The 142,894-nt window shown below is 39.9% G+C and overlaps 17 protein-coding genes and 1 long non-coding RNA gene across 25 annotated transcripts in view; 10 read left to right on the top strand and 8 right to left on the bottom strand.

Moving 5' to 3' along the window:
* Positions 1–1,991: 1,991 nt before the first annotated feature.
* On the top strand, positions 1,992–3,211 carry tspan10 (tetraspanin 10; the record flags this gene model as incomplete). Its single annotated transcript, XM_083931257.1, has 3 exons — positions 1,992–2,081; positions 2,210–2,799; positions 2,905–3,211. The coding sequence occupies 3 exons, from the start codon at positions 1,992–1,994 to the stop codon at positions 3,209–3,211; spliced, it is 987 nt and encodes a 328-aa protein (XP_083787383.1).
* A 1,597-nt stretch (positions 3,212–4,808) lies between these two features.
* On the bottom strand, positions 4,809–6,269 carry LOC310960416 (retinal cone rhodopsin-sensitive cGMP 3',5'-cyclic phosphodiesterase subunit gamma-like; the record flags this gene model as incomplete). The annotated part of the gene is made up of 4 exons (XM_083932119.1): positions 6,220–6,269; positions 5,098–5,259; positions 4,968–5,008; positions 4,809–4,885 (listed from the first exon to the last, which is right to left on the bottom strand). The coding sequence occupies exons 1-4, from the start codon at positions 6,252–6,254 to the stop codon at positions 4,809–4,811; spliced, it is 315 nt and encodes a 104-aa protein (XP_083788245.1). The 5' UTR covers positions 6,255–6,269.
* A 2,181-nt stretch (positions 6,270–8,450) lies between these two features.
* ccdc137 (coiled-coil domain containing 137) lies at positions 8,451–12,362 on the top strand. The gene is made up of 6 exons (XM_083932120.1): positions 8,451–8,589; positions 8,796–8,935; positions 9,457–9,673; positions 10,595–10,677; positions 11,418–11,497; positions 11,600–12,362. The coding sequence occupies exons 1-6, from the start codon at positions 8,519–8,521 to the stop codon at positions 11,798–11,800; spliced, it is 792 nt and encodes a 263-aa protein (XP_083788246.1). The 5' UTR covers positions 8,451–8,518; the 3' UTR covers positions 11,801–12,362.
* Positions 12,363–15,056: 2,694 nt separating this feature from the next.
* Positions 15,057–17,456, bottom strand: LOC310959797 (G-protein coupled receptor family C group 5 member C-like; the record flags this gene model as incomplete). The annotated part of the gene is made up of 3 exons (XM_083931256.1): positions 15,057–15,155; positions 15,239–15,342; positions 16,478–17,456. The coding sequence occupies 3 exons, from the start codon at positions 17,454–17,456 to the stop codon at positions 15,057–15,059; spliced, it is 1,182 nt and encodes a 393-aa protein (XP_083787382.1).
* Positions 17,457–22,214: 4,758 nt separating this feature from the next.
* On the top strand, positions 22,215–25,389 carry btbd17b (BTB (POZ) domain containing 17b; the record flags this gene model as incomplete). Its single annotated transcript, XM_083930750.1, has 3 exons — positions 22,215–22,302; positions 23,701–23,986; positions 24,315–25,389. The coding sequence occupies 3 exons, from the start codon at positions 22,215–22,217 to the stop codon at positions 25,387–25,389; spliced, it is 1,449 nt and encodes a 482-aa protein (XP_083786876.1).
* A 1,287-nt stretch (positions 25,390–26,676) lies between these two features.
* LOC310960302 (dual specificity mitogen-activated protein kinase kinase 6-like) lies at positions 26,677–37,498 on the top strand. Its single transcript, XM_083931969.1, has 12 exons — positions 26,677–26,988; positions 31,002–31,071; positions 31,359–31,407; positions 31,505–31,618; positions 31,863–31,982; positions 32,615–32,731; positions 33,268–33,319; positions 33,434–33,561; positions 33,966–34,043; positions 34,726–34,865; positions 35,091–35,136; positions 35,415–37,498. Exons 1-12 carry the CDS (start codon positions 26,970–26,972, stop codon positions 35,490–35,492), a joined length of 1,011 nt encoding a protein of 336 aa, XP_083788095.1. The 5' UTR covers positions 26,677–26,969; the 3' UTR covers positions 35,493–37,498.
* A 19,510-nt stretch (positions 37,499–57,008) lies between these two features.
* LOC310959880 (inward rectifier potassium channel 2-like) lies at positions 57,009–61,710 on the bottom strand. The gene is made up of 2 exons (XM_083931378.1): positions 61,566–61,710; positions 57,009–58,680 (listed from the first exon to the last, which is right to left on the bottom strand). The coding sequence occupies exon 2, from the start codon at positions 58,436–58,438 to the stop codon at positions 57,122–57,124; it is 1,317 nt and encodes a 438-aa protein (XP_083787504.1). The 5' UTR covers positions 58,439–58,680; positions 61,566–61,710; the 3' UTR covers positions 57,009–57,121.
* A 1,766-nt stretch (positions 61,711–63,476) lies between these two features.
* Positions 63,477–64,625, bottom strand: LOC310959796 (inward rectifier potassium channel 16-like; the record flags this gene model as incomplete). Its single annotated transcript, XM_083931255.1, has 1 exon — positions 63,477–64,625. The coding sequence occupies one exon, from the start codon at positions 64,623–64,625 to the stop codon at positions 63,477–63,479; it is 1,149 nt and encodes a 382-aa protein (XP_083787381.1).
* Positions 64,626–70,577: 5,952 nt separating this feature from the next.
* On the top strand, positions 70,578–74,490 carry LOC310960379 (5-hydroxytryptamine receptor 3A-like). The gene is made up of 9 exons (XM_083932069.1): positions 70,578–70,694; positions 70,803–70,948; positions 71,567–71,611; positions 71,695–71,801; positions 71,882–72,051; positions 72,527–72,642; positions 73,489–73,699; positions 73,788–73,946; positions 74,107–74,490. Exons 1-9 carry the CDS (start codon positions 70,637–70,639, stop codon positions 74,361–74,363), a joined length of 1,269 nt encoding a protein of 422 aa, XP_083788195.1. The 5' UTR covers positions 70,578–70,636; the 3' UTR covers positions 74,364–74,490.
* Positions 74,491–75,096: 606 nt separating this feature from the next.
* On the bottom strand, positions 75,097–78,281 carry LOC310959407 (Golgi apparatus membrane protein TVP23 homolog B). Of its 2 annotated transcripts, none has more exons than XM_083930737.1 (7): positions 78,248–78,281; positions 77,999–78,066; positions 77,771–77,915; positions 77,030–77,140; positions 76,378–76,503; positions 76,157–76,285; positions 75,097–76,062 (listed from the first exon to the last, which is right to left on the bottom strand). In XM_083930737.1, exons 1-7 carry the CDS (start codon positions 78,257–78,259, stop codon positions 76,036–76,038), a joined length of 618 nt encoding a protein of 205 aa, XP_083786863.1. In that variant the 5' UTR covers positions 78,260–78,281; the 3' UTR covers positions 75,097–76,035. The 2 variants fall into 2 exon arrangements, with proteins under 2 accessions (XP_083786863.1, XP_083786864.1); XM_083930738.1 differs by having other exon boundaries at positions 77,030–77,119.
* A 1,190-nt stretch (positions 78,282–79,471) lies between these two features.
* Positions 79,472–83,006, bottom strand: otop2 (otopetrin 2; the record flags this gene model as incomplete). Of its 2 annotated transcripts, XM_083930619.1 has the most annotated exons (7): positions 79,472–79,911; positions 80,003–80,850; positions 80,949–81,091; positions 81,735–81,793; positions 81,885–82,021; positions 82,107–82,477; positions 82,984–83,006. In XM_083930619.1, the coding sequence occupies 6 exons, from the start codon at positions 82,474–82,476 to the stop codon at positions 79,741–79,743; spliced, it is 1,728 nt and encodes a 575-aa protein (XP_083786745.1). In that variant the 3' UTR covers positions 79,472–79,740. The 2 variants fall into 2 exon arrangements, with proteins under 2 accessions (XP_083786745.1, XP_083786744.1); XM_083930618.1 differs by lacking the exon at positions 82,984–83,006 and having other exon boundaries at positions 82,107–82,542.
* Positions 83,007–84,840: 1,834 nt separating this feature from the next.
* ush1ga (Usher syndrome 1Ga (autosomal recessive)) lies at positions 84,841–90,389 on the top strand (the record flags this gene model as incomplete). The annotated part of the gene is made up of 3 exons (XM_083931880.1): positions 84,841–85,004; positions 88,261–88,714; positions 89,589–90,389. 3 exons carry the CDS (start codon positions 84,841–84,843, stop codon positions 90,387–90,389), a joined length of 1,419 nt encoding a protein of 472 aa, XP_083788006.1.
* A 2,336-nt stretch (positions 90,390–92,725) lies between these two features.
* LOC310959795 (tripartite motif-containing protein 16-like) lies at positions 92,726–95,598 on the top strand (the record flags this gene model as incomplete). The annotated part of the gene is made up of 6 exons (XM_083931254.1): positions 92,726–93,139; positions 93,781–93,876; positions 93,976–94,209; positions 94,465–94,636; positions 94,871–94,945; positions 95,054–95,598. 6 exons carry the CDS (start codon positions 92,726–92,728, stop codon positions 95,596–95,598), a joined length of 1,536 nt encoding a protein of 511 aa, XP_083787380.1.
* Positions 95,599–96,650: 1,052 nt separating this feature from the next.
* amn (amnion associated transmembrane protein) lies at positions 96,651–98,105 on the bottom strand (the record flags this gene model as incomplete). The annotated part of the gene is made up of 1 exon (XM_083930929.1): positions 96,651–98,105. One exon carries the CDS (start codon positions 98,103–98,105, stop codon positions 96,651–96,653), a length of 1,455 nt encoding a protein of 484 aa, XP_083787055.1.
* Positions 98,106–99,596: 1,491 nt separating this feature from the next.
* Positions 99,597–102,615, top strand: LOC310959794 (proton channel OTOP2-like; the record flags this gene model as incomplete). Its single annotated transcript, XM_083931253.1, has 7 exons — positions 99,597–99,652; positions 100,163–100,545; positions 100,624–100,760; positions 101,206–101,264; positions 101,356–101,480; positions 101,557–102,362; positions 102,445–102,615. 7 exons carry the CDS (start codon positions 99,597–99,599, stop codon positions 102,613–102,615), a joined length of 1,737 nt encoding a protein of 578 aa, XP_083787379.1.
* A 1,174-nt stretch (positions 102,616–103,789) lies between these two features.
* Positions 103,790–110,956, bottom strand: hid1a (HID1 domain containing a). 4 transcript variants are annotated; one of them, XM_083931708.1, is made up of 19 exons: positions 110,827–110,956; positions 110,017–110,166; positions 108,835–109,005; positions 108,526–108,675; positions 107,797–107,903; positions 107,560–107,676; positions 107,114–107,321; positions 106,964–107,020; positions 106,737–106,877; positions 106,556–106,646; positions 106,309–106,460; positions 106,133–106,211; positions 105,801–105,965; positions 105,429–105,656; positions 104,996–105,147; positions 104,827–104,913; positions 104,640–104,731; positions 104,385–104,543; positions 103,790–104,298 (listed from the first exon to the last, which is right to left on the bottom strand). In XM_083931708.1, exons 1-19 carry the CDS (start codon positions 110,890–110,892, stop codon positions 104,235–104,237), a joined length of 2,436 nt encoding a protein of 811 aa, XP_083787834.1. In that variant the 5' UTR covers positions 110,893–110,956; the 3' UTR covers positions 103,790–104,234. The 4 variants fall into 4 exon arrangements, with proteins under 4 accessions (XP_083787834.1, XP_083787835.1, XP_083787837.1 ...); XM_083931709.1 differs by having other exon boundaries at positions 104,827–104,938; positions 104,982–105,147; positions 108,559–108,675; XM_083931711.1 differs by having other exon boundaries at positions 104,827–104,898; positions 104,990–105,147; positions 108,559–108,675.
* Positions 110,957–111,716: 760 nt separating this feature from the next.
* Positions 111,717–116,069, top strand: LOC310959813. Its single transcript, XR_014593585.1, has 3 exons — positions 111,717–112,026; positions 112,237–112,357; positions 113,991–116,069. It is a non-coding gene; the product is annotated as an uncharacterized lncRNA (long non-coding RNA).
* A 23,516-nt stretch (positions 116,070–139,585) lies between these two features.
* The window catches only part of bahcc1a (BAH domain and coiled-coil containing 1a), a 67,090-nt gene continuing 63,781 nt past the window's right edge, over positions 139,586–142,894 (top strand). For all 3 annotated transcript variants that reach the window (XM_083931543.1, XM_083931542.1, XM_083931541.1), the window contains exons 1-2: positions 139,586–139,776; positions 142,879–142,894. The exon at positions 142,879–142,894 is cut by the window's right edge and continues 312 nt beyond it. The gene's annotated coding sequence lies outside the window, so the exon portion shown is untranslated. The remainder of the gene's footprint in view (positions 139,777–142,878) is intronic.

Here is a 142,894-nt window from a genome sequence, read left to right as displayed (position 1 = left end):
TGAACATAGTGAAGTTACTCTGGACAAAACTGATCAATCAAAAGATGTTTTTTGAAAGTATTGATGCTAGCTGCTTGGTTACAAAATGCAACACGTAAATAAATAAGACAATTTCAGAGCTGTTATTTCTCTTATGTTGCTGGCTGGCAATGTTCTCTGGCTCCAGTGTTTGAGTAAGCTAGGTGAAACACATCTTTGAGCGACTGCTTGAATAAATGAAATAGAAATGCATATCAAAAATGTTCATGAAATAATGACATTTATTCTCTATGGGTAGTCTACAATCATATGAATACATAATTTAATTTAATTAATTAATTATTGAGAGTTATGATAGTCATGTTAGTATTGTTAATAGTATTTGTATTTACTACACATTATTATTATATAGTGTTACAAACTACCTGTTTAAAGGTTTCAACGTTTAGACTCTTATCAGTAGTCCTAACCTGGAGTGAGCTGAAGAGGGTGAAAATGAAGAAAAACCACACATTAGGGCTGCTTTCAAATACCAGGGAGAAGCTGAAGTGGGACAGCTTCCTCAGGAGCGTTTAGCACGTCCCTCCAGACGCTTCTCACTGCCCCGTAGTGGTCCACAATGAGGAACTGCAACACTACCTCACATTAATGGGTAACCACAGTGTCATTATCAGTATAAATGTTATTATATCATCAAGCACAACTAATTATTATTACAAATAACCACACCGACATCTACTGAAAATGATTGTTGTAATGTAAAGCTGCTTTAAGCCTTGTGGATATCTTCTGGTAATACAGAAATGAGCTAACAGAAATGATCTTGGAATGATTTTGTTCAGTGTTGTGGCTAAATGGCAAAGCAATGTGGAAACAGTAGGAAAATAACCGGTGTGTGTGTGTGTGTGTGTGTGTGTGTGTGTGTGTGTGTGTGTGTGTGTGTGTGTGTGTGTGTGTGTGTGTGTGTGATAGCCAAGCAGCAGCCAGTATTATGTAACATTAACAAGCCTCGATCACCTTCTCTCACTTCTATAAAATAAATGTGCTGTTTTTGATCAAAGCTGCAGCTGTCGGATGGATGGAAGCAGATTTTTTGTCCAATCATTTTAGTTTCCTGTGCATGCACCTCAGTCATTATAGCTATTGATGTGCATTGTCATATCATAATTATCAGTTTTTCAGTTGTTTTGTTAGGGGTAACTTTCTCTGGATGTCAGCCTCTTAGCTGAAAACACCAACAATACTATAAGAAGTGTTAGAAATGTATACAGAAAAGTAGACGTTATTACAAGTATACTTTTACTTGATTTGCTTTTTATCATTCTAAAAAATGGACCTCAACATACATGACATTAACATTAACTTGCATGTACTAAAAGTAAACATATTAATTCTGCAAAATCTAAAGTGGTATTACTTACAAAAAGTGCACTTTAATTGTAAAGCTGTATTTCAATTTACTTTGAACTAAATAGTGAATACTTATAGTGGTAGTTTAGTGTGCTTATGAGGAGTACAATTACTTTTAAGTGATATGTAATACACTGTTAGTATACTTTATTAAAGTGTACTTTGATTACGTTTATTATTATAATATAACATATCATACTGTAGTGCACTTTTTTGTCATCTGAAAAGCAGTAGCTTATGAATGATTTGTTTTCTGTTATAGTGGGGCAAAATGCACCCACACATAAGTGTTATCAAATTATTGTGTTATCAAATTATAGCGGTTTATGTGTGTAAACCTCACATCAAAAGTCTAGTTGTGCTAGTGGCTCCACTCTTGTGCGTCTCTCACACACGCTTTGATAACCGTTTAATCCCCTCACTGTGACTCTCACATGATGAAGAAATCCCACAGCTTGCAGCAGCCAGAGGGTAAACACTGCATGGTTTTTCTGCCTCAGCTCACATGCTCCTCTGTTCATACTGTAGCAAATGCTCCCCCTATATGCTCCACTCAAGCTCGTGTCATTCTGACCAGCTAAAAGCACAGGGAGGATTCAAACATGAGGAATTATTTCATGATAAAAAGGATTCCTTTGCCCTGGTCCAGGAGGGAAACCACGCAGAATGAGTCCAGTCCGCTCATACCTAAGGTAAGTCTTTTAAACTTCTATTATTAAGTTTCTTTCTGAATAATACCTTTCTGTGTAGTTAAATGTTTCAGGCTACATTACTCTTAAAAAAAACTATGGTATTTACTTGAATTCCTGTGTGTCCAAAGGCAAACTCTGAAAAAGAAGATGCTGAGGAGATTGGCAATGTCACCACTGAATTTCCCCAAGCAGGAAGAAACAATGGACAGGACAACAGCCCTGTGTTCAGCATCCAACCCCGCTACGGATATTCTTTGATGGACTATTTCCTAAAATATTTCCTGTTCCTATGCAATCTGGTGTTCACAGTTCTGGGCCTTGTGGTTCTTGGGTTGGGGTTGTGGGGCCTAATAAGCAAAGAGTCCTTTGCTCAGGAGAAGATCGGCAGTATCGGCACAGACCCAATGCTGATACTTGTGACTCTGGGCTTTTTGCTGACCATGCTCTGCCTCTCAGGCTGTGTGGGCGCCTTAAGAGAGAACTGCTCTTTACTGAAGCTGTTCTCTGCCACAGTGCTTGCGCTCATCACAGCCCAGGTGCTGGCCGCCATTGTGGCCTACAGTCTACAAGATCAGGTTGGAGGTTACCTGCGGTCAGGGATGTTAGCCGCCATGGTGCACTATCAGGATGATCTGGATCTGAGGTTCATCACGGACGAGATTCAGACAAATCTGCAGTGCTGTGGGGCAGATAACTACCGTGACTGGGAGATCAACATGTGAGTAGAGGGTGACTAACTTGGATATATTTATATAAAAAAAGTACATCATGACTTATTGGTCATTATATAGGAGAGTTATTGTTTATTTTTTCCTTTCCTCAGATATTACAACTGCTCTGCTCCAGGAGTGCTGGCCTGTGGTGTCCCCGCGACATGCTGTGTGGATCCTTTGGAAAATGGCACAGTGTGGAATTCTCAGTGTGGTGTAGGAGCCCAGCTGCTGGATGAGTTTAGTGCTCAGAGTGTGATCTTCCTGGGCGGCTGTCTGGGGGGAATATCTCGTTGGATTGAGCAGCACGAGGGCCTGATAGGGACGGTTGGAATCGTTGTACTGGGGGTCCAGATTGTTACTCTGTTTATCACTACACGACTGTTAGAAAGCATCCAGTGGCATAAAGTTTACATGTAACATGATGAAGAATTCATTGTGTGCTGATATTTTATGTGTGCTAACTGCTTTTGGATCTCCCTCTTTTTTCTCATTTGTAGTAAACATACTGTACCCTTGACAATAACAAGAAAACTCTTATCCCTTTTGTCTAAGAATAGACTATCTTCATATCTACTACCATCCATCTTCAAACGCTTGTCGGTGTCGCGGAGGGCTGGAGCCGACATCGGGCGTGAGGCGGGGTACACCCTGACAGGACGCCAGTCTATGGCAGGGCACATAGAGACAAACAGAGACACACAACCATCCACACTCACACTCACACCTACGGACAATTTAGAGTCATCAATTATCTTTGGACTGTGGGAGGAAGCCGGAGAGCCAGGAGAAAACCCACGCAGACACGGGGAGAACATGCAAACTCCACACAGAAGGGCTGTGGGATATTGAACCAGCAACCCTCTCGCTGTGAGGCGACAGTTCTAACCACCACATCACCGTGTCGCCCGCTGGTGAAAATGCATCTCTCAATTCAAAACAGAAATTACGTAAAAATAAGACAATTAACAATGCAAAGCCCAAGTAGACCTATTTAACATTCGTTGCAAGGTCAGTAACACCTGGCATAACTTATTCATATCCCCCAAGCAAAAGGTCCTCTAATGAGATCTGATTGGTTCATAGCTTGGATAATAACCACATACAACAGCTTTCACGTCTAATTCCTTTAGCCTACACAATTCAGTATCACTCTACGTCTGAGAAAAAAAACAACTTTTACTTTGCCATCAGACAGCCCTTTACAATGCAAACAGAAGCCATTATGCGCTCTTTAATGCCACCAGAATCCTTTGACAGAAACAGTCATTTTACCTCACAGAATACAGCAGTTGCTGGTCTGCTGCTGACTTCATCGGTGCGATAATTTGTGTTATTGTGTGACTAGTGTAGGCTACGTTCAATAGCAACCGCCTCAGTATACAGGCAGCCAGCCCAGGAGGGCTTATTTTATGGTTCATAAAATTATAATTTATCAATAAATATCTATTCATATTGGAATGAGATGATATCTTTCATATTGTAATACTTTATGACCCGTTTATAAAAGCAATAAATCACTTTAGTCAGTGAAGTTTGGGGCCAAACAACGCCCCTTACTTGTGATATACAAGTACCCTGCATAAATTACTCTTCTATTCTGATTAGTTTGTGGTTTCCGTATGCTACGTTTTTAAAGGGACAAATAATAGGAATTATGTAGCCTGATGTTTTAAACACGGAAGCATTGTTTAATAACATGCTAAGTTTGGCAAAGAGGAAAGGATGGAAAGAACAACGAAAAAATATGTTAAAAGCTCACACTGCAACCGCAGGCAATAACACAAGGAAACACTCAGTATCAGACATAAAAAAAAAACAGCTTGATTCTTATAAAAATATATTTAATATATAAAACAAGGCAAAGAACAGCATACACAATATGCAGACATCTCCTTAGTTAGTTTTTCTTTAGTTTGGGGTTTTGATGATCCAGATTGGGTTGGTAACGGGCTGCTGAACTTGCCACATCATGTTCCCTTTGGTAGATACACAAATAATGTCTCAGCGAAGAGACTCAGATGATGCCATACTGAGCCAGTTCGTGTAGCTCTAGATAGCTGTATGCTTCCCATGGGCAGATTACAGTGATGTCTGACAAAAACAAGAACAAATAGTGAGTAAGAAAAAGCAACAGGGGTGTTCTTTGTGTGTACTTTTGTGATGCAGTGCTTACCAATGCCAAGCCCTTCCATTCCTGGGATATCCTCTCCAAAGCTGGGGAAGAAAAAAAATCCCAAGTTTTACTATGGGGGAGATGTATAAAACACAAACTTTAAATGGTGCTCTTGAAAATGTAGGCCTACCCAATGACACCCCTCTTTGGAGGCTTGCTCTTGAACTGGCGACTGTTTCTCTGTTTGAACTTGGGTGGGCCGGCTCCAGGGCCGGTGACTCTGAGGGGAGCTTTGCTGCCAGCCTTTGCCTCAGGTTTGACCACATCCAAATTTGTACTTTTGTTGTTTGAGCTGTAATGGGACAGCCAACGTGTCATAAAAAGTGATGAAAAATAGTTTATGACCAAATTTAAATACATTGCATTCAAGACATATTTTGCTATTAATCTGATATGAAATGTATTATCTTACTGCAATTACAAACACACCTTCATAACTGAACATCTGAGGGAATACACATTTGTGTACAGGCAATGAAGGCTCCTATAATCCCACGCTCACGTTACTAATGAACCCCCCACAATGCCTTTGAGATACACAGTGCCTTCATAATCAGATTACTGAGGACTTGCTGAATTTGCCTGTGGTCCTAACCTGACAATAGCCTACAAATTAATTATTAATTAGACTGTGTGCCAGTAAAAGGAGTTTTGTAATGAAATTTTACAAACTGCAATATTATTACGAGGAAAAAAAGTTATGTTATGTGAAATGTTAAATACTTTACACCTGTACAATGTAATGCAACTCAATACAACAGCTCTGCCATAAATTCTACTTTTGCAAACTAATGTTTAGTTTGTTGACTATCAGAAATGTCAAATGAAATGTGTATTATTGAGGTTTATTGATGTCTCATGTGCGTATATTAAATAGGAGGGACAGAAAAACATAAAAACACCTCCCAAAAACAATCCCTTACACCAAAACCACTAGTTATGACCTCTGTGCTAAAACACCACTATGAAAATGTAAAAAACCCAACAAAACAGATTTTATTAAAGTGTCTTGCTGGACATAGGATTCCCAAATAACAACTTTTTAACCTGTGAATGAAACGTTTTAATCCTATAAATTGGTATCTGAACTTGAAATGAAATTGAAAAAATCAAAATGTATCTCATGATGTAAAAATGGCAAAATATAATGATATAACTAATGTTAGTACCACATACGATATAAAGTGTCCAAAAACCATATGTGCATCAAAATCATTCTGCAGCTAAAAAGCACATGTTAGCTAATACTCACTTGTGTTGCTGTGTAATCTCTGTTGGTAGTGTCATAGCGATCAAGGCTGCTGTTGCATGATGAGTTGTTTGTTGTGAAGCCCTCTTATACACCTCAGACTGAGAAGATTATGACGAATAAACTGCAGGGCCCTCATCACTTGTACACGCACATGCACACGCGCGCACACACACACACAGGGGTCGTTTCGCGTTGTATAGGAATGGTACATTAGGGGATTGGCTGACAGGCAGTTTAGGGGATGTCCTTACTGCTGAGGCTGGCCTGAACAGGCACACGACAGTGTGAGACAAATAAAGATGTTTTTAAAATAAAAATGAGAATGTGTGCAGGGGTGTCTATCAGGAATCATTTTCATATTGCCTGTGGGATTTTCTCAGAACTATTTCCCCACCACCTGTGATATTATGCAATGTCTGCAGATGAGAACATACTAGCAGCATTCTCCTTCCATCAGCAGTCTCACAGATTGAGCTGCATTATGTCTCACTGTTAATCCCCCCCACTCCCCCTCACACACTCTTCCCAAATACGTAAACACACACCTGGTCCGTTCATTTGATGGGTAACTGCAGATTCTCTCTGTAATCCGTTCCATTCATACACACAGGGGACATAACGTGGGACACATGTATGGACATATACACTCACTTCCTGTGTGATTTTATCTCACTTGCTCTCTCATCTTTATTCTCATTTATTTAAAATCACCAAAACTTCTGAATGCATTTGATTCCAATACGACATGACATTACATTAGAGTAATCAAATGACCTGGTGAGTTTTTGATCAGATCATTTTAGATTTCTGGGTAACCCTCCACACTACACTGATAATCATGTAGGCTCAGTAGTGCTTATACTGCCGGAAACATGAATGAAACACTGTCTGACACATGCTCTGGGACAACATTTTGAATGAGCAGCTACTAACTGGTGCAAACAGCTGACTGAAGGGCTGCAATTAATGATCACTAATGATCAATATTATGTAGATTTTAGTTTTTGATTTAACATAAAAACCCATTTATGATAGACTAGTAAAAATAATCAAAAATCCCAATTCCTGAAACCCAAAGGAGACAACTGGAAACCAACTAAGCACATTTACTCAAGTGCTTAAGAAGACCAGGCCCACCCAAACTTTACTTGAGTATTTCGATCATTGTGGGACTTCTTTATACTTCTATTACTCAACATTTTAAACTTCTGGGTCTCTGTGTTATTGTGTGAATAAACTGAAATGACGACGCCATCTAGTGATGGCAAATAGAGGCACAGGCAGTGTTTCAGCCAATCAGGATAAGGTTTCCAGCAAAGATCGTCTATTTATTCATTTCTTGTATCACTCTGGGAGAATGTCTGTCTTATCTTTCGAGTGATCTTTGGGTGTGGAAAAATACGTTGTTTTTTTTGGACGTCGCAGCCGTCAACATATTAATTTAATTGTATTCAGTAGGATCAAGTATACAATACTACAACTAAATCCGTAAAGGACATCTTTAAAACCCCTGAAATGGTTAAAAGTGAAATAGATACACAGGCGTGGAGGACCAAACAAGACTTAAGTCTCAATAAATAAATAAATAAATATATAAATAAATAAATACAGGAATAAATAAATACATGCATAAATAAATACAGAAAAGAATAAATAAATGAATGACTAAATGCTGAAATAAATGAATGAATAAATAAATGCATGAATAAATGAGACCTCCTACCCCATTAACATATGGCTACAGAAATAAATAAATATAGATGAATTAATTTGTTCTTTTATATATTTATTTTTAACATTTATTAATTCATTTATGTCAGCATTTATTTATTAATTGTAAATGTATGTATTTCTGCATTCATTTGTTTATTCCTGTATTTATTAATAAATCTAATTTTTTTTTTTACTTATTGATTTATACATTTATTCATGTATTTATTTATTTCATCATTCATGTATTCATTTATTCCTGTATGTATTTTGGGATTTCTGCATTTATTTATTTATTCCTGTATTAATCTATACATTTATTCATGCATTCATTTATTTGTTGATACATTAAGTCATGTTTAGACCTCCATAACACGGGAGGGGAACTTGGTATTTCTTATTATATAAAGATACTTTCTCCCGGCCTCTGAGCTCGAGGAGACGACCACGGTACACGGAGAAATACACAGAGTGAGAGCTCTTCACTTCCTCCCTGATGTTGAGCTGTCAGGTTAAAGGTCATACACGCTGCTGCACACATGTGTTGTGTTTTGCTAAGATCATTTGTAACGCAATGAGCTAAAGTAACATGGGGAAGAATAAGAAGAACAAAACTAACGAGTCGGGAAAACAAGCGGGCAAAGCCGGAAAAGATTCAAGGTAACGGAAGGAAGTTAATGTGTAACAGGAAAACTGTTAGCTGTTAGCATTAGCATAAGTGGCGAGCTATCAAAATGAGATGATATTTGTTAGCATGGTCGTTGTAGCTAAGTGAGGACACTTACCTGCACTTCATATGGTTTTCAGTGGCTAACTTTTCTCCACGTTTTCTTACATGTTACCTGGGCTGCATTGTGTCCAAACAGAGATAAACTCAAACGAGATGGTAAACCAAAGAAAGCCAAACGGGACCACCTCGAACACATCCCCTTCAAGCTCCGGGAGATAATGAAGAGCAAGGAGAGAGTGAAGCAGGGATCACTGAAGGCCAAAACGCTAAAAGAGCGTGAGTACAAACTCTTCGTTAACATTAAACTTTGTGATTACACCTATGAATAGTTGTTTATTTCTTAGTTTCCATCTTGTTATTCTATTTGCTTTTTTTTTTGGTTATTTTAAAATTCTGAATCAATTTATATTTTGGTCACTAAATGATATCAATAAGTTTAGACTTTTTGACAAATTATAATATCTATTTTATAGGAATATAGTAAAGTTAAGGGGGGAAAAAATTGGAAGTTTGGAAGAAAAAAACAAAGAAATTAATAAAATAATAATAGTAAATGTATGACAGAGGAAGCTGTTTAACAATTGGTTAGAGAAAGGGTGAGATTTACTAAGTGTATACTTCTTACCACTCCTTGAACATGTCAAAAAAAGAGAAAAAAACATTGGGAAATATTAATATTTTCTGTGTGACCTTTTCTGTTTTCTTTTTTAAATGATTGATTATAATAAAAATGTAAATCAATTTTTTTAAAACACTTATGGGTTTGTTTACGAGTGAGGACTTTGATGTCTCCTTAGCAATCTCCCCTGGAGGTAAACCAGAGGGCGGAGACATACCTGTGCCACAGTTCAGGAGGGGAAAGCTGGAAAGTGTGAAAGCATACCTGCGACGAATGGACAGTGCGACAAAACACGTCCTGTTCCTCACCAAGAACCAAGTAGACAGAAAGCCTGAGCTGGATGCAGACAAACAGGAGAAGCCCGCAGACACGGGCAAGTCTGAGAAAAAGAAAGAGTGAGTACACTTTGATTTGTAATCAACAAAGCAGCTTTTTTTCTTTACTGACGATGCTTATTTGTGCTGTTATGGGATGTGACGCATGAGGGCAACTGAGTTAGTCAAACCCCATCCTCCTGCAATTGTATGTCCTATCTTTTTTTTGTTGGTGTGAGGCTTCCCCTCCTGGGACACTGAAGGCATACGAATGTGTTGCGGTGTATTTATTTACCAGTTTATCATTTTTGGTTACAATCTAAGTTTCAATTTAACAAAAAGTTGCATTATTTTTTCTTCAAAACTTGTAGGTTAATTTAAAACAACAACTATTTTATTGAACATTCAAAAAAATAAACTTGGGTGCTTTACATCAAGATTCAAGAGTCAAGAAGCTTTATTTATCCCGAGGGAAATTATTGTGCAACAGTTTCAATACAAAGGTGGGAAAGGATCAGAGTAACAATAAGCATAAAAACATAAATCAAATCAAAAATAAAGCTAACATAAAATAAATCAAACAATGAACTAAATGTGACAGAGTGCAACAGACATTGTGGTTAAGCGTTGGTATATACAATATACAACAATACGCACTGTTCAGTTTAGCAGCATATTGAAATAAAATAAGTACAAACTCAATAAGTGATAAGGAGTGATAAGTGATAACAGTGTTAAAAGTGTAGCAGCCTTTCTTACTGAACTAAGTTACATTTTAATCATAAAACAGTAAAAACCCAATGTGCATGAATAAAAAATGACATTAAATCAGTGTCTTACAGTGCCCATGAGAATCTTCTACAGAAAATATGTGCCATTCAGGAACCATGTCCCCCTTTTTTTTTTTACAATAAATAACAAAAAGAAAACGACACAAAAGTCAAAACCGATTCATCATTCCTGTATGACACATGTCTTATTTATTTCTTTTCTTTGCCACAGGTATGATAAAATCAGACTACTGAGGCTACATCAGAAAAAGTTGGACAGACAAGTGACCGAGATGGAAAAAGAGGTTTTTGTGGGTAAGAAAAATGCACTGGCCAATTTTGAGGTGTATGCAAGATCATCAGGAGGGAGGCTCTCTCTCCACAGTTTCACTGCCATTTTGTCTGGGTTTTTTCTAAAAATGTAAGGGATACTGGATTTATAATCTTCAAGTTTACCTGGAAAGTATATCGTATATTTCTATTGGTCGTTTGGGTAGAGTCAAACAAGACGCCTGCATTCGTCAGAGAAAGAAAAAGATTTTTTTCAAAACTATGCATGCATGGCTTTCAATTTTTAGTGTATGGTGTAAGGTTTTATAAATGTTGCTGTTTTTATATTAACAATCGATCATATGACTTTGTGTAATTCAAGGGGGTTGTTTATAGTGAGGAGCCTACAAACGGTAGCAAACCCAGTACTGCATTTCCGCTGGGCTCTACTGAGCCTTTTTTTTTGTCTGCTTTGGATCATTGCTTAGTTTTCTAGCCCACAACTTGACAACACAAATCCAACAGACGCAATGCTTGTGTTGCTTTGTATCTGTTGGATTTAAAAATAGACCATAAAAACTCAATAATGTGATGAGTGTTGTTTTTACAACTTATTCTGCTACATCCAAAAAAGCCAAAAACATCCATTAATGCTGCTTTAATCACTTCAAGATTAATTTGAATTTTTGACTTTTCTTATACAAGTGGATAAAACCGTCAAAGCAGAATAAGTTATAAAACATGTTACGATACTGATACGATGAACTCATTTTATGTTTTTGTAGATAATGTTCCCTTTGGTGAAGTTGCAATGGCCCCGCCGTCTTTGAGCGCCAAACCCAGAAAAGCTCCAGTCAAGTCTCAGGTAACCTGTTATGCAGTTATCACATGTCATGCCGGTGATCTTACTGGTTGAATAAAAGGTTAACCAGGGTTATTTTTTTTCTCCTCTACCAACCTCATCCAGAAGGCATCAAAGGAGCTGCTTCTCAACTCTCTCCTGGGGCATACGGTGGTCTCCAGCACCAAGCCTTCCATGGCCAGGCAGAGAATCATGGAGGAGGAGAGGGTGCGAGCAGTGGAGGCCTACCGTCTTCTTAAAAAACGGCAACAGCAGCAGCACGAGGCCAAGGCTGCTAATCTGGAAAAACTCAAGAACCTCAAGTGATGTTTGACGCCAAGGAATTTACATGTCCCTAACTTCAGTCAGCAGTGAAGCTCAGAAACTGGAAGGGACCGTAAAATGACCTTTAGCAGACTGTGTGTGTTATGTTGTGAACTGATATGCCAGTGTGGTAGCTTTCCACAGTGGGGAAAGAAGCAAATATTTGCATCTGCTGCCCACAGAATGAGGTAGGTAGTGATCAGCTTTCAGTGTCATATTTAGCTGAAAAGAGAACAGGACATTCACATGTGCAATGCCTGTTTAAATGTCTTATAAAGAAGGAAACTCTCTACAACAGCTGAGGCAGGTAACACTGGCATGTGTATTTACACTGTTTTTGTATTTGCATCTGGCCACTATGGCATTGTTTGTGACATGGTAGACAATAAAATAGTTGCTGTTATCAAGGCTAAGATCAACTTAGAATTGTTTGCTGTGGTCCCACTAGATGGCAGTCCTCCTGTAGAAAGCAGATCTCCTGTCATTTGTATTGTGAGTTGACAGAACATGCAGACCAAGTTTGTTTTGTTTATTAAACTATTTTGATGGCACATCATGCCTTTCATATAAATGTGGATTCATGACTGCATTGACTTTGAATATTTCCATACTTGTTTTCCCTTTTGTACCTCCCCTGAATCCCGGTATCAATAAATTAAACCTTTTTTTCAAATACGGAGCACTTATCAGTGCCTGGCACCGCTATTTACATTTATAATCTGTAAAAGCTTTATGCTCATGAACAAGGCCTTTGTTTAAACATTGGCCTCTGGGACCAACTGTAAATTTAGAGGTGTTTGGCAACTTTATCTTTCAGATTTCAAAGAAAACATTATTTTGATAATATACTGTGTGTATGTGATTATTTTTATATATATATATATATATATAAATAAATATTAATATAAATAATATATATATAAATATATATATATATTATACACATATATATTATACACACACACACATATATATATATATATATATATATATATATATACATACACACACACACACACATTTGTTTCCAATAATAATATACTGAATAATATTGCCAGATGGTATAACCAGTTAATATTGGATCCCTGATGCCAGCTTTGTAGGTTCACAGTCATTCTTGTTTGATCAGCTTTTTTATTTTGGCTTTGTTGAGAGTTGTCACATTGACAAGGAAATCCATTAAGTGGGGACAGGTGGTTGTGATTGGTGCTGACTCCCTTGAGCCGAGCTCAGCCACCACTGGTCATTTACCCCTTCTGTGTCCATGTGCACAAGACAGCTACTTGTGTTATCAAGGGATTTACAGTTGCTGCCTGTCAGAAAAAGGTGCTGGTTTGGATTTAAGCTCAAGTCACTGATAAGGAATTAACATCTAATAATACACATAACTTATCAACATTTAACGAATGCATCACTGCAGAGTGGCATCGGCAGTAACCCTCTTTTATGAGATCCGTAGGTAAAATCCAGCTATGGCTCCTCTGGGACAGCCTAGTGTTAAACATTAATCTAGAGTTACCCAGGTTAGTGACGTTAGACAGGTAAGATATTGTTAGAAATGTCTGGAAAACATTGTATCAAATGTCAGAATTCTGTTTTGTTTAAATTTGGATACATTATTCCTGCTGTGTGTTTACCATAAGGTTGTTTGTAAAGACTGCATCGAATCTACATGTTGTGTGCAGCTCTTTGCATCCACTCTAGTATCTACGCACAGGGGACTAAAGAATACAGGTATAAGGCATTACAGAGTGAAATCTCAACATGATACATCAGTTATCGGTCTGATTTCCACTTTGTGAGCAATTTCCTTTCCGAGCAAGTACTCATGGCTGCTGACAGCACAGGATGGTGGGAGTAATTGGGAGAGAGCCTACTCAGCCTGCTGCTAGGCAGCCACAGCTCACTTTGAAGCTCTTAAAGAGAGTGTGTGTGTGTGTGTGGGGGGGGGGTGACAAATTAACTGATCTAATTGTTCCTCTCCCTGTGGAGAGAAGGAAGAAGTGTTCCCAAGACAAAGCAGTTGTCCGTAATAATTTGTCCCTTTACAATAATGTTGTTCAGTGTGTTTATCTGCAGCCCACACAGCTTTCTATGTAACAAAGATGCATGTAGAGAACTCTCCTGCTGCTGTCAGACAAAGCAGTTTTTATCAGATATTGCATCAAATCGAATTGTACTGCTCCAAACTCAAAATTCAAGTGTCTTCACTAAATTTTAAACTAGGAAAAACACCACACCACATGTCAATTGTCAGATTTTACAGTTGTGTTGGGAATCATTCCAACAATATTACTCCTAGTGCCACCTAAAAAATAGTTGTATGCTTTGTTCAGCAGTGCACACCCAGACACCACAGTATGGCATCCCTGCACATGGCCCCAGGTAAAGCTGTAAAGCTTATCAACCCAACAATATGAAAATAACTGCTCTGTACGTGGTGCTCCTTGTCACACTTCCTCTTGCATTATCCCACATCTGACTCCTCATAAATTGTCACCTGTAACAATCCAAAGATCCAACTGTATTTAAGTAATCTTTTACATGATAAATAAATTACACTTTACACCTTTTACATTATTCATAGTTTTATAGGCACTGCAAACTCGTGACTTTCAGAGGAGATCTGAATCACAACATAATTCACAACAAGAAAAACATATTGGTGAAAACACAATAACATTCAACATTTGTAAATAATATATATTTTGTGGAAATGTAAAAAGTAGTGACAATAGTTTTTTGTCTCTCTTAGTTAGAAGGCAAAGTCATTGCTTTCCAAAAGAGATGAAACTCTTTGTCTTGATTGTCCTTGTTAAGTGAAGCTACAAGTGAGCAAAGCTGGACAGTGATAAAGGTTTGGGGCACTTGTTGCCATAAAGTAAGAATAACAATGAAATATAAGGTACAACCTCTCCATATAAAAATGACTTTGGCTATGTATACCATAGTTTATATAAGCTTGTCCATCTCTGATGTTGTCAGTCATTTAATGTTTTATTTGTGACAGTTCTTGTGATACAGAACAGACCAGCAGTGCACAAACATCAGTGGAAACGAGACGGATTAATAAAGAGTTACTGAACATTGCTGGAGATTACCACAGTGTATTTAAAGCTTCTTGCTAAGGAAGAGAAAGGATACATTACATTTGATACAAGAAACACTGAGGGGAGAACAAACCCCTGGTGGAGATTTCATAGCTGTAACAACGGGAGTACGAAGGTGACCTCGACTCGCACTGCCTGTCTGACAGTCCTTAAGACGGCGGGGACTCAATTGAACGAGGCAGGGAGCTGCTACCTCCTGGATTGAGAGAGGGGGCTCTAGCTCGAGGTATCATCATATCTTTGTCCATCTGTAAAGAACCATGGAGAAGTGATTATTTCAGCAGATGTGAAAGAAGAGGAGGTTCTGTGGTGTAAAATATTGTGTACTCACCTTCGTAAGACCCTTGGCAATCAGAGCTATTTCAGTGGGCTGGTACACACAGCTTCGTAGCTGCCCATTATAAGCACCATATGGAGACACTGGCTTTGTTGGTACTGGTAAAGAAAAATTGTTCATTCCATTACTTTGTATTTTTAGACTTTACACACGTTCCACAGTAAATGAATAGAAACGGCACACATCTGTCATTGTTTAAAGAGGACATGACAGTCTCTGTAGCAACATACATTTACTCAAACCGACCAGTTCAGTGAATCAATATTTACGGCATCTGTCAGGATAAATTAGATGCCTCATACAAGTTGAATACTGTATAGCTTGAAAGCACCCCACAGTACATTATGTTTTAAATTTGATGTGACAGTGTCACACTATGAAAATTTCCTTTTGTTTTCCAACCTGACAAACAAACATTTTGCCGTCACCATTTCCTCTTTCTGTTTATCAACAGGATCAGGTGCTGCAAATATAGTCCTGATAGTGGCCTCTGAATTGTTCACAGGTAACACTAGTTTTTATAGTATGACAGTGTAAGACTTCCCTGCAAATGCTGTGTAGAAGTAAATTAATTTCATTAGTTAAAGATTGTGTAACTGTAATGTGGTGGCTGACTGGGACACGACCTTCAGTAAGTAGATTAGACTTTTGTCCTAAAAAAGGGGCATGGTTCCTGAATGGCACATATTTTCTGTAGTAGATTCCCATGGGCAATGGAAGACACTAATTCAAAATTCTCTAATACAAAAAAATGTCAGTATCTGTGGACTTGACGACTTATGAGAGAGAGCGTGTGTGTTACAATACAGCTATTATGTTGTCACCTTATTTTTTGTAAACAGGAATGGACATCCCACAGAATAACTGTGAAAGGCAGGCACCACTTAATTCAACACGTTCAACAGACAGCGCCACAGTAGTACACAACAAAATTGTCAATGCTCTTTGCTATATTGTCAAAAATAGAAATAATAATAAGCCAATTGTTTCATTCTTTTCCCCTTTGGGGCTAGAGACATCAGCAGATTGATGGTACCTCCCATTAGCTACATTGTTGCACTTCAGCTTACTCGTGCTTAGATGTAAAACTATTGCCAGTTTATATACTAAATGGCGTCTTACCAAATCCTGTATGCATAAATAAATAATTTCATTGGAGTGCTGTGCTGTGCTGATGATTAATTTTGATTCTGAGGATTCATCACTTTCACCACTACCATAATGTTGCCGTACCAGTTGGAGGCTCGTCCATAGTGAAGGCTTTATTCTCCAAGTAAATGTTCTGGTGGGGTGGCTCTGGCTCCTTAAGGATGTTGTCATAAGCCAGGCTCCTGGCAGGATAAACTTCATCTCCATCGAGTGGCTGCTCCTGGTCTGGGTCCTCCCGGGTCAGTAAGCAGATTTCTGGGATGATGTAGAGGAAGAGGAAAACCCAGGCATTTGACACTACAGCTATGGCCAGAGTAGGATCATCCCAGCTGGGGTTCCCGGCCACTCTGTTCCCGTGGATGAACATGACAATCCAAGCTACCCAGATACCCAAAGTGAAGAGCCCTGTGACCAGAATGAAGGCTCCATCACGGCGCCACTGCCCGTGCTTGTGTGTCAGTGAGGGCACAGCCATTAGCACCACAGCTAGCAGCAGAACCATCACATAGATCAGTGCCATCACAAAGTCCTGGTTAGCAATGCTGCAGGACAGGTCAGGGAGGATGACACCTCCGAGTGGGCTCCTGGCCACAGTGATGATAAGCCACTCAGTGTTGATGATCACCTCGACCATCCACAGACCCAAGGCTCCCAGACATAACATCCAGCTCCTTGGCCCCCGGCCTCTCCGCTCCAGCAGGGCGAGCCACAACCCGTGCATCACCAGGCAAGAAAGACAACCTGAGAACAGTACTCCAAAGAGGAACCTCCGTGCCGCACAGCTGGTGGAGTACCGACCTACAATGAAGGCAAAGGTGAGTCCAAAGAGTCCCAGGGTAAAGACCAGAATGCCAGCCTGCAGGGCCACCATGCCCTTTCTCTTCTTGTCTGTCACAAACGGTAGGCTGGCCATGAGGATGACCAACAGAATAAAGGAAGTCACCACACCAGCAGCAGCAACAGCCTCCACCACGACCCCCCACACTGTAGTCAGGTCACACAGATTGTAATATATGGAGCTGATACTGGAACCGCATCCCTTTGGAACACCGGCGTCTCCCATGGCTGTACTGCAGATTCTGAAAATGTGCTGCAACAATAACATCTTGATTATTATGCATGCAAATGCAACAATGGAAAGATATAAATTGCTGACTTTTCACGAATCTGAAAGCAAAAGATATTTCTGTAGATCATAACTGTGTCACAACACATTAGATGAACTGTCCACATACTGCTTCGAGCAAGTTGTGTGGTCTCTTGCTGAGTTAAACTAAAATGACTGTCCATTGAAATAAATGCATTCAAGTCTGAAGAATCCAAAAATGACAGCAAATTGTCTCCCCTGTCTTTCATTTTTTGCAGCTCAGTCTAGGCCTGTTAAACCATCCAATTTACAGAGGACTCATTTAAACATTTTAACAGGAGACATAATGGGTATTCTCCACAGCATCTCAAATAAACTTTCTCATGTAGGTAAGATTGTTTTGTTTTCAACTTAAATACTTTTCGACTACCAAATATACAGGTGTATTTCCTGTTGCAACATCTGCAAATGAACAGTTATCAACGCAGCCTAAAACTGACTGATGAACATTATGTCCAGTGAAAACCACATACAGTATATCTAAATTTGGTGATTTTGAAGTTTTGTGATACTATTAAGGGTTCCTGTATTCGTTGAAAAATTTGCCCTAACTTCTTAAGAGAAATAAATATTTCATTAAAATAATGTGGATGGTCTGGCACAAAGCTAAAAATGACTTTTTTATAAGCTCATGAAAAGTTACATTTTGGCGAATATTTGGCTTAATCGTATCGCCTCATAATTGTATACATTATAAAAGGTCCCAGGGTAAATTCATCATGATAAGGTTGATATAAAAGGGTAACACAGTGATAGCATTAATAGCCTACAAGCCTGTGGTGACTCCGTCAGGGACTTCTTACCTGGACTGACGGGAGAGCAGTTCCGCTCCAACAGGTGACTCGGGAAGATGTACTCCAGTAAGGATACCTCGACCGAAATATATCTATTTTATTTCTCAGGTATTATCAGCCTCCCAACAGATGTTTCGACCAATTTCTGAGCGTTCAAATATCCACTTAATGCATCCACGGTTTATTTCCCCCGGGCGGAATCATGGACAGTCCTCCATCTGCCCACTCCTTCTCAGTCGTTACTGAACCATGTTATAATGAACCCACCGACACTCGCATCAAAATGTAGTTATCCTGTGAAGTTATTATTCTTCTGTGAATGTAATACTTTGTCTAACGACTCAGCGCAAAACACTCTGTCTCTTCATCCAGCCTCCGGTGTTTGCAGCTTTGCATATTCTGTGAGATTAGCAGCCGGCCTACTTACAGTATTTATTTCATGCAGCTTACAGTCAAACAAAGGGACCTCTCAAGTTAGACATTTCCACTTGTATCCAGGCTGTGCAACGTGGTCTGAGCCGTGACGTGTTTGAGTTCAAGCAAAATGATGATTGATGGTTAATGGGTTTCACTGTTTTAGTGATTAGATCAGTTATGTGAGTAATCACTGGAGGTGTTTTCCGTGGAATGATCAGCTGCATCTGATCATGAAAGTGTAAGTTTCTTTACTTTTAGCATTATAAATGGAAAAGGCCCACATACATTTGTTCAATTAAATAATAATTCAGCTCAAATTCACGTCATTTAGGGCAAGGTCTATAAGTAAATTAATACTGTTTATAAACTAATCATAACTGAGTCTACGTTCTCTTTTTAAGAATGTTCATAACTGTGTTCACTTTCCTTTTTTTAAGGATAAAAAGGGCAGTCATCATCATCACAAGGGAGACTGTGCCTGCAGTTTGCAGAGCCACCTGGTGGATCATATTGACTCCTGTGTTACATAAACTACTCAGATACACAACAAAACAGATCTTGCTATTGATCTGTTATATGCCATGGCACTTAACAACCATTTGCACATTATTTGATGCCATTGATTTAAAGCTTTTAAATGGTCGCTACTCAACAAAATTGAGAAATATTCAGAAAAAATATGAAACTATGACAGTCCATAAAAACAAATCTCTGTAACTGTGCCTAAAAAGATGCATTCAATGTCTTGGGTTGCTCTTGGTGTTTTTGTCATATTTTAATCAGAGTATTTTGTATTATATTTCTTTTCACTTATTTCTTTGATATGTCCTCTGTATGTTTGTTTGCACCAACTTTGTGAATATTCACAAAAAAGTGTCTGATTATCTCTTTTATTCGTTTAGTTGTGAAACTTGGGGGAAAAAAGAGAAAGAAAATAGGCCTAATAATACAATTGCAAAATTGAATTTACTGTAATGCAGTTTGGCAGCAGACTTGGAAATGTCAGTGTGGGACAAGAAAACGGAATGCAGTTTTTATTATGCAGACACATTTGTATGTGTGTTTTTTTTAGTTTTTTTTATTCAATGGACACTTGATGCACCCAACATGTAAATTGTCTGTTTCTATCAAAAGTCATTTATCGCGTTTTGGAGACCTGGTTATCTAGTGCATCCCCTCCGGGTTCAGCACAAGAGTAAGGTCATCCATGACACCTTGGTGAAGCTCACTCTGACATCAAGCCTGTACTAAACGTACTGTTTATACTGCGTGATGGAGCCCCCTGTGGTGCATCGATCCCTCAATGGATCCCGTCCCGAGGGGTGCTCTCACAAACTCAGCAGCTTGTCAATTCATCCCTTTGCCCCTTTTGTTTCAGATTCTTAATAGGGGCTGATCTAAAAGGAGAAAGCAATGTGACCTTAATGAAGGGCAGAGCTTTGGGTTCATTCTGTTTTTATCATGTAGCTTAACAACAGTTGCTTGAACTGCATTTTATGCCTTTTAGTACACAATATATATAAAATCCCCTAATATGTTAAAGGGGATATATTATGCTCATTTTCAGGTTCATATTTTAGATTTGGGATTTTTTTTTGTAGCACACTCTCTGTGTCTTTGCACTGTCAATGCAGCCAAGAAATGTCTGTAACGACACTGTAGCTGCACTTTCTATATAGTTGTGACATCACAAGTTACAAGGACTGACGGCTCATTAAAAGGCACAATTTCTGATTATAGGCTGTGTGCATCTCTCTGTGGATTGAGCATTTGATACTTTCACAGCTATATTGCACCTTGACATACTTTGTAATAAAAAAAAAAAGACATTACAATGTAGGACCTGTAACACAAATCTCATTATTTGCATCCATATATTAGATCCATAGCAAGTTCATAAATTGTGCCTGTATCCACATCCAGAAAGTAAAACAAATAGAGAATGCCATCATGTACAGTATGATCCAGTGCCTTGTCTGTGTCCAGTTTGTTGCAGCAGGCTTCATTAGGGCACCTCAACAGCACCACTCTCCTCCGAAAACCTGTCAAGTTATTCATAGCAGTGGCTCAGGTCGGGGGTCTTGTACTGTAGGACGTCTCTACTCCTGCATTTTTACTGCAGCCTGGCATCCCTCGGGCTTCACCACAACCCAATTCACTCTGAAATGATGTCTTTTCTTGTCTGTCTCTCTGTGGGTATTTTAAGCACACTTGACACATTGTAGCATGCTAGGATGAATATTTTGATTGGACTAATGGCCTAGTCTGGAAAATAAATATATATCAAATCCATACTGAGCGTAACTTTTTGGGAAGATTTTAACTGGGATCTCAGTATTGACTGACCCATATCTGACTGACAGATCAATGCATACATAGAGGTTCATGTAAATGGCTGTGTAAGCATCCTTTTGAGCCATGACCTGAGGAGTTACCTTTTGTTGTCATTTCACATTGAAACATACGTCTGTTGTATCCCTTTTATTCTAGGATGTGAGAGTTTTAATGCAGCTGTTGAGCTCACTTTTTTGAGTCGTTATAGCATTTTCTATTGATTATCACAGTATGTTCCCTCTAAGTGGCGAAACCATTAACTCCATATCCAGCTGGAATTTCACATGCATTTATTAAACCCTGTGCCCTCTGTGAGGTTTTTAATGCAACGATGGCACCTAAAAAATGTACTTGGTCAGTAATGACTACATAAAATCCTGATTGGCAGTTAAACTGGATAAATCGAGCTTGCCTTAAATTGATGAGCAGACCCAGCAGCAATGAAATCATCCTCCCATTAGTGTAATTAACATGCCATCAGAGGAATAATAAATCTCAGCTGAAAAACTGTCCTACAAAATGGATTAAGAAATTTGACTGACTGCCATCTGTCACACATATTAGAACCTCAATTACTTTTGGAAGATAGTCTCAGTGGCAACCCTCCTGTAATTAATTGACTAATTATATGATTCTGAATAACTTAACTCAAATATTATAAACAACATTTTGCAGTCTATAGATTTGCTGCATTCTGAGTGCCATTAAACCATGAAAATGTGCTAATATTGATTGTTAATGGTGCCTAACCTCCCTGACTTTTAAACTACAAAAAACCCCAACCAAAACCATTAAGTTGAGTCCTTGGCTGGCCCGGTGCCATTGATCAATGCCATGTAATACCCAAAAGGGAGAAATTCAAAATCAAAGCTGTCGCTATAGCAACGCCCCTGCCAGATTCCACCAATCAATGGAGTCTGTGGGGTTGCGAGATGCGCCAGGGAAAGGCCAGCGTCCTACATAAAGAGTGCGGGACAGGGAGCCGGGCGGCACACACAGGGCAACACACCTTTCCGCACACACGACAAAGGCACAGCAGCAAGAACAAGAGTCAGGAGAAGAGTGGCACAGAGTAAGGAAGAGAGGGGGAAAGGACAAAGGAAGAGAGGCAGGGAATAACTGAGAAGATATGATACGCTCACGTGAACAAGGGATCCCTGCCTGGGTCTGTGTGGGCACCCTGCTCCTCTTAATCCACTCTGTCACAGTTAGAGGAGGTAAGATAACAAATGGCATCAGTAGTTTCAATTTTTTGCTTTTAAAGAGTTACATCACATTTGCATCTTTATTTTTTGTTTTAATATTCTACATTGAAAGAGAAGCTGTTCTGATCTGTTCTATTCTATTTCAGTCCTGCTTCCCCCATACTGTCAGTGGGTAGTAGGGCATGGCATGAATGTGTGGCTCGTGCTCAGCCTCAGGGCAGAGAATGGGAATTTGTCTATTCAACTTATCCTGTCCTCATCTATCTGTCTGCTGGGTGCAGGGGAAAACAGGCAAGTCCATTTGCTGCCTGGATTTGTGCCAGCTCAGTAATATAGAATAATACAGTACAAGCGCTGAAGGAAAGCTTTTCTTCTTCTTCTAAAAGAAGATCTGACTTGGACTGATTTTGACCAAAGCTATTGAAGGCCACATTCCTGTGCTGTCAGATTAGATTTCATTTGAAATTCCACGTGAGCACAGGCTCATCTCCTATATATAGGCTCTGTGTATAAAGTATTTTATTTGTTTTCATCTCTTCTCAGCTTAAGCGGAAGAGACACTGGTATTCATAACTTTTGTTCATTTACTTTGAATTGAATTTATCAGGTGTATTATGGGTTTTACTTTCAGAATCAGAAGAAAATAGATACTGTTCCCCCTGTTATGATGAATTTGGTGTTTTTTTTGTTTTTTTAATGAATGAATTGGCTGCGGTGTGCCAGAATCATTTGTTGAAACATACCCCCACACCACGCTCAGCTGGCTCAGCATGCTGGCTGGCTAATTGGAAAAAGGTTGCTTTGAAGTGGGGGTGCTTGATTCTGGTAGAGATATGAAGACAGTGAGACATTCCAGGGAGCCAATGTGCTCCCCCTGTGTCTCATTAAACCCAGTAATAGGCCAACAAGGCGGCTGGTGGCTGTGGCAGAATGAAAACACCAGCTTGTCATGCTGGGTCTTTCATATGTGATTCTCCAGTAGCATGTGCCACTTGCCCGTCGAAGCAATCATCTGCAATAGTTCTTCAAAGTTAGGATTCTTTTCTGAGCACCTAGTGTCTGAGGTTCTCTGTTATTTGACTCTAGAAGAATAGAAGGATGTGAAAGTCGGTTTTCACCCTGATATATGTTATCAGTTGTGGTTTACTTGAAGAAGTAGGGATTCTTTCAGTTCTTGTTGTGTCAAGTATGATTCAAGTTGAAGAACAAATGCTGGTGAATTCTGCTATGAAATCTTGGAGAGCAGAATATGGCTGATGCAGATTGAGGTGATGGAAATGAGAAAGCTGATCAAAGCTGATACAGCAGTTAATTGCAATTACAAGGCAATTTCCCTATTAATTTTAATATTGATGGTTGTTTTTCTATTAGGCACTACTAGTTCATCATCTTGCACCTTCTTTTCCACAGCTGCCCTGAAGCTGGAGCTAGCGTTGGACAATGGGGCCACGGTGCTTAATCACTCCATGAGTTTGGTGCAGCGCATGGAGACCCTGCTGGCCCTGGGGAATGCCAGCGATGTCACTCTTCGGGTGCAGACCATCAACACGGATGAGGTGAAGGTGATCCAGGCCCACAGCCTGGTTCTCACGCTGCAGAGTGATGTGTTTGAGGAACTGTTACTCACCCGCAACAACAGCGCTTTGGTTTTGAGAGAGACACCCGACTGTGCAGCTGTTTTTGACAAGTTTGTCAGGTGAGGGTGACTCTGGTGACCAGATTTGATTGAACCTGATTTATTTTGAACAAGTGATTGTAATCACTTGTTCAAAATAAATCAGGTTCAATCAAATGGAACCATTTAAAAAACCTTTAACTACTCTCCTCTGGAAAAGTGAGATGCTCCATCTTTGGAAATATTCTAAAATTACACCTGCTGTTTGAGGTGAATATCGACAGTGTGGGTTTTTTCAGTGACTCAGATGTGAGGAGAGAAAACAAGTAGTATGCCTTACTGAAATATATATGTATATATTTTTTAAATATCTTAAGATGATTATTCCAGCTTTCTTTTTCTCTTGCAGGTATCTGTACTGCGGTGACATCTCAGTGCGGCTAGATCAGGCCATTTCTCTGCATAAACTGGCCAGCAAGTATCATGTGTGGGGCTTGCAACAGGGGTTGACCCAGTATATGACTCAACATCTGTCTAGTGATTCGCCCACAGGGCATGTGATTGGCTGGTACAACTATGCATTACAAATTGGGGACATGGTCCTGCGGGACAGCTGCCTGCAGTACCTGTCCTGGAACCTGTCTTCTGTGCTGCAGAGTGGAGAATGGGGCTCCATTAGTGAAGACCTGCTCCTCTCCTTGCTCCAACGCTCTGACCTCATTCTGCAGAGTGAACTGGAACTCTACGAAGCCCTGGAGGCCTGGATTAGCCAGAACCAGCCTATAAGTTCGACAGTGGAAAGTGCCCTGAGGGCTGTTCGATACGGCATGATTCCCCCTCAGCACCTCTTCCGTCTTCAGAAGCAATCTTCCCTCATGCAGAAGCATTACGAGTCTATCCGTGATCTACTCTACCTAGCTTTCCAATTTCACTCTGCCTCACCTATCCAACTGGCCAAGTACTTTGATGTCAACTGCAGTATTTTCACTCCCCGTAACTACCTGTCCACCTCCTGGGGTTCCCCTTGGGTCATCAATAACCCCACCCGTGATGACCGCAGTTTCAGCTTCCAGACTCAACTCGGGCCCAGCGGCCATGACTCCAATAAAAAAGTGACCTGGAACGCCCTATTCTCCCCTCGCTGGCTCCCACTCAGTGCCAGGTCAACCTATACTGAGCTGGGTGCCATGCAGCCTACACGCACAGATGGAGGTCGACCTCGCATCATTGTAACACCAGCAACATCTAGTCCAGACTTTGCTGGTGTGAGTTTCCAGAAGACAGTGATTGTGATGGCAAGACAGCAAGGAAAAGTAGTGGTTCGCCACGTCTACAACTTCCACCAAAGCACAGAGGAGGCCGGGGATTTCCTGGTGGATGCTGACCTGCAGCGCCGTGTATCAGAGTACCTGATTGACAGCTCCCTCTACCTGCACATTGTAATAAAACCTCTCTACCATACCCTCCTTGTTGCAAGGAAGTAAAGGCAGGAAGCTGGTATGGCCTCACCATCGGTTATTCACCCCCACCCACACAATCACATGCACATATTCCGAAGTAAACTCATATCACAGCACGAGTTTATGCGTCAAGCCTGTGACATCTCCATTGTTGATTAGTTTGTGCATTTTGTTGTCTTCCAACTATTCAACAAGGAGGTTATACAATAAAGGACTCACATTTTAACGGCTCAGCAATGATTAACACAATAATGATGGTGGGTTTTTCAGTATTTCATGCATACTAAGAAAAAAAAACTTCATTGTACTGTATTTGTTCAGGTATTCTTCAGTCCGGCAGTTTGTTCCTTGAATTGATTAAATCTATGTGATTGTTAATGTTGTTTGCGTAGGTACTATAGATGTTTTGCTTTAAAATAAAAAACTATTGCTATTCATTTTATGCATTTCAGTTTTTTGTCAAATATAGATTTTTAGTTAATGACACTTATATCCTGTGACAAACACTTATATACTTGGTGGTTGTTTACATACGAAAATGTGTATATTAGAGTGCAATCCCATTATTAGTATTCTTTTGTTGTCGACTTGCAACACAGGGAGTCCTTTGGTTTTATTGTCCATCCATCTTCAACAACTTGTCCCTATCGGGGTCGGGGGTGGGGAGGGGGCTGGAACCGATCCCAGCTCACATCGGCGTGAGGCGGGGTTGGTTTTATTATAATTATTATTTATTGTTAAACATGCATTTTATCTAACTTTTTAATCAACTACATCAGGAAGGTTTGTTGTTTTCCATACAAAAATGAATAAACTACAATAACATAACAAATATGAATGTGTTGTTTGGATTTGCAAAAATAAACTTGAAGTAAAATTGAATGGTTGATCTCACTGTAGTTTCATATTTTTTTTATTGGTTACAGTAATTGTTGCACAAATAAGGAAGCCCATTTCCACCAGTGTAATGGAAAAAGGGTTCTTGTAAGTCCCTATAATCAATAAATATCTAAAAATTCAGAGAAAGTATCTCAGAACAGCCTAGTTTAGCTACTATCTCATTTTTTAAGATACTAAGTCATTATTTTGAGATATTAAGTCATGTTTAGAGATAATAAGTCAATATTTTGAGATAACTTCTTATTATTTTGAGTTGATGGCGGAAATGGGCTTCCATACAAAGAGTATGCTTTTTTTACAGAAAAAAAGCGCTCACACAATACAAACTACACATCCCATGATGCTTAGTACGCAGCAGGAAATACGTCATTACGCCGTTGGAACCTTCAGCTGTCAGACTTTGGCCACCCTAAAAGTGCAGGTTTTGTTAGCAAACTAACTCGAACTCTACCGCATTGTGCCGACTTTATTTAAAGTTGTGCATTCATCTTTAAATCTGCTAATCGATCTTTGAACGCGAGAGCTGGTGATTGAAGCACTTAATATTGCACGAAGACGAACTGTTTAGTTTTAATCGCTGCTAGTTTTTTTTTGCACAAGCCAGCGATCCTGAGCGGGTGTAAAGCTAGATGCAGGGAGGGAGGGAGTAAAAAAAAGGCAAAAGTCTTTGTGCTTCCCTTCCCCCTCATCAAAGCAAAGGGGAAATGTCTCTGTCTAAAGGAGGTAAGTGTTTTTTTCCACTCTGTTTAAAAACAACCGTGCATACCTTTTTAAATATAGAGGTGCAGTTTGCGTGGAAGTAATTAAGCTAGCTTATGTATGAGAAATGTAACCTTGCCAAGTGGAAAGCTGCATGTATGAGGAGGAAAAAAGAAGCTAGCCAGCATTTCTTTCATTGCTTTCTAAATAAATATGCGAAGTCTCTAGAACATAACGCTAGTGGCGTCTGAAGGGATTCATTTAATGTGTTATTTCTTTCTCATTTTTCTGTTTTGTTTTAGCTAAATGCTACATTCGCGTATCCGTTTAAATTCCCGTGTTGTGGTTAGCTAACGCGACAATAAAGGACTTTTGCCAAGCTGTAATTATCAACCAACTTGCCCCTAAGCTAGTTTCTCTCTTCCAGTAAAGTAAAGCACATTGGGACCACAGGTGTTTGCATTTGTCATGACGTATCGATTGTGTTGAGCCCGTTTGGGCATTTTGGTCTGGTCAGTGTGTTAGCGCGAAAATGTTTTAGTGCTGCGTCCTTTTCTTTTATTAATTTAACGTTATTATTAATACAGGTGGTGGAAATCCCTCGAAAAAAAAACAAACAGTTGGCGATGCCAAGCAACCATGGCGCTATCACACACTCGGTTTCCTTTGTAGCCTAATCACTGGACAGTGTTGAATAAAATACACACCTTGGAAAAATCAAGGTCCTTACTCACACACACACACACACACACACACACACACACACATACACACATACATACACACACACACACACACACGCGCGCGCGCTCACAGCATAATGATGATGTCAATTTACATTTCAAGTTCACCGCTTGTGCTTGTTACACAACCATACTAGGGTTACCATGGTCGGGAGTACACACTGTTTTGAGAGGGCTGTGTAGATTGGATGGGTGCTGCTCAGGCAATCACAGCCTTTGGCCTACCATGGCATGTTTTGACTTGCAGCATCAATACCTAGTGCAGCCTCTCTTTGTTGACAGTTCACTGGCTGCAAGCAGAAACTATATAGCTGCTACACAGGTTCTGTGCCGTAATTATTGTGTGCACCAAAGCAGGCCTGATGTGTCTTGTGAGAAAGTGTTTGTTTTTTTTTCTCTTTCTGGCCACAACAAGGAGTTGTGCCTTCCGTGGTCAAGGGAGGAGCGGGTCTAAGTGCATTGCAGGGCTGTTCATGGTATTGCTGAGGCATGTTTGGAGATTGGGTTCTCCCTAACAGCACTGATAGGGTGGTGTGGAAGATTATATGTGCATGAGTCATCTTTTCTGTATATGGACCCACTGTGGGACTGGAGCTTCCTGATGGTGACTCGCCACACAGCTATTGACACTTTGATCCAATGCACAATCCAGAAATTCTTGTTAACATTACGAATGAGTTACTACACTCGGGATGTTTCCACTGAGCACAATTTGGTTTTCTAAGAAATGGGCTGCTGCATTTCCTGTCAAAGTGCACCAATTCACTGCTAACTGTCTGTAGTAGCTGATATTGATAATTCCAACACAGCATTAGCAAAGTTTGATTAAGATCAATACTTATGCTTAGTAAACTTCTTCCTGTGTAAGGAAGAATTTGCCGTGTGGAGATTTAAAAAGTAAAATAAATAAATGCAGAATGCATCAATGCAGCTTGTGCTATTTCAAGATATGAAAAAAGGTTTCAATGCACACATTGATGTAAATGTTCAATTTCATGATATACCACTGACCGTGGTATGAATTGCAAACAACCACTTGTAAATGGTATGTTTGTACATGTTTGGCTTGGCGACATGACCATATACATATATCTTCTAAACCATATAAAAATGTCTATTACGGCAAGATTTACATCATTAAAACAACACTTTACGCATGTTATGTTCATTTTGCACTAAAGTTATTAATACAATTAGAAAATGGTCAGTACTTTTCATTTGTCAAGTATTTAATCCACACAGGACTATACAAAAAAAAAATTCTTAACCATGTGGTTATTCAGACTATTTAGTGAGTAACGAGAAAACATGCTATATTGTGATAAATTACATTATAAGACATGACCTACAGTATATTGGTATAGAAGATTTTTACCAGCCCTCGTACACTATACATGTATTTCTCTCTGTGCTTTCCTGATATGATTTGACTGCAGCTGAGGCTAATATCATGCCACTATTGGGTCCAATCAGGCTCAGTTCGAGGACCATGCAGGTTTTGCAGCAGAAAGCTGTTGTGAAGCTGGCCTCAGTTGGCCCTAACAGGGACAGCGAGTAGCAAGCAGGGCCAAGTTAAGTGACATCATATTTCCCAATGGGTCCTGACAGTTGTTGTGTTTTAAGCGGATGTGTCCAGTCTGACTGGCTGTGAGTCATATCCCACCAAACACTCACAGCTACAGAGTCACTCTACGCCGCTACCTGAGACAAGCAAGTTTTTCAAGTCAATTAATATTTCAAAATAAATATGTCTAGCAGTAAGTCAGATTTAAGTTAAATTAAAAAAAAACTGCATGTATAGGGTATTTTTTCAAGACATCTTGAACAGCTTGGCATGTCAGATGTTTTTGTACTGCACTGCCATGATCGCCCTCTACACCAATTTTGGTCCATGAACAAAAGTCTTATTTGTCAGGTCATTTGAAGGCTTTGAGTGCTCGTACTTTTATCCCACGCAGAGCAAACACAAAATCTATTTTTGACTGAGCATGTGTGAGTAAATCACACTTCAATCTCTCCATACCACATGAGACTACCGTAGACTGTCCAGACACTGTGGGCCTATTTTAAGGGCTGCAGCACAAAATGGACCTGTCTGACGTTTCAGTGGTAGGCCATAGAATCTAAAATCTTTGTAAAACTTCACTTCCTTTCCAGCTTAATCTAGCAAGGAGGGGTTTACCCAATCGTACTTCCTCCACACTGGAGTATTGTGACTCACTCAATGGCAAACAACCCCAGAGTAATAATGAGCGCTGCATTGCATTTGTTCCAAAGTGAAGGTGCTTGACTGTGCATGAAACCTGTTTCTCTGAACTGGAGTAGAATAATTGCACAGCCCGGCCTGAGCCTGTATGCAACAGGAAATAACCAGCCAGGACTAAACTGTTTCTCATCATATCCCAGAGGGTGAAATTGTGGCCAAGTCCTAGCACACACAGATAAAGGTCAAGAAAAGTGTTCTGTTTTTCCTGTCGACCTTGCAACAAGAGCAAACATGCTGAACACGAGTGTCCGTGTCAAGAAAAGTTGAGTTGTTTTTCCTGTGTAGCTGCTCTTTAGGCCCGGTAGCTGTGTCATTCTGGCACAGACTCACAGCCCCTTGTGGGAAGTCCCAGAGACTGCCGGTAAACTGTGTTTATGAATGGACTGCTGTCACTGATTTAACACAGAAAGGTCCCATAGCTGCATATTTTACAGCACCATACTCAAGATAACAAAAACATTTAATAAAAACTCGAGATTAGAAAAAGATACAAAGCGGAAAAACCCATTGATAGATGATTTGATAGCAGTTATCGTAACGGTTAAAACAAATCTTCCCCTGCACCCCCTTCCCTTCCGTTTGAGTCATCATTAGTCATTTAGTCTACCTTCTCCCTATTGCAGGGCCTTAGCTTTGAGTACACCTAATCTGCAGATAGATAACTGTTCTTTGTGTCATAGACAACTGCAAATTGATTGTAACATTGAAAAACAACTCCTTTAGGAATAAAATAGAACAACATTCCCTATCAATAAACTGATTTGATGAAAATAAACAAGGTCCTTTTAGTTCATACTTAACTGCCTGAATTAGAACTTGGGATCCGTTGTGGCAAACCTCACCTCTACACTAAGAAATGTGGCAAATGAGCTCTTAAAAGCCTGTAGATATGTCTATTTGCCTTTTTCTTCTACAGAACATTGCTAATCATATTAACTTGTGGTTGCTGCTAAATACAGCTGTATTGCTCAAGTATGTCGAGCATGGAGCTGGAGATGGTAATGTTTTTTTAATTTGTTGTCTCCAAGGGAAGAAGAAGAACCCCGGGCTGAAGCTGGCCAAAGAAGTGTTTGCACAGCCCACACCAGCAGCAGCAGCGTAAGGATCCTTTTTTTCAATGGGGTAGTGACCGCAGCCATTAGAGCCAGAATGCGGCAGGGACAATACATCGGTCTGCTATTAATCTATTACAACTATATCTGTGTTGGTGCATGTGTTGACCAATAAGTAGTAACAATACAGTACAGAAATGCAGAAATTGAACACAGACTTTAATCAGTGTTTGCTTCAAATTAATCTGATAAACTGCAGTTCTAAACATGCAAAATTTCTCTGTCCACTACTGACTGTTGCTTATGCTTAAATATTGCTCTCTCTCCTTGCAGACCCCCTCGAGATCTTGACTCGAAAGCTTGCGTCACAATTGGAGATCAGGTAAAGTTAGCTTTGTATTCCTCTGGAACATGCTGTTGTTTTTTTTTTTGCTTTCCTGAGCACATACATTAATGTAACTTCTGCCTCTTCTGTTCAGAACTTTGTGGTGAAGGCCGATGACTTGGAGCAAATTGAAGAGCTGGGCAGGGGAGCGTACGGAGTGGTGGACAAGATGAAACATGTGCCCAGTGGTGTTATCATGGCTGTCAAGGTGGGCTGAGAAACTGCTACTCGGGTTACCTGATCTGTAAATGCACCAGACTTTTTTTTTAAATAGCACCATGACTCATAGACGTATTCAACATATGAGCTCAACTTGTTAACATTCGGATGAGATCTATCAGATCTATGACATGTTATATAATATGGATGGTTGTAGGACACACCATTTTATTTAAGGTATATCTGCCCGCTGATGACACTGGCAGCCCAATCTGTGATGTTTGTGTCCACAGAGGATTCGTGCCACCGTCAACACTCTGGAGCAGAAGAGGCTTCTGATGGACTTGGACATTTCCATGAGGACAGTGGACTGCTTCTTCACTGTGACCTTCTATGGCGCCCTCTTCAGAGAGGTGAATAGACTTTGACATGTATGACTGGTATGCATATAATATAAGATAAAATGAATCTTTATTGTTATCCAGTGGGGAAATTTGTTTGTTGTACCAGTTCAATAGAACCAACAGAAATACATATGTAGACAATAACAGATGAACAATTAGAGGTACCTAAACCAAAAGAGAATAGGATACAAGAGTATTTGGACACAAAAATGACGCGGTGAAGTTAGTGGTGGTAGAGTCAACAGGTCTATGTAAACAGTGTACAGCAGATGATATGATATTGTTAGTAATGGTACTCGATGTTTGTCTGTATAAATGTAATATAATTTAGTGTAAAAGTCAATTAAACATATTAACATAATATATAGTATAGTACAGCAATATAACATATAGAATACCAACATAATATCATATAACATGGTATAGTATAATACAGAATATTTCAATGAGCTGCCCATCTGCCACAGCTCGTCATGTAGGGGATGAGAGGGGTTGTTTAGGATGGCTTTATTTTGTCCTTCATCCACAGACTTAAGACCAGTCCCACCACAGAACTAGCCTCCCTCATATATTATGTGTTTGATCATCTTGTTTCTTATTTTTGGGTGACTGTTTTTTTTCTTCTTTTTTTTCTTCTTCAGGGTGATGTTTGGATCTGTATGGAGTTGATGGACACATCTCTGGATAAGTTCTATAAGAAGGTTATTGAGAAAGGCAAAGACATCCCTGAGGACATCTTGGGCAAGATCACAGTAGCAGTACGTCCTGTCCCATAGTTCACATTATAAGTTGTGCTAAGATGTCAAGTGCGTTTACATGTCCATAAAAGTAACAGTCCAGCATTTTGGAAAAGTATGCATGTTCACTTTGTGTCTGAGAGCAAGACAATCATTTGTGGTTTTATAGGCAGTGAACATGTTGAAATTATTTCTTGGCGAACAACAGCCATGCGCAGTTACTTTCTGGAGTCTCGTCATCCCTGTGAGGTTTCTAGGCAACTAGCGATATGGCCGGTGTGGACAGATGGATGAACTATTGCTCCCCAGGAAATAGCCACATTGAATGACTCGGTCTAAAACCACAAACTGTCATTTTTACATTTCTGTCGTACAAATCATTTGCCTTTTTGTTTTGACATCAACAGCAGATAATGTAACAAGAAGTTAATTTTGTCGGTGTTTTCTCCTTATTGTTTTATTAATGTACTGAGAAATCATCTACATCTAAAGTTTTCAAGAATATTTTCCCCAGTAATTCAACCTCTTTTCCTTGATTTTCTCTATTCACTTCACAGATTGTCAAGGCATTAGAGCATCTGCACAGTAAACTGTCAGTCATACACAGAGGTAATCTGACCGTCAGTGTATAAACAGTTTTCAGTTTCAGTTTCGGTTTCCTGTTGATGTTTCTCACAGTTGCTTTGTTAGGCTCTTTTTCATCACAAAAATGTCCCTCTCCAGATGTGAAGCCCTCCAATGTTCTGGTTAACACTCAGGGCCAAGTGAAAATGTGCGACTTTGGCATCAGCGGCCACCTGGTGGACTCTGTGGCTAAAACAATGGATGCAGGCTGCAAGCCCTACATGGCGGTACGTGGGAAATGGGGAAGAGACTCCTGGTACGGGCTAGCTGGGAAGATATAGAACTGTACTGTCCGTGTCAGTGTCTGGGGGGAAAAAAAAACTGGTTCCACAGGCCAGGGTGATTTAAATCAGGCCTCTACTGTCCTAAACCCTAAGCTGTCTAAACAAACATCTTGCCTGTATGAAGGAATGTAGGCTCACAAACTAGTGTTATTTTAGATCGTCTTGAAAACCACTTTAGTCAGTAGATTTGTTTGTCTCCAATTATACGTATTCTCATCTTTACAGGTCTTTTTAATTCTTTTTAATTTGTATCTGATAAAGTTTTCCTAAAAATGACAGTATATATTGTTCAAATGATTTTCAGATATTGGCGGTACTTAATCTGTTGTTAATAATTTTGATTTTAGCCTGAGCGGATCAACCCTGACCTCAACCAGAAAGGCTACAGTGTCAAGTCAGACATATGGAGTCTTGGTATCACGATGGTGAGTAGGGTTGGATATCACAATGAGGCTCTTCATGCCATTTGTGATACATTTTAAGAAAATAAATCCATGTTCTTGCTGCCCTTCTCAGGTCCACTCTTCTTTTATTTTTTAAAACAAACATATTTTGCCTTCCAGATAATAAACTATTTAATGTGTATTCCATGTGTTGTTACTATGAGCTTATTTAATATATCGCTCATACTGATGGCAAACACTGAATTGTAAATGTTTACTTAGTCTTATGTAATCACTTTTTTCTAGTATACTCTATTTGATTATGACCGTTGTGTCATAACAAGGAATACAAACATTTAGAAGAAAAGTTATTTCCCAGCAGTGAGCTTCTTTTCCATCCTGCCCACTCTCGGGCTACAAAGGTTTTTTTGACATTCAGAATTTGCATTCTCAACAAAACTATTTTCTCTTACCATGATAATTATCGTTGTATAACGTGATTTACAGGTTGACCGAATTGACATACATGCATGTAGTAGAACACAATTCAAGCATATTATAAAACCCTTTATAGAATAATAGATTTTTTCTGAATTGTCAACATAGTTTGTGTTGCAGTTGTTAGTGGGTGTTACTCTTCTTGTAAATGCAAACATTGCACTGAGCAATGTGTCAGCTTCAACATGTGTGATCCTTGGTAAATCAGCCTTTCTCTGTGTCCTAGATTGAGCTGGCCATTTTGAAATTCCCCTACGACTCATGGGGCACCCCGTTCCAGCAGCTCAAACAGGTGGTGGACGAGCCATCTCCACAGTTGCCTGCCGACCGTTTCTCCCCAGAGTTTGTAGACTTCATCTCCCAGTGGTGAGTCTGAGTTCTGCCCCCTCATTCACCTTACTAACTAACCAGCAGGGGTCAGTGTTTGCTCTGTGTTTACTGAAAGGGGCAACACAAGTATAGTATTTGTGGAGCTGATGTCTGTCAATTGGCGTTTTTTGTATGAAGTGTTTTATATAAAGTTCTGATCGTTTTATATTTTTGGTGTTTGCCGTTTTTCTCACTTTTGCATTCATCTCTTTATTTTTACAGCTTAAGAAAGAAGCCAAATGAGAGACCAGCTTATACAGAATTAATGGTTAGTAGTTTTAAGATTATTTTTCTCTTTCCCCAGAACAACAATACAAATAACAAATTATTTCATTTTTCATAATGCTAATTTTTCTACATTGCCCTGTACTATCAACATTGCCATTATGATCAGTGTGCTCTGGCTCTTACTTTTGTCCACAAGAGGCCAGACTTACCCAGTTAACCCACTACGACTATAATGTGTGTATTTCATAAGTAAATAACATCATTTTGTCATTCATTCAAGAGCATATTTATATATAGTTTGTTTTCCTTCTGATGCAGCAACATCCGTTTTTCACCGTGCATGACTCCAAAGACACAGATGTGGCTAGTTTTGTCAAGGTCATCCTGGATGACTGATGGGCTCCCTCCGGGCCCCAGCCCACCAGGGTCGGCAGGATCTCTCAGCAAATGAACCAATGGCCTACCTGTTTTCTTTTCTTTCTTTTTTTTTTTAACTCACTGGAATGACAGACTCTCATGCACCCACACAAAACAGGGGGGTGACCCAAAGACTGACAGCAGCCCAGCAGCACTGGAGTAGGAGGGTTGTGGTAATATGAACTTGTAAGGTCGAAAACCAACTGGAGAGGTTTAATTCACTCCTCCAAGCTTCCTGTTTGTGTGTGTGCGTGTGTGTGTGTGTGTGTGTGCGTGTGTGCGCGTGCGCGCAATTATTCAACATGACAAATATGAACTGAACCAGATTTATTGTTATTTTTGTCTTGCTCTTCTTTTGTTTTTGCCCCACTGCCCCTTATCTGTCTCTTCAGAAAAGACAGAGCCAGCCATGATTTGATTTTGTTGTGACACATTGTATGAATACTTTTGGAATTTCATCTGCAAAACCAACAATTAATGTGTATGTTGTTATGTATTGAAAGCTATATTTGCATATGCGTTGTATGTATTCTCATTTTACAGAGTTTTGATGCTGTTTATCATCGACAAGTGTGAATTTGACCAGACTAGGACCTTATTTGTCAGATCGCATCAGGTCATATTGTTGCCCTGGTTCTGCCATGAGGTGATTGGTCTGTGCAGGCACTGCAGTTGTCACGAGCCGGACCACGAGATGCTCAAGAGCAGAGACAAAACATGTCAGGAATGTCAAAGGTCATATTCTGGACAGGAGGAGTTGCAAGTAATTTCTAGATCTCTTGGCGGCGTGAGGCAGGAGTGCAAAACATCCCATATCATCTGATCCGATAGTGACCGAGCTGAGGACCTTCATGCAGTGACCCCTCCATACTCGTTCTCGGGTATTAACGAGTTGGCTTCAGCGCTGCCATTGTTACTACCTGGAAGTATTCAGCGGTTTCCCAATCAACCTCACAGCTTTATCTTTTTCTGTGTGCCATTTTGCAATTTGTTGTCATGAATAACTGCATTAATTGTTTCCCCTTTTTTCGGACTTCGGGATTTTGACTTTGTTTCAGCAGCATTTAAACTCATCCCTTTTCCTGCCGTCAGCATAGTCTTCTCATGAGGCACTTATATTTAAATGTTTTTTTCCAGATACCTTATGCATTACACAGACAGTATGTTAGGGAAATAATTTATGTGTTGAAGATGTAAATACTATCTCCTTTTTTAAATGTAACATGGCACTGTCCTAACCTGGCAGTGCAGGTGAGTGGTTGGAAGTAGTTAGTTTTAATGCAGTGTGACACGCATACACAAACACTTAGGGCCAGCTGAGTATTGTACACCTATTTTGGATATTTTTGATATGCTGTCAGGCTCCACCGCTCAGGTTTCTGCGCTCTCCTTCATGTGCAGACGGACCCATTTATTTTTCCCCAGGTCGTACTCTACTTGAGTGCCGCACTGAGAGCCTTTTTTCAGTCCACGGTGGGCAGCCATTATCTCTTCTGTCTGACCATTCTATGCAGAGCCCCTTCGTCCTGGACACGCGGCAAAAGGGCCCTTGCCATGTGACAGTTTCCCCATTGCAAGTGTTCAGTGACTGTGATGGTGATTATGGCGATGATAGTGACGATGACTGCCGTGCCTCTGTTCATGGCAAGCGCTCTTCGCCCCTCCGGTTTACACTGTAGTGCAACCTTTATCAAAAGTCAGTGAGTTAGGAGTATTTATGATTGTGAATAATAAGGGAAAGCTAGCAACATCACAAAGAAGCTGCTATTTTTTAAAATTTCTTTTTTTCCCTTTTTTTTTTTTTGTCGGCCTTCTTTGGATGGCCATTCCCTTGGTGTGTAAAAGTGAGTTTTTACGCTGATCACAATGAGAATGGAACACTTGCTCTACCTCTTACTCCTTTACTCTATTTGCCACCTTTTCATTGGGTGGGACTGACAAACTTGAATTATGGAAAGACAAAAAAATAAAGGCTTTATTGTTGAGTATGCACTTTTTATAGCTTTATTTTCGTGATCCTGCCTGTTCAAGTGGGTAATGCAGTTTGCAACACTGTCCAGGTTTAAAAGAAAATGCTGTCATTACATTTTTTTTTTGTTATTGCAATGGAAAGATAAAAAACCATCAGTCAAATACATATGGACTATATCTGCTGTTTACCTCGCAATCATAGCTACAAAAGATAAAATAGTTATGAAATCCTGCCTCAGTATTTTAAATGCAGTTTAGACATCTGATACGCTTTCATAATCATGAAGCCCTATCATAAAGACCAAAATGCTTAATCCAAAGAGAAATGCACACAGCCTGCTTTCAGAAGCCTTTGAATGAGCAGTCAGGATTAATGTACGGTTGTGATGTCACAACTATACTATATATGTAGAAAGTGCCATTACAGTCATTCCCCGGCTGCAATGATGCAGCAGAGATGCCAAGAGCACATGGAATACACGAAAACATTGACTAATGAGAGCAGACGACTTTTTCGGGCGGTGGGCTAAAACTGAGCTTTTCAGACAGGGAGTGAATACAGGTATATTCAGAGAGACAGTATGAATGTTTTTTTGAACATAAATCACGTAAACATGTTCTAGTAGAAATCTAAAAGTATGAACCTGGAAATGAGCACAATTTAGGACCTTTAAAGTGAATGTCTTGGATTGTATTTCCTCTTCTCACACTCACAGGTATACTTGAAGCAACATTCCCCCACCAACAAAGCACTGTGCGTTGTTTTAATGCTAAATGCAGATGTGTATGTTTTCAGATGTGAATTCTGTATGTTTTCAGATGTGAATTCTTGCTTAATTTGCAGCCCAAAATAGTCCAAATACATCGTACATGCACTGTTGTTTGAGTTTGCTAAAAACTATACAGTGCCCAGCTGTTCTAGGAAGTTATTTTTTTTGCAGTCTCGTTGTTTTAAGAAATCTTATCAAGTTCAAATCCCTACCAACACACACCAAATGTGATTGTTTTAAGCATTTCTTAAATGTCTTCTCAAATTTGATCAGGATTTTTTAAACCCCCCTTGTCTTTTTAATGGGTCTCTTTTCTACATGTGTCTTTCTTTATATCCTGCCCTACAAAACCCAAGTGCAGTAACTATGAAATTAGTAATAACATGATTTCTTCACAATTTTGGGCCTGACCGTATGAAGGTTAGGCCTGATTTGGATATAAATTACACCATGGCAAACAAATTATCCATAATGCATCCTTGATGCAACAACTATTCATTTGTTGGGACAGTAAACACACTTTAAAGCATTTTTTTGTGTTTAAATTATTTTGCAGATACTGCACTTTGGCACTTTGTATGGCAGTACAGTCGACCCACTTAATTCCTCTTTCCATGTCACTAACAGTTCCGCTTAAGACTCTCATTCCTGCAACCGCACACTTGAATCGAGACGAGAGACACTGGAGCTGACTGATCCAGCTGATAAAAGGAAACCAAGTCTTTAGGTTTCTATCTGCAGCTGATTTTTCATCCTCCCACATGTGATACTGTAAAGAAGGTATCATGTAATGAAAGTGTGATTGAAGCAATTGAGATGGAAACGGTACACCTGGACTCAGCACATGCGCACCGTAACTTAACCCCTCTCGTTGGGTGGACAAATAACCATTACCCTTTGCAGTTATACGCCTGAACTAGGCTTTCAAATATAATTATCACAATTAATGAGCTATTTATTTCACAGTATGCCTGTTGTCAGCAATATTGCAGTTTCCATTCGTGTAAACATCATTATATAAGTACATGTAAGTATAAGTATACAGAAGTGAACAAACACTTCTTGGCAAGTCGTGATACTTCAGGATGTGTGATGAATAGAATAATCTAATTTTGATGGCTCTTTCTGAGTGCTTCTTTTGCTTTGAACGTTAACAACAAAAGTTAACAAAAGCTCAATTTGAGCAGACTACACTGCTTTGAATGTGTCTGTCAAAGACCGATGACTTCATGCCAGGATGAGAAAACTCAATGCCCTGTAGACTGCAGGCAGTGGGTCCAGTGTTGTGTCTAAGAGTGGTTTGCCAGTCAAACTAAAGACTCTTTTTGGGAAAGAAGGCCTTTGATGAGGACTTGCATAATGCCGCTCAAAAGATCTGTGTGCAAATGGAAAAATAGGCAACATCCAGTTGAATTACTGTCTTGGCGCAATTCAGTGTGGACTGTGATGCAGAAGTTCAGTCTCTCTGAACTGCAAGCGGGCGTTTGAGGAACTCAGCAGGGTAGCAGTGAAAGTGAATGGTTGGGTAATTATGGCTTGTTTTGTGCATAATACCGAATGAATGTTCTAAATGCAATACATTAGAAACATTGTGAAATGTAGTACGTTTATTCAAGTGCTGTACTTAAGTACACATAAGAGGTACTTAAACTGAAGAGGCTTTTATTTTACTTGACTAATTCCATTTTATGCCACTTTATACTTCCACTCCACACAATTCAGAGGGAAACCCTTTTTACTGCACACAATTATCTGAGCGTTTACTTTGAACACACAGTAAACACATGATGAGCTTACAAAACATGATTTGGCTACCTAGCACAATACCAAATAGTTCAAATTACTACAACAGTAAAATGATACATACATATGAATACATATTCTTAATAAGTTATCTCATAATAAATAATATAAAATTCATAGTGGCAATTTTTTTACATTAAGAGAACTTTTACTTTTGATAATTTAAGTTGATTTTGCTTAATGTTTAATTACTTTAGTGACATTTTCAACCCAGGATTGAAGTAAAATGAACTGAATACCTCCTCCAGCACTGCTAAGAATACAATATTTCGGTCATTTTAGCTATATAATTATATTCTCCATCATTTTTCTGTGATAAAAGTCAAGCTACAGTAAATAAATGGCCAAAAAGTCTGCAGCTTTGGTGCGCATGCAATTTTTCTTTTAAGGACTCACTTCTGGTCGGGAATCATTAATTATATATCATCTAAATAGTTTTTTAAAAAGTGTGCATCCTTATATCTAAACATTTTATGTCTTTTCAAATCCAGTGGAACAAAAATACATATTGCAGAACATGTACTACAGAACAATGAGAACTTTTTTAGCCTCCTGTTCCTGAAAATAAAATTTACGGTAGGCTGTATTATTAGACTTGCTATAACCTTTTCTTTTTTTTTGCATTTTTGCATTTTTTATGTTATTGAATCAACTGATGTTATAGTATTCCATAGTATTCCATTTTTTTACCAGCCAATGAAAGCAAGCATGCAATCCCAGCACAATACAAGCAAGCAGGACAGCAGATTCTAATCTGTTTCAAGACACAGAGACAGAGAGATGATGTTAGTTATCACACTCTTTTGAGTTTTAATCAACTCACATGATTTAAGTAGCCAGTGATGCAAGCCAGGGCTCTGTTTCTTCCTTTATGCTCAGCCTTTAGTGTTTTTTCTCAAGCAGGTCTGATCTAACAAAAGAGTTCAAATTATTAAATGTGCCTATTTTTTGCTCAGCGAAGTTTGGGAACTCTGTTTGCTGTTGCCCCAAGGGACCTACAGATTGACAGAGGAGTGCCAGACAAGACATGGTAAGTATGCGCACTCCGTTTTGGACTTATTTCCTTAATTCTTTGCCAGATCTCACGATCTCCTGACCTGCTTACGTCCTGGAGATGGAAATCCAGTGGCAGCATTTGCTCACCACCTCCCAACTCACGAGAGTGCCACACAATGTTCCATACAATCACCCCGCTGATGAATGCGATGTGCCACTTATAATAATTATGCATTGGGATTTTTAAATGGACATGTTGTGGGTGAACTCAGGATATCATCCCTCATCAGCCCTCCATAATTCTGTATCCCCTGCCCCTCTGTCTCATTGTTCCTTGCCAAGGAACGCATGGCCCTCAACGTGCCCTTAGATGGCAGACCTACAAGCAGCAGATGACGTCTAAGTTTCTCTTCTAGAGAAAAGGCACAGGGTGGCCTGTGGTAGAAAGACAGAATGGGGTCCCTTTTTCTGAGAAGGGTAAAAGAGCCTTTATGGAACCAGATCTTCTTGGGCCCTGGGCTAACACTGCACAACCTTATGCAACATGCTCTACTATTGATGAGCTCCTATCGCATTATGAGTCTAGGTCTGTGAGGGGTGGAGGGAGGGAGGGAGGCATACTGGGTTTTTGACATAGACTCGGAAAGACATGATAGGTTGAGTAGCCTTGAATAGTCTTATTACAGTCAAAAGTAGAGGGAGTCTGATCTCTACACGCAACATGCTCATAGAGAAAATGTTATGTCAGAACCCTTTTCAGAGCATATTGTCCTTTAGCAGCCTACCTGTCATTTCTGCAAATGTGGTATGGATGAAATATTTCATGTGATAAAATGTGCTCTACTTTGTTGTACTGCACGGCCATACAACAAAGCTTATTTCTCAATGACATTTTGAGGGAAACATATTTTTCAACGACCACCACGCATTGTGAAACGGTTGATATTCTAAACACGTGGTTAACTTGGTGACTTGAAACAAAACTACATGGTTAGGTTAAGGCAACAAAACTCATGGTTAGGTTCCGAAAAATATGATTGTTTGTGGAAAAATACATGTTTGTTACGTGATTTAAGGCCAGGTACGTAAGTTAAGTACCATAGACTGTATGAGTATGTTACATAAACAATGCAACGTTGACTTTTGATTCCACATAGACAGCAGCCTCCTTGGAGAAAGAAATGTGTTTATTTGATCCATCCATTCCCGATGTTCTCCTCTCGCTATCATCTCTGTGATATGTCAAAGACAAATGTCATCCGGGACAAAAAACGTCTCCTTTAAAACGTAAATTGAGTATTAGTTTTGTTTTATAGGAACGCAATTTCTAGGAGACAAGACTGCTCAAAAGTGGCTTGAAAATGAATACCAAAAGTTTGGGTTGTTTTTTAAATTGGAGAAAGCATCATGGATGTTTGTGTTTGAAAATTCCATAGTGAGAAAGTCTTTACCATGTAATTGGCAAAACTGTTGTCAGGGAATCTAGAGGAAAAAATGTTTTATGTTTCTATTGCGAGAAGTATAGAAATTATGATAGTGCCATCATCTCGCTATATGGTTCATTTTTGATTATTTGAGATTCTCTAGCTTTTAGATGGTCGCTGAAAATGATATGATATGAATTGATATCAAATTAAATTACATTAAAAAGATAAAGGTGTACATAGATGTTTATCAGTCCCCTCAGTAATTTAGGTGAAACAAGTTTAAATAAAAGCAAGTTTTATACAATGCTGTAATAATGCTAATACTAGTGTAACTTAAAGTGTACTTCTGCGATGTTGGACATAAACTTCCTTCCTTCCTTCTATCAAAATCCTTCAGGGCAGTGCTGTGCTCTCTGGATTCAAAAGGTTTTGGTGACAAAGCAGATGCTAGGCCATGAATAAATCTGTTGCAGAAAAGAAAATGTCTCAGAAGGACATGTTCACAAAGAGGCAATTACATAATTACATTTTGGTTATATATTTGGGAATAAATAGAAGCTTGGGAATTTCTAGTGCTGTATTTTTTAAAGCTGTTTCTTTTAACCCAGGTGGCAATGTGTATTACAGTTATGATACAGCTCTCATATGTCAGGGCACCGCATAGGTGCATTAGGCTTTGGTTGGAAGCTGCAAGGGGCATCTTGTATCATGAGTAGCACCTGCTTGAGAGAGACTCCTTAACCTTATAGCTTGAGAGAACCATGCTTCAAATTGATGTCCCCAAAGTCCAACTGCCTTCTGTAAAGAGTTAAAAGTATGTCTGAACTCGCTGAAAATACAGCAGTCTAGTATTACACCCTTATAATCCAATACAGCAGCTTAACTTCACTGGTTTTTGCCGAAACAATCCATCCGTAGCCGGCTAGTCCATCCCTCTTGAAGGTGATACCTGAACAGATTCGATAGTTGAGCCTGGATTAAAACCATCTTATAATTTAAACTCCTGAAGCACCAGTGGAAAAGCATCCAGTGGCAGAAGTGTGTGTTAATAAGCAGACATTGCCATATTAAAGCAAATATTTGTGATCAGCGCTCCTCATATAAAGCAGATGTCAGCATATTCAACACCTTTCATGGCTAATGGCTAAAGTTGGGAACCAGAAGATTAATTTGAAATGCAGCTCAGCACTGTGTGTCAAGGTTTTCCAGTCATAAATCAGAAATAAAAAAATAAATGAATACTTTGTAAAAGTGTATATGGGTTAGTACATCAAGCTTTAAATATATCAAATCCAATACCTTTTGTTACACCGATTTGGTGCTAAATGTAACCATTGTACTACTTGAGAATTGATAAAAATGATAATAAATCCCACATTAAGACACCCAGACTTTAAGGAACACAATAGAACAATCCATGATGTGTAGGTTGTAAAGTTTCACGAGGCTGTGATGGTCACAGCAGCTCATTTTATAGAGTGAGCTCAAGTTTTCAAAAACGGTCTCACTACAATGAACTGGCTCCTATGGGGGCTAAAATCATAGTATCTCATCTTTCCAGTCAGACCCAATTAGGGACCCCAGTATGCAGAAATATCCAAATTCATTTTAGAATAGCTGAAAATAAAGAAATTTGTACTGCTGGAGAAAAAATGCATGTTTTTATCCCCAAGCTGCACGGGATTATCATAAAATGTGCATGTATGTTAAGGGGAGATTCATGGGTACCCACAATAACCTGTTTTCATTCAGATATCTTGAGGTCAGAGGTCAAGAAACCCCTTTAAAAAAGGACAAAACCGATTTCCCTCGCCAAAATTCAAGCTAACTTTGGAGAGTTATTGAGGCCCTTTCCCGACAAGCTAGCATGAAATGATTGGTACCAATGGCTTCATTAGATCTTCTTGTTTAGTGATACAAATATCTTCACTCTATCTCTAAAATCTGCTACACCTTATGAAAGACGTTCTGAAGTCGGCAGGACAAAGTCAAACTCGCAAATGTGATAGATGTTCTGTATACTCTTCCCTGACATAGATGCAAAACACTTTCTATGATCATTTTTCATCTCTAATGATTATACTAGTTTATGGCTGCAGTAACCTAACTGACTCCCAAAATCCAAAACAGTGTGAGGGTAGCAGCGGGCTGAACTGCCTAGCATTCAAAACCCTCCTGACTTAAGTTATGTTTAGTCAAATGATCAAGTGATGACCCCTCATAGGAAATAAACACACTCAAGACACCATATGAATCATTCACAGAGACCATAAATATATCAGTAATAGCGAGGTTGCTGCTATGACGGATTGCATTCAGATGATACTGCAGGCTGATCAAGGGGAATGTGTGTTGTTTACTGCATGATTCTTAAACGCTGGACTATTTTAAAACGGGGGAAAGCCAAAGAAGGTGAAATGTAATATCATTGCCAGAGAAGAAGTGCATTTGTCCGATGTCAGCAAGTAGAACAGCTGCAGTGGCAAGGCAAGGCACCCACAGTTGAAGGCAGAGCCCATCCAACTCTGGTCAAATATCGTCTTTAAAGAATATTTACTCAGAATATTTACTAAAGTCAGTTTGCTCGCTCTCACTCAAATTTGATTCACACCTATGTTTTGGCCCATGGTTGATGGCCAAATCTAAAGATCCCTCACGTCTCCCATTTTCCTGATTACATAACGTGTTTCCATTGATGACCTCCAACATTACTGATGAGAATCTATTGATCTAAGCCTACCAGTTTTGTTGGGGTTGGCAGCCAGGCAAACGAGCAGATAGACTGCTCACACCACTCAGACTAATACTTGTCAAAAAACATGAAAGATGTGCTGTGGTTTTTATATTGTATGATTTTATGATATGTAGTATGTTGTTAGGGATATGATATTTATGATCATATGGGGTGATATACTTTATATATACTCTCTCTCTTACTTTCTTACGCCCGGTTGTTTCATCGTTCGCCATTTCCACTACCTGGGGATGGCTACCGATATATAGCTACCAGGGAAAACAAAAGCACGTTCCTCTTCTTATTTTGGTTGTGCAATGATTGACAAGTGTCCTTTGTGCCTTAAACTGAGCTTTCACTTTCCCGTGAGATCGTATCTGGTGGCAGACACAATTGCTTAGTGAAAGTGAGGCTTAAAGAAAAACAATCTAAACACTGATGCTGTCATTATTATATATATATATATATATATATATATATATATATATATATATATATATATATATATATATAGCTATTACATTGTGTAATCATCATAATGATAAGTTCAAGCAAAAATATATTATTCTATTCTATTCTAATAGTCTATTGTCACTTTTGCATTCAAAAAGGACTCTTACTGACCTGTTCAGTATTTGTCTGTTTACATGCAGATACTCCTGGAAATAGGTGTTAGCCACAGATTACTGAGTCTGCTCTTATTGCCTGCAGTTGTCGAACTTTATATTCAATTGAAAGGATCCTTCTCCAGGACAGATTGCAGTCAGTGTGAACAGTATTTCTTCTGTCTCTGCACACCTGTTACTGTTGCTGGAGTGAGGTCATCAAATGGGTGTTTTTTCTTTGTTGCCATCACATTGCTCCTGGTTTCTCATGGTAGGGAGTTGAGCTGGCAGTAGGAGAGGAGAAGCAAAGAGCCATGCCCCCCTAACCAGAGTCTGTTTTCCCGAAGAAGAGCAGAAGCGTTCAGAGCCCAGCTGGTCCAATGGAAACATGCTTGTCCCCAGTGAGAGTTAGTGTAGAGAGATTCTTCTCATCAAGGCTGCCTCGCTGCAAGTCTGTGCCTGTAAATGCAAAACAACCAGGACTAAAAAAAGCTTCAGAATACTGGAGCTTCATTTTATATATAAACCTCTTCTAGTCTTCTGAATGCAATGAAGTCTGATCTGATCATGAAGCTATCACTTTGTTCCTGTGGGGATTTGGGGATTTTTATACAGCGATGCTTACAATACCTTTGCATCATACTGTAGCAACAGATGCTGGAAAATGCAATAAGGCCAGATGGTCAACTACTGTGTATTCATCAAAAGAAAGTTTCTGTTTAAATACTTTTGGAGACTTTTTAAACTGACCAGGTGAGATACAGGGATTAGCACTAGAGCGACTTATCACAAAGCGATGCCTAAGTGTGTCCAAGGCAGGCTATAGAGTGTCGCAGTGACGGAGGCAGGTGTACTGTATGTTGAGGATTAAGTTCCATGCTGGAAAAATGGAAGGTCTTTCTTTCCAATCATATGATTCACTTGCAGCAGCTGGTCCCTCTCCCGAGGTCTTATGAGTTCCACTGGGGAGTGATTAGTTGTCATATCCCCCAACATGACCCCATTCACTACTTTTTTTTTTTTGCGATGGAAAGTAATTGTCCCATATGAATGGGGTGATATATTGTTCCTGAAGTAGACTTGGCAGTGTTTGACTTTTATCCAGATTATTTCAAAGTGTGCCAATATCTAAATGACACAAATAATCCTGGCTTCTGGTATAAAGGGGTGATGTTGTTTACTGTGTCTGCTTTTTCAAAGTTATCTTTCCAGTTGGCAAAAACATTGCAGAGCACCACATCACAGAGAGCCACCGCATGGCGAGGGCAAGCATGATTTAAACAAAAATCTGGCATGACGCTGACGCCAATTCTTTCCGTTTTGATATCAGCAACTTGACTTTTTAATCGGAAGGTCCTTGTGCTGCTCGTCTGGTGTTGTAGGTGACGAAGAAAGTCAAGAGATCAGAACACAACATTGATTACCTGAGCCCGCAGGTGTAACACTGAGCCCTCTCTCTGGCTCAGGGACGTCCTAAAGTGGCCAGCCGCTCTTCTCCTGTTACCTGTTTCTCTCGTTGTACATGGAAAACTTGTCCTGTTTTCAGTGCTCTACTAGAGTATAGGAGATGGCTTCAGTTACACTTGTGGTTCTTGTACATCACATTAATTAGACCACACTGAACCGGTCCAACTTTTCTTGGCATCATGCCAGGAGAGTGTGTGTTTTCTGTTCCAGAAGTGCACAACTATGTTAAACTTGTTTTACAATAGTTGCTATAGTAGGCGCTGATTTTGATTCATATTGTTTTTAAGATGATAAGGCTGATAATGTTGTGTGACATAAACCAGTATGTTCGATTTTGAACACTGCCCATGAAGGTGAATCTCCCATCATATCAACCTTTGTTCTCTATTCTCTCTCTTCATTTCTAATCAGAGGTCACGCCATGTCCTGGAGAGCTTCTGCTGTATTGTTTTACTCTTAACAGACCTGCGTAAACCAAACATATGCCACATCTGTAATCTCAGGACATAGGAGAAAATTGTGTTCTGACGTAAGGAATAATCTTCTGTTGGGAGAAATTGCATCCTGAGCAGACTGAGGAAATTGCTTGTTATTTTTAGAATGGAGTAGTTGTTTGATTATTGACAGTTAAAATGTAATTTAATCAAAAATTGCAGTCAAGTGTCCACATTTTAATGTGTTTTTGCAACACCTGTAGAAGTGACAAAATGGTTTTGATTTAATTTTCTTTTGAAAACTCCCCAATTTCCCATTCATGGGGTTTTGAATGTCACATATAGCACACAGGATGTGATGTTCACTGCAGCTCACTGGGAACATCATGGATCATATCCCTGTTGTTACATTTTGGCCCTCATGTAGCTCAAAACCAGGGGAAACTCAGCACCAGCATCCCACAGATGGATGGCAGAAAGGCCCTGCCGCTGTAAACATTCACCCATCAGGGCTGAAGCCGAAGAGATAATCTCACGAAGAAAAGAGAAAAGATGATATTGACCATCTGCTTGGTCTGGAGTGGATTTGATTGGCTCGCAGCAACAGAGTGGAGCAGTGGGGATGATTAGGCCTCCCTGGTGTCCCATTCCACTGGGTTCCCGGCTCAATGTCACCACTGATTGGATCCTCTAATCTTGTTCTGTGTGAATTAAATCTAAAGTGGGGAGGAGGATGATCGCATTCACTTTGCCTTGCGCCTCGATTGTGTGTGTGTGTGTGTGTGTGTGTGTGTGTGTGTGTGTGTGTGTGTGTGTGTGTGTGTGTGTGTGTGTGTGTGTGTGTGTGTGTGTGTGTGTGTGTGTGTGTGTGTGTGTGTGTGTGTGTGTGTGTGTGTGTGTGTGTGTGTGTGTGTGTGTGTGTGTGTGTGTGTGTGTGTGTTGCTGTAACTCCAACTTCCTCTCTCCCATGATTAACAGTTACAGCAATCCTGGCTCTAGACAGGGATCTGTATCTTTGACATTATTTCTACCTGACGTAGAAGCTGCATCACACAACCAAGCATTTTCTCTGTGGTAACAATATACAGTATGGTAAACCCCCCCATGGGTAATGTAATGATAAATTAGAAATAAAATTATGGGAAATCAAGCAAAATAATAACACACATATATATATATATATATATATATATATATATATATATATATATATATATATATATATATACATTTATATATAGCAGCTCTGTGAAGCTTTTTAAAATAAATATTCCACACACACTAACCTGATTCATCAGATGGTTTGTTACACAGAACCACAGGCCTCATTGGAAACTGATTGGTAAAGTGCAGGTACTTTTAAAAACAAAGGAGAAGTCAGGATGAATGTCTGTACAAAATGTCATTGCAATTCATACAGCAGTTGTTGAGATATATCAGTCGACCCATGACCCAAAGTCTGGCATGGTCATCCCTAGAGCCATGCTGCTAGTAGGGCTAAAAATACGAATGGTTAAAATCGAAGCAGCAGAGGCTGAGATATCTCGATTCATGCCCCTGTATGGGCCAAGTTCCAAAAACACTGGATTCAACCTTCCATAAGGCAACTTGTTCTACACCCTCAGTTTCCAATGCAGGCTTTCTGCCGTATCAAGATAACCTTTTGAGCTGTAGATAAAAACAGCTCCCAAACAACTCTGATACAAGGTTAAAGGTTGTATCACACATACATTGTACATGCATTGTGTTCATTTCCCACTTGCTTGTCTATATGAGCCCTAAAAATAATCATGTCATACTGTTATAATCCTCATCTATCTTTGGACACTAACAAACAACAAGAGTTTGATTCTCCCTGTCTCTCCTCCAGAGGGATCCACACTGCAGTTGACATCGCCGGTTGCCCAGATATCGTTATAGTAACCCTGGCTGTGAGACGTTCTTGGGTCTTTTAGGTGCGGAAGCTGCTTCATCCTGAGGGGGCTGATGTGCCACACATTAGGTGGAAAGATGTCAGCTCCATTCAGAAAAACAGGATTCCAACATTGAGTGAGCAGTTTCACTCTTTGGGTACACAGCAGCAGAGCAGGTTACATAAACAGGCTTGCGGCCAAAGTGATTCCCCTGGGGCTAAATGGTAATACATGGGTAGGAAATTATCACCTGACCGTCTAAACTCCCAGGTGGCAATGTGTGTAACTATATGAATATGAAGAGCATGCATACTCAAGTTGACCTTGCCTGAATGTGTACTTTTACTTAACTTATAAAGAGGGTATTATTTGATTATATTATTGGGTAGACATCAACAGAAATGATTAAGCATTGCACTACCTTGGACTTAGAGTTGGTGGTCCTCTGTGCATTAATATAATCTATTTTCTCATATAAACTCCAAACAATATCCGATGAATCATGTGTAGACATTGTCCTAAGTTGCCCTTTCTAGCATGTAGCACACAACAGGACGCATTCTCGCTTACTGGAAGTACTCTGTGTGGTTTAGGCGATTGGTGGCACCTGGGTAGAACGTGCAGGAGGCAGGACATGAGGCAGATTACACTGCCATCACATTGACGGTTCATAATTTGGTTATAAACAACTCTTGCAAGTCTCAAAACAAGTCTCTTGCCATTCCTTGAGTTTATGTGACGATTTTGGCAGTTGCCCATACCAACAGAAGTTCCTGAATGTCGCTGTCTCTCCCATTAGCCGTTTGTGAGCGTCTTTGTGTAAATCACACTTCTTCTTCATCCTCAGTGTTTGTTTTCTTCTGGTTTGGCGCAAGTCACACGATAGAAGCGTCATCAACATGCTTCCTATAAATTCTCACACATGGGCTCAATTGGACATGTCAGATAATGTACTAGGGTAAAGTCTGCCTGATGTCCCATCCAACTGAAACGAGAATTTCCATCTCACTGTCGGGCAATGTCTAAATCATTTCAGATTTGCAGTGCATGTGTGAAAGGGCCTATAGTGGCTGGCTGGCAATACCAGTTTGGTGGTAACCTTTATCACTGAAGGGCTGGACACAGTTCAAAGGTATCCATCTCTTCTCAGCTGTCCACATAAACAAGCCCCTCTCAAGTATCTCCTGTCCTTTAAATTCTCCATTCTTGAAATCGCCAAGGTTTTGGAAAGAGTTTTTCATATTCTAATTCTATTGTTACTTTTCAGGCTCAATGAGTTTCGTTAATTTGAGGGAAGACTTGGCAAAGACCCCGACAGGATACCCACAGATAGAACAAGAACAAAATAACAAATCTGAGAAAGAAATGGAAGAGTGAAAGGGAAATTATTTAAGCAGAAAAAAGGCACCCAAAAGTTGCACTGTGTTACTGCTAGGTTTTAGTGGATCCCCATTGGACCCATGACTTTTTTTTATTATGGAGGCAGGATCATAAATGGAAGTCAAAGGCTTTGTTCACTGTTGTGGCACACTCACTGATGTGCCTCCATGATACGCAACAGTGCAACACCACACAGAGCCAATTGCTCTCAGTACAAGGTACCACTGGTCAAGAGCCAACAATGAGCATAATGTAGGTATCACTTTTGTTTCCTGGCTCTGGTTGTATTTGTCAAGGTCAGAGGAGCCTGAGCCAGAAGGATAAAGGTCAGCAGCATGAACAGATGAGCCGTTACTGACGGAGATACAGTGGTGTGATTGCATGACAGTAAATGTATCCTACACAAGAAACAAAGTCTAGAAAACACAATCCCGGACACATATATAGATATATTTGCTTGAACAGTAAAGTTAAGCAATAACTGTGCACACATGGACAAACACACACACAAGCGGTTGTTTTCGAGCTGCTACGTGTCAAATGCCTCTTCGTTGCTGCTTGTGTGACCAGACACACCCCTGTGAATGAATATACATATTGTGTTTCAGCAGGCACAGGGAATGGAAACAAGCCTGAATCTTGTCCAACATATTGTACCTGCTGGATTCTCCTATTCCTCCCCAGAGGGTCATGAGACACTCAGCTGTCAAAAACAGAGCCAAAATGAATGTCAGCAGGTGTGTGTGTCCGAGAGAGAGTGTGTTTGTTTGCAAGTGTAAGGTTATTATAGTTCTGCTGAGATTATATGATTAATCGTTAGCATGGAAAACAAAGAAAGAGAGAGGTAAGGAGGCAGTTTTGGGGATAGAATATTCATGTTTCTTTTATCTCTTAAAGGTTTCATGGTTAAATATGAAAGTACAAATATAAGTAACAGAAGAAGACTAGTGAACCCCATATGACAAATAACACCCCGGGGTGCTGATCACTACAGGGGCTTCATTATCACAAGCCAGTACTCCCCTTCAACAGCAGGGGGTTCAGAAGTGCGTCAGCTGTTTTGTGAAACACATTAATCTGTGATCTGATACTTCACTCCTGTTCAGAGTTGTACTGTAAAACTCGATGCATCCAAAAAAAAGCCCTTGAGTGCATTCTAATACATCAGACAGCCAAATTAGGCTTCATCACTTGGACAGTGGTGAATTTATTAGTTCATAAAATACTGACTAAAAAGGTGAGCATCAGCGTTTTGTACCACGAGTCCTCATCTGACCATCATTGACTGACTGAGTGGCTGCATGGGAAAGCAGGTCTCATCTGCACCGTCAGAGCCACCAGAGGCCTTATGCAATTGCCATGTCATCAGAATTATATAATTACCTATTTTAATCCCATTGCACTCTAGGAAGATGTGTTATGATGATTTCCTTTTTAAAATCATGCCAGTTGAGGGGAAAAACCTCAGATGGCAATGCTGAAAACCAATAAAGATGACGTATAACTGCATTATAAGCTTCAGTGCCTGTTAAAAATGTGCCTGTTCAGAATGGGCTGATTGCTTGGCCTATGGTGTTGCTTCAAGCACAGCTAGCTGCTCATTCAAACGACTTTACACTTGACATTGCACTTCCTTGGGTCCTGAGCAATACACCTGCCATGACTTAGCTGTGTCTTCTGGCAATGCTAGAGTATACACATCATTTGCTTACAGCTAGCTATTTGGGACCAGGCTATTTCAAAAAAGTTCATTCTGAAAGTTACATCACTGATGCTTGAAATATTAGAGTTTGCTACAACGTAACATCTCCAGTCTTCCTGGTCTATCTTTCTTTATCTGTCCTTGAATGTACTAAGCGACAGAGAGTGAGTTGTACAGCATGCCGTTCTGTGGTGAGGGATCTCCTCTCAATACATGAGTGTGTAACGCACTATTAATAAATATGTCCCGTAGATGGTGTGAAGCCGATCGGATGAGCGGTTGTTGAGAAAATCGAAAGACAGACAGAGACTCCTTCCATTTATAGATATGTGGTATTCCAGTCTAAGTGACCTGTATCAGATTACAGGCTTCATCAGGTCATTAATTACAACCTCACCATGAAGAGAAAACATGTTGCATGACTTATATGCTTGTCATAACCAAAGTCAAGAACATCCCTAAGGCTTGCATTGGCTTTCGCCCTCTGAGAAAAGTTTGCTGTCCACAGGTTCTGTCCCACTTTCAGACTTGTTGAGGCAATAAGTCAAGTTTATCACGCTTTATCAGAAGTATCAAAAAAAGGAGAGGCTGAGCGTAACAGAGATGTCACATCTGTCAGATGGCTGGAAACAAAGTCTGTGATGAAAGGATAAACCTGCGTATGCTGCATTTTAGTCACGTACTGAAGGTAGATTACCTCTTTTCAGTCAAGCTGCCTTTGACATACCAGATACCTCTTGACCTAGATGGCTGAGAACCTCCATAAACAGAGATATGCACTCCTTTACATGACACAGATTGTTTTCTGACCTCAGCGGCATACACAAGACATGCTATAAGGCCAAACAAATACAATTTCAGCTATTTATTATGCAGCAGACTGTGTATGTGCCCCACATGAGATTTAAATCAGATAACTTTTCTGATATAATACCCTTCCTAAATATGTTCAGGAAAGACTTTGTCCAGACTACACACACTTCCTCCTGAGCAATAAATATGGCTGTAATTTTAACACTCTCTAACATTATGTGTATACACTGTCCCTAAGTGACAGTCACTGAAATAAGCCAGGGGTGTTTCTGAGCTTTTACAAGGGGTAACAAGAGGACAAATGCTACATTTCCACTGCTCATATCTTTATGTTTTATCGGTTCATGCTGAGGTCTGGAGCATGGAATATGTCTACTTGCCTATATTTTTCCGTCTAAAATGCTAAAAACTGTGATTATTTTTTTAGCACAAAACAAAATAATGCGTTTCTTTGCTCTTCTATCGAATTGTTTATGTTTCTATTCATCCATCTGATCTGAAGGTCAAGCTGATCAGCCTGTTGTTCAGGGGAATTTGCCAGAGAGACCTCAGCATCATCGATGGGAGCTCTCTGGCCAGCGTTGGCTGTCAATTTCTTTCAAACAGTGCACACGGCACTGACTGAACAGCTCGTTCAGTTAAACGTCATCTCAGAGGTTCCAGCAGTTTAGCTGTGTCATTGCTGAGTTTCAGAAGATATTTTTGAAAGGAAGTTGGAAGTAAACGATCCAAGTGTTTCATGTAACAAACTTCCCTGTAGAAAAACAAAATCAGCTTTTATAATTGAGGCAATGACAAACTTGACTTGATGAGAATTCATTGAAATGTTTTGTCTAAACTGAAAAGTGACAGTCCCCTATTTTTACTCCAAACCGGAGCTTTGTTGCAGTTTCATTGGCTAATGTGGAAAAAGGCCTGAGGCAGCACCCACTTCCTATGTAGAACCAAATCAAATCAGCTCACTGCCTCCCTGCGGACGTGTCTGATCAATAGATCCCTCGACAACGTCTAAGCTGGCAGAATGCAGCTATGGATGGAAACTAACTAAATTTGCTGACAGATGTGTCATAATGCAAACACTCGTTCACCTCTGGTTCAACCATATTGACCTTATCAATTGCTAAACAGTGGTATATGCATTTTTATGCTGAGAGTAGGTGGTGGGTGATCAATCACTCAATGCTGGCTGCATCCTGTTGTGTTACGCAATCTGTGACTCTACAGGGTTTTGGAGGCAGATCAACTTTAATTCATCATTTATATTGAACATCAGGGAAAAAGGAGCAAATTTGCATTAATAAGGAGCCTTTTAGAAATATGAATAATACGGTATATACTCCTGCTAATACTACACATTGAAATCATTCCTCAAGACAGTCCGTAGTGCAGAATGCACTTATTTTCCACAGTTTACTGAAATGACTGGGTGAAGCAAATGAGGTGTTCTTTCCATTGCTGTCACTGAAAATGACTTCCAGCGGAGCCAACTGATATAGCACTGGGTCTATGTGGGCTTTCACAGAGCTGGAATGAGTCAGTTTGGTGAATTATAGTAAATGATGGTGTGAGCTCTGACATCTAGCAGCCTGGAATTTGGGCCACCGTTCCAAATTAGAGGAGCACAGCTAATACAGTCGAGCGGGCCTCCAGATGTCACACATTTTGGGTCAAAATGCAAATCCTTGGAAAATTCTTGCAAACTAGGCTGCAGATGCATCGCTAAGATCATAATAATAATGTTTATAAGTCAAAAGGTCATACACTCACTGGTGAAACCAATTTCTTGCTTACAATCAATGCAACTTCTTAATGATTTTATTTTAATGGTTTTATTGAAAAAATGACATTTACTGTTTTAAACAACTGCAATTTCAATATACAGTATTTGCATTATAATTTACAAAAGATAAAAAACAATCTGTACAGTCTCTGGTTTGTGCAGGAAGGTGGGAAGACCCTGGTAGAAAAATAGACCTAAGACAGAAGTAGTGTTAATGTGAGAACAGATGAAATGTTTGAACTGAATGATTTCCTAACCAGAGAAGTCGTACAGTATTCTGGCTTTCACTGATCAAAGTATGAGTGTTTCACAATACACAGTTTTAAAAAAACAAATATTAAAGCTCAATCTTGAGTAAGACTGAAGTCAAGTGTGTGACTGAAATAATAAACAGAAGACTTGATCTTTAGAAAGCAACAGTCCGTTCAGAAATAACAAAAAAGTGTGAGGGTTAACTACCATGTGTCAAAATTCTGCACATCTGCCACGTCAAGAACACTGATGTTAATAAATGTTAATAAAAGGCAGACTACATCGAAATCAACTCAACTACTGTAGTTCAATGCTTCATCAGCCAAGTCCTGGTTTTAAATCAACATCAACGAACAGATAAGTGACGGCTGTTGTCTCATATATATGTACACATTTGGCTTTTGGTAATTTAACTGTTTCTGCTGATGGGGGTGTGGAGTGTGGAAGAGGTGGGGAGAAAAACAGTGCACTAAAGTACTTTAAAAACAAACTGACAGACTCATGCTCGTCTACATCTAGAAATAACAATATAGGCTGCATCCACAATCTTCAAAATGGATACTTTGAAAGACAAATAATACATTTTTGGCTCTTAGATTTCCCTCTAACATAGCAGCACTTATCATCAACATTCATAACCTGGGCTCAGGGTTGAGCTTCCCGTCATGTTCTACCACTGACCTGTATTGCACATAAAAACATGAAAAACCTGCAAGGAGTGGCAGTATATTGCACAGTGAATCGCCTCTTCCTATTTTTTCTTCTTCCCATGACAGCTATTGCAGTGTGTGCTCAGAGTGCCTCCAAAAGGACTTAAACCTTTGTTATTAAGGCACACATTGCAAAAGATGCTATACTTCGACAAGATGATGGGCTGAGGATCATACTGTACTAGTGCTCATAATCTGTGCAAGGCATCTCTTTTTTCAAGCATCACGCCATGAGAGTGACACGAAGACCACCACACTGAAGAGGACTGTACGTAAATATACTTAGCTAAGAGACCAGCTCATTAACAAACAGTAGCCTTTGGGCAGGTGGTCAAAATGTGTTTAGCCTTTAAAACAAGATTCTTGATGTTAAAAAGGACTAAAAATATATAAATTTAGGGTGGCATTTGAAAACATTTTTTTTTTAATTTAAATTAAATATAAATATTTAATACGATTAGCTAGTCACAACCATGTATGGCATACAGTATAGTCCTCAAAAAGACCTATTATACCCAGGATGCTCAATGCAAAATGGGCAAACATTGTAATTTTTCTGAAGCCAATTGGCTATTCTACTAAAATAGGCTACATTAAGAAGGGTGGACCGCACAGTATGTAAGAGAAGGCATCTAACCTATTTAATCCCTCTCGCTCCATGCAACCAGGTAATTTATCACCACTTTCACCTTAAACAAAATAACATGTCTGTATTCCTGTGGTGTCTTGTGTGTGAGCTTATGCATAGTTTACTTCATATATTCATAGTCTTTTAAAAACTGTCATGCATTATAAACAACAGCCATGAGGAACAAATTCAAGCTAGTTTTAACCCTTCTTCAGCCCTGCAGTCATATTTCTGATTCGGCTGTCAAAGGCCTTGATTCTAAAGGCAAAGAGTCCAGGTTGCATTCAGATTCTGACACCACATCTGTGTTTGTGTCCTCGAGTGCACAGACCTCAACACCTCTCATCTCTGTGACTTCCTCTTCCTCAAACTCCTCCTCCATTTCGACTTTTTCGAGAGCCACCTCATTCTCATAGCAAAAGGAGTTCCTCAAGCTGGAGGTGTTTGATTTCTTCTCGGCTAGTTCCCTGGCACTGCAGGTGGGCGTGCTGGGCACCTCATACGTGTTCTCAAAGCGAGAGTAGTCCACTTTGTAGTAGTTCTTTTCTTCGAAGAGCACCGGCTCAAAGCGGTAGCCCCAGAGGATCTCGCTGGCCACGTAGGAGCTCCGGCACTGAGTGGTCATGGCTGTGGCCTCCACCATGCCCTCCAGAATGACTACGATCTCAAACTCTGACGTCTCCAACTCCTGTTTGTTCATCTCATAGAATGGGCTGTCCTCATCAATCTCATGCACAATGGTGATTGGAGACACCAGGAAGATTCTGTCAATGCCACTATCGAAACCTACGTCAATGTCTACCTGATCCAGAGGGATGAACTCTCCCTCTGCAGTGGTGCGGGACTTGAGTAGCTGGGCCCTGACGTGAGCCTCCACCAGGTGACTCTTCCTCAGGTTCCCGACACGCCACATCAGGCAAAGTTTACCATCCCTCATGGCCACTGTAGCATAATGGCTGAAAACCAGTGTCTCATTCCTTTTTTTGGGCTTGGCCATCTTGGCCATGACAGCGCCAATGATGAAAGCATCGATAATGCAGCCCACAATGCTTTGGAAGACAACCATAAAGACGGCAACAGGGCACTCCTCTGTTACATAGCGATAACCATAGCCAATAGTGGTTTGGGTCTCCACTGAGAACAAGAAGGCAGCAGTAAAGCTGTCCACATTGGAAACACAAATCTGAGTCTCATTGTCTAAATCTCCGTAAGAGAGGGCCACTACCCAGAAGGCAAAGCCAAAAAACAACCACGACAGCAGGAAAGAAAGGCAGAATACGAGCAGCATCCAGCGCCAGCGGATGTCCACGCAGGTAGTGAAGATATCTGCCAGGTACCGCTGGCCTTTCTCACTCATATTGATAAACTGCACATTGCAGTGGCCATCCTTCCTGACAAAGCGGCTCTGTTGTCGGGGCTCTGTTGGCACCTTGTTGACATTGCCATTTCCGTAGCCATTCGGGACAGCAATAGCGGCCAGCTTCATGCCGTCTTCCTCAGAGGACACAATGCTGTAACGGTGGCCTCGCACACTCCCCATTACTTCCGCCTGGGAGGGCTGGGCCGATTCTGCTTTGGAAAACAGTCTAAGTTTTTGGTAGAAGCGTTGGAGAAACAGTTTTGAATGATCCCAGGACCAATCTCAAGACGAAAATGTGGGAAACAGTTCCTGCAGGCTAAAGGGGAGAGCGGGCCCGTGCTTCTGCAGGCGTGCTGTGCACCTTTGGTGAGGGCAGGTCACTCCTATCTCACGGCTGCTTTGGACCTCATCAGTGAAGTAGGCTGTGGCAATTACAGACAGAGAGTAAATACAGTGTTAAAGTAATTGGCAGGAAACAGAAATAGATCAGTGTATGTGGTTACTTGCTGTCTAAATAATGCAGTGTCCACTCAAAGTTAGCTGTGCTATTTTTGGATACATTTAGACAATATACAAACAGAAAGCACAGGGAATGCATTGTACATGCATTATCAGGGATGGACAAAAAATATTATTCAAGCACTTTGCTGACAAAGTGGGAAAAGATGTGTGCCCTGCTTAATGTAAGTATTAATTAGACAGGTCAGTCCATGGGGACCTGAGTCAAATTACAGATCAAGTTCATGTAAATCCAGTAAGCAACTGGAAGCAAGACACAAGTGGCAGCTTTGTGCAGATGGTTAAACTCTGCATATACTGAAGTTAGAAGGCAATGTTATAACATGCATGCATTTAAAAAAATAACATTTAATGATAGTTAATCTCATGAATCAAGTGCACAGTTGAAATGAAGCATGAATAAGCATAGCCTAAACTAATTCACAACTACAGTTCGTACCACATCATCACGGAACAAGAACCATGCAGCATTTCAGAGAGGATGGGTGTGTTTCTCAGAAATCAACAGTAACCTTGCATCGTGTGTAATAGAACAACAAGGGCAGCTAAATTACAAAAGCTATTGACTCGGTATGTGTGGCCTGAGAGGTCCATTAAAATGCAACACCACGGGCTACAAAAGGCCATAGTCAACCAGACATGCTCTGCTAGTGCCAAAAATAACTCTCCACCTCCACTTTTGTAATGGTCTCATCCGTGGGTAACTATTGTGTCAAAGTGAAAAGATCCATAAAGTCTAGGGGATATTTTCAGTAAGTATTCTGAATAAAATATCTTTGATTTAATTTTTACAACAGTGCAGATGGCAAAAAGGGAACTTCTTGTTTTTATTCCATCATTATCTAAGTATTCAACTGCTCTGAAAGTGTTCACAAGTCATGTGGGGATAAGATGTGCAGGACGTGGATCTTAATCCCCCTGCATCATCTTTGTTTTCCTCAACTGATGATGTCACTGATGGATCGACTAGAAATAGCAACCAGTCACGCACAGTACTGGGAATATGGGGCTCAATTAATTTTCAGCTCAAATGATGCCAAATAATTATGTTTAATGTAATAGTTTATTACATTAAACATAATTTTTTACATTTCACTGATAACACTGTATCCATCTATTAATTGATAGTTTTTTTCAAATATCATGTATATGTTTTTGTAAGAAAGACTTACCACTGGAAACTTAATACAAGTAAAATCTCCAGTTTACCTCTTGCAGGTCATTCGTTTATTCAGGTTACACAATTTGGCGAGGTGAAACAACATAGATGCTTTAGACATCGTTGGAGAGAAGTAAAGATCAGAGAGAGGGCATTATTTGACTTATTCAAGTGATTGGCTAATGCTTGAGCTTCCACATGCAAACACAAATTTGGGGAAAACTGATTTTAGTTTTTGTGCTGCACACTCTTGGAACATTTTAAAATAAACATTAGAACTTGACACAATTGTACCTATAGGTCAGTTTCAAACCATGGTTACAAACTACTCCGTTCTTGTATGTTATAATTTCCAATTATGTTCTGTTGTTATCTGATTCTTTGATTTAGCGGTTGTTAATTTCCTTGTGTGTATATATTTTAATCCTACTCACTTGGTATCACTGGAAATGAGAGCACGCCCTCAGTGATTCCTCCAGATTAAATGAAGGTTGAATGAATGGATGAATGAATTTGTGTGATACTTCTTTATAAAGCAACCTGCAGTAAACAGTGTCTTGGGCTGAGCAATATAGCCAAAATATTCTGTCCCGATATATATCTATATTGGTTGTTATCTTGTTAACTCTATACATCACGATATAGCATGTTTTCTGGTAATTTAATAAATAAATAGTCTACATGAAATAACCACATGTTAAAACATATTTTGCATCCTCCTGTGTGGATGTAATACATAACAAATGAAAGGCACCGAGTACTTTTTCTTTTAATTGAGAAATTTAGTGCCAAATGAACATAACGATGAAATTAAAGAGAAAAATATATTTTTGTTCCATCTATACACTGACAATGGCACACAAAATGTAATGGCATATCACAATATCTCGATAGATTATTTAATTACGAAAGAATTCCATTGAAATCTGATAAATTATCGTATTGAATTATATCCCAGCCTGACTGAGGTCCCTCTCTCCTCCTCTCGTTGCAAAATGGGTTATTTATCAGTGAGCTGTTATCTGCTCACAATCACATCACTAATTACTTCAGGTAGGTGTGTGTGGTGACAGACCAAGGCTTCCAGAGGCTGCACTACCTGTGATTTGTTTGTTTTGCATGTGTTCTCAATTAGAGCTAACAGCTGAGGCAGATGGAAACTAGTTACATAAAGCTGCTCTATTTGTTATTATACCAATCAATAACTATGGCCAATTATTCAGCAGACAGCATATTTTGTTATAAGCTTTTACACCACCTATAGTTTAATAAGAGAAGCATATTTATATGTGTGTAGTGATTTCACATATTTGTATTAAAGTCATATTTATAATGTTTACTCAACAGGGTAACTATTATAAAATCCAGCTCATGCAGTTTAGTTCAATGAGGCAGGGGCAAGTCGACATCCTGCAGTCTGCGATGGCAGAAAAATCAACGTATAATATTATTAGGATTTATAATAATAATAAATAAATAATTGAAATTAAAATTAAACTTATTATAGGACATCCCTTTTAGCTTTCTTGCAGTAAGTCTATAGGCCTACATTAGTTGTTGCAGAGTTGAACTATATTTCCACAACACTTTTGTAATTAAATATAAATCTTCCCCGCTTATTGCACATACCTGTTGGTCCTTGCGGTGCAGATCTGCCGTGTCCTTGTTGTAATAAGTCCCATATGCGCCACATATGCACACTGCGCCCCTGTTCCTTTTTGCCGATGTGTTATTATTTTTCACTTAGCTTCCCGTCAAGTGTTGCAAAGTCTGCCATAACCCTCCACAGCAATACTGAAGAAGATGTTAGTCGTCGCAAAGACAGACTTTAAAACACGTGTGTCTATCCCCGCCCCCCTGTGTCAGTGGAGGCCAATAGAAAGCTGCAGCGCTTGTTTGAGAGTCCGAGCCCACATGGAGGGTTTACATTATCTGTCAAGGGAAGACGAAGGGAGCCAAACTCCCTTTTCCCAAAGGGACGCTACAAACATGACATTGTAACAGGAAACAATAATCAGCGTCAGTTTGAGTGCAAAACATGGCCAGATTGGCTACAAATCTGTATGTGATTGGCGGAAGTTGTCAAACCGTTAACTTTAATTGGAGTGTATGTCCCTAGAAGTGTTTAACCCTTTCTGCCCAAACTAGAGAAAATATTCTGAGTAGTGTGGAGTAGACTACGACCTACTTTTATTGGGAAATATGTGTCACCACTGTTGGAGTGATATTGTGTGCACTCAGTGAACACAAGGTGGCGGTGTAGAGCTGCAAAGAGGATAAACAAGACAAGCGCTGGCATCACATTTAACACTATTACTATCTATTGTTTCATTGTTTTACAAAGACAACTTTTATTTGTCTTACATCTAGGTCATTCATTTTATTTACCTGAGGCCCAGTCAATGGAAGAGAAAACATAAAACATTAGTTGTTACATTTGTTATGAAAAGGAGATCACATAGAATAGTCCAAATGGGTGTGATTTGGTTCCAGAGACAATTCAGAGATATAGTAATTTGATATAAATTGGAAATTTTAACTGTCTTTCCCACTTTCCTAGGGTCAGACACTATTAAATGCCATGGGACATACCTTTTCATGGAGACAGCTTTAACAGCGGTTAAAGTATTCTGGTGCAAAATCATCCCAGGATCTTTTTCGGCACAAACATACATCAAAAAAGCCATCAAGACACTTTTTTTTGTGTAACAACTATTAACGGAGAAATCTGGAAGAGTCGCTAACAGCCAGACGTGGCTAACATTGATTAAGTCTGGGCAGTACAGTGAAGGCATTAAAACGTCTTTTTTAACCACTAATACTGCTCAAAATGACACCAAACCTCTGCAGTAGCATGATAAGAGTCCCTACACATAAAACGAAGCACCAACAACGTAGTTTGTTAACTCAGAGTTTATTAAAAGTGTGTTTTAAAGACTTACCTGCTGGCCCCGGTACCAGCTCCTCTCGTAGTAAAGTTCATTCAAGTCCATTACCAAATGAAAACCAAAAGGAAAGAGCCCATTGATGCTTTGTTTTATGTGTAGGGATACATATCATGCTACTGCGGAGCTTTGGTGTTATTTTGAGCAGTATTAGTGGTTAAAAAAGAAATAAATTCATCATACTGCCCCGAGATAATCAGTGTTAGCCACATTTGGCTGTTAGTGACTCTCTCGGATTTCTCCATTAGTAGTTGTTACACAAAAAAACTGTCTCGATGGCTTATTTGATGTATGTTAGTGCCAAAAAAGGCAATGGGATGATTTTGCGCCAGAATTAACTCTTTAACAAACAGCTAGAGAGTCTATGGAAGCAACTAACATAATCATGATCCCATAGACAACCAAGAACTGAGAGAAACTAAGGAAGTAAAATTTCCAAACTTTGTTTGAGGAGAGAACCACATCATCACATCTTTTGAAAACGTCTGCTCTAAAGTATTAAAAACATGTTATAAACCATGTGTATAAAGTCACATATAAATATATTTACACAATCTTATCACACTGTCCTTCATCAAGTCCACCCTATATAACCCTACAAGCAAGTCTGCTGCATCACCTCTTCAATGATGTCAGGATTCGCCTGGCAACTGTGTCCGTTTCTCTTGACTGATTCAAAGAGATGGCCGTGTGACTGACTGCACTCAACAGGACATCCGCTCCTATGAAACTCCTCTGCGCTGAGCAGGGGCCCCGGCACCCACGTGGTCACATTGAACAGGGCGTAGTCGACCTTATAGTGTCTCTTGCCCACTTTCAGCATGTCCTGGAAGCGCTGGCCCCAGCGGATGTCTGCTGGTGTGTAGGAGGTTCGAGTCTGGTGGAGCATACCAGTGGAGTCACCGGTATAGGTGAAAGACACAACCAGCTCAAAGTCTTCCCCAAACAGGTCATCAGGGCCCAGGCTGTAGAGGGGGCTGCCAGGTTCCAGCTTGTGGATAATGGTGGCTGGTGTGGCAAGGACAATGTCTCGGTTCTGAATGTGCAGGTCCTGGTATGACATCACAATAAACCCTAGTGGCTGTTTCACATAGCGTACTAACGTGGCCTTGATGACGCCCTCCAGGATGTGATTGCCCCGGAAATCCCCAAGTCGCCATGACAGACACGGCACCCCGTCTCGCAGGTTGACCACCGCACAGCTGCTAAAACCAACCGTCTGAGCTCTCTTTCGAGCAGATGCCATTTTAGCAACAACAATACCAATGACGATGGTGTCAATGAGGCAGCTAAATACATCTTGAACTGTTACCACAATAATAGCCACAATGCAGTTCTCAGTCATCCCCCTAAAGCCATAACCAATAGTCGCCTGGGTCTCCATTGAGAACATAAAGGCTCCAGTAAAACTACGCACATTGTCAACGCAGGGTGTGTTTTCTGCATCGTCGACGTCACCGTGTACATACGCAATGAGCCAATAACAGAGACCGAAAAAGAGCCAAGAGAGAATGTAAGAGAGGGAAAAGACGAGGAGCATCACCCTCCATCGGATCTCCACAAGAGTGGTGAAGATATCCATAAAGTATGGGCTCCAGTGTCCTGGGGCCTTCTGGAAAACCACAGGGAACCTCCCATCTTTCTGCATGTATTGCAGCCGCTTGCCCCCATTGTTCCTGTCCAGTGTGTGGATTGTAGTGTAGCCGGTATCAATGATGACCTGCTCGCCCGTCTCTCTGCTCATTGTGACAACGCTGCCTTGCAGTTAGCTGTAAGAAGACAGAGACAAGATGGAAAAAGCATGTTAGGATGACAATCGTATTACCAGGTGTGCGGGAGGGGAAGAATTTGACTCATTACATGTGGCTAAAATGTAAAAGACTCTTAGACTTGTTTGTTGAGCTGAATCCTTCATGTTTGAGCAGGCAGCATAGGTCACTCTGTGCCCTGGGCTATCAGCAAATGACTTGAGGAGCGCTCAACTCTGGGTGTGAAAAATGGACTTATCGGTTGATTATTTACCACAAGTTTCATTTAAGTTAAGACAGTGTCCAACTCAGTTGTGCTAAAAGCTCATACAAACACTTGAAAGCAGTAAAGTTTGAATGTAAAACTAAGCAAATGTAACCATTCTCATTCAGCTTGTTATGTTAAAAATACACTGAATAAGAACTATTAACCATGTTTGACACTCAGCAAGACACTATTTGAGGTGAAGGTACAAATTACAGCTGTGATCACTCCTGGTGTAGAATGGTGAATACGGTCCCGGAATCTATAAAAACACACACATTTTAACACATTTAAATTAATTTCATAATTCAACTCACTGTGAACTGAGCATTAAAACAAGTAATGTCAATACTACTGAACATGAATTAGCAGCCAGGAACAACTTGACCAATTCTCAGTAGCTGAGTCCAAGACAATGCAGTCCAACAAGGTACGAGCAAGACTATAAAAAAGTAACCCGAGGCCAGACTTCAAAGTGCTTGTGCTCAAGCACACCTAAATTTCATTTCAGCATCTTTAAAAATAAAAACAATTATTAACATCTCAACGTTCTGACAACCCAAAGACTTTTTGTCTATCAGAGACTGCAGTGTGCTTGGTTCCAAAGCTAGAGTTTGTAATTGGTTGGTATCACATGTAACTAGATGATAAAAAGGATCCATTGGTACCAATCGTGTTGTGCTAGCTTGTCAGGAGGGTGACTAAATTACGTTCCATATTTAGGAGATGTGGTCTTTCTCATGAAGTACAGTGTAAAAGTGTTGACCTAATCTAAAATGGTGTATTTTAGTAGTATGCATTCTGGGGTCCCTAAACTGTCTTGAGGTTACTTTAATGGGGTCTGACTGGAAAGCTGAGACTCTTGTGGATTCAATGAGCCAAATTGTATTCATGTGTGATGATGTTAGTCTCCATAGCCATTTTTGAAACTTGACTTCACTGTGTAAAATGACCTGTTGTGGCCTCTAGGGAAATCACAGCCTCAATCTAGAGCATTCAGAGGATGAATCGCCAAAAAAATGATTGTACTAAGATAAAACTCATTTGGTCATGACTATTGGACAAGATTAACCTACTAATTGGGACAGGGAAATACAGTTTTAATCCATGTATTTTGAATCAGTTTGGCTTGTCTCTTTAGTTTTGAGTTTTTTGACAAATTCAGTTGTTTTGCAAACAGGGGACAATCTGCAGCCTTCTGACAATAATCCTTAACTGACTTATTTTAGAATAAAAAAAGTAAAGTAAAGACAAAATGAAATGCAAGCATGGTTGCCATGAAGATCATCTGTCTGTACTCCGGAGAAATGTCTCGGTTAATTAAGCAAACCTCAGGCTCTATTTTTGCCCTCATGAGGGTAAATTATTACCCTCCAACCACCTCTATCAGCTTTCACCTCCAAATGTCAAACTTTAACCACAACACCTTCTTTTAGTAACACATAAAATGTACCAAAGTCAGGACATTGATATCACTGTCTTATACTGCAATCCAGTAATCTGACAGCTGCTTGAGGTGTCTCTGATGATAGGCACTCTATCAAGTTTATGTTTGCATGCGCAGTGCTGAGTCATTGATCAATTTGTTTTTCACACCATGTACTTCATTGCAAGAATACAGTCTTTATTGCTTAATTGAGTCACCTGAGAACAAATAGCTGATGTTTATCTCGGTTTATGATCAATGGTTTATCAAGTGTTGAATCTTAAACTTGCAATAGTGCCAAGTCTTTAAAAGATGTATGTAACTTTATGAGTTGTTCCTGTCAGTCAAATAAATGTTGATCCAAATAACAGTTTTACTGTAGTTTAAATGGGCTCCTGTTGGCTTGTTAACAGTGTTTTGTGTTTCAGTAAAGGTTCATGAAACAAAATAAGCAAAAAAGACACAATTCAAACATCTCTAATGTTACAATTTGCATTGACAATAATGTTGCAGTAGGTGATGATGGTATTTTATATTTTTTATGTCACAGGTTTCATTTAGCTGGTTTCTACACAGCAATCACTGAGTTCATTAAAGGAGGACAAGAACAAGTTAAAGGAAAATCAGGTCAAGGAATGGGGGTCACTGGGACCCACCTGCCCACCCTCCTTGTATGACAGAGTTAGGACAAGCTTAACAAGTTAAACGAGCGGGGTAAATTACAATGACAAGCCTATGAGAACTTGAGTCTGAATTCTGAATCAAATGTCATGATTAATCACTGAATGTTTTCGTGCATATTCCTTTTTGTACCTTTCATTTTAGCTCCAGGAATTATTGTGTTTCTGTTATATTTTGTTAAATGGAGGTTTAGGCTTTACAGTATGTGAAAGTACTCATGCTGCCATCTTTACCAGAAATCCTGAGAAGAAGAGATCTTTTATCTTGTATCCTGGCTGATTAAAAATTGACATAAAATACAATAAATTGTAATGCTTGTAGAAATTCAAATCAATGCAGTTGATGTAATAAAACAGATATGTCCCCAGATTTTACATGAATTCACAAACATTTCAGGTCATGGCAATACTTAATAATTGCTGTTCTATTTGTCTGTCAATTAGTTGATTTATAATGATTAGTTATTACTACTTGAAGTTAATTATTTCCTTTCAGGCTGGCTTGACTGGGCTAATATTGTAGAATTATTCTGTGGAACTGTGAACCTTTTCAGCTGTTTTTGTAATTAGTAGTTACTTTAAGCTACTTTAAAAGTACTTCAAATATTTGACAGTTGAATTCTGATATCACTGTCTTATACTGCAATCCAGTAATCTGACAGCTGCTTGAGGTGTCTCTGATGATAGGCACTCTATCAAGTTTATGTTTGCATGCACAGTGCTGAGTCATTGATCAATTTGTTTTTCACACCATGTACTTCCTTTCAAGATTACAGTTTTTATTGCTTAATTGAGTCACCTGAGAACAAATAGCTGATGTTTATCTCGATTTATGATCAATGGTTTATCAAGTGTTGAATCTTAAACTTGCAATAGTGCCAAGTCTTTAAAAGATGTATTAACTTTATGAGTTGTTCCTGTCAGTCAGATAAATGTTGATCCAAATAACAGTTTTACTGTAGTTTAAATGGGCTCCTGTTGGCTTGTTAACAGTGTTTTGTGTTTCAGTAAAGGTTCATGAAACAAAATAAGCAAAAAAGACACAATTCAAACATCTCTAATGTCACAATGTAATGTGAATTCATGTAAAATCTGGGGACATATCTGTTTTATTACATCAACTGCATTGATTTGAATTTCTACAAGCATTACAATTTATTGTATTTTATGTCAATTTTTAATCAGCCAGGATACAAGATAAAAGATCTCTTCTTCTCAGGATTTCTGGTAAAGATGGCAGCATGAGTACTTTCACATACTGTAAAGCCTAAACCTCCATTTAACAAAATATAACAGAAACACAATAATTTTTCATTTTATTCTTACCATAGAACATTGAAAACTGTATTTATTTTAGAATCTTTGTTTATTACTTTGAATAAGTCTTCAAAAAGACAACACATTATAAGTCAATATTCAACTTACTTGCAGAGTAGAAAATAGAGTTTGTCAGGTGTCACAAAGCCCATCAGTTCTGCCAAGAATTAAAAAGTGTGTTGCCACAGTGAAAGTAACCTCCAGGTCGAGTTGGTTGGAGTGTTGTGGGCCGGCCTGGTCCTGAGGCAAAGTCCCATTTTGTTCTGATATCACAGCAATCACTTCCCTCTGAAACCTTATTGGACAATCAGGAAGAATTTATGACCCATGGAATATTTTTCAGGACAAAAATAGCGAATGCCCTCTTATTGTTTTTTACGTCTTGGTGGCGTAATAGAAATTGCGTAATTAAAACAGTCTTCCACAGAATGATAAAAGCTAAGAGATATTGATGAATTATAGGTCATTTTGCAGCTGAGTATATTTGAGTAATTTCCCTTCAAATTTCCATGATTCATTAGACAGAAAGTTAACCTTTGCTCCATCAGGTGGAGACACTCTCATTGGCACAAGGAATTGCTTTGTCTCAGTTGCTCCCAATTTGGTTTCTGATAAGACAAGAGAGATCACAAGTGAGCCGCCAGGACACACTTTACTTACAAACCACATTTATTGCAGGCATAAAAACATCAAAAGCTGTTACAAAGAGGTCGACAACACTAATTCAACCTTGTTTTTTTTTAAAATAGAAAATGTAAATCTACACCTGATTCACCACATATTGTTGCAGATGATGTGTGAAGACAGAGATAAGAGACATTCCTCTGAGAGATAACCTACAAAGAACAGTTCATCCGCCTGTCATTTGCAGGCAGCAAATATGAATGAGTAAAAACACAGACATAAAGAAAAAAGTATTACTTCCTTTACTGCAGTGCATAAGTATACCCATAAACTGTGACAGTACCAGACAGTAGATTGATTTGTTTATGGATGTTAGTTCCCCGCGCCATGTGGCACTTTACAAGACACTACAACAACATTCAACATTTGTGGTATAATTTACACAACAGATACGGTGTTAAATATTAGATCGATTTGTAAATTATTAGTACCATAAAACAAGAGCTACATAATTTATCAAGAATGTGAAAGCAAAAATATGTTTGATGTCAGATGAAAAGTAACATACTAGCAGCAACAACATGTTGGGGGTGACAGGTTAAGGACAGCTTAGGTTTATGTGGTGAGAGGATACTGATTCGAAGATATAAGCCATGCATGCAAAGATGTATTTAGAACCTGGGTCAGACAAGACAAAGATAAGCTACACTGTCGTATTTTCTTCATAATACTAGACACAGATACAAAGAACCATGCAGCAACTTCCCAGTGATCACAAGGTGCCGGTTGAGATGAAGGTTGAGCCTGAGCAGCGTGGAGAGCTTTTGAAACAGTGAAGGCTGTTGTTTGACAAGAAACAAATACATGACTGACGGCGCCCATTACTCAAAATATTACTATAGAACAGTTCAATGTTGTTAAAGGACTTGAAAGTGACAATATGCACAAATACAGCAGAAATACAAGTATAATACAGTTCATTTATATGTACGTGTTTTAAAATATGGGTGTTTTGGGTGTTTCTTATTAAAACATTCCTTTCAAACTAATTTTTTATGGTGTGTAAAAGACCCACATCAGCACTTTCAACTGCTTCTCTCAGCTTGCCATGGTATATAAATAAAATAAATTGACAGTAAATAAAACATCCTCAGTATATTTATCCATTAATAAAAAAAAACAATGATCTTGTGAGCCACAATCATATGACCAAACCTGAACTCAATATCCACCTGTCAAAACAGAGTATATGTATAATGGCCATTCTGTGAGAAGAGACGCTGTCCCTAAAACACACTGAAACCTCCGTCTATGTTTCCATTGTTGTCTGCTTCCTTTCTTTCCCCTGTATGACAGCCACAGTCCCATTGTAATGCAGACTAGCATGTCAAGCTGTAATGGCAAAATAGCAGCTGGAGCTACCTGTGCTCCGCCGGCAGGTAAACAGACTGTGAGAGTAATTGCACTCGTGTTCTGACTGTTTGCATAGGATAACTGAGGGATGTGTTGAACACGCAATGGTATTCTTACACAGTATTGTGGGTCGGTGATATTGTCATTATAGTGTTGTGAATATGTGGTTTAACGTCACAGACTGGCCTATTTAAGTGTCATGTCAGGCTGAAACCTGAGGGGACGGCACACAGCTGTCAGTCAATCTGCAGATCAGTCATATGTGAAGTCTAATCATCAGAAATGTTGAGAATTCTTACCCACAGTCTGTGGAAGGCTCTCTTCTTACTACTAACAATAGGTAAGTGTGTTTTATAGCTCACAAACAAAGTTTAGAAAGGTAGTAGACTGCTAGAAGTATTTCTTAAAGATATTCAAAGCTTTGGTTCACTTTTATCTCTAATTTCAGGATGTGGACATGCTGACTCCAAGTGCACAGATCGCCGATGTCTGGCTGAAATGTTGATTGACAAAAAATATTTATCTCAGCCACAGTATGAAAACTGCACCCAAGCGATCCATGTGCCGTTCATTGAGTACCAGACTCTGTCAGTTGTAAGTATTCTCTTATACATTCTATAGTGGAGCTAACTGAGAATTATCTTTTGTTTCTTGTTTTAAACCGTTCACAACTTAAAGGTTGCATATGGAGAGTAAGCAGAACACCGTCATCTAGTGTCTCAAGAGCGTAGTCGCAACAACAAAAATAATTAAAAGCACTCGGGTTGCCATGTTTGTCAGACCAGCCCAGTAGCCTCCATTTCACCCAGTGCCAGCCTAGAGCAGCTGCCCCCGAAAAACAGACAACCCTGGCAACCACGCAGTGCTGGCCACTATTGGCCGGTACAATGTAAACAGAAGGTGACAGAACGTCATTGTAAAACACAAAAACATTTTAAATATTAAATCAGACTAAATATATATTTTTTTTATGGAAAAGCAATATTTTCATTCTGTATCCCTCAAAACACCCCGTGGGTGTATTATTTTTAAAAAGGTTATAAATATTCAACCTTTAACAAGAACAAATTATTAAAATTACAATTTGGTGTTATTATTCTAACGTTTTTGTTAATGTAAGTAAAAATACATGCAGGAAGTCTTAATCTCATGTTTTGAGGCACAAAGACCACTTAGGATTTTTTCTTTTTTCTTTTTTAATTTTTTCAACAGGACACAAAGAATCTCCGCCTATTAAGTCGTATACAAGCCTCACTGGTAAGCTGCAAGATACTCACAAATGGACAAAAAGAATATTGTTAGTATGTTTTGATCACATTCATTTTGATTTTAAACCACAGACATGGCGAGATCCTGGTTTGGCATGGGACACATTAGTTTACCCATATGATGAAGTAGTCCTGCCAGTAAGTAAAGTCTGGACCCCGGTGCTCCATGTAACGAATGGGTAAGTTACATAATTATAACAAATCCAATTCATGGACTTCTTAATATTCATCTCACACAAATGTTGTCTCTCATGTGCAGGATAGCAACAACTATGACGCACAGCTCCCATGATCTGCTGGTAGGCAGTAATGGCACACTGAAGCACAGTGTGATCATTAATGCAGAGGTGAACTGTGAGATCAATCTCTTCAATTATCCCTTTGCTAGTGATGCATGCCCTGTCGCGATCCAAACCTGGACCAAAGCAGGTGAGCTCAGAATTCTAATACAAATATTCAATCAAGAGCAAACTGGGTGTTAAGTGATAGTGTCCTTAATGTGACCACTTTACATTTACTGTGTTAATCCTGACAATTTGGTTATGTTTTTCTTTCACGGTCATGCTTAATCTTTAGGATGACATGCCGAATATTTAATTAAAAACATCATGTGAGTTGTATGTATTATCAAGCCAGATATGTTTTGTGGCAAATCATCACTTTGCCATGTCAGCTGTTTAAATGAGTGAATTCAAAACAGATTTTACACATCATCTAATGTATAGTGATAAAGCCTTATAGATAGTAGCTGGGGCCTTGGCACTGTGTGTGGAGGGGCGAAGGGGCATAAACTGCAATGACTTGGGGTGAGGGACAAAGTAGGTAACTTTAAACTGCCCATTGTGAGTCAGTCAGAGTTCAGAGTGCAATGTTCATCTTTTAAAGAAAGCTTCATTTCATTCAGGATGTGGTACAGAGCTGGTATTTGGGGAATTGAAGATGGTTGATAGTTCCCATGGAGATTGGCAAACAGATGGTGTGATCCTCGCGAAAAAGAGAGACGATCGCAATTACATCATGGTAGGTTAATGACCGTGTGGAAGAGTCTTATCTTAATAGAGGTAATGATGAAGACCATTCATTGGTATTTTTTAACTTTAACTTGAAAAAACAGAAAGTGACCTGTTTCATTGTGACACTTCTGTCTGAGGTTCGAACTGAACAAGTTGTTGAGTAATCTTTAAATTAACCTGCAACTATTTTGATATTCAATATTAATTTCAGGCATGGAACAAATTCAAAATGCTCACAGGTTCCAGCTTCTCAGATTTAGGAATTTTGTTGATTTTCTTTATCATACTGTATATAACAGTGTGTTTGAGTGTGAGACTGTTGGCAGGACAAATCAAACATTTTGAATATGTCACCTTGAAATGTGGAAACTTATATTGGACATTTTTCACTATTTTATGATATTTGAAATAACAATAATAATAATAATATTAATAATAATAATAATAATCGCATTTAATCTAATCTAATGTAATCTAATTAAATAATATTAAATAAAATCTAATTAAATTAAAAGGATTAACTGAGAAAATAACACAAGGCACTGGTAGAGCATTAAGCATTTACCTTTTTCTCCACCCACATACTAGCATTTAAATCAATAAACAACTCGACTCAAATCAACTCAAACTTTATTTATAGAGCACATTTTAAACAACCAACTGTCGACCAATGTGCTGTACAGATCAATAAACAACACAATTAGAAAAAATACACATAAAATACAATAAATGGGGTTTGCTCAGCCACAATTGAAAGTCAGGGAGATAGTAACTGAAAAACCTCTAGGGTCTGGGCTGATCTAAAAAACAAGCAGTTTCTATATTCATACTTTGGAATTATGTCTGCCCTCAGGTGGAATTGAGCATCAAACACACGAACCCCTTCATAACATTACTGCTGCCCAGTATTCTGATCGTCGTGGCTGATGTGGTCAGCTTCGCTCTGCCACTGGGAGGCGGTGAACGCAACTCTTTCAAGGTTACTCTGGTGCTCAGCTTCACCATGTTCCTCATCATCCTCAACGATCAGCTCCCAGGAGACAGCAAGTGCAGCCCTGTCATCCGTCAGTCAGCTCACAAACACGCTTGCAAACCAAATACAACACACAGCATCACAGTCTTAGTCACTACACCATCTTGTCTGTGCCACAGGAATCCACTTCTGTGTTTGTCTGGTCCTCTTGGTGTTAAGCATGCTGGTTTCCATGGTGCTCACCCGATTGGCCAGTGATGGCAGCCTCATCTTCTGCTGCTGCTCCAAAGGGTCAGTTGCAGAAAACGCAGGGAACAAGGATGAGGACAAGGATGAGGGTGAGGAGGACTTGACCACTAAACAAATACTGCATGTGTTGAGTCTGTAATGCAATACTTGTTCATATTGAGATGAGTATTTTGATGCACACAAAGTGGATTTTTGATTGACAACAAAATAATGCATGACCTGCTCTGATTGCGGCTTAAATCCCTACAGAAGTCAAAGCCGACATTAGCGTCGTTCAGCTGAATGGCTCAGAAGAGGCCAGTCGAATGCTCAGAAAGGTGGTCAACTTCCTGGAAGCTCATCAGGCACAGACAACGGAAAATGAGAGAAATACGTTGTTTGCCAACAAATTGGACAAGACATATTTTTGGTTCTATTTAGTGTTAGGCACTTTCTACTTTTTTGCCATGATTTTCGTGATGGTACATTACACATGTGAAGTTAACCATTTTGATTTCTGGTACTAATAAAATGCATGTCATAAATTCAACATACAAATGCAAAGACTCAGACTGATGCAAATCTCAGCACACTTTTATTACACGTTTAACCTCACATTCTATAATGTCAAATGATGTGCTCAATTGTACTCATATTCCGTTTCTTGCTGTCCCATAAAGATGTATGTTGGCATTTTTTCTGAACATCAAACAAATAAAGGAATGTCAGCCTTCACTCCTGATACCATTTTGATTATGTGAGTTAACTGTTGTTTAAAACTGGAACATCTACACACGTACCATATTCCTTTAGCCCTCAAAAGTGCAAGATCGTGCAACACTGAATAACACAATCTTCATGACTTGTATGCCAGGTGCTATTCCAAGATGTGTGTTCATTTTAATTGAATTAAAGTATTTATACCATGATCTGTCTAAACAAAAATAAATGAAATGGAAGGAAAAGACAAATTAAACGGTGTTGGGGGACACAAAATGCTTAACACTGATGTTCTGTTATTGCCATCTTGTGGTTGAATTAGTCACTGCAGACAGACTGGTGACCTAGTGCATTTGTTTAGTTTCCACAGGTATTCTGACTTGGTCCAAATCTGAAAGTTACTGCTAAAGGGCAACTAATGAGAGGTTACTAGATAGTTAGCCATTAGTAAGATTGACATGTTCAGCCAGAAACCATGGTAATAAGTGTATTAATGTATTTATTCATTTGTGAAATACAACAATTTCTCCACAGAAGTTCAGGTTAAGTGACCAGTTTTTATATAAAATCACATCCAAGTGGCACTTACTGCGAAACATTTATAAATACATATTCACTACTCCCTACCATAATGTGATTTCCAAAATTTTTTTTTTTTTTTTTTTAAATAAAGCAACATTAAACAGTAGTATAAAATAAAGGTCCACAATCCAGGTTTAAATCTTAGCCACAATAATGTAACAAATCAATATTTATTATTACACAATCATTGTATTACCCAAAGCCCTTTTCACAACAATACAGTACATTCATAGATGTTGCCTGCAGGGATGACCTGTCCAAAGTCACAAAGGTGTAGTTACAACAACACTTCCTGAATTTAGGGTATTGCCTTGATCCAAATCCCATCACATTACCATCGTAGCTCCTGCTAAGGCTGAACAATTTTCTCAACTTACCAAACTGTTCCAGCTGTTCTATTATTTGGCTTCACCCACTTATCACCACATTACTGAGGATTAGCTTTTAAAAAGTATAATTGTGAAGAAAATTAGCATAAATAGCACCAATCGTCAATTGATACGGAGGTATTTAGGTAGCATATTGTGATATTTGATATCACAATATGTTATTTTAATAAATTTGAATTAAAGTATTTGAGGCTCTGTGCCAGTCTTTTGATAAACTTGTATGACACGTATAACTCTGTGTTCTGCACTGATGCACTGCCAAAACTATGTTAAATGAATTCTCAAAAGCCACTATAATGTCCTTTTTTGGAATTATAAAAGTCTGGAGATTTACCTTGAATTCATCAGTCAATGAATTCGGAGGAAACAACACATACAAAATCGGTTGTATCCTAACCATGAATGGAATTATAAAAACCCATACACCCTAAGAAAAGCCCAACAGGAATCTAGGAAATATAATGTGTCCATCACTCTGCAGAGTCATCGTCACTCATCCTCTTCAACCTCAAAGTTCCTCTGATTTCTTCATCGCCTTTAGTGAAAAGAAAAACAATGGAGACTTGAGTACATCATGTCATTAAGACAAAAAAAACATAAGAAGGTAAGTACGAGTGTGCTTCACATACCTGTTTAAAAATCTGGACACCAAGAAAGTTCTTCGCCATGTTTTTCAGGTTGGACTTTCCACCCACTTTGCACCTGACATAGCCATACAGGTTGGCCCATTGTAAGACCAAGCCCATGGTTACTACAGCCTGGATGCACAGGGATGAAACATGAACCAACAATTAGCAAACAATAAGACGGAAATTAAATCAACATTCACTTTCAAAATCTCTGAACTGACCAGCCATTTAATCTTGAAGGAGAAGATGGTGCTGAACACAAAAAACATCCAAAAGATGGGGCACACGATGAGTCCAAACCAGAAGATCCGTGACTCAGCACTGGACGTCAGGTTCAGACTGGGAGTCTGCTTAGCAAAAAGAACAAGGTTTTGTTTTTTAAACAAAGATAGAAAAACTATTATAGTCTTCGGATATTCATGTCCAATGTCCCCATTGTGCTGTATGATTATTTCTAAGAGAGGACAATGCAGCTGTCATATGTTACACTATCTTCAATTTTCCAAAAAGGTCATCCAGCTACATTACACTGTTAAAAGGCTTTGCAAATGCTCAAACTAATAAAATCGCCGCAAGGTGTACTTAGCTGGTGAAATTGTAGATGGACATATAGGCGAGCAATAACTTCTGTATTAATATTCTTTACTGACATCTCTATTATTTTCCAAAGAGCTGTGGTTTGGTTGCTGCTATATTTGAGAAAATTTAATAAAAAGGGAAATGTGATTAGGCTGTTTATCTTACAAAGTATGTTGTTTTTCTGAATGGGTGTCTTCCATGTTAGAAACCTTTGTTAAAAAAAAGTAATACATAATTTTCCCTTGAGCTGAAAAGAGCCCTGTGTAAATGTCCACTAGATACGCGTCTGCTTACCTCCCTTGACTCAAATACCCAGTGGTTCTTTCCATCTTCATCCACTTGATTCCACCACCGAAGGCCCACCAACAATCTGCCTGATACATTCTGGGGGGGGGAGTTACACATCTGTAAATGAAAGCCTGGTACTTTGATTTGACATAACACAAATATCAAAATATTCACAAAACAACCCCAGATTCAATCTAACAAGGAACATGGACATCCAAAAAAGACAAAAATAAAAAATGGAATAATCAATTAATTGGTTCAATCATTTTACAAGCAAAGTGAAAAACATTATCTTGTAACAGCTTATTTAAATTTGGGATTTGATGCTTTTCTAAACTAAGACTGGGTATCTGGTAAAAATCGACTGAAAATAAGACAATACTAAGTAGTATTTAAACTTCTCCAGTCATATGGCACCTGCATTAAATCCTTTTTGTACCCAGATCTAGTAAAAAAAAAACAACAACCAACAACTTTTTGTTGTTTGAACACTTTCAAAAAATGCATTTGTATGAAAACCATTGTATCATTGGTATTATAATGTTTTTAAGGATACTATTGTAAACTCAATATAGTTAGGGTCGGGACAACAGAAGCAATGTGAATATGTCACCTTGGGATATAGGAAATTGGTGTGGGTTTTTGACGTTTTAAATGATTGATTATTTTGAAAATAATTGGCAGATTACTAAAAATTAGCATAACATATGATCATTTATTTCCATGTGTTCGACTTGACATGCTTACTTTGACGGTCCAGAAGTCACATGACAGCAGGAGGATGATGGTGACCATGCAGGCAATGAAGCGACTGCTGAAGATGTCACACAGTAAGTAGACCAAGATGGCACTTGTTCGGAAGAAGAGATGGAAGAAAGAGGCCAGCGGGTGTCTGAAACATGCATTGTATTCTATAGGTCGAAAGGCCAGTGACTTAGAACAGTTGGATATAACCACAAATGTAGGACATCTCACCTAATTTTGGTCTTTCTTTGCCCGATGTCCCCGCCATCTTCACCAAAAAGAGGAGCGTCTAGGGAGTCCTGAAAACAGGTTAAGCTAATGCTAATCTTTCAAATGTATGTTTGGTCGGCTCGGTTTGTAGTTTAAATCTGAAAAGTCATGAATATTTAAGTCTAAAATATACACTCAGATTTGAGTGGTATGCTATCTTCAAACACAAATCATGTTTCCAATCACAAAAGCGTATTTAGGACGGCTCACCTGTCTCAGCATGTTGACACTTCTTCGCGGTGTATTTCCTGGTGACGTGTATGTAAACAAACCCGTGTGCTAAGGACCTCCAGGAAGTGTGGCGTTAAATGTGCCTGACTCAAAGGCAAGCCTTACTTGTTCATTTTTGGGCTTTTAGTTCAAGCTAGTTAGCGCTCCCAAAAGCTTTAGGAGAGTGTCTTATTATTGACTCTTTGCGTAGGTTTATCTGATTTATTTTGTGAAACACCAATCCGGTTTTCAATGATAGCCACAATAAGGTCACATATCTATATATTATGCCCTTTTCAGGGCCTAATAAAGTCCCAACAAAGATAATTATGGCTGCTACTAATTATTTTCGTGGTTAAATAAATATATAATTTGGTCTACACAATGTCAGAAAATTGTAAAAAAAAAAAAATGCTCATAAGAATTTTCTATTAAAAAAGAGGTTGAGAAAAACAAAACAAATGAGGCTAGAACTAGAAAATGTTTGGTATATGAAAATGACTTACACAATTAACATTTGATTAAAATTGATAATCTGTCTGTTAACCAATCAATGCATTGACTAATTTTAATAAACATATGTAATGAAGAAGATTCAAAATAGGCTATTTTTACCATAGTTTTTGCATTTTGCATTAGGTGCTAGATGCACCGATCCAGTTTTTTTCCGATCCAATCCGATACCGATACCTGGACTGAGCGTATCGGGCGATACCCGATACCGTTCCGATACTACTGTTGAATGAATGAAGCTTATACCTGTCCATGTAAGTGAAGGCATCAGGCTTGAAAAACATTTAGCCTTGTTAAAAAAAAGGTAACAGATTAAAATCAATAGATATAAATGTAATTAATATTATTTATTAACAAATAACAACGTGTACATTAGCAGCAAATATAAATAAATAACACTTTCATGTAAAGTTCACTGAAAACGGATATTTTAAAATGTGATATAAAACCCTGACCGGTGTTGCAAACATAGATTTGAAGTGACTAGATCGCTGTAACTGCATTGCTGTGTATGATATTAATGAAAAAATCAATGACTTAGTCGGAATGCTGGTTCGGCCTAATTGATCCAATATCCGATCCAGCTAATTAGTCAATATCGGAGCATCTCTAGTAACAAGTCGTTAATAATAATAATAATAATAATAATAATAACAATAACAAGGAACACAATCCTTATCTTATTGCATTGCTTACCTTTATTTTGTGCGTACAGTGGCTGCAGAGCTTAAAACAAGTCTTACAAGAAAAGCTCAATTCATTATTATTTGAGTTCTGAAAATAACATTTTCAATACATTTACATACAGTATACAGGCTATGACATCATGAGAGTCATTGTGTGAGAAAGTGATGATATTCTTCAGTCAACATCTACTTCACAAATTTATAGATAAATTACAAAGCATCATCAAAACCAACTACAATTTATACAAAACAGCTTAAAATTGTCAAAACAATTGACTGTACACATCATATTTGTTATGAGGTCAGAAAAACCTCAAATAGACTGGCAATTGAATGCATGCGGTAAAATATGCCAAATGGAAGTCCAATGTTTACAACTGCAGCCCACATGTTGAATTTGTAGAATTCCGTTTCAGTGTCGTGGTCAAACTGGGGTCGAGCACCGAACGCCGGCATGATCCACAGCTGTCAAAGAAAGAAACGAGAACAGGTTGAGTATTTTGTGAACTTTGAAATGGTGACTTTAAGAGTATGAGGAAGAGAGAATGGTACTCACTATGATGTTGCCCAGCAGCAGAAATGCACAGACCTCCTTCAACACCCGTCTCTTCCACAACAGTTTGGGCCTGTGCTCGGCCTTGTGGCAGTGCAAACTGTGTGATGTGAGCACTGGGCTGGGCGCTGTGCCCATGTCTGGTCCTTCGAGGATGCTCAGCTCTTTGCTCGGCTGCAGCACATATGGATTTGCGACCACAGTGATTGGATGCAGCTCGTGGAAGGGCTCCCGATGTAGACCTTCAATGATGAAAAAGTTCTGCAGGCCGAGTTGGATCACCATCAGGACACCCCAGGCGAGGTTTAGCCTGTTCAGGTGGCCTTTGGCTCCGGTTGCAGCCATGGCAACGATGCTGAAATAGCTGATGATGAACTGCCCCAGTGAGGCCCCCACCAGCAGCCCCACATCCAGGCTGCGTGTGGGGTTTTTCTCTGATACGTGCTCCCTGTGGTCCACCTTGTAGACGGCACAGCCAATCACAGTGGAGACCGACATCAGGGTCACTATCACTATATTCATGACAAAGTGCATCATCACTGCTTTGTCTTTCTGATCATCATCACTATCGTCTTTAACCATTTCCATCTCATATACAATGAAGGTCGCCAGACCTGCCACCACTAAAAGAACTCCTGCCACAGGACCAACAAATATACTCTTCAGAGAGAATTTGATTTTGTGGTGATCGTGTTCTTCTGTTACTCTGCCCACATTTTTCCACATGACGTAGGCCATGGCAGAGGCAAAGAGACTGTATTCAATGTTGAAGGGGTACAAGTAGTAGTAGGCCTTCTTGAAGATGCTACATGAAGTGTGGCTGCACTTGCACATGTCATCTCCATAACCCGCTGAAAGACATGACAGGGCACAGGAAGACAGAAGTGTTATGTTGCGGTATTTTAAAGATTGATATATCTGCTTTGATTGTTTCATCTGCTTTAATTACCTTTACTGATGTACATGTTTCGTCCAGAGATTTTAGTGCTGTTACTTGGATATTCAGGATATGTAGTATGGTGAAGGGACTCCTCAGTGACCATAGTCATCCACACAACTAGATTTGTGGAGAGGGTGAGCATCAGCCCACAGCTATATAGTAAGACCAGAGGGAAGCAAAGGGAAATAATGATCAGAGTCAAAAACTTGAATCATCTGCTTAAGAGGTTCAGTGGCATCTAGTGGTGAAGTAACAGACTGCAACCTACTGAAACTTCTCCCATATGCCAGGCATGCAGGAGAACTAAAGTGGCGACACAAAAACGCAAATGTCCCTATCTAGAGCCAGTGTTTGGTTTGTCTGTTCTGGGCCACTGAAACACGGGGCCGACTCAATGGAAGAAAACCCACATATTTGTTTTGATTGTGAGCAACAAGAAATCTTGATACATTCTGCATTAATTCATGCATTAAATCATTGAGTCCTGCATTAGTTTTGCATTACTTAAGTATATGATTTTTGTACCCTTAATGTTAAGTGTTTCCCAAATATGATAATAATTGCACCTTTTTTAAGGTCTGCAAATAAAGAGAAATTTCTGATGTAGGCAGTGAAACAACATACTGTGGCCTGTAAGCCTTTTGATAATACTCTCAATTGTCCAGGTTACTCTCACTCTATAAAGGTTAAAGGAGAATGTTACATTTTTAAGTATCAAATAGATCACCTCAGGGATAAAGCATTGACAAAGACAATAATTGATGATAGAAAGTAAAAGAACCATGAATCACCTACCGTGTAATGTTCCTTTGTAGCTGCACACAGTCCTTGGCGTGGATCCACAAAAAGTATGTCTGCAAATTATTAGCACCTCAATATTAATATTTTGCAATGATAAACAACTGGAGTAAATGTCTTAATTTCTTTGTAATGTGCTTTTTTTACCTGCACAATTATGAAAATAAGCTGCACCACAGGGAACGCAACCTTAACAGCAGAATCGCAGTGGAGGTAGCCCACATAGCTGGCTATCTTGAAAATGTCCATGATAATGCTGAGCAGTCCAAATAGCACAAGTCCTCCTGAAGGAGCAAGAGTCAACATTTTAAAACTATTTGAAAACCCTCTGCAAATAAAAACACTTAACTCTAAACTAAAATGACTTACCCCTGAGCCATATAGGTCCAGCATGGCCATCCTTGTAAACAACAGCATTTTCTTTCCTTGTCGTGTAGATGTCATTATAAACCATCCAGATGGAGGTGAGAAGGAGGAGGATGATGAGGAAAACCTGCTGGTCAGCACTGCTGATCTTTACGTTGTTGTAGGCACTGCCACTGACCAAGGCACAGCCCAGGATCAAAATGTTTACACAAATGATCCCAGACAGCATCCATCCCCAGTTTCGACCCCGCTCCTTCACAGTTTCAATGGAAGAGATGTTCAGGTCGGGATCACATGTGCTCCCCGCTCGACTCGGTATATTGATGTTGTTGGACAGGTGCGCCTCCTCTGTCTCCCTGTCTTTGGCCGTCATCCTACATGGTTCACAGGGATTGCCATCGGTCAAACAGTTACACGGATCGACAGTTCTCAAACACATCTTCTCATTCTAAGGTCTATTCAGTAATGATTTCATTTGCTGCATCTGGTTCCTTATGGGACATTACAGGTTTAACAGCTACACCCACTCACTGGTTTGGTGTAAAGAGGGATCCCGCCCACGTGAAACTGTTCCACAGAAAAAAATCTGCATAATTGGTTCTACACATAAAACTAGATACAAATCAACAAATGGGATATAATTTCCTACTCTCTAGGGACTATTTTGGCAAGCAGGGAACATGAATAGTATATGCAATGAGTGAGAATCCACTCACATTTATATGGATTAGCTTTATTTCCTCTCAGTCCCTGATAAAATCCGGAATAAAATCAGTATAACATTATGCATAATGAAGAAAATAATATAAAAGTAGCTCTTTCTGATGACAATCCTTCAAAGCAGTGACCTTCTAATAATAAAGAAAAGGTTTCAGGATACCTGTAAGCCTACCTGATGCAGAGGGATCCTGAGAAGCAGTCTGAGCTGTCAAGGCTTTTATATGCCTCCAAAACCACAGTGGTTTACTGCACACTCATAAATGTCAATAATATGTTATGAACAACACCATATTATGACCAAACACAGTGTGTTTTGCACAAAATATTAATGCAAAGTTCAAAAGATGTTTCTAGGAAAAACGTTATCTCCCGAATTCCAAAATACAACAAACCGGTTCCACAATTTTTTTTCCCCCATATTATACAAAACATTTTTTTTTTTCAAGAAGTCTTAAGAGCCTGCACAAAGTAACTGTAAAAGGAAAAAGAAAACTGCATGTGGCATTCATTATCAAAACTTTATTTTTACATTTATATATACTTTAGAGGCTTTATGGGTCGTGTGATTTGTTCAACTTGATCCCTTTTTTGCTGCAGCTGACCACATGAAGCTGGCTCACAGTCTAAATGTGATCTAAATTCTCTAAATAGGTGTAACATGTGCTTCTTATCTTTCTGACCTATTGCTTGGAGGGAATACTTTGGCTCTATGAAGACATTTGCCTTGATGTCTTGTCTCTGCAAAACGCCTACAGGTGTTAATACCCGGTATTGTTATGGGAGTTTCAATTGGGTGGTATTTCTAACTAAAATGATAAAGGTGATGGTGTTGCACTTTAAATTCTTGTTTCAGATAAGCTAATTTATGCCGTTTTCATCGGGGTGTGGCTGAGACCAGACGTAGCCCGGTTTTTCCATTGCAACACTCTGATCACCATGAACTCCTTCCTTGTCATGTTACCGCAAATCTTAGAAATGGAAAGTTTAAAGGAAGAACAATGGTTCATTCAAAAGAGCACAGACGAACAATGACACCGCAGTAAATCTGATGTGCCCTTGCGTTTCCCCATATGTGTAGATTTCGACAACAATAGAGTGATTCATAATAATAATAATAATAATAATAATAATAATAATATTTCAATAATTTACAGAAATAACGACATTTCCACCATAAATTGATGCAAAAAGGGCACACATTGTTGAATAAAAATTCACAATAATGCAAAAAAAATGAAATGCTCAAAAGTGTATTTATTCCTGTGTGATGGATGAGTTTAAAAGAATAAAGGAAATGTTTTATAAATGTGTTTCGCATTTAATTAAGAAACACATAGGTCAATTATTCTACCTGGTTCGTGAACTATTATTTGTTTTGTATTAAACCTTTAAGTTTAACATACATTGAGATGTGCAATAGGCTACTATTACACAAACGACTCCAAAACGACCATCCAAACTTTTCTAAAACAGTTTGAATAATAAAAAAAAGTATATTATAGTAATATGTTTATTGCAGGACTGTTGCATTAAGACTGTATTCGTTATAGCTGGGAGAACTACATTTCGCAAGTGAGTATCACCATGGCAAAGGACAATGTCTTTTCAAAGTGACTGAGAGCCCCAGAAGGCTTGAGAACAACAGCATGGGGACACTATCGAAACTTACCCCATCAAGGGTAGGCTACCGGTAACATCCATGTCTCTTTTCTTCGATATTTAGGGACGTATAGTGTGTGTGTGTTTTGTGAGATTTGTTGTTTGTCTGTTCTGGATCACCTCGGCCACCGGGAGCACTGTTACCCACACGGTGTGCACCTTGGCGTCCGTGGATACCACCGACGCGCAACACGCCACTGATCCGGAGCGACTGGCTCCGGGGGAACAGCGGGGCAAATTGGCACTTCAGTCTGTGTGCTCCCGCTACATCGCCGCATGACGACGACGATGATGATGGTGGTGATGGTGGTGTTACTGAAACGGAATGGAGTCGAGCAGGGTGGATTAATTCTGCATCATGAATGACAGGTACCACGCGGCGGCCCGGGACGGCTACCTGGACCTGCTGAAGGAGGCTACTCGGAAGGATCTCAATGCGCCGGATGAGGATGGCATGACGCCGACGTTATGGGCTGCTTATCACGGCAACCTGGAGGCTCTGCGTCTGATCGCTGCGAGGGGGTGGGTAGAAGCCATTGGTACCTGACTTTAAGGCGTGTGCGCACCATCTTCAGTCATTCGTATCGGGTATTAAGAGTAAAAGTGAAGTATTTTGCCGTTCTCTCTCTTCTCATTACAAACAATTTGCCGTAAAATGAGGCAAACGATTACCGAAAATGACCTTATTTATAGAGCTTTATTACAAATAGCATAATAAAATAACATCACCTTTAAAAACTGGAACTACTTAAATACATTTTCTTTTCAGCTGAACCCCACAAAGTCCATTTAACAATAAGTGCGTGGATGCAGCAGTTATTTGAGTTGAACATACTAGGGAGATGACAGACCATGACATATTACCAGGTACCAACACAACAGCTAGGTGATTCCTTTACTGCTTAAGAAGAGTTTTAACAAACAAAACAACCCCTTTGGTAACAGTATACTAATTGGCCATATCTGAAAGAAATCCCCATTTTGGGCTCAATGCTGTATTTTCAAGATGAACTATTTCTGCACATAATGTTTGCAGTTATATCCCCACATATAGGCTAGACAGGGTTTTACTCCATCACATGAAATATAGAGTGATATGAAGCTAAAAAGAAACAGATTATTTAAACACCACATATTGTTAAAGCTTTGTAACTTCATCATCATCTGAAAGATTATTATCATTTTCCATATTATACTATTATTAAGCCAAAGCCGCATAGGACTAAGGAGTGTGTAAAATGTAACACTTCCATGCCATTTATCATGATAACACCGTTCAAGGTCTTATTATAACAGGGGAACTTATCTCATCAAAGCCCCTATGTATAGGACAAGTCATAGAGACATAACTACAGCAAGTAGCCTTCATCAAACGCTCTGTAGTCCTGCATGCATTGACGGTATGACAACAAAAACATCTATGTTGGCCAATAAAAAAAGACATAAACTATAACTCATTCCCAAATCACACAATGTTATAGAACCTAAAAAGTTTTTTCAGTACTTTGTTTTGATAGTTTATTATGGAGAGGCACCATAACATAACTATTTCATAACATCACATGCAAAATAAATTGATCAACTTAACAGCAGATAGCATCATCTTAGGAGGCTGCATCATGGAAGAAATGCTGGCCTTCAGCAAAGTGTGCAAATGTGATTGGTAGTCATGAACAGCCCATTCCCAATCTTTTCTGGCTGACCTGGTTTGCTTGTCAGCCAGAAAAATGGGCCCATTATGAATCTGCTCAATTGAGCAAAAGTTTGTGAGAGACTTACTTTAAAATAAAAACGAGACAACATCGTGCATCAGTGTTTAGTTTATTTAATGAAAAATATCACATTCAAGGGCATTCTTTTTTTTTTTTTTTTACAGTTTTCTTAAAACACCCAGGCAACAAAGCAGGGAAGGCTGCCAGTCCAATGTGATAACGCTAAAGCCACTATTTCCCACGGATTAAGTGCAAACAAGGCTCTGGAGGCATACAGCTGCCAAGGACATAGTATTCCTCTATTGATAACAGGAAACATAAACTTCTGATTGACATGAGGTACTAAAATTAAACATTAGTAGCAGCTATACTTTCACAGAGGCACCTTAACTTGGGGATATAATGAAGATAAGTTTAATACTGCTTGTCAATTTCATGGGAAAGATGCCATGCAATGCTATATTTGGCAAGTATATTGCACTGGGCAACCTGCAGTTACATCAAGCTGTCATAGGAAGTGAAGACGCAAACAGCCCATAATGTGATAAAGAGCAGGAGAAGGGATAAATGGGCAGACCTATCACCACTGCGGTCAGCATTTTACTAGGATAGACATAAATTATGACACATAAAGCTATCATGTTAGATGGTCTATACCTACAATGAACATATGATATAATCGGAGAGTGATAAATATTTCATAAAAGTTGAACATATCTAATTGCTGTTTATCTTTTGACATAACATTTTATGTTCCCTCATCTGTTTCAGTACAGGGTCAGTTATTACTTTGTTTGTTCATTGTCTTATTGTCTTTTTTTGGGCTGTGCCACATATCATGCACTCCGATGACAACCATTTCCCTATGTCGGAATCAAACAACCACTTAACTTAAAACTGCTCTTCTGTTTAAACCCAATCTTGTCCAGGCAAAAAAGAGCAAGGGGGCTGAAATCAGAGTGGGACTTTGCTAATCGCTGCCCATTTTGGGTCCAGCACATCTGACACACATTCCCTGTGAAAACCTTACAACGCAATCCATCAATAATACATTTGCACTACGACAGTAGCTTCACGTCCATCGTATTAAATATTCAGGAGTTTGTATGTGGCATTAGAAGACAGGGACAAGACAAAAGACAGTTCAGTAAACATGTAATTTCAGGGGGTGTGACGCCAACCAGATGACTAAACTGAAGATAATAAATGCAGAAATTGAAGTTAAAATGTTTTCCCAATGTTTACAGACAAGCTATGTATCATGAATACATCACATTTTCCTTTGAACATTATTATCAGTAAGATGTTTAACGGAATACTAAAAATTGGAAATTCTGAATAATGAGCGAACAAATGAGCTTTCGTACTGTAGATTTACCAGACGTATGATGGAAAAGAAAAGTAAGAAAGCTCCTTACACTTTTTTCCTCCATATCCTCCAACCAGCTACTGTATGTTATGACTTGAGGAATTCAGCATGACATCACCAGCCATGCACAGTTGTGGTTTTTGAGTCAGGTGTAACCTATTCGTCCTCCCCTGAAACTGGATACAGGTAGTGTAGCAGTGGTGCTGGCAAGCCTGTGGTCATGTTACAGACAAGGCAGCAACAGTGCAGCACACAAAGAGGTAATCCTAAGGCCGTGGACTGGCAGGCAAGGGTAAAATGTTGCTTATACTTTTAGTTATGGCTATTGAATAATACTATATTCCTTTTAATGAGTTTGAATAAAAAACATCCTATTTGCTATTTGGACAAACACTTTAAAATGAATTAGTTGCAAACAGAAGATCTATGGTTGATTTCCTAAAAGGGCAATGCCGTGTTTAGACTATACATTATTAAATACGGCCCTATTAACAACCCACGGATGGCAGGTCAGTGCTGAAAACATAATCAAGAAATCCCATGCTTACTCATGAGTGAGTCATCTAAACAGAAGGCCAAAGACGCAACCGACATTTTTAACCTTACTAACAGTCTGAACAAGAACTGAAAATATGAATTAATTAAGTCTGATACAATGTTAAAATGCTGTATCTAACATATTTCTAATGGCCCACAGAGGAAACCCTGACAAGTGTGACATATGGGGGAACACGCCACTTCACCTGGCAGCTGCCAATGGTCACCTCAACTGCCTTTTCTTCCTGGTGTCTTTTGGTGCCAACATATGGTGCCTGGACAACGACTACCACACGCCGTTGGACATGGCTGCCACAAAGAATCACATGGATTGCGTCCGCTACCTGGATACCATCGCCACCAAGCAGACAGGCCTCAACACAAAGCTGGTCAGCAAGATGAAGGACCGTGCATTTCGCGATGCTGAGCGGCGAATCAAAGAGTGCGTGAAGATGCAGAAAAAACACCACAAACGCATGGAGCGGAGGTTTCATAAGGAGACTTCTGAGGCTTCTGCGTCAGATGTCATGAGCTTTTCCAGTTACACCAGCAGCTCTCTTAGCCACAAGCTGCACAACTTTAATGCTGCCACAGTCAGTGTGCCATATTCTCAGGTCAGGAATTTTGACTTGCCTGTTCTTTAAGGACTGAGTTTGTTTGTTTGTTTTGCATGGTTGCATAGTTCAGGTTGCCAACTAGTAAGAGTTTTCAAATCCCTCCTCTTAACTGCATAACACAAGATCAAGCTAAATGCTAACATGGCCACAGTGACAATTCAAACAAGCTACTATTTGATTGTGTTTAGGTGGTAACCCTAGAAAAACTTGCAAAACCTCTTGCAAGACTCACTGCCAGACGACCTATCCTAACCTTAACCATTGAAGGTCCATGCCTAACCTAAACCATCTTGTCAGAATTTTGCAAATCTTGGGTTACCATCAGGTAACTTTTTAAGATGTTTACCATCTTTGTTCAGCATCTTAGCATTTGGTACTTAGCATTAAACACATATTACAAGTGAGACTGAAAGGGTTGTCACTAGTTTTGAAAGTATTTGATTAAGGGATTAACACAGTTGTTGCAATTTATTATCGGGGATAATGAATGTCGGTACAAAATGTCAATGGAATCCATCCAATAATTGTCAAGATATATCATTAAAAACCAATAATGCTGACCTTATGGCGGTGCTAGAGGGAAAGTCAATGGGATTCAACCTCCGGAGACCATGAATGTCCATACCAGATGTTATGACAATCCATCAGATAGTTGAGATATTTCAGTTGTGGATAATCGATCAACACTGCATCCCTAGTTGGCTAGCATGGCATGTTGACATGAACTGAAACCATGGGCTATGTGAAACGTATCAAAACAAGTAATCATCTATCTCAAAGCTTTTAAAATGTCTTACTAGTAATGTTTGGAAAATCGAATCCTTTCATTTATGATTGCACCTAACTGCTTTATGTATTTGTGTCCTGTTAGGCTACTCTCCATGCCACAAACCGAGGGAAAACAAAGATTCAGAAGAAACTGGAGAAGAGGAAACAAGGAGATGGGACTTTTAAAATCTACGAGGACGGGAGGAAGAGTGTGCGCTCCCTCTCTGGACTTCAGCTGGGCAACGATGTCATGTTTGTCAAACAGGGGACTTACGTCAACCCAAAGGACCGTGGCCGCCGCAACATTCGTGACATGTTCCACAGAGACAATTATGATGCCATTTCTCGTGCCATTAGTGAGCCAGATCTCCACGGACCTGATGTGGACTACTCTGAGATCAGCACTGACTCGGGACATGATTCCCTGTTCAATAGGCCGGGTCTGGGCACCATGGTCTTTAGGAGGAACTATGTGAGTGGGGGGATGTTTGACCTCGGTGGTCGGGATGCAGACAGTGTGGACCACTCAGGCAGTAATGTGCGTTTACGCAGTCGGCTGCAGCAATACCCGAGTGCAGATGAAGACAGTATCGGCAGTGCACGCAGCCTTCAGGACAGACACATGGAGGAGCTGCCCTGGGAAGATGTCGAATTAGGGTTGGACGATGATGATGAGGCTGACACAAGCCCTCTGGAGGTCTTCCTCGCCACACAGAGTATGAGTGACTTTTTCTCCATTTTTAAGAGGGAGAAGATTGACCTTGAAGCACTGTTACTGTGCTCTGACCATGACCTAAAGAGTATCCACATCCCATTAGGACCAAGGAAAAAGATATTGGATGCTTGTAAGAGGCGTCTGGAGAGCATAGAAGACCCAGACTGCATTGAGGACACAGAACTGTGAGTCACAGAATCTTCAGTTATACAGTGAAGTGAGGAAATATTTGGACATATAATTTGTTATGTTTTCTTTGTACGCCAGCAGGAATCCTTTTCCGTTAGTAACACAATTTCTTCTCTTGTCGTAATTATGTCCTGCAGATAATGCAAGTTGCTGTAGATGGTACGTCCTACTGCATGTTCATCAAAGCTTAAAGGTCAGTGGAGCATTGTGGAGTGGATGTCACATATGGACAGGGAGGATGTAAAGATTTACCTCTCCTGGTATCTCAGTGGTAACAAAGCAGAAAGGACACTGTCAAGATGAATATGTCAAGCAAGAAGAGGCGAGTGTGAGACTCTTTGACAGTGTTAGCCTCAGGAAAATCACTGCAAATATCTCTGTATGTCCGTTAGTTGGAGTCCCCTGCACTGCATGGTTTAACAAACTGAAAGACAATTATCAGAGTACAGTATTGTGTTCATGGTATGCCATGTGGCATAGTTAACAGAGAACAGATTGTGGGTTCTGTGTCCCATGAACAAGTGTACCCCTATGGGGTAAATCCGACCACCTCATGTGCCTGCATTGCTTGTGCCTGTGCATTTAATCAAATGTGTCTTTTGTCATTAATGCCTTTGACATTAATGTCATTGTAACTTAATTATTAATTGTTTCAGTCACAACATTGTGAAAAATTTTTTTTTCACATACATACACAAGTTCTGCAGTTTTGCAGAAGTTGTTATATATATATATATTGCATGTTCACTCCATACAGACCTTTCTATGTCACTCGTGTCAGTCTTAACAATATGACAGTCTTCCAACTGTATCTTGAGAAGTTTTTTTTTAAATAATGTAAATTTATACAGTACCGTATGTTGATGATTACTATATTAACATTTAGGTGGATTTTCAATAAAAAAATACTAATGTTTTTAATTCTGTAAATTACTTTAATGATAGCTGCATACATTGTGCTCTACTTACTACAGTTGATCTGCAGAGTATCCCAGATTGAAGATATGCAGAAAGATGTACCTTTTATGAAGCAGATTTATGATTTAATGATTCTATGTGGTTCTAAGATTACACATCAGACATTTCTTCAAGATAATTCCAATGTTTTAAAAAATATATATTATCAAATTGTGGCTTGCTCTTTAAAGCTTTAAAAGTAAAAAGGAGATTATTATTTTTTAAAGAAGTGTAAAGAAGTTGTTGAGAACACCACTAATTATTATTTTTTAAATACAGAACATTTGTATAGAATTTGGTTGGCTGGTAGCTAGTTAAACATTTAGGTGGGTGGGATTCTCATGGGAAACTGCGGCCTCAGTATTTCTAAAGCCTATAAAGTAAATGAATGCTAACTCATTGTAAAAAAAATTTTTTTACAGGCCACTGAAGCCTGAACATCCTGTCTCAGTGACTACCTGTTTACAAAGACATCATTCTATGCTTTTACCACGACTCTCGTGTGTGTGTGTGTGTGTGTGTGTGTGTGTGTGTGTGTGTGTGTGTGTGTGTGTGTGTGTGTGTGTGTGTGTGTGTGTGTGTGTGTGTGTGTGTGTGTGTGTGTGTGTGTGTGTGTGTGTGTGTGTGTGTGTGTGTGTGTGTGTGTGTGTGTGTGTGAGACAAACTCAGAGAGCGGAAAATACTTATTTTGGCATCTTCAACTATAATCCTCACATGCTGCTTACAATAAAGACAAGCGTCATTGTTGCCTCTGTACTCCATGACAAGAAGTCAAGAGGAAGTTGTACTGTAGATAAGTGACGTTGTCTGGAAGCTCCATGCCTCTTACATAACATTGTTATCAGAAGGAAACACTATTAGACTCTCCCACATGAGTTTTTTAGTAGCACAAAAATACCCATAGGCTATGCTTACTATATGTTTTTACTTATGTTTTTATTAATACCTTTGCCTTATTTGTAACAGAAGCCACACAACGTTTTTTTGTCTCCATTATTGTTGAAATAAACCTTTGACCTAAACTTTGTTAAATCAGTAAACAAGCCAGGTCATTATCTTGGACATAATGAAAAAGAGGATGTTAATTTCCCTCCCTGGTTTGGTCATAATACATTCGTCATTTCCTCCCCTCAGCTGTGTTTTAGGCTTAGTGAGGCTGGATACAGAGCATAGAGAAGAGTTAAATAAGGGAGGAGTGAAAAATGAGAACCTTTCAGCTGGATTAGTACGGAATATCTTAGGCGTAGTCTTCAATTCTTTCCTTACGCACTCTTGAGAGTCTCTTTGGATCTCAGAAAAGGCAGGAAAAAAAGTGCGGAGTAGGCCTAAGGACGGCCTAAAGGTTAACCAAATCAGGTCCAAGGTAATTACACTCAAACATGGCAACACTCAGCAGTATTAATGAGGAGAATTTGAAGGAGAGTCAACACAACCCAGATGTAAAGGAGGAACAAAGGGATCCTACCATCGAGGCGTCCAACACGCTCCTTGCACAAGACGTTTTGTGCGACTCCTGCATGGACAGCCCCAGCAAGGCCCTAAAATCCTGCCTGACGTGTCTGGTTTCTTACTGCGAGGCTCATCTCAGACCCCATCTGGAGAATGCCAAATTTCAAAACCACCGTCTGGTGGATCCCCTCCACGACATCGACTGTCGGTCTTGTGAGGTTCATCAACTCCCTCTCGAACGCTTCTGTCTGATGGATGGCTGCTGTGTGTGTCTGGACTGTGAGAACCAGGAACACGAAGGGCACCCGACTGCATCTGTGGGGGAGGCGCGGACACAGATTGAGGTCTTAACAACACACAGGCTTTTCTCATTCACTGTTCGTACTTATACCTGCAAAAAGTAATGCACTATAATTGGTATATAGCCCATATAATTGTTAGCCAGGACGTGTAGGGCCTCCTCTAAAGGAGAAAGTCAGGTGATGCATAGTCCTCGGAGGTCTGGGTGTATGGATGGTACAAACAAACACTTTTTCAAGGACTTTTACCCAGATTGCTGTTTGTGTCCCGCATGAAAGCAAAAGTTATTGTAGACTTATTTTAGTTTACTTATTTTTTACGTAGCTTACCTACTCATTTAAAACCTAAACCACAATCTTATTTTAAACCTAACCAAGTCGTTTTGTTGCCTAAACAGATCCTTCCATGCAGGGGCTTGTGCTTATCGCGTACATTCATAGGATAATGCAAGAAAACGCGTGCATAACTTACCGTAAGATTTTATAAAAATGTTGTATGAGGATACATTGCAACACAACACATCGTTTAATAGTTTTGTTTTGTTTTTTCAAATCTGCCCCAATTTTTTCTACCTGTTATCTTTAGTATCCCAAAAAGGGCAAACATGAATTTAATATATGTAAGTAATGACCTTGCATATTTGCATGTGTTGTAGTTGTATTTGTGATGATTGTTTGTGCTGTAGACTGAGCTGCAGGAGAAACAAACAGAGATCAGTCAGAGTGCCTCAGCAGCTGAGAAAGTAATTGGAAAGCTACAGAGCAACAATGACTTAATTAAGGTAGGTTATAGGCAAATGTTACACCATTACATTGTTTGTACATCAACTTCAATGCACAATAGCCTGTTGTTTTTTTCTCTTTCCTCTCTGGCCCTTCAGTCTTCAGTGCAGGAGGTTTGTGTTATCTTTGAAGAGCAGTTCACCAGACTGCAGGCATCTGTAGAGGAGGCCAGAAAAGGGGCAATGGAGGTGCTGGAGGGAGAGCAGAAACAGGCCCTCAGACAGGCAGAGGGCATCCAGACACATCTGGAGCAGAGGAGAACAGAGCTAATGAAAACTTTGGCTCAAATAAACAAACTGTCCAGGAACAAGTCTGATGTTGACTTCCTGCAGGTACAAAACGTCTTAAATATTTAAGATAATAATAAATAAGAACTTGTCTCTCATATGACCTGGGATTAACACAGGATGCCCATTGAGACAAAGAGTTTATTTTGGATGCCGGTGTGTTGACAGTGTACACAGCAGGGCATTTAATCTTTTAATTCCGAAAACAAAAGTTCTGGATCAAAGAAAATGTAGTTGCAAGTTATGTAACAGCTCCACCTCACATCATTATATATGTTATTTTTGCTGTGCTTGTTCCAGGAGTACGCAGAGTGGAAGAAAGGAGTGGCAGATGTATGTCTGCCTAGTCAGTACATCAACAACATGAGCCATTTGACCTCTTATGTCCAAATAGTGACTGATGCTACCCAGGAACTGTGTGAGCTCATCCTCTCCTCCTACAGGGAAAAACTGAAATCTATCTCTAAAAGTGGTGAGTGTGTACCATTATTCTTTACTTTCCGTACATCTCAGCCTCAGGTTCAATGTTTATTGTCATGCACTCTTTAGGCTGTCTTTAGGCTGTGTACTTTTATACTTGTTATCTAATCTTTCTTTGCTCAGCTGTTTTTGAAACCTCTCTATTCATCAGTACATTCTGTACATTGTAGAAATCCTCATTTGTTACCAACATACCAATAAATCTCTCTGCTAAATTGTAAACTAGGTACTAAATCCCAGATGCCAGAATCTGAACCATCATCCCTGCCTGATCCTGTGACACGGGATGACCTTTTTAACTGTAAATACACTTTTCATTATATAATGTTCTGTGTTTACTGTTTGTCCTATCACACTGTTTCACTCGGCTTATGAATTATTCACAAATTATACTTCCCCTGTATTGTAGACACAAGGAGTTTGACCTTTGACTCAGACACCACCCATAACTTCCTACGTGTAACAAGGGACAACAGTAAGCTGACCAACACCAGCCCTTGGCAACACAGCTATCCAGACCACCCTGGCCGCTTCGAATACTGGCGTCAGGCAATGACGTCAGACAGCCTTTACCTGGGGAGGCACTATATTGAGGCAGAGCTGAGCGGGGAGGGCGCACATGTAGGAATCACGTACAAGAGCATTGATCGTAAGGGAGAGCAAAGCACCAGCTGCATTACTGGGAATGACTTCTCCTGGTGCGTGGGAAGGAACAGCCGAGGTTTCTTTACCTGGCATGCTGGTGCGGAGACGCCCTTGGATGTCAAAGATATCACAACAATTGGCTTATATGTCGACTTTCACCGAGGCTCTGTGTCTTTTTATGATGTAACCGGGCCTATAAGGCTGCTCCACAAGTACACAGCTGATTTCATAGAGCCCTTATATGTTACAGCCTGGCTGTCAAAGAAAGACAATGTAGTTTCTCTGGTTAAAGGTTCAATTAAGAATTGAAATATGTTATTTCCATGGCCTAGTAAAGTTCAATCAATATTTGTGAACATGTGCAACTCTCTCTTTCAAAGCCAGAAACCAGATGGTTGCACCCAAAATTCCATAACATGCTGTGTAGTACAGTATGTGATGTTTGTCTGATACCTTACTATGAAGTATATGATTTACCTATTATTGCCGATGACAAATTACAAGATTAACACTAAGACTGCAGTAATATCCCACAATGCATTTTATTTAAAAAAACATTTTTTTTAATTATCTGGCGATGTCAGTAGAGCTGAGGTTGGCACGGGTTGCACGGGTTACCATGGTTACGTCATCTCCAACCGTAAAGGAGGCTCTCAGGAAGGGACGTGGTTATTTCAGCTCAGGGTGTCCAGAAAGTTTATTCACACAAAAGTATGCTGAACGATAGTATACATACTGAGCATGTAGTGCATAATATGCGATTTTGGACACAGCCAATCACATATTATGCCCAAATGAGCTGTCTGTTGAGCAGTTCCACAATTTATACTTGATAACATCACAAATTTGAGCTTCAACACTTTTGGGATTTTGGAGAGAATTGTTCATGTTTACTGATATTTTTGCAATTTTGAATTTCAAATGCAAAATGTGGCAACAAATGATCATCTGCCATCACTGCAAGTTTATGAAAGAAAAATCAGTGTGCTATAAATGTTTATTGAGGTTACATAACGAGGTAAATTTGTGGTGCACATGGATGATTTATTTTCTTATACATGTCACTGAAGGATACATTTACCACCATCTAGTGGTAGTAACCTTAGTGAACCTATGAAACCTGTGCAGCTGTAGGTGTGTTTGGAATTTACTGCAGCTTTATCGCAAGTTTATTGCTCTTGAATGTGATATGAATGATTAAAAAAGCACACACACAGAAGTAATTGTCTGCCAAGTGTTACTTTAATTGTCTAACAAGTTAATTTGCTGAGTTATTATAAAGCAATAAGGGTAAAATCATCAGGTTAACACAAAAGTACTTTGGAAATCATTAACATCTTTAACGTTCACTGCAGTCAACTTCAGGCACTAAAATCGGTTTCGTTCTCATCATAAACTGGATTTACAAAGTGCACACCTGTCTGGGTCATAGAGATTGAATTATTTGTTTCAGTTGCATACACACCAGGAATATCAGGCAACATGTTGGGCTTGTCAAAAATGGGATTATCAAAGCCGTGGTCGAGAGGCCCACCGAGGTCTCCAACATCGGTGCTTCTCTTGAAGCTGCTCAAAGATGGTAGGGAAGGCAGTGATGGCAGAGAAGGCAGCGATGGCAGCGATGATGGCATTCGAACAACCCCCTTACGAATCAGGATGACCACAATTATGATGAGTGTAATCATAATCAAAACACCAAACACAACTCCAACCACCATACCAGCACTGCCTCCAGTCTGATCACCGCTGCTGCCAGAGGAGGCTTGAAATTCAGCCCCAGTGATTCCAAGGCTAGAGCCATGAGAATTGGCATCCTTCAATATGTCCCATGCCAGACCCTCTGACTGTGTTCCCTTCTCCCCATCCATGATAACCACCTGGATTTCAGGTGCGGTACCAAAGGGAATTACCCCCATCAACCGCTGTGACTTGAAGACTTTAGACATGCCCAGCTGAATGGATTTGTATTTTGGCAGGACGAGAAATAGGTGATGGATTCGTTGCCTGTAAGTTTGCAGGTTGAAACCAGCGGCATAACGAATGGTGAGAATGACACCACAAACATGACAGCAGTGTCCTACAGGGTGGAGAGGCTTCTTACAGCTCAGAGACGCACATGTTACAGTGTTACAGATCTGCTGGTGGTTCACAGAATTCCCACAGTCGCAGCCAGAAGGATCCCCGCACTCTTGGTTTCCAACAGTGATGGCGGAGGATCCGTGAAATTGCAGCTGGCCTGAACGTGAGCTGAGGTACTGGGAGAACTCAGATCTGCTGTCAAACTTCTTCCCCAGCACAGACACAGATTTGACAGGAATGCTCGACTGACTGGAACTGGTATCCACCCTGAAAGAGGACCGGGCTTTAAAAACCACATCATCATACTGGCAAGGGACACTCTCCTCGTGGACTGAGAATAAGAAGTTTCCACGCTGCAGGTCATCTGGAGTTGCAGCTGCCTGCCACAGAGCCGGGTTAAACCACTGAAGAGACTGGGAATCTTTGAACTGCATCACAACACCCGCTCCACAGCCTGGATCTTGTCCACTCACAACATAAAATCCAGCTCCTGAATTCAGGATGAATTCTCCATCAACGGGCAGCCTCATCTCCTGCACAGCATGCGAGGTCTCCACGAACACAGACACTTGTCTCTGGGCTGGAAACTCAGCTATGTCGTTGCCACATGGGACAGCTTTTTTGTCCCAGTTGGTCTTATTCTCATAGTTGGTGTCAGGAATCCACTGTTTGTGCAGGGCATCCACTGCCCCGACAAGACAGAAGAAGAGAAGGAGCATGTCTGATGTTTTCAGCATCTGGGATGTTTGTGATGGACTGAGAGAACTTTAGATGACCTTTGTTTCCAACCTTGTGACTAACACCAGGCCTAACACATGAGTGCACGTAGCTTACCAGTAAAGTTGATGAGCTCTGAACCACATCATCCTGCTCAAGCAGGTGACCTGTAAAAGATTTACATTTTCTGCAACAACAGACCTGCTTCATGTCCCCACATGTCCACACCTTTTTTTATAGCTTGTCTATCATCAGAATATCTCATGAACACATTTATGATTTTTTTTTAGAATCCAGTTATCCAAATGTATTTATTCTTCTTTCTATTTGCTATTTCTTTGAATACTATAACTGCAGGGTAGGCTACTGAAAGTTTTAAAACAGGCAAATTCAGTTTCAGTTTTACAGGGACATTTATTTCTGAAAGGACAACTTGTGGACAATCCTCTGAACTCTTTTTTTTTTTTGTCAGTGACATGCAGATGCATTGAATGTAATAATTAATCAAATAAATATATAACCCAGTTAAGTAAGCCAACAAATATATATTTATCTTGGTTTATTAATTGTTGGGGGTTTTAGCAAGCCAACGGCTTTGTTGCATTTGTAAACTGTATTGGATTTTCAAATGTCTGGAGTCAGCAGACCGGTACCTCATGAAAAACAATAAACACACACTCATTGAACCTGAATCTCCCCTGAGGCAGTGTTAGGGTACGTAGATGTAAATGGGCAGCCTGGTATCACCAAAAGGCGTGTGAATGACACGCTATTTCTTAAGCCATTTCGCGTATAAGTACAAAGCATTTCATGATTTTTGCGTGTCATTTCACGCCATTTAGTCTCAATTGACTTGTATTGTGAAATGAAATGCATGGTCATACTTGACTTGTATTGTGAAATGAAATGCATGGCCATACTTGACTTGTATTGTGAAATGAAATGCATGGTCATACTTGACTTGTATTGTGAAATGAAATGCATGGCCATACTTGACTTGTATTGTGAAATGAAATGCATGGCCATACTTGACTTGTATTGTGAAATGAAATGCATGGTCATACTTGACTTGTATTGTGAAATGAAATGCATGGCCATACTTGACTTGTATTGTGAAATGAAATGCATGGTCGACTTGACTTGTATTGTGAAATGAAATGCATGGCCATACTTGATTTGTATTGTGAAATGAAATGCATGGCCATACTTGACTTGTATTGTGAAATGAAATGCATGGCCATACTTGGAATTGACGATCGCAGCCGCCCTTGATTTTCGGAGCGTCACCGTTGCTGCATGCCGACCGAGAGAAGAATGAATTAGCTGAAACTCATTTCACCTGTTGCTTCATTCACTGCACCTTCCGCGCGCCAGCTCTCTGTGCAATCTGACCCGCAGAGAGAGGGACGCTGGTGCACTTATAATACTAACTAGTTTCATCTTTGAAAAGTGTCCAAGTGTCCCTGCCTTTGCCCGTGCCCTGCCTCTGACTTAGGGTCGAAAAGGATATCATGAAAAAAACTGTAGCACAAAAGTTGTTCCGGACCTGCAACACACTTTTCTCTAGGTAAATGTGTGGTGATGTATTTTCACTTTGGATTATTTTTTTATTTATTACTTCAACTAGCCTACACTGTTAACTGCCAAAACACAGATACTGTCAGGTGTTAATTCACTTTGCTCTGTTTATTATACAGGTTTCGTTAGTGGTGGCGGTGTACTGGACTGTATTGTATTTAAATGTTTCTAATCCCATGTCTGTAGAAGGGAAATTTGAAAAAAAACATGAACTCTAGTGAACAATGGACAATTTCAATTAAGTATAATCTTGTGTCCAGTAACCCTTTGAAATGGGATTGAGGGTTTTTCAATGAGAATGCAATTTCAAGAGAATTAAATGGCTAATTGAGTTAATATAAATAGAGAAAATGCATGCATAAGTGTAGGTTATATGTTAAAACATGTCTGGGACGAATCTTTTAAAGTAAAAACACCTGTTTTAAGGCTCTTATCTAGGCACCTAAATTAGATTATTGTTGTTTTTCTGAGATACTTCATTACTTCTTCCCTTTTGTAGAAAAGCACTAAATGATGTTTCGGAGGCCCATCCATCCAACATTGAGACAGCAGCTCAGATGGACAACATCCAACATTTGTCCAGTCCTCCCAGTGTTAGTGAGGGCGTTCACCATGTGGAGGTGGTGGTAGAGAGGACCCACCACGGTGGTGGGTGGCTCCTGTCTGGCATCATCTGCATCAACATCCTGATCCTGGGTTGCGCTCTGGTCAGCGGCAGTGCCTTCAATAGCGTGGCCATTACTGCTGTCCACAGGCAAATCTTCCTCATCATTCTCCTCCTCCTCACAATGTTGTGGATGCTGTTTTACACAGTTGTCACCTCTCGAAAGGGTGAAGCAGTATTGTTCAAAGATAGCCATGCGGGGCCTGTGTGGCTCAGAGGTGAGTGCTCTTCACTTTGTAGGTATGCTTATATAAGCGTGATTTGAAGGTTTTATAACTTAAATGTCTCTTTTTCAGCCGGACTTCTGCTGTTTGGGCTTCTCAGTTTACTCATGGACATCTTCAAGATTGCCACCTATGTGGGCTACCTTCACTGTGATTCTCCTGTTAAAGTGGCCTTCCCTATCGTACAAGCTGTATTTCTATTTGTCCAGGTTGTATTTAAAAAGCATTAAGCTTATGCATTGTAAGACCAATTCTTACTTAAAGGGACAGTGCTGATTTATTTATTTTTTAAAGTGGGGTTTTATGAGGTAATCATCTATATTCAGTTTATTAGGTACAGTAAATGGTGGCCAGCATGCCCCCAGTTTGGAGAAGCAGGTAGGACAGGCACAGAAGCTAAACAATGTACTGCTGTTGAAGGGGTCAGCAGCTAAACATATTGTAGCCAGCCAAATACAAGTGTACGCTCTACTTAGAATATTTTTGTTGCTTTACAGTCCTGTTTAAGTTTACGCGTGTGGCACTGAAGTCGTCATCTTTGCTCTTGTCAAAGCTGAAAAAAGGGCACTCATACAATTACACTTTTAGAAAATTAGAACTATCCCTTTAAGTTTGGATGAGCTTAAACAACTTAACAAAACCTGTCTGTTTTAGACGTTCTTCCTGTGGATTCATGCAAAGGACTGTGTACAGCTACACACAAATTTTACAAGGTGAATTATTTTCTTTATGTAATAGAACATCTACCTTTTTTTTTTTTTAAATAAAAGAACTTGCAGGATACTAATGTTTTCACTCTTCCAGGTGTGGGCTGACTCTTACACTTTCAACTAACCTGGTGGTATGGATGGCAGCTGTGACTGAGGAATCTATTCACCAAACTGAGATTCCTGATCTAAATGTCAATGTCTCACACAAGATGTACAGAGGTATTTAGGCATGCTTTGGCCAGATTCATGCATGCATCATTGAAGAGAAAAATAATTGAAAAACCTTTCATTTCAGCTAGCTATGGTGTTGAGAAGTGCAAATGCAATCACTCTGCATGCGACACCTTCAAAGAGGCCTTCTACTACCTGTACCCCTTCAACATAGAATACAGTCTCTTTGCTTCGGCTATGGCCTATGTCATGTGGAAAAATGTCGGTCGACTGGTGGAGGATCACACCCACCACAGCGTTAAGTTCTGTCCAAAGAATGTGTGTTTGGGACCTGTAACAGGAATACTCTTGGTGGTAGCAGGGCTTGTAACATTCATAATGTACGAGGTGGACATAATAACAGAGGACAAAAAGAAGAGAGACAAAGCCCTGCTGATTCATTTTATTATGAATATTGTGATAGTGAGCCTGATGTGCCTCTCCACTGTGATTGGCTGTATCATCTACAGGCTGGACCACAGGGAGCATGTATCAGAGAAAAACCCTACTCGCAGCCTGGATGTGGGGCTGCTGGTGGGAGCCTCACTGGGACAGTTCATCATCAGCTATTTCACCATCGTGGCTGTGGTGGCGACAGGAGCCAGAGGGTACTTGAATGCCCTCAACCTGTCCTGGGCCGTTGTAACGGTGCTCCAGCTCGGCCTGCAGAACTACTTCATAATTGAAGGCCTCCATCGGGAGCCCTTCCACATGATGCAGGAAGCGGCTCTGCACACAAATGCTCATGCCCTCCACGAGCATACAGATATGAGCATTGTTCCGGAGAGCAATAAGTCCAGCTACTTTGGGACTTCAAGCCTCGATAAGCTAAGTTGGAAGAGGAGATTACTGAAGGAAGTCTGTGCCTTTCTGCTGCTTGCTAACATCATTGTAAGTTGTACAACCAACTAGTGACCATATGTGTTTTCTTGTTGAAATCTACCCTGCTTATTCACTCACTCTGTATTGACAGCTGTGGATCATGCCCGCCTTCGGTGCTCGTCCCCAGTTTGATCATCCCATCGAGATAAAATTCTACAAATTCACAATGTGGGCGGCCATCGTGAATATCGGCCTTCCTTTTGGAATCTTCTACCGCATGCACTCTGTTGCCAGTCTCTTTGAGGTTTACTTAATCTCTTAGATGGACTCATTTGAGCATGGATAGTAATTTTATGATCTATTTTAATCAATTTTTAAATTAAATTTGTTTGTGAATAAATTTTAACCTAAAGAAGTCATGTATTGTCATCAGTTGGTGAACATTCCTCTTACATTGAGAGTCATGTGCTAAATGATGTGCTGCACATTACAGGCATTGGCAGTTCCATGTGTGGTTATTTGACCATTAAATTTCATTGGTCATCAAACTACTTCATCAGTTCAGTAATGGACAGTAACTAATTCTCTTGATATGAAACAAAAGAAAATAGCTGGTGCTTGAATATTAAAAACAGTGCCAACCTTTTTGGCTTGACCACTCTAAAACAAAGCAATAACTGCTTGTGACCCCTTGTCACAGATTTAATTATAGTTAATATTAATCAATAATTAATAAGTTATTATTCCTGAAATTGTTTTTTAAGGCCCCCAAGGGGTATGCTGCCCTCTATTTAACAAGAAAACGGCAAAAATACGTTTTGCCATTTTCAAGATTTTCAAACCCTCAAGATTAGTCTCACAAACCCTTTGGACGTCCCATATTGATGGTCAACCAATACAAAAAAATAATGGTAAGATGCATGTAAAAACTGGACATGAGCCAGACTGTAAATGGATGCTCAAAAAAATCTGTATTTGTATACCACTCAAAATACAGGTTTTGGGTGGAGAGAAATCTTATGGGGTAAGTGTTGGCTGGCTTTTAATTGTGGCAGTCAAACTTTTAACTTTTTTTTTTTTTTGCTGGAGACTTGGTGCCATCTAGTGATTGTGGCGTAAAAAGGCAGCTTTCAATCACAGCATGTTGTGGCCAAGCTATATACAGAGGATGGACAAATCCCTAGAGTAAAGACAATAGCTGTGCAATTAATATGGATGATGAATTCAAATAAAAGTATTGCTATAACTTGACTTTCAGCATTAGTGAGGATCCACTTGCTTGAAAGAATTTCACAGCAATGAATGAGATTCACCATTAAAGCACAGATTACAGTAATGCAACCAACACAGAATTCACAGATGCATATTAATATATATTTTCAAGATAATTTACGTAAAATACAATTTTCAACATCAAGCATTGTAAGCATAGCCAGCCAGACCCAAAGTTAAACCTGGTTATATACATTAAAAACATACAATCTGTATAATCGTCTGCAAAATCCTGTAGAGATATATTATCACAAACTACAACCATATTAACGGACAACTCAAAGAGTGCATTTTAAAGCAGAGCAAGTACGACAAATACACAAATGTGTTACAAACCTCTGTTGTAACAAGTCAGACTGCAAAATGTAACTACTTCCTCTGTAACTTCTATGTTGCCAAGAAAGGAACCTAGGCCTTCAGGAAACAGATCTCAAGAAATGTACACAGTTGTTTATGGACAATATTGATAATTCAGTCATCCCCCATCATAATCTGAGAGGTATATCTCTACCTCAATCGTATGAATCACCCTCCTACCCAAGTCAGTGGTGTAGCTTATGCATTGTGATAATGATGATTAGGGAGGCATGTTAAACATAGTGAGGTTTACCAGGAGAGAAAGGGAGGAGAAACCCTGGTGTTTAACAATCCCATTTTTTATACTTCAGTTTACATCCTCTGAATCTCAAAAAGGCGGACATCAGTATCATACCAGATGGGAGGGTCCACATTGCTAGAAAAACAAAAGAAGATGTTAGCGTTCAGACGATGTTGATAGACGACTGTTTGCAAAATGCTCAGCTCTTATGGCTGACTCACCGCAAATAGACGACACCCCACATGTAGGTGCGAAACCACATAGCAGTGCCTGCGTTGGCCTGATACTTTCTGATGAGGATGGGGTGAGGAACTGGCAGCAGTCCCACTAATGTGCCGTGCTGGAGAAACTTCAGGATCTCTGATTCATCTGTCAGACCCCTGCGGTGAAACATGTGAGCAGTACACTTTAAAAAGACAATATTTCAGAAAGTATGACCTTTTCTGTGCGGACCAAAAAAGGAATTGTTTCCGTACTTGTCGATGCAGATCTTCTCCACCTGGGGAACTAGCACTTGTAGAAGTCGCATGATAGTCTGCAGGGGTAGTTTACACTTCCAAGAGTGGACCTGGGACAAAAAAAAAGGTAAATCCAGATCAGTAACATATATTTTCTGCCAAATATCCAACATAGGAGAGACTGAGGGCAGAAAAAGTTACTGACCCATTCCGGTGTGGGAGCCCAAAACGATGTTGAAGACGCACTTGACAAACGTCTTCTCTCCATTTCTGCTTCAGTGTAGAAAACATCCTGATAATGTGAAGAAATAGATTCACTACCAAGCATATGCTTTTAAACAACGACATGCACACAAACACACATGCACACTTACTTCATTGTCTCGACCTGAGTTTGACTCTGTGTCACTGGTACCGGTGACTGCATTTTGGTCTGAGTGGGCTGTCTGTGAGGGGTCTATCTTTGGAACTGACACCATGGTGCCATCTTCTGATACCTGGGACTTCTCAGTCAGTTTATCAATGGCTGCAGGGAACCATGAATCACAGGAAACCAATCATTGCTTAGAGGATAGAAGCTATTGTCAACAAGCCCAACGAAAGACCAAAACTAACTATTAAAAGTGTTGTGCTTAATGTACTGTATGCTTAATGTACTATATACTAACATGTACGCTTGTGTACATGACAAGCATCTACCTCACAGTCAAGGGTTGTTTTTATATAATATGAAATGCACAGTAAGTTGACCAGTAAGCCAGTTTAACATTCAATCAGTAGCATCCAAAAAGCATATGAAGTCAGTACCTGGAATAGCGACTAGACTGGTCTTCAGTGTACCAGGCTCTGCCGGCACAGCAGGGTGAGAGCCCTCCATTGATACAGTCTCCTGCGAGCTAGTGCGGGAAATTACATCTGGAGACTTTCTCTTCCTCTGCAAAGCCTTCTGAATGGAAGCAGGATCAGAGGGCATGTTGGCCAACTGGTGGAACACGTTACGTTTGCGAATGATGGCGTACACCAGGTTGCAGTTTCCTGGAGGTGGTAGAAAGAGGGACAGATTTATGAAATTAGAATGCAACAAAGTTCCTTCTAATACCTTGCTCTTGACAACAACTCAAAAAAGCTTTTCACACACATACAAGCCCAGAATTCGGGTACGTGTCACCTTTCTCTTACCGTCAAACTGGTACTGGATAATATTATTGAAAGCCTCGAGAAGGAAGAACACAAGGTGATGGTTCTGGGCCAAAGAGAATAGGAACCAGCTGGTGGAAAAGGCCTCCAGCAGGTGGAGCAGTTTGTTGGCTGCCACCATGGACAGGCTCTTCAAATAGGGAGACACTGGCAGAAGAAGGAATTTTGAGAAGACGACTGAGTAACTAAATAAAGAAAACTACAACAGGCATTTCTATTTGATTAAGTGGCATCTATTTACAAGACATTTTAACTAATTGACTCAGCAAATACAATTTGTGCATTGCCAGACAGATGGCGCCAAAGCAATTCACCATTTACAACAATGGTGAGTAGGCAGTCAAACAGAGGCTGGAGACGCTGGTGGCCTGTGGTGATAATCTTGTGAAACACCTACAAAACAAACACAGTTACAGCTGTGAGCATTAACTTTATCTTAATTGGCAGCAATAAAGAACGTGTCAGATGGTGTAATGCAGTAGACACGCACCACTATAAGCAGGTCAGCATGAGTCCCTGTGAACACTGGGATGTCCATAGGGACATGGATGGAGTAGGGCTTATTCAAGCGCACGCCAAAGTTTCTCTCCCCACTCAGCAGCAGCAAAATGAACACACCGATGTGCATGAGTCCAACACGGGCTGCAGCCGTAAAACACATCATAAGTTAATAAACATATATGCCTAGTAGAGGCTTGTTGGGTGCAAGGAAAGGATAACACAGGGATAAGACTCACACTGGTCAGCCCTGGCATCATTCAGGTAGAAGAGGATAGGAACCAGAATATCCAGCACATCACTACTCTTCAGGACAAAAAACAGGAACTTCTGTCGTGGGAATACAAAAGGGGGTTTCATTGAATAAAAGCACAGACCCTTAATCAAAGGAACCCTTCATTTTAGTTTCTTTGTTACAACCTTGTTGAAGTCGCAAAGCTTCCAGAAAAGCACCAACAGCTCTTGGTGGAACTGGATCTTCTTGGTAGAGTTAGGAAGGTAAGTCTGAGTCAAAGGGTTGGTCAGCAGACGAGCTAGGCCCTTCAGTACGAAGTCAAAGTCCTGTCAATGGAGAGACAGAGGGCGTACTTTAGACATCTTTACAGGGGAGATCTTCATGAATCTAATAGAAATGATAATCGCCATACCTCCTCTCTGTGGATCCTTGACAAATAATTCACAAACAGATTTTCAGGACCTGCAGACTGCACAAAGATGAAGAGATTTATTTGAATGATATTCAGCACACACCATACAGTCATCAGATGGATTTCTTTGAGTTGGTCTTGGTGTCATACTTCTTGTTCCTCCATGCTGGATGGGGAGGGGGGCCGGTGGGGAACCCCTCCGTCATGCTCCAGGGTAACAATGAGGATCTGTACAGCCTGCTCTACCAGCTGCTCCCGGTAGTCGGAGAAGAGCAGGTGGTTGTACGGGATGCCGTAGCCCACTGGATCATAGGCACACACCACATTCAGCAGAGAGGTGAACAGAGGCAAAGCATGTCTAGGGAAAAAGATGAGATGAGAATCATGTGGATATACCCATGTCATTTTTTTTCTGATGGAAATTATGATATACTGTAATTTGTAATAATCTCTTCTTTTCTTCACCTTAACCTTCAAGGTTTTACTTCATGTGACAGTAAAAAGTCTGTTCAAAATGAACTTGATGGTTGGGTGGATGCACATCACCGCATATGTTTGACCATACATTTGTGGATGTGCCGACACTTGCCCATTACCTATTTTCTGTGGAGCAGAAGAACGTCACCCAAGGGTTGAGGACATTGTTGTTCGGTGAAGAAGGCAGGTACATGGCCTCAGAGAAGCAGGTTAGTAATAATCTCAGCAACTCTGTCCTGATGAGGATCAGAACAAAAAAAGAGCACAGAGGTAGACAGAAAAAGAAACCCACACACAAGTCAGGCCCATAAAAATGAGAGAGTAAACTCTGTTTTTCCTGCAGATATCTGACTCACCTATTCAGATCATGGATGTAGTTGAGAGGGGGTGACTGTGCAAAGCCCACCCCTGCCTCCCAGATGTATTCACAGCTGTCTATAGACTGCATGTTCTCTACTGAGTCCTGGATGTGGTCACAAAAAATATTCATGAATGGTTTTATTCAAAGTGCACGATTAACATTTCTCTGAATGTGTTCAATCACGCACAAATCATCGTCCTTGTCCTTCATGCATCGTATTTTAAAGATTCTGGCGGTTTCACAGTATATTACTTGTCTTTTTTGCATGACTGGGCCTTTATGTAGGTTTATAGTGGGTTTTTCTAATGTCAGGAGTACATAAAAACATGCCTTTGGGTGGTGTACTTTTGTAAATGTACAAGTATTACAAATGTGTGTGTCACAAATTGTTTGCGATGGTGTTTTGCTGCTATAAAGAGAGATAGTTGTGGGTTATAAATATTGCCGGTAAGTAACAAACGCCTAGTACTGTAATGTTTGTAGTTTAGGGAGGAAATGTAGAACTGAGCTTGAAATAATGAGCATAGCATACTACAGTTTACCAGGGAAGTTTAAACCTCTAAAGAGCATTCACTGTAAAGTTTCACTCTGACACGAAACATTCTTTTCTTGCTCATGAGGGACGAGGAATTCTTCCTGGTGAGGCTGTTTTATCAATCATGATCTCTTTCTACGTTAGTCTTCACAGGAACTAGAGTGACAGGTTAGTTGGGAAACGTTTGACCAGGAAGAAGGAAATGGTGCTCTGGTTACTCACAGGGCCTCTTCTATGGCTGTGCACAGTAAAGTCAGGGCAGAAGAGCAGATCAGCGATGGCCAGGAGCAGCGACTCAGCCAGTGGTCGAGCTCCGTCATCATCATCCAGCTCATCTGTCTGGAAAGAAGGGACTCATGAATCAGACTAGATCGTAATGATGGACATTATTCTCTAGCATTCATTGAGAATAATTGTTTAAATTGTTTTTTAAAAAATGTAAAAAGACTTGTCTTGGTGCTTTTTGCAAGTAGACTTTCTGTTCCTGTGCCCACTCACCCCAGCCCGCCCAGCACCAGGCACCGTTGACCAGAAGAATCCTCTCCAGTCCTGGTCCTCAAAGATGTAGGGAAGGATGCGGCTCAGGATGCGAGTGCAGTTCAGGATCACCTGCTTCTCCCTCTCTGTTGGGCACCCAGACTCTGCACCCTGCACCAGCTTCTCCACAGCCTGAGGAGACAGGAAGCCTGATCAGGAGAGAGCATGTGGGGTACGGAAACATCTAGTGAGCGAGCCAGGCATACCGTACTTCACAAAGAAGAAGCCTGATGTATGTTTTTCAATTATATTTCAATAATCAATTTGCTACAGAAACATTGGTTCCCATTTTCTGACTGTTGGTTTTCAGTTGGTTAATGAGGCATTACCCAGTCAACATGCACAGTACTATAACAAATGTCTCTTAGACTTGTTCCATTTAAATATATGTAGCACCTCAACCTGCTTTATAATAAAAGAAATTACATTGAAATCTCACTTTTAACAATATGGAACTTTAACATCAAAATGTGTGTAAATATAATTGATTTGACCTTTGAACCTTTACAGTGAGCATATATTACATATAATGTAATGCTATTTAACTATACCATCGACTTGACACTAATGGTTTTGTTTTTGTAGAAGAAAGACACCAACAAACTGCCAGTATCTAAGAAATTGTTCATTAAAGTCACTGTATATAATTTACACTGGATAATACACTGATATCTACGTGATATGGAACATATGTTGCTGTTGCTGCTGTTAAGGGCTTTTAACAAATTTACTTTTGAAAATGATTCATTATCTACATTTAATTAACAGTATGTTGCAGCCTCTGTTTAAAATAGGTAACAAACCACTTTGAATCAACAACACTTCAAGGGCTCCCGTCTCCTCCTCTTTGTTTAATTAGACTGCAAGAAGTACCCAGTCTGTTTTGTTTCTGATAGGCAGCTTCAAACGGAAGCTGGTACCAAGAGACGGAAAGCGAAGGGAAAAGGAAGGGGAGTTGACTCACTTATTCCCACATCTGAGAAGCGTGAGGCAATGCCTTGCTGACAGACTCCTGTGCTGGACTCAGATAAACAACAATATATTCCATGATGTAGCCTCAAAGCACGGTGTGTCCCCATGCGATCTCATCTCATAAACAAGTTTGTGTTACACATAGGCATTAACAGTTCATGCAGTGGGTACCTTATAGCAGAGTGTAGCTAGATTGGACGGGGACTCCTCTCGAACAGCTCTTATCTCTGCAGCTGGCACCAGTGCAAAAACATCCTGGACCGTTGTGGTGGTGTCTGCCCAGAACTGGTCCCAGAAGGCATCGTCTGTGGCTTCCACTGGCTGTAGAACATATGTTTACTTTTCACTTCCCATACATCTGATTCAAATAGAGCAATTCATGTCAGTGGGATTTGAAATACAGTGGGCTGATTGATCTTGTGCAGTGCAATACAATATAATGCTGCTCTTTTCATCACAGTAATGCTTATATTGTTGTTTGGTCTTCATTACAGCTCACCCATGGCCTAATGGCTATGTAAAAACAACCTCTATCCTAGCAGCAGCGAGGAAACATTATCTGGCGCACTGCTCTAAGCACAGTCCACCTGCCGCACCTGCAAACGTGGTTATTGTCAGACCTACGTCATCAGTTTTGATTGAGCTACGCCATCGTTTATTTTATAATCAAAACGATACATGTAGCTACAGCCTGAATACAGCTTTATGGTTACCTGCATCGTAGAAACGACCATTATTTAATCCATGGCAAATAAGACATATTTGGATGACAATGCGTGCAGTTTTTCTACATCGACCTTATTATTTCGATTATGAAAAATAAATGCATGTCAGATGAACACGCGCATGCAAAATTAGACTTCTTCTCTCCCGCATCATACACGCACATCTCATCATCTCGGCGATGCTCTTTGGTGCGCTCATCGGCACACTGTTTCTCTATCTAATCCTTCATATAGCTGTATATGGAAGCACATATACCTGTGTTTTGGTTGTCAGCTGAATGACTGCTTTCCTGAAGTTCAATTTTGAGTCGGTGCTGCCCATTGCGATTATTTCCCTTTATACTAACAGCTCCGCTGCTGCTGAGTCTCTGATAATCTGACCTCCGTTCGTCGTTTGAGTCATTGGCGGAGGCGGTTTTTTTTTTACTCTATTGGCTGGCTGGACCTGCTGCACTACAGGGCGTAGCTTCCGGGTTGTGAAGACGTCAATCCTTACTCAGATTGTGTTTTGTTTTCCAGCATGTAACGGCTATAAAACGGTCATCTCTCTAATGTCCTTAGGCTGGAAACTGTTCAATTTCCTTGGGTATAAAATTGCCACATTGGTTCGATAAGGGGAAGGGCTGCAGCTCAATTTCTGTTACATTTTAGATCTTTTTTTATTCGGGGGACATTAAGATTCTGTTTGGCCATACAAGCGAATATCTGTCTGCTTCATACCAAGTGCATTTGTATAGCAGAAACAAATTAATAAATTGGTGCTAAATGAACTTGAATGAAGCAATCAAGTTAATTAGCAACTGTCTTGTAATGCACTGCAAAATGTGCGCTAGTGTTATTATATGCTGCCTTCAAGTGCTGCTCGTAAGTCCCTACTTCCTTTCCGAAGTTATCCTGTACCCGTATCGTTTGCGTGTAACCTACAAAAAAAATGTTGTTCATAACTTCAATAACCAGCACTGTCATCACCATGACTATCGCACTCACTACACTTTACATCTCTGATGCCACAGAAAACTCTACTCTGATTCTCCAACTAGGATAATGTAATAAGATTTTTTCCGACGACATGGAAAGCACCATTCCAAGGCTTCGCGCAGCCGCAGTGCCATGTAAACACAACTGCCGCGGATGGCTATGGTTTTTAGCTGACTGTCATAGCTAGCTTAACGCTAACTCGGTAACACCTCGGTGTTTATGCAAATGAATAGACCGTTAACCTTATATCAGGGTATTCCCTTAGTGTGGCCAAAACGGCTAATGGTAACACATCAATATTCGACATAAATAGCTAGCTAGGCAAGATTAGTTTGCTAACGTTAACTCAGTTGATCGGGCCATCGACTGACAGGAAACCAGCTAACAAGCCCCGGCCGGATTCTCCAGTCTGCTCAGAAATATACAAAGGAAACACGCGGAGATTGATTAAGTGTCATCATATGTTGACTGAAAGCAGGTGAGCGAGGCCTTTTTATACATTATGTAACGCTAACTGATGAGATATTGCTCGAAACAAATGTTGGAGTAACCTTACTGTGGCCTAACATTGATTGTCGGGGTATGTAACGTTAACGTTCATGAAATACAGTTACGCAAATGTGCGATGGATTATGTTAAGTATGTTTTAAATGTATGTGTTTGTATGTGTGTGGTTGCACCCAAACAGGAAACGGCAGCGCAGCGGTGGTGGTGATGAGGAAAGAGGCCACCTGGTGCCTCAAGCCAAAAGGCCGAGCAGAGCTCACCCTCTGTCTCCTGAGCCAGGCCGGGATGCATGGGACTCTGAGGTACAAAACAGCTGTCATGGAAATACAATCTTAATACTAAAGAAACTGAAAGAGGCTGGGTAAATAATTCAATCTTATTCATTCATAGTGCCAAATCATAACAAAAGGTACCTCAAGACACTTTACATAACGCATAGGTCTAGACCACACTTATTTATGATTTACAGAGACCCAGCTCTATGGAGGACGACCATCTGTCTTGATCGGTTGGGGGGAGAGAAGAGAGAGAGACAGACGGACAGACAGACACACACAAAGACAGGCATACAGACAGTCCCAGGGATGCAATTGTTCTCCACTAACTTTCACTTTGCCAAAATAAAAAATAAAAAGTTGCCTTATTAGTTGGCGGTCACAATGATCCCACAAAGCAATGGATAGTTATGAGAAACATTAGTCAAGATTGAACCTGGATATCAGGTGTCATAAATAGTGACAAATTCAGAGAAATGTAAGATTTTTAAAAATGGCATCTTGTACCTTTTTATTATAATCTGTTTTAACTACTTTTCACAGTCAGATCGGGTGAGACATAATGTATCAAAATCCCCACCCTCAAATGCTGACATGAATACGGTGTCATTGTAACCAAATAGTCTTGACTAAATGTGTGGATCGCTTAGGATTTCACTTTCATACTAGGTCCCACTTTCAACAAAGTGCTCTGAAAGATTTATAGCCGACTAGGCCATGGGCAGGCCAATCACAACAGTTTTTTCTCATATGGGGTGGGTTTCAGACAATGACTGATAACTTGCAGCCTTCTCGCTTTGTGCCGGGGACACAATGGCAACAATAACTTCTCTTTTTCTTTTGAAGTACTATTTTTAAATTCTGATGGCAAAACGGCAACATGTGCTCACATATGGCTGACATATTGATGGTACACCATCAAAGCCCATCTCTGCACACTGTTAATCTGCTTACATTTGAATGTCGATCAGCGCTACGTCACATGTTTTATTGCTCTGATTAGTTGTAGGTCTATCCAGAGGTTTTGTTGTATGGCCTGTGATTACGCGCCTTGGAAATAGAAAATTAACTGAGATGTTCAAGCATTTATGACTTGCTCTGGTGATGTTGGGCTAAAATGACTATATACTATTGAAAAATCCTGTGATTGGTCTTCTTTGCTCTCACACCACAAATTTTAATTTATAGCTGACTGAGACCACCTTTCCAAGCCACCTCATTACAGTTTGACAACTCTCATACCAGCATAAACAAACAGATAGATAGATAGATATAGAAAGATAGATAACTTTATTTATCCCCGAGGGGAAAGTAGGTCATCGTAGCAGCGGTACAATACAATCAGAAAGACAAAATGTAAAATACAATATAAAATACAAAATATAAACTACAATAAGAGTACAGTGTCGCAAATTTAAAACACTATATTACAATATACTATGTGGTATATAACAGAGCAAGATGGGCAAACGCACCAGAGTTTGTTTGAACTGCACCAACCGTTGTCAGGGCTTATGAGGCCTTTTCAATGTCCAGTATTTGCATGCATTACTCTAAAGCATTTAATTTGCAAGGCTTTTATTTTATCTAGACAAAACAGATGTGGCTGTAACATTCATATCTAGCTAGCATACAGCTAATGCTGACATCTGCATTTTAGTCATCCAACAGTGAGAGCAGCAGCAGCACCACCAGCAGTCCAGAACATGCGCCTGGGAGCTGTACCAGTCAGTGTGCTGTGGGCCCCTGCAGTCCCCTCAGCTCTGGTGAACCCTTAGAAGTGGCCAGTTCTACAAGCCTGGTCTCCTACCTGCAAATCAACCGCATCTTGAAGCAGGCCCACTTCCAGAGCCTGCAGAGCCGATGTCAACTCAGGGACACATGACAAACCGAGTTCCTGAGGCATGCCAGAGCACCACATGCTGATTCACCTCACTCAGCTCTTCCTACCCATCTCCAGTTACTGTGATATCTCACAGCTCTACGTATCTGTGGATGGAGACCAGCTCCTGGTCAGGTATCTGGAGGGGGTTCATCATTAAATAAATCGAAAGTGATAATCATTTTAGCAATAATAACTGTGTGGTCAGCTTAAACATTTTATTGTGATCCACTTGATTTCTGACCTGTCTGGTTTACATGCTGCTCTCGGAGCCTTATTGTGACTGATGGATGATGACGAATCCCTGTGTTTTGTCTTAAATGTTGTATGAAAACAGTGCTACTGGTCAGGAGCTGCAGAAATGGCACCAAACACATTTTTAGGCCGGTCAGTGTGACTTGTTTAGTCTCCTAGTATGGTACTTAGGTTGTATAATGCTGAATCTGATGTCTGTGTTAGTACATGGACCAGTCTCAGGGAGGATTTGCACTTGTCTTGGACTGCTCATTTGCTTTCATATTCAGACGGGGACGCCTTTACAGGGACCCGTGGACGCCATGGGTGTTAACTTGGCCAGGAGGTTATGTCTTCTGTCCTTATTAGTTGTTAGTTAATAGAGGCTTTAGAATTGGTTAAATTTCGATGAGACTCAGGCCATAGAATAAGCAATTTGGTTTTAGCACAATGTACAATTTTTAAAGGATTTCATTATACTGCGATGTTAAACACAATTTTCCAACAACTTCTGCACTTAATTGGGTAAAAAAAAGTGACATAAATGACATATTCAACATTTAGTACAATATTTTTTTATTGTTCTTGATGCTGATAAGAATTTTATAATGCATAGTTGATTAACTATTTCATGATCTCAACACAAAATCTGTTTTTGTGTTTGTGAGCTTAACATAACCTTCTCATGAGTGTTAAATTATAACGCTGTAGATTGCGCCATGGGAATAATCTATAATCAATTGTGACTGCTCGTATTAAGCATCAGAATTTAACAACTTTACTTTTATAAACTGATGCAACTACAACCAAAGAGAGTCCATGTAATATCACTGATATTCCCTTATAGTTAGAAATTGCCTTACAGTATGTGTGCATTTTCGATAACATCTGACATTTCTTTTTTTATCATGAGAATACAAATTGATCATGAAACTGTGTTGAGATCATGAGTCAAGAATCATTTAGAATATTTCTAATTTAATGTGATTAAATCAGATAAGTTCAGCAGTTAGGGTTATTTTTGTTTTATTCTCTATGATCAAGGAAAATGTATCGATCCCAACATTACAAGCTTTGTTTTCTCATAAACACGAAGAGAAAACACAACCACGGTTACACCTGTTTCTCAATGTTTTTTTATTATTATTTTTTAATGGGGGGCCTTTTGATATGGCATTTGAGCATGTAGGAAAATGTAGTTCTTACTCTCCAGAGAGGGATACAGTATAGCCTTTAGAGACAAAAAGACATTCCCTAGGCTTTGTTTGCAATATCGCTGAAGCCACTTAAATGCTGTTTAACTGCATACAAGCCTTTCTGACTGTGCACTACCTTTCGATGGTTGCTGTGTGTCCCTGTGCACTGAACATCCAGGTATAAGCACTGACCTTAAGGCTGTGCATTTCTCCTTTCTCGTGGATTGGTTTCATCGCTGAAGCCTCATCCCAGGAGTAAGCACAGCTGTTTTATTTTTATTTTTCTCAGACTGGTGTGTCAGAATTGAAAGAATTTTGAAGAATTGGTTTAGTTTTTTTCAATGATATATTTTTTGTATTTAGTAATGTACATGACATTAGCCTGCCATTGACTTTTTTTTTCTTGTAAATACCCCTTCATTTAAAAAAAATAAAAGTTAATGTTTATGAACAAAGGCATTCTTTCTTCATTTAGCCATTTAAAAAAAACAACAACATGGTGATGCATTGCTGGGAGAATGTTGGCCAAGGTATACTGTTCCTCTGTGAGAAAATGCCTATTAGCTTTGCATGCTATGTACTGTATATGTGCAAACAGGAATTCCCAATATCCCCACATCCTCCTTTTTACCTCCAAATGGCCAGTAATGAATGACTCCCCATGCACTGAGACCATCATTAATGAGATATGACCTGTGTCTAAGTGAGGAGCAGTGAAAGGTTTCTTTAATTAGCACACTACATGTCCTTGTCTTGTCATAGTCACAGTAACAGATTACATACATTAATGCACCACACGTAACCACGGTTACCTTCCAAGCCACTGTGGATCCTCATTACTCGCCTCTTTTGATTCCCTCGCTCCACCTTTACTAAGTTAGAGATGACGAATGAGCCAATGATAATTCAGGATTAGCCATCCTCCAGCATTGTGACGATGTAGCGCTTCTCTTTTTTCAGGTGCTTGCCTTCTCATTATCTTGAAACATGCACTACAGCAACACAGAGGGAGAGGGACAATTAGGGAAGTCGTAAGTGAACCTTTCATCTTAGCATCGTCTGAGGTATGCCTTTTTTGAACGGCCTTTGTATCTTGAAGCAAACGTTGCATTAGAGGTAGGCACATGTTGTGTAATTAAGATGCCGAGGATGCAATTAGCAACATATTGGATAAACATTTTTCCCGGGTGATAATCCAAATTTCTGTTTGAGAAAAACATTATTGCATATTAAAGAAATAATTTACCCCAAAATGCAAATCAAGCAAGCCTCCATATCGCCTTATTAGGCTGTTTAAAATGTAAGTTCTTAATGTTGTGATAACATGTACACATTGCAGTAGAGATCAATGTTTCATACTTGATATAACCTGGAAAAGTAAGTATATTCAAAGGTCCCATTTCCGCATAAAACATGTGCGAGTAGAAATTAAAAATACAATGGACCTAAAAAATGTGGGACACTTTTTGGACTGTAAACCACTCCTCTTGCATATTCTGTGAAAAATGGCAACGTTTTGTGGTGTAAAGAGATGAACCCTGTACTACAAAAATGGTGCTGACACCCTTGGTTTATATGTTGAAGGGTTGACGAGGAGATAAACAAAATACCTAAAAGGTTTTTTAGTTTTAGTTTCTGATATTCATTGGGAGTGCAGTAGAGGGCAGCACACTCTGAGTGTTAGCTGTACACAAACTATTCCTCACAGTCTGCGTCTCATAAAAACTGGGGATTTCTACAACAGGGTCCAAACGTGTGGGCTACGTAGAAGATATGTATCTTTAATCTGTTTTCACACACACATATATAAACACACACTCACACACTGTCCTTTCCAGGCAGCATATGAAGGTGGGCGGTGATGAATGGCTCATATCAGTTGAGTGGAGAGGCAGGAGAGAGTTAAATGAACTGTCCTTGTTCTGGGGTCTATGTATGCGCATACATTGTTATATTTTTACCATGGCCAGCAAAAAAATCTGGGTTAGTCTTTGGTTCCTTTTCTTTGTGTCCTCTCTGCTAAGATTCCCATCTCTCCTGAAAGGAAAAAGCACAATGATCAGCAACCCCACGCAACAAATACAGACACGCAGACAAACTACTATATGTTTTAGATTTATCAGTGTCTGGTTTACTTTCAGCTTTGAGACTTGAATAATCTCACTCGTCCAAGATCAGTTTTGGAAAACAAACCTTGACACAGGACAGTCCTTCAAGAGAGTGGCTTTAGTATATTCAAAATATGGATTATGTCAGGGCTAAAAGAGCATGACAAAATAAAGCAAAAGTGAGCAAAAGCTGACCTGATCACCCTTGCCTCTCTTTGCCAGACTTTGGCTAAAATGTATTTGGGCAGCTGTTGCCTAGCATGAGATGGTGATTGGGTTGGCATCAAGTATACAGCTTTACCTCGCCAGCCAACACAAACATCTGCTTTGCCTCCCGACCACAATTTCGCCCAACATCAAACAACAAAGCTCGCCTGCTCTGCTGCCCTCATGGCCATCCGAAGAATTAATGACCCACCAAGAACATTAGCGGTGCCCTATTGCCCTAGCCTAGCTGGAGCGGAGAATAGGGAAATCTGTGGCAGGCGAACAAGGAGAGGAAAGGGTTAGTGGGTCAGGATGATGAAGTACTTCACAGGTCAGGAATTAAGATGGATAGATATTCAGGAGATATTGGGATGTTTACTCCATTTATGCAAGTCCGTATTCATGCTGCATTAAGTCTTAAACATTCCTTTTACAGCCAGGTTGACAGATTAAAGGGATGGTTCTGATTTTTTTTTAAGTTGGGTTGTATGAGGTATTTATTCATAGTCAGGTTATTACCTACAGTTGGTTGCAGTCATCAGGAGGACAGACACGGAAGCTAAAACAATTGTAAAGTATATTTATAATATTGTCATAGCTTTATTTTGGCGTCAGACAGCCCTGTGTAAGTTTACACAGGGGGAACTGAATCTGTTCTATGCTCTCATCAAAGCCACCAGACTCCATTGACAAAAACAGTAAATTTACCTTGCAGAACACTGGAGTTGATGGTTTACACCTGCATCAGTCAGTTAATTTGTTATTGTGTGACTTTGTTTTTTAAAGGGTTAGGAACTAATAAAACTAACAAACTAACTAACCAATTGAAACAGTGGTAGAGCAGCAACACAGGTGTTCTTTGAGGTTAAATTGCTTTTTTTTCCGTGGAGTCTGGTGGCTTTGACAAGAGCATATATAATGGCTTCAGTTTCCCCCACATAAACCTCAAGGCTTTTTGATGGCACGGTAACACGGTGACAATATTCTTAATATAGCGTACACTTTAACACTTTATTACATTTTTTTTTAGATGGGGTTGTTTTAGGAGGCTAAAATACATTTAGCTGCTGCACCTATCTACAGTAGCGCATTGCTTAGCTTCCTTGCCTGTCCTCCAGCATGCTTCTCTAAACTGGGCGCATGCTGACCGCCCTTTACTGTTGATAATACTCTGACTATAGATAAGAACCTCATAAAGCATCAAGCTATGCCTTTAAACAAATCACCTACTGGATTTCATACAGTATTAATGTTAATATTTGATGTAAAATGTGATTGTTTTATGTGAAAGTACAGTATTACTTTCTATGTTTAGCACTCAACCTAGAGGCAGAGCAAGCCTGTTGACACCAATGAAGTACAGAGGTTTTGAAAATACATAATATGTGGCGATAAAAGGCACAGCACTCAAAAACAAAAACAGAGGAGGATCTTCTTCCTTATCTGCTAAAAGCTAGTCTGCTCATGTGAGTGCTCACTCTTTTCAAAACTGTTGCGTTCAGAGTGTGGGGAAGAGGACTGGGTTATCTCACTGACTGTAGCCCTAAACATGCAGAGCTGATACAGCTGAGAAACAGTCGTCATTTCCCTAAGAAAAAGAAAGCAAACAGTCCAGCCACTTTCTATAGAGCTGCCTGCAGTTTTAATGCTTTGAAGGGACTGAACAGAAAAGTAAGATAACCGTCAGGCTCGGCATGCTTTGGTCAGTGTCTCCGGTTCCACTTTATGGCCTCCCTATTCAATTTCACACAATGCGCTCCAGAGACAATGTACCGTAGATTGTTTTCATTGCCAAGCAAAGTTACAGTCAAGGCCCCAATCAATCATAATAAATGCTCACCCCAGAACACAGAAAAAGGGCTGTGAGCAGTTTCTTGTCCCACATGCAGGCCACAACCACTCCTCCTTTTATGGTTGCCTATGAGAATATCCACACACCCCATCTTGCATTTGTAAAACGTGATGTTTACGTGGTTCAGTTTTGCCCCTGTTCAGCTGTCAACACTCAGACTTTCAACTGAGAGAGTAAGATGGATAGCCTGGATAGAAGAAGTGCAATAGTTAGGAGAGATTCGTGCTAAGTGGGACTGTTTAGGGTTGGCTGTAGAGCATGCACTCACTGCACCACCATATAGACTGCTGTTATCTAAATAGCCCCCATTAACTGAATGGGAATAGGCTGCACTCAGGCCTGTGTTGTTAGCTCAGAGAGGACAGGCTACATGGCTCAAGCAGCCTGGTGTCACCTCCACATAGCTGACCTGCAACACATGCATGTTTCATCACCAGAGGACTGATATGGCGCCGCTCACAGCCACCAAGGTGCAATTTGTTGCATTTGGACTATAACTGTCAGGAAGAGATATACCCTCACTTAAATAGCTGCCCATAATCTGCCCCTCTCCCTGTATTATCCTAATTGAACCCATGGGCGGCCAACGCCATCAATAGCTGAGCTCATCTGCAAATTAATAAAACATTGGCCCTCAAATCTATGCTTGTGATAAAGCTTGAAGCTACTTAGACATACTAAAGGACTGAGTGTTTGTGATTGTTATTTTCAAGAGAAATGGAAGCGCAATAAAATGTTCTCATTTTTTTCTCAGCAGTGATGAGTTCTTATGGCTCCCGTGGTCCTATGTGTATTCCCAACAAGCTCCTCTTCCTCCCTTCCTTTTCGTAATGGAAGTGCTTATTAAAACCATCAAACGCCATTTACCTAAACATGCTTTTGCAATTTACCCTGTAACGTTGTGCTGTTAGATCAGTGGCCACAGGGCTTTGAAGTGCAGTTTCCAACTGATTCAACAGGTGATCGCCGAGTAGGATGTTTTGTTTTCTCCTCACTGCCGACTATTGTGAATCCACATATTCCTTGGTAAGAACTGAGACATGCTGGCACCATCAACAAGTGCGACATCAGCACAAGTACAGGGGGGCTTTTGACTTTGTGTTTATTTTGAATGTCTGGACTGACGCTCAGCGTGATGTGGGAGTCGATGAGAGAGGTGGTCCTCATAATAAGACCTAGATCTTAATAACAACAAATCCTGAAGGACACTACAAAAACAGCTAGAGGTTATTAAAGACATCTATCATGTCTGTTGGGCTAGTAGTCACTCAGTCACTATTACTTCCTCCTCCTCCTCACGCTATTGATGATCACTCCTCTGGTGAACATGAAACCAAAGCTGTGGTGACCAAACTTTCTTCCTGCTTTCTCCTTCTCCTTTTCTCTCCCACACAGCTTTTACTTGTGTAGCAAAAGTTGCTTGGTTTTCCCACATACAAAACCCAATGCAGACTTTCAAAGGAAGGCCAAGCCCAAAGTGGCATCACACTCTGAGGGAAGGTGGGACTCCAATATCAACACAGCGTGCTGAGCCTTGAGTGTGCCTCAAAGCTTTTGGTCTGCTCATGGGCATATTTTACTGCACAGTCAGTGTGCACTGATGAAAAAAACCAAAAAAAAACACCGCTCAGGACATAAAGAAAGGAATGCTGTAAAAGCTGGAAGGCCATGACAACTTGATGAGCCATCAAGATCGACTGTGAACAACCTAAAAACATGGAGAGGGCTGACATCACAGAGCTCGGGTATATGGAGTCATGGATATATGGACAAAATAGAAAAACAAACTGATTCCAAAGAAAACAGTGAGTAATCCTTGGACAGAGTATTGTTTGGGCATGCACATGATTGTTGAAACACCTCTATGCCACAGTGAATAATTGTGCACACTTGTCTATGCTGGACCAATTACATATTTGGGGGGGGGGGGGGGGGTAAAAAAACACAAGTGATCATCAAACCAGAAGGGAAACAAGTTCCCATGAACAATGTTACAAGACAAGACTTTTAGTCTCAAAATGGTTGGACTTTAAAGGTCCCATTATGCTCATTTCCAGGTTTGTACTTGTATTTTGGGTTTCTATATATGTTGCTGTATGCTTTAATATTCAAAGAACAGATCATTTCCCTCATCAGTCCGTCTGAATATACCTGAATTCACCCTCTGTGTGAAACACTCTATTTTAGCACCTGTCTCTTAAAGCCCCCCTCAAGAAAAAGACTAGTCTGTTCTGATAGATCAGAGTTTCCGGGTCTTTCGCATCTGGGCTGTCGGCATTGCTACACCATCATTACAGGAGGGAAAAGACTGTAACAGAACTTTTAGCAGCCCTTTCTACCTATATATACAGTATACAGTACTATACTGTACGGTATTGTACGAGTGTGAGGAGGGTCGCCTCCTTACGCTTGCGGGTGGTAGGGGGGAAAACTCTGACTGTTGTTTGTGCATATGCACCAAACAGCAGAGTATTCGGCCTTCTTGGAGACCCTGAATGGAGTCTTGCATGGGGCTCCGGTAGGGGACTCCATAGTTCTGCTGGGAGACTTCAATGCCCACGTGGGCAATGATGGAGACACCTGGAGATGCGTGATTGGGAGGAACGGCTTCCCTTATCTAAATCCGAGCGGTCGTCTTTTATTAGACTTCTGTGCATCCTAGGCCAAAGGTCAATGATCGATTTTGTGATTGTATCATCTAATCTGAGGCCGTATGTTTTGGACACTCGAGTGAAGAGAGGGGCAGACTCAAAGACTCTTCAAAGAAAAATATTGCACCTTTAAAGAGGCACTGATTTTACACATGAAATTCAGTTGTGTCATCATGGGAAGTGCTAATCAGACTGTAAAATAGTTGTATAATGTCTTCTATGGCTCTGGAGGGAGCTTTCTGAAGTTAGAAAAAATAACCCTGATCTGGGTCTAATGAAAGACACTGTTGAGTTGCATTATGGGCATTGTAGTTTTTTGCCGCTTGGACCATACTCGGGACTAAAAGCCTCTCCTGCTTCAAGTTTAAAGTAAAAGTGTGATATTTTGGAAAATGCAGCCTGATTGCCTGTAAAATATAAGGCTACAGCCAGCAGCTGTTTAGCTTAGCTTAGCATAAAGACTGGAAGCGGGGGGAGACGGCTAGCCTGGCTCTGTCTAATAGTAACAAAATCTGCCTACCAGCACCTCTAAATCTCTTGAATCAACACTTTATATTTTGTTTGTTTAATACGTATAAAAACCAAAGTGTAAAACCAACAAATAGCTATTTTATAGGGGTTTTGTCAGACTATTTCTTGGCCAGGTACAGTAACTTTGTCTGGTGACTGCTCATAGCCAAGATATACAATTCCTTAAACAACAGGAAGTAAAAGCAGCGGGGTATGGTTCTGCCCATACACCGGCCAAACTCAATCCAGAGCCAGTAACTTAACTTAGTAAATTAACACTTAAACACACATCAGCTTGATAAGAACTACCTTAATGAAAGATGCATCTTCTTCTAATACAAAATGTATTTGGCATGTACGTCAACATTCGTATGATTTTTTAGTATGGCCCATGTCCCATCTGCTAGCATGGCAGCGTTGGGGGTTTATGACCTATACTGCAGCCAGCCACCAGGGGGCAATCAAGGTGTTTAGGCTTCTCTTTTGGGGAGCTGCCATGTTGTCCATATTCATATACAGCTTATGTATTTAGTAGGGCTGTTGAGGTTAACACGATAATAACAAGTTAAAGCAAATTCCTCTTAGCATCTCTAATTTTTTTGACACGAGATTTGGGAAATCAAGAAGACCCAAGTTATCTGAGTCTACTGTTGATGTGGATTGAGTACATCAAGTCTCAAATACCACTAGCTAGCCAAGCATACAGCTGACACAGAGAGCCCTCCTCCCCCTTGCAACAAACTTTCAACAGAATAAGCTAAATGAGTGACTACAGCTTGTAGGCCGATTAACATTGTTGAGGACGAGGGTCTTGAAATAATTTTACATCCAACGACTGCATAGATGAATTGCATTAAATCTGCATATTTTTTTGAGCCTGCAGTACCTCTGAGGTTATTCTGGAGAATATTTTTCTGGACATAATTTTCCATTGTTTTGTTGCAATAAAAACAATTTTGCAATTATAATAAACATACATTTGTATAAAATAAACATTTTTGTCCACTCCTATGTTGATAAGAATATTAAAAACTTGAAAAACATCCCTTTAATGTACATTTAGAACAAATAAAACGTGTGATTAATCGCAAGTTACCTATGGACAATCATGGCATTATTTGCAATTAAATATGTTTATTGATTGACAGCCCTAGTATTTAACGGCCACTTAAATCATCTATTCAATCATCTACCTCCACCAGAGAGAAAAAAAAATGTACTTCTCAAAATGTCAAATTTTTACTTTAAGTGAAACACTTTTTTGTGACAACCATGTACCTATGATATGATAACAGGGTATATTGTTTGAATTGGGACTATCTAAGGATATAAAGTAGTTTCACCGACATTAAAATACTGCCTTCAGCTTTGTGCCTTAATATTTTACCGCTCTGAAAGGGACCACTCGTCACAATACCTGAGTAGTAGATTTTACTGCTGATACTTCAAGTCTCTTGTCATGTTGTATCGGATTGTCACTGCAAATGTCATTTTTAGATGTGAATCAGAGATCATAAACAGTGACAGAAACCTAACACAAATTCATTTCACCAAGTGTGGTCTTTTTAACAGTACAGTTTCATGTGTTGGGCTGTCTGCATTCTATTCAATGATTTACTCTTTCCAAACTTCAGTGGAAACATAATATTTTACATCCCTTTGAATGTCTTGTGTAGTTCAACAGAGCGTAATGTCGACTTTCATTACCGGAGTGGGAGTTTTTGAGAGAGTAAACCTTGGCGTTTACCCAGACAGCCTTGTTGAAATTTGCTGTGTTGATTAACATTTTTTTTTTTTTAAAGAAGTCACTCACTGTCATTGTCATTACCCATAAAAAGTGGAGCCCAAAGGACATTAAGTGCAGGATTTATGGTCGCCATATATTTGAGTGGAGGGCTTCTAAACCTTATGAAGTCTCTCTTGACTCTCTTAGGTTTTGCTTTCTCTGTCTCGGTCTGTTGGTTTTTTCCCTGTTGCTTCAGAGTACCTACAATTTCCCTCTCTTTATTTTCATTGGCATTTAAAGAGCTCGGTGCTCTGTTGAATGTACTCATTCAATAGTGAGCCTTTCAACATGCACACACAAACACATTAGAACACACAAGCATGCACACACACAAAGAAAGCAGCAGCGAACATGCAGAGAGTAGACCCTGACTCTCCCGCTCAATGCCACAGGAAGTTGGAACCCAGCAAGTTTCAGACGTACACCAGGTCTGAAAGCATTTCTACCCATCTATGCTTGTCATTGTTGGGAGGGCATTAATTGATTGGCTTGGTTTCTATTCCCTTTTGTGAAGTGGCTTTGGTTCTGGCTTTATGAAGGTTGCTGAAATCTATTCAGACCATTCTCTTTGCCTGGTAGAGCAGAGCACAGCGGTGGAGCAGCCGCTGTCTCCACCTTTATTGGTGGAAATCGCCCCTGCACATTTTAATCTGCCATCTCCTGGGGTCTCATAACACTTTATAGCTTTTTTATGTCTCATCAGGTTTTATATTCTAGGATCATACAAAAAATGACTTTCCTTTTTTTTTTTAAATTCTTTTCGTCTTTTTTTCATGGCTTTTCAGTTGCCATCATGCTTTTTAGTTCAGATAGTTCCAGTAAAATGAATGAACATATGAGCCTGGAATGGTGTGTGTGTGTGTGTGTGTGTGTGTGTGTGTGTGTGTGTGTGTGTGTGTGTGTATGTGTGTGTGTGTGTGTGTGTGTGTGTGTGTGTGTGTGTGTGTGTGTGTGTGTGTGTGTGTGTGTGTGTGTGTGTGTGTGTGTGTGTGTGTGTGTGTGTGTGTGTGTGTGTGTGTGTGTGTATGGAACAGAGTCAGGATATAATTGACCACACATGAGATCAAAGTAGGTTTCTGCAGCAACATTTTATGATCATCTTTTTTTAATGCCGAAGTGTGACAAGATGCTGAAAGTCTATGTACACACTCCAAAGTATGTTCTAGTAATTAAACGTTTAGCTGTTTTTCCTCCCATAAAACAACCAACGTTCGCCTTGAGGCTATCGGGATCTACAATAATCATGACGGGAGGGTAATTGGAGAGGAAGGTATAAGAATCAAATCATCCAAAAAAAAAAAAAGTACTTGTGTAAGCTGCAGCTTTCAGTGCCTTTTTTTTCATAAAACAGAGTCACACATACACACACAAAGTAACAGCTCATGCAGATGGTCCTATATCCACATCTGGCAACAGCTGGAGTTGTGAGCACATCTGTTCCGTACTAGGTGGAAACAGAGAAGGTTGCTGCTGCTTTAACACTGACCTTCTCTTAAATATTTTCAGTCTTTCAATCCACCGTAGTTCCACAGCGGCCAAAATCCAACAGCAGCAGGGTTCTCTTAAGTTCCCCCGATTCAGACAGAATGGCCTATCAAGCTCGCCCAAGGGGAACAAATGTCTGCCTAAATCACATCGTTTACACTCTCATACACACCGTTTCCCCTCCTTCTCTGTGTTCTTGCTTCTGTGACTTAACTGACTTTCCTCCTATGTTCTTTTACTTCTTCACTCGCTCTCTACTTTTCTGTCTCCCTCCATCATACAGTATGTCCACATATTATCAAGGCAGACTGCCTCGAATTGCTTTGTTCTGCGGACAGCAAAGATCAACATTTAAGTGTGTGTGTGGGCGGGGGGGCGCACCAAGTCATCATTTCTATAGCTGCAAGGGTTTGTGGTCCTTTTGTCAACCTCTGCATCTCTGTATCTCTGTGATCTTTATAGGGCCTGTGCAGGTGGCAAAATAGACTGAAAAGATGCAAAAAAGTTTGAATTTGAAATACAGCTCAAGACACAATGGCTCGGTCGTCTCTTACTCATTTCATTTCACAATCCCATTCTTCTTTCTTAAGATCCACGAGACCTATTTCCTTTCTCCTCCATCACCTTCTACTTCTCTACATTTTACTTTTTACTTGCCCCATTTTGCAATCAATCTGCTGTTCATCTCATCTAATGAGCTCATTAGGGTGTCTTAAGCAATGGTGATTGATAATAATGGCTTAGAAATGTCCCATTGATTCACTTCTATATCTGGCTTGCAAAGTAAAGGCTCTCTGCATTAAACTCATAGGTCAACTGAACCCTCTCTCCTGTACATCGCCTCTATCTAGTTCTTTGTTATTAACTCAATCCCGCCTCCCCTGTTCTAATTCATGATGAGCAAAACTGGTTTGTATTTAACACATCAGCCTGGCCCGATAATAAACATTTCTTTAAAGCTTAAGAAAAGTGAGAAAAATGCAGAGGGGATACATCAATGACTCCTTTGCGTTCCTCCTTAAATCCTGCCATATTTTACCCGTTTACAGAGACCGGTGAGTGTAACCGAATGTTAACAGTAGACATGATCTTATTCCAGCCAATCAAAACAAAGGGGATGTGTTACTGTCGGTCAGTTTGCTGGAAGTCTTTAATTTTTATGGCTGGGTTTCTTAACAGCCATAACTGATGGAGCCATTTGACTTTAAAGCTGTAAGAGCTACTGTTTGTAATGCAGACAAGTTTGGGAGGCCACTGGCAATATGTCTAAGGATATACTACAGCTTTTATGTATTCCGTTTGTGTCTTTGCTTTTGTACTTGTGTGTGTATGTGAAGGAAGGAGGGAGAGAGAGCTGAAAAAATAAGGAGAGAGGGTGCTAATGATAATTTGAGAGGGGGGTATGTGTGACAGAACTTGCACCCACATGAATAGCGCACAGTCAGCATGCAAGCTCAAATCACTTCAATAGTTTCACATCAACCAATTTAATGGCATGATCCCGGGCCAGTGAAGTTTTTATTCCAAATCCTGTCCATAATCTAATGGCCTTTGAAAGTCTGCCACTTCCCCCTGGCTGACAGGTTGTGCATTTGGATCTAATTGAATCCATTTACATCCTGCACAAATGGAAAGCACATGGAGGCCTACCCACCTGGTTCTGATCAGCTACTGAGTTGGGAGAACCACACTTTTCGGAGTACGCCTGATGCCAGCAGGGGATACTCTACAGAGCAATATGAGAGGGAGAGGAGGAAGAGAGAACACCTTTTGATATTACTCTTGGCTCTAATTTAATTCAGTTTGAGTTCAGTTACCTCTTCACATTTCAGGTTTTTTCCTATCTGTCCGGCAGACGGTGGTCTTTTTCCAGTTGTGTAATATTTTACCACAAGGGGGAGTCCAGCAGTATCCACTCATACATCACTTTAACTGCTAGAATGGACCATCCAGCATTCATCTACTGTTACAAAAGAGAGGGGATGAGTTAAGCTTTAAAATGTAGAATTAGTACAGGTCTTTAAGGTAGCCTAGTGTGACAGCTGGGCCAGAGCTTTTCTGAGTTGTTAAATGTTAAATGTTATATTAGTGATTTAATCAAATACACTCACAGCAATCACAAGGGGTTGGCAAAATACGGTAATGACTAATAAAATTATAAAATGAATTAATAATTCAATTAACATTTTACATGCTGCTACAAATATGAAGGGCAATTAGCCGCATTTGACAATGAATGAGATTTAACAATGAACACTTTTGAGTTTTTCAAAGCACCGTGCAGTCATTGACAACTCCAAAGAGGCCAAATGAGCTGGACCCCCCAAAACAGAACATTCAAACCACTGCAGTGTATGACAAACAAGATGAAACTAACAGTGTAGACTGTATTATAAAATACATACAGTGATGAAAATTTTGCTAGTAATTGCAAACTAAGAGTTTGTTCCCATTGCAAAAGATTGGTAAGGTCACTATGTTCACAGTTTAGTCGAAGGGAGATGGACATTTCAAAAAGTCAAGAAAACTGAGAAATTTGAGGGTGGAGGTATAACACCAGTATAGGCTATAAGCTATAGGTTGGGGATTTCAACATAACTGACCCATGAAAACGTACATTTTACATTTGACTGAGGGAAAGAAAAAAAACATTGCTGAGAAACATAAAACCCTTGAAAGGTCTCTTTATATTAAGGGTATATTTAGCTGGGGGACATAGGGCCCAACATGGATTCGCAAAAACTGGAAACTGCAAAACCACAAAGGGTATTGTTTTACTCTGCTGTATGGAGTCATTAAACAAGATATAATGTGTTAATCAGTGAGATTAAGAGGTGCCAGTAGGCAGATATTGTCACCTTTGCATATAGCCAGGCTTGCTGTTTGTTTTTGTGCTAAGCTAAGCTAAGCTAACCAGCTGCTGTCTGCACGTTATATTTACCATATGAGCATGAGATCAATTTTCTCATGTAACTCCAGAAAGGAAATGAATGATTGCATTTCCCCTGCACTCTTCCTATTTTTAGTTTTAACATTATTTAGTGTTACGTTTAAAACATATCTGTTCAGAACAGGATGATTGCTTGGTATCTGGTATTTCTGCATGAAGCTTTCTCAAGAACCGCTCATTCAAACAACTTAACACTCGCTGCTGCGCTTTCTTGGGTCCATGAGCAATGCACCTGCCAGAAGATCATTTGCTAACAGCAAGCTATTTGGCACCAGTTTTTTTTCACAAACAAGAGCTTTAACAAAAGTTAAATTGCTAATGTTGAAATGTTGGAGTTGCCTACAGTGTAACATCTCCGCTCTCCAATCTATCTGTATCCAGCATTACGTTCGGCAGTATAACAGTTAATGGGAATCCCCTCTCAATACACTACACAGTGAGTACATAACACTACTGATAAATATGTCCTGCAGATCTCAAGAGCTTGCACTCAACACAGCCCTCCTTGTGTCCTCGGCAATACACCCACCAAATGTGAAGTCGATCCGATCGGCTGTTATTGAGAAAATCAAAGGGCTGACATACAGACAGAGACTCCTTCCATTTCAGTAAGACTGTAAGTCAGTGTGTCATTTTCTTAGTGATACAGTTGTAGTGTCATGAATTCTTGCCGATGCGTGTCCACAATATGACTAAAGTGTTCCAAAGAAAGATGTGCATTTATTTGAATATGCACCAGAATACACAGTCCAGGCTCTGTACATGGCCTGCATTCATGCGTGTCTGCAAATATGGTTAATGGGGGCAGTGGGTAACAACATGACCTTCATCAGGTCCCCCTTGTGGTCCATCCAAGCCCCCACCCCACAACACATCTGGTTTGACCATCTCCACCCCAAACCCCTGCCAGTCACCCCCGCCTGCACCTCATCAATCCTCTGTGTCATCATTGCCACACTTTTGGCTATTGCTAAAGTAAGCCTTGACACAAAGACGTGAAAATGATGAATGGACTTTTCCGGACAGGAAGCGACAATGGTTGAAGAGACACCCCACCCTTTACTCATCTTTCCGATCCATTTTTCACTTTCTTTCCTCTGCTACGTCTCTCTGTTGTCTGCCTTTCTTGAGTCAATAGGAACCAAGCGATCATGTTCCACAAATTCCTCCAAAATGTGTGATCGTAGTTTTTTTTTTTCCTTTTTGAGAAACTTGTGTCCTCACAAGGGCTTTGATTAACCAATTTCTGAAGAGAGAACTGAAGAAACTTTGATCGCATAAAGGGAACAGTTAAATACACTTAATTCACATGGTAATTTTGATATTTGATCCATCTGCATCCAACCTTTTTTTCAGTTTTGACAATCAAATATGTTGTACTTCTCTCTGTGTTTACACAATTCGACTGTGACTGCTTTAGTCCTCACATGCGCGACCACAAGAGTTAACCTTGGGACGCCTGTGTGCTGTCCATTGTTGTGTCTGCCTACCCATAATATATCCATTTACTGCTGGACAATGTTGTCCATTAACTATTATATGAGTTGCTGCAGTTTTATTGGTTGTTGATGTTAGCAGAAGTCCCACTGTGTTCCATGAGAGACATAATCAATCTCGATTACCATAGCTATCGGTTAAAACTTACACTCTGAAGCTGTTGTCCAACACATATGTATAGTCCCTGGATGCTGTAGAGCTTCTCATAAGGGTTCATGACTGAGATATGCATCTTAAACTTTGGTCAGGCATGGTTATTACCTTCATAAATTGTAGTAATTTTTCTGTCGTATGTCATATGGTTTTAATGTTTGTGTCAGGGTGTGTGTTAAGGCTTTAGGCGCATGCTTTCGAACAGAGCCATCTCTTAAAATCCGCTTGCATTTTGCCTCCATGAACTCTATACAAAGAAACACTCCCTTGTTTCTATGCTCCCTCAGGGCAAAGTGGCACTGGTAGATATAAGGGATTTAAGCCTCCTTTGTTTAGGGGACTGAAGCCACTCTTTCCCTAGCGCTAGTATAGCAGCAAGATCGCTAAACTTGAATAAAATATCTTCATCATTTGATTTTAGACACCAAATTTCCATCAAATGAGTGATGAATAAAACATCCACTGAAGTAAAATACAAGTTTTTCTTGAGACTATTTGTTTTCCAAGCCTTTGAAAAATAATCCTCCATGGAGTTACACAGTTTGTCTGACATCAATTATTTCAAATAAGACAAACTGCTCTCATTAAACCCACTACACACAGCAGGACACAATGCTATTCAATAAAAAGACCTAAAACTGCAGGTTAAACACTAGAAGTTTTTGGTGCTCTTATTTAATATTAGTTATCTTGAAGAGACAAATGTATTCCTCTATATTCAGATATGCTATTTTATGTAATCTAATTAGTGGCCTAGCAGCCCTTCCTCATTTACTATTACTGAGAATAAAAACAATTAAGCTATACATGTTAACTATCAAGGAGACAAGGTACCCATGCATAGGCACATCAATGGATAGAACACACACACACACACACACACACACACACACACACACACACACACACACACACACACACACACACACACACACACACACACACACACACACACACACACACACACACACACACACACAGTCTCATTTAATCCTTTATGATGCGCCTAGAATTTGTAATGGTTTTAATTAGGAAAGGTGCAATAGGAGTCTACTCCGTGGCAATGCTGACACTCCAGGGTGCCCGGAGCCAATTAAAAATATGTGCTGATCAAACAGCCTGCCCTCGCCATGCCCGACTATCCCCGGAGCCTCTGCTGCTGCAGAGGGACGGCCAAGCTCAGGGCCTCTTGCTCCCACCGAACAGGCTGCAGAAGAGCCGGCGGAGCTCCACCCGACACTCTCTGCCCCGAGATCTGGTTCAAGGTTGAGGTTCTCCCATTAGCTGCATGCTACAGTGGGCAACCAGTGGCCAAACAGCCCCATAAGAGGAATCCTTCAGTTCACAATGAAATGTCTGTGAGAAAATGTCACACACCCATTTTGAATCCCCACAGAGATCTTTTTTTTTTAACAAGGGAACTGGCTCAGCCCAAGTTTCCCTCACACTTTTAGTGAGAACGCCACATTAAATTGGAATTATATGACAATTTAGAAAGACAATCAAGCCTACTATTAATTACACTGCTCCTTTTGTTTCGAGCAATCCCAGACTCAGGGGTGCCCAAAATACATCAATTTAAATAAGCAACTTAGATTTTCCAAATGTTAATATTCTTGAAGAATCCTTCATCTCTGTCATATCCTTTCCCCTCCCCCCTCTGTGAAGTCCCTCCTCTCTCTATCATTAGGCATCTCTGTCCCTGGTGATTAATGATACTAATGAGCATGTGCAGCCACTCTCTCTGCCACACATTATTCTATCCTCTGGCCTAGGCCATGTGTCATCCTCCTGAGAACAGTAGAACGTGGCTCCCTGGTCATATTCAGCCAAACAATACTAATAACTTATATCTTTTGCAATATCTGTGTCAGAGGGACAAGTGGCGCACTGGCACACATGCTGTACAGTGTGTGCACGGGCATATCAAGAAACATGCTTTCATTTTTTTTTAAACAAAAACAAAGATATTACATTTCAGTAAAAGGATGAAGATATGTGCATGCACTGAAAGCACATAATAATAAGACAGCATTTTACTGTATCTAGGCTTTGTTTGTTGTCAAATAATTCTCAATGCATAGTGGTTTAATTAAATTTGACAACCTACTGCTAAGACGGTCCTGCAGAAGGCCAATGTAGTGACATGGTGTGCACCATCCATGAAGATGGATCTCTCTTTGTTTTTCTTTATCATTTTTCTTTGTGTGGTCTATATGTTTGGCAATCCAGAAATTGAAATTCTTACTATCCTAAAAAAATCTGTGTTAATGGTGGAAAATTCTCTGGTGCATAATCCTACCCTTTATTCTACCTGAAGGGTTATACTGTGGCTTTTTGAACATATGTTTATCATTGAACTGACTGTGTCCCGCTGCCATTTCTTCTTTTTCTCACTTAGCCATTGTTGCAATTATCTGGCATTGTTAAACTTTATCTTTAGCACACGTCACAGGCTTGTCAGGTGGGCAGCAATAGTGATAACTGCATATTTGAAGATCCATAACAAAGGCCCTCATGTCTTTGGGAGTCGTATCAGCCGGGACACTGAAATACAGCTCATCACTTTTATGTCGGAGCTGCAACCGGCCATTGGGATGTTAAATTAATATGACAGAGGAGCCATCTGCTATAGAGGGGCACAATAGTAAGCAGCAAAACTGGTTTAGGCCTTGCAGAGGACACTTTTAATTGGACGGTCCATGTAAAAAGCATATACATGTCATATAAACTGATTTGTTGGTATGATGGCTGAGCTGGATTTATGGCGGCAAGCAAAGAGACAGGGAGAAAGAGATGCTTAGAAGAAAAAGTAGTGTATGGAGGCAGGCATCTGTACACTTAGTTATTTGCAATCAATGCACCACATTAGATAACTGTGAAGGGATGCTTGGTTTTACTCTGATTGTTCAAAAGTTGCTTGTTAACAGAAGCCGTTTGAACATGCTCTGACTTCAGTGTGTGCTTGTTATTGTTGTCGTTGCTGTTGTTACTGTAGATAAGCATCACCGAAGGCTTTTAACCGAGCTAAAATTATTAGTAAAGGCTGTAGCCCGCTGTGCTGCAAGTCCAGAATCACTGGGTCCCTATTGATCATTCATCAGTAACTGGTGGCCCTGGCCTCAGCGTCTTCTTGATTCAGTTTACAGAGAGGTATATTATTAGAGGATGTTGGCACTATTATACTCTAGGTTCATTTTTTGGGCTTAAACATTTGCAGCTCTCAAGTTTTTATACTCTGAGGTTCACAGAGTTGTTACAGTCTTCGTGTAAATCACCCTTCTTCTTTACCTTCGGATGCTTGTTTTATTCCGGTTTTGCGCAAGCCGCATGATAGAAACATCATAAACACGCTTGCTGGGTATTCTCCGCATACAGCAGTGCATGTGTGAAAGGGGCCCATGTCATCCAAACAGCTATTTTGACATCTATTAATTCTTTGTAATATTTATCCAGTGTCATTTTCTTTATATCAAATAAGATGACTTTGTAGCCAAATTCATAATATACAGTTAATTCACAGTAAACTGTGATTTATACACATTTCAGTGTCCATATTTCCTTATTGTGAAATGGCATGATAATCTGGTCTCTGCCGTCTCATCTCCATGCAGTCCGTTACCAGTCAACTTGAAGTAAGCTCGGCTGCATGACACATTCTCTCTCGCATCACTATCTAAGCATAGCCTTCATTTTCACAATTCCACTGCCAACAGAATTCCTGTGGTGTTATTTCTCTATCAAACTAGCAAGAGAAATCAGAATATCCTTATAAATCAGCCCTAACAAGCATTTAGGGTGTTGTGAGACGAAGATAAAGAGTGAGTTGAGTAAAAAGAAAGGAGGGGGATCTGTGAATGAAAAGAGGAAGAAGACCTGGGTCTGGGAGATACCAAGGCCTGTGTCTGAACTGATCTACATGATCGCTGCCCAGTTCAACCATGTGATGCTTATGCAATGCTCCACCAACCTGCAGCTGGGGGAGAAATCAATCACACCACAAACCCCCTTTTCTTCTCTCAAACAAGAGGGTTTTAGTGACAACAGCCATCCGGGTCACATGACCATGGGAGCATCATGCAAACCACTAGCCACCAGTATCCCCCAGCAACCCTCACTGCAGATGTTGGGTAACAACATGGAGTTAAATAACGGAGGCACAGTGTTGCTCTTGTGGGTTGATTAGCGTTCAACAGCTGTGTTAGACATCTACGATCACAAGACTTAGTCAAGAAACATAATGACTTAATGTATGCCAGTCTGAGGCCATGATCAACAGGGTATTCCAACTGAGAGTCAACTAAAGCTGTTTATTAATTAATCTTATTTATTATCACTGCAGTGGTACTTGAATGCCACATCAAAGGACATCCTTATAGACAAATACGAATGGGTTAAATTGGTACATTTGGATATCTGAGTGGTGATTCAGAAGAATTCATTTGCTGCAATAATGAGGTTTTATAGCATATTCATTAGTTCACTTTTGAGAAGTTGTTGTCTATTTCAACTGGTTATGAACTTTGCAAATGCTGGTATTTCCATTGTGGGCCTGCAAGGCTGCAGGGGAAACAGTCTCCCGGAATCACCGCTGAGGTAATGAGGGGGTTAAAATATGATGTCACATCCCCTGGGTTGGTGAACTTAAAGGTAAGGAAGGTCAAACGTGCCAGAGGATGTCACAGGGTTGCAGGCTAATGCTAATAACTCAATCTCCTATTTATATAAACAAATACAGTGCCTCAGTAACAAAATAGTCAAACGCAAGTAGCAAAAAGGGTCTCATTTTCAAAATTAGACATTTGGCTTATACTGGATTTTTTATTTATTCATTTATCCATTATAGGCTACTATTGGCAGTTCTTGGCATTGTGTCCACCCATTGCTGTAAGCACTCCTGATACCACTCATCTTTTGTTTTCCGTCGGAGGAAGTAGGCTATATGATGTGAATTAACAAGACCTGGTGAAATATGTTTGAGCTGCCCTTTAGTGAGAGTAACATCTCGGTGAGAATGATCTAAAAATAAAATGAATACTTTTATCAGTGTGGTGGAGATCGAGGTTCTCTCCTTGAAGGGAAGACAGATCTATGTAACAGTGTCAGCCTGCAGTGGGCTTCTGGTTGTACCATATGCCACAAGCCTACAATTCAAGCACCCCCTCCAACACACACGCACACACATGCACACACACACACTCTTCTTCAATACACTTAAGACAAATGAACTAGAAATATTTCACTTATATATAATATATAAATAATAACATTAAATGTATTATATGCTATTTTCAAGGGCTACTCTCAAAAAAAGCAAGCTGTTGCAAAGTGCATTATGTAAACCTATCCATATGTGATTTTAGCTTAATTAATAAATCGACTGATATCCAATCAGACCATGCCTGCGTGCACACACACACACACACACACACGGACACACATACACACACAGAGGTCAAATGCAATCCTTTGTCACCTCACACTATTTCAGGTATCGTGACTTAACTTGACCAAACTCAACGCTTAAAAGCGATCCTAACTCATGCATTCACTTATAATGGATGACTCAACTTATTTTTTAAATAGGAAGTTCTTGCAGGGAAATTTTCAGCATTTAAGTAGCTGAATAATAAGAAAATCTATTTTAAGAAGCCCATACAACTTTAATGTAGAGGTAAAGCGTTTTTGTTTTCAGCTTTCCCTGTGAAACAAATGGGCTATTTTTAGAGAATTAATTCTATGTCACTGTCAGATGTCCATGCTTATAGACTATTTTATGTGTGGGAATAAAAGCATATAGACACTTAGTTTGTCTATCCATGATATCCAAGGACCTTTTCTCGTCTGTAGACGTGGGTGGGAGGCACACACTGTCAATCATCAACGCTTCATTGATCAAGGACAATCCTCGTCGTAAAACTGGCCTTTTTCTTAAGAAATCACTCAATCCGCATTAATTATCACTCTGCCTGTGTGTGTGTGTGTGTGTGTGTGCGTGTGTGTGCGCGCGCGTGCAACGTGCATGCAACATGCTCGTGCGTGTTCAGCTAACCTCTGACTATTTCACATTGCACTCACTCGAGAGGAGCCCACGGTGAGATGGTATTCCAACACATTCCGCTAAAATACAAGTTAGTATTCAAGAAAAGCAGCCGACCTTTGTACAATCTCCCACAGCAGAGCAGTGCACGGTGGAGAAAAAAGTCAGCTGTGGCAAATGACTTCTGGTTTCTGAGTGGAAATAAATAACATCGAGCCAGCCTGATATTTAATCTGCCCAAAATAAATAAATATATAAAAAAAAAATTGAAGAAAATGAAGAATATATGTTTTTTTTTATTCATGTGAGGCTATCTCAAAAGCTTTAAACATATTAGGTGCAGGGGCCTTAACACACAGGAAAATTAGCTAATGTTTTAACATTTTTTCATGTTGTGAATAGGCTATTAATAGCCTCACTGTGTTATTTTTCTGTGGTCTGACAGTTAAATTGACCATTTACCCAATATTTTTTCAGAGTAAAAAAACGATACAAACACAGGTAGCCTATGTAGAGAAATAACCAAAATGAAAAGTAAACGAAAACAAGTATCTCCTTTATTATTAATTATTACAAAGCACACACAATTAAAAAAAAAAGTATATCTTGTAATATCTTGTACAGTCTAATAGAAAGTGGCAGCTATTTATCCACCATAAATAAGAAAAGGCTCCCTCAAGTATTTACAGAATAGAATAAAATATGGCTACATGGTAGCTTACAAACATTGCCAAATATTTTTTTTTCTCTACATCTTCATATCTCTCCTGGCTCCGTGAAAGCATTTTACACCCTAGTCTTAATCCCCCAACTAAAGCCAGACCACAACTATTACAAACAGCATGCGATGCTATCATCCGCTTAACTCGAATTTTATTTCAAACCAATTACTCTATTATATTTCTTTTTTCCGCACTAACCCCACTGGGCTACGACAAACCTCATCCAGCCACACTTTAAAATGGGGAAAGACTCCCATGCAGGTTTTCTCCATTAAAGCGGACTTCGGCAGGGCGATCCACAACCGGAGCTCTCTTTCTCTCGCTCCTCTCGCCCTCACGTGCGTCCTATAACCTGAAATGTTTCGAGGCTTGTTTTCATAACTTTTCATAATAATTAGGATCGCCGGTCCGCATTTATCCGAAAACTAACCTCGATTATTTTAAATATAGCCAACATATAATTTCCCTCTCTCTGCTGTATTCCCTTTGATTCACGCTTGACTCGTATGGCTTCGGGGCCAATGGGGGTCCGCCTTTGGGGTGCCTTGAAACCGGCCCTTCTTATCCCCTTTCATCATCTAACCCGGGACGCCTTGAAACCGCAGGGCCAGTTATTGCCTTTTTTTTTTTTCAGACAGCCCAATGCGGACTGGCCAACAGCCAATCAGAGTCTTGTTTACACTCTGTGACTGACAATGCTCTGGCGCCGCGCCAGCCAATCAGAAGCGTATATACAGGGAGGGGATTCATTTGTAAACATTTAGCATAATGTAATAACCCAAGTCCATAGTAATAACGCGAGGGAAATATTGGAATAACTGTCTCGTCTGCATGATGCAGTGTGGGTTTTTAAGTGATCGGCTTTAAAAGCACTTGTCAAAAAGCTCTAAAGGAGGAAACATGTTTGATATTCATACTGCTCTGAATTGATAGCAAATGTTTTTTTAAAGGGTGTTTTCAGTGACAAATGAAAAATAGATATCCATCTGTAACAGAGATTACTCTATTTTATGTCGAAAAATATCATTTATTCAGCTGTATTTATATTTGGAAAGCTTCCAAACTGGTGTTTTTTTTTTTGTCATTGCTGAATAAATGTATTCCCATGTTTTCTATTGTATCATTATTTTCAGCACTTTTTATATTTTAGAGCTTTATATGACCACCATTAATCCCCATGGGTGTAAAAAAATGTTTTAACCACGTTTTAAGGTGATATCTATCTGTTTTATTTAGATCTCAAACTCATTTCTAATCAGGGTCTTTTTTGATAGCACACATACGTGGAACTGCACCTCTAGCAATCAATGGCATTTTGCTTCATTTTACATTGTTACATTTTCTTTGACCTTTATTATCTAGGTCTTAGGGGCAGGATAATATTTTTTTGCTTTTTAGGTTTTTTTTGCACCTTTGCTTTGTCTTTTGCACTATTTATTCAATTGTATATCTTATTTCCTGTACCTACATACATGTCTTTACTGAGTATGAGCTGCTTTAATCTCATTGTTCTGTGTATAGTGACAATAAAAGGCATTCTGATTCAAACATATTTGAATCAATGACGTAAATTCTGTTTAGGTAAATTCTTGAAAGCATGTATGGATTGAATTGCAATTCTGACTTTTCCCCCCTTTTTTGTTACATTATTTCTGGCATATATTTTATCATCTACTGTGCATTTTACCAGTGCTCAGGCTGCACTGAGCTATTGGACGTGATTTAGACCATCCCGTGCTTTAAATCTGCCGCTTTTCTCTCTGTTTAGCATTGCCAGTCACAACACCATTGGTTTGACCTGCCGGCCAATCAGAACCTTCCGTATCTCCGGGCGGGCGGCACGAGCTAATTAACATGCAGGTATCCGACCAATGGGAGGACGTGTTTACCCTGCCCCGAGATGCGAGGTACGCAGTTGCACCGGGAGAGAAACCGCTGCTCGGAGATCCGAGGCGCGATCCAGCCAGGCCGGAAGCCCTAGTCCCACTGCTTCCATAGACTGAACCAGAAGGCTACTGCACAGCCTCACATGGAAATATTGTAGGATTTCACTCTAGCCACATGGTTTATTTCAGAATTTGATTTTAAATGGGCGTCGCACCTGGTCTCGCTCCTTCCCTCCCTCTGTTTTGTGATTTTATAATTTATTGTTATGCAAGGATTTAACATACCAGTAAGTAGTCATTTTATATACTTGATATACTTTTATTTTATTGAATAAAATATTATAAGACCTGTTTCCTTGTTGTGAGATAGGCTGTATTTTAGTCCAAATGCTGTTCATTATACACAGGGCAGTTCTAACATTTTAAAAATAACCAAACGTGATGTATGAGGTGTATCTTATGTGGAATAAAACGATGAATTAATGTATTGTGCTGACAAAAAATAAATTGTCCTAATTGGCTACCATTGTGACAATAATTATTATAATATTAAATGTATTATTTTTTAATAATAATGTTATTAGCATAACAATTACTGTTTTAAATGTTATGTTTTGTATTCTGGCTATAGGGGCATTTAAATAATTAGATTTAAAATATTGAATTTTTGATCGACGACTTATTTTCAGGTGGTTTTTATTTTTTATTATCCTACTAAAACGTGCCAGGCTGTGTAGACTATGCAACTGGCCACGATTGTAGATTGATTTAATAGATTGTAATTTATAGAAAATATATAGACAGCCTATATATTTTTTAAATTAATTTTCCCGTCGGTGAGTGTCGATTATGGTTTTAGTCAGGTTGTGAAAAATTCCAAGCGGATCATTTGCATTAAGAGGACCGGAGACGTGTTACTACCCGGGCCGGCCGAGGTGCAGTCCCTGCCGGCCAGCTTAGTCACGGAGGGCCGCCTGTCTCGCAGCGCGATCGGACCTATACAGCTTTATTGTCTGCGTTTCTGCTTTCGGTCGGATTCTGTAATTGCATTTGACAACTTCGTAATGACTTGCATTAGGGGCGTAGATCATTTGAACGGTTAAAAATATTATATTTGGTGAGGGGGGGAATCGCACATTCGGCGGCTGGAATGAAAGGAAACAATCGTGCGTGCTTACGCTACCTCAATTCAATTGCCATAAATGTGTGGCTACATGTCGAACATTTACAAAGCATGGCGTTCTCTTCTTATCGTCGTGAATGTATAATGGTTTTATTCTGACGTTGTTAGGGGACATATATGCTACAGAGTGGGGCTGAACGCAACAGCATGGCGAGGGGGAAGGTAATGGCTGACTGCAAAGCGCTTTCTCAGTATGGAGACAAAGGCAGCTTGCTGACGGGCGGCCATTCACCTTGGATCTCTCCACAGCCCTCAAACTGAAGACTCAGCTATCATGTATGCAACAGCAAGGCTTTTTAAAAATGTGTACACGTTAAAGGACCCACATGCATGCACGCACATTAAGCCCAGGGAGCCTCAGTGGATAAGATTTTGTCCCAGGGAGCTCCGAATGAGAAGGGTTTAATTGTTGTTGATGTGGCACTGAATTGTAGGCTCGGCTGCAACTGGCTACATGGGGAGATACTACTGTTGAGAGTGAAATAGCATGATTACAACATGACATTCTAACACATTGTATTTTTTTTTTAGTTAGCAATTTAACTCAAGGTAAAATGATGCTTTTATTATGCTGGGGGACCCCCCCCCCCCCCCCCCCCCAATACATTCGAGAAACCCTGAAGGGACCCTCAAATTGAGGATCTTTAATGTAAAACCACACACACACACAGCACTGTATTGAGACAATTCAGCCATGTAAGGCTTTATTTATTTATTTACTAATTTGGACCTATAAAATTAAGCTGCCTTCTGTTTGCCTGCTTTGTTTTTAATTACTCACAGCCATCACAGAGGCACAAAAAATGGTCTGTCACGATTAGGTGATTGTTATAAAAACAAAAACGTAGCCTGTATTTTAACAGGGAATTTGCATTTGATTTCAATTTCTGCGAATGTTTATTTCTCTCCACCTCCACTATATAATGCTATTTTTGTGGCATGGCAGAGGATGTAGTCTATAATGCATTTACAACTCCATTTGATTACCTGACCTGAAATAGGTCAAGGCAGATGAAGACAGTGAGAGTGCAGTTATTCACACGCACGCACGCACACACACACACAAACACGCACACACACACACACACACACACACACACACACACACACACAAACACACAATAGAGCGAAAGAGAGAGAGAGAGAGAGAAAAATAGTCTTTTAGGAGCTGATGCATCTCTTGTTATGGAGCGGTATTTTAATTATAATCTTATTTTAAATATCAGGCCTCTTTCTTTTTGATTTGTTTCGAAACTTTAGAAAGTGACAGCACATGCTCCTTCCTGTGCAAATTGCTCGATGCATGATGCATTATTTTTCATTGCCAGTTTTATGATGGGCTAGGTTATTGTTTAGTTTGCAGAAGGTTTTGGTAGATTTATGCCAGTATATATAAGATCACTGTTAGCCTACTGCATAATGAGAGAATTGTGTGAGGTGTAATGAGAGCTGGATGGATGTCATGGAGGCAAAAAACCGCCTGTATCAATCCGAGACAATGGGACGAGCAGGAGAAGGCAGGCAGCGTTGTTCCCCTTGAGATGTAGGCTTCCATCATTTTAACCCACCCAAACAGGACAACACTTCCTCCTGTAACACAGCTATGAGGATCCTTTTTTTTTTTTTAGATTGTTGCAGCAATCACGACTTCATAAAATAATATTAATAAATTACATGTTGATATGCTTACCACGGTTTTTGGGAGTGAGTGACAGCTGGCAACTGCTGACGTGGTAGTTGAATTAATGGTTTGGATAAGAATATAGGACGCATTATTGAATATGCCATAGGCCTATAGACACATGCGATGTGTCAACGTGCTCGTCGATCCTGTGTCTGTGTATGAAGCGCTCTTCTCCATATGATGCACATTAGGCCTATATCTGCTGATCAATAGAGCTGAATGTGAGCCCGGCTCAGTGGGCTTTTGGACGCCTCGCTGGCCGTTTCTATCTGCGGTGACTTCTTTTGCACCCTCACTTTCAGGTGGAAATGTGTTCAAAGACGCCTCGCTACGACTGAAAGATATAAGCCCTATTGCAAAATCCAATGGAGCGTTCCTAATGATTTGTTTTCCCCTACATTTTTTTGACTGCACTGTCAGTGTTTTTTTTTTTTTTTACTATTTTGCATCGTGTAATTCTTAACCGAGCTTTGCATTTTTTTTTCTCTTCTTGATGATGAAAATTGCTTTGTCCTTTGACAGAAAAGATGATCGGGGG

The sequence above is a fragment of the Echiichthys vipera genome (genome assembly GCF_963691815.1).
Source record: "Echiichthys vipera genome assembly, chromosome: 17".
Taxonomy (NCBI): Eukaryota; Metazoa; Chordata; class Actinopteri; order Perciformes; family Trachinidae; genus Echiichthys; species Echiichthys vipera.
The sequence above is the reverse complement of the archived record's forward strand: the minus strand, read 5'-3'. Positions and strand labels throughout refer to the sequence as shown.

Coding starts and splice junctions, on each gene's coding strand:
- LOC310959407 (XM_083930737.1), bottom strand. Junction 77,916..77,998: donor CAAAGAAAGACCAAAATTAG/GTGAGATGTCCT, acceptor TGCATGTTTCAG/ACACCCGCTGGCCTCTTTCT. Junction 76,063..76,156: donor GTGTCCAGATTTTTAAACAG/GTATGTGAAGCA, acceptor TTTTCACTAAAG/GCGATGAAGAAATCAGAGGA.
- hid1a (XM_083931709.1), bottom strand. CDS start 110,892: ATGGGCAGCACCGACTCAAAATTGAACTTCAGGAAAGCAGTCATTCAG. Junction 110,167..110,826: donor AGCTGACAACCAAAACACAG/GTATATGTGCTT, acceptor TATGTTCTACAG/CCAGTGGAAGCCACAGACGA. Junction 107,677..107,796: donor TACATCCATGATCTGAATAG/GTGAGTCAGATA, acceptor GATCCTCATCAG/GACAGAGTTGCTGAGATTAT.
- LOC310960379 (XM_083932069.1), top strand. CDS start 70,637: ATGTTGAGAATTCTTACCCACAGTCTGTGGAAGGCTCTCTTCTTACTA. Junction 70,695..70,802: donor CTTCTTACTACTAACAATAG/GTAAGTGTGTTT, acceptor CTCTAATTTCAG/GATGTGGACATGCTGACTCC. Junction 73,700..73,787: donor CAAGTGCAGCCCTGTCATCC/GTCAGTCAGCTC, acceptor TCTGTGCCACAG/GAATCCACTTCTGTGTTTGT.
- LOC310960302 (XM_083931969.1), top strand. Junction 32,732..33,267: donor TGGGCAAGATCACAGTAGCA/GTACGTCCTGTC, acceptor TTCACTTCACAG/ATTGTCAAGGCATTAGAGCA. Junction 33,562..33,965: donor GCTGCAAGCCCTACATGGCG/GTACGTGGGAAA, acceptor TTTTGATTTTAG/CCTGAGCGGATCAACCCTGA.
- LOC310959880 (XM_083931378.1), bottom strand. CDS start 58,438: ATGGGGAGTGTGCGAGGCCACCGTTACAGCATTGTGTCCTCTGAGGAA.
- ccdc137 (XM_083932120.1), top strand. CDS start 8,519: ATGGGGAAGAATAAGAAGAACAAAACTAACGAGTCGGGAAAACAAGCG. Junction 10,678..11,417: donor GGAAAAAGAGGTTTTTGTGG/GTAAGAAAAATG, acceptor ATGTTTTTGTAG/ATAATGTTCCCTTTGGTGAA. Junction 11,498..11,599: donor AAGCTCCAGTCAAGTCTCAG/GTAACCTGTTAT, acceptor AACCTCATCCAG/AAGGCATCAAAGGAGCTGCT.